The sequence below is a fragment of the Cinclus cinclus genome, chromosome 6 (assembly GCF_963662255.1).
Source record: "Cinclus cinclus chromosome 6, bCinCin1.1, whole genome shotgun sequence".
NCBI lineage: Eukaryota > Metazoa > Chordata > Aves > Passeriformes > Cinclidae > Cinclus > Cinclus cinclus.
The window spans coordinates 18,155,545-18,295,762 of record NC_085051.1 but is presented as its reverse complement, the minus strand read 5'-3'; the positions used below and the strand labels follow the sequence as shown (position 1 = coordinate 18,295,762).

Sequence of the window (140,218 nt, the reverse complement as noted above, 5' to 3'; positions counted from 1 at the left end):
TGGAGAAGAGACACCAGAGCCAGAATCTTGGTTATGCTTCTGCAATGTAAGAAAATCCAAGGGTGGCTGAGTCAGGCTGTGAGCAACATGCCTGGCATCTCCCAGGAGATCAGCTGCAGAGTCAGGAGCTGAAGCCTTCTTTTCTGCACACAGCTCAGGTGCCTGCAGACACTTCCAGGTACATAGGAGTGAGCTCGTCCTGGGAAAGGGAGACCAGTGGACTTCAGATGGGAGAAGAGCCACGGCTTGCCATTGATTCCCAAGTCCTGACACTCATGGAAAAGCAGCATTCAATCTGGCTTTCAAACCCAGGGCAGTTTCCTTTCCAGAAAGGGAAAGAGACAGGGAAGAAAGGAGAACTGCCTTTTTTAAAATGTTTGCTTTAGGTAACACTCCCACCTCGGGGTCTCAGGACTGAAAGGCAGGAAAAAAGGGCTCGTTGACCTGATGTTAACCTTCAGCTGTCAGCCATTCAGCTCCATGATCCTCACATGCCGATGCTTAATCCAGGAGGAAAAAACACACAAAGCCTGCCCAGAGCCTGTGCCATCTCATTAACATTTGGCTTAGGAAAGATTTCTATCCTGCACAGGGAGTGCAACAGCTCCAGTTCAAACAGCTCTCCTCTGCTGTGTCCAGGGACAGAGGTTTGACACAGCTTCTTCAGTGCTTTGCTTGGTGTTTGCATCCTTGAGCTGGCAAAATATAATTCAGGCTGAGACACTGGCATTTTTTGTCTTATTGAGAGCTTGTAAAGACCTCTCTCTCTTTGTGAGGTCCTTCTCTGCTCCAGAACGAGGTGACTCCCAACAGGCACGAGACACAGACCCAGCATGGGTTTGGCTTCTGCCTGGCCCTTCTTATTGGTGTTGGGGATCCCATAAGGCCATAAAAGCCTGCCTGCAGCTTCTGGTTTGACATCACATCCCACATCCACATCATGTGTACTGAGAGGAAGGTTATAGGGATAGTTGAGGAAGAAAGAATATGGGAGGGACAAGGAGCACATAGACATCTTGTCCTAGAGTCAGACATCTACTGCCTCCAGGCCCTTACAGCTTTCACTTGATTAAACATGAAAGCTCTGTGGTGCCTGAGTTGGCAAATATGGTTCAGCATACCTGAAGCTGGCAGGGAGACCTGCTGCCCTGGGGTTGGCATGGAGCTGGCAAAGGTTTCCTCTTCTCATCTGGGAGCTGACAAGAGTGTGTTTCCATCTGACAAGTGGGTGGGAGGAGGAGGGTGGGTGGCTTTATGCTGACAGATGTGAGCAGTGTGCTTTTGGTGGTGGAAGAACATGGCCATGGTCTGAGTGGGATCACATGAGTTTGGAGATGGAGTTTTAACCGTGTAAGAGATAGATGATTCTTTGAAGGCATGGTGGGATTCTCCAGTGGGAGGACCTCTGTTCTAAGCATATATAACAAATCACACTTTAGAAATAAGTTGTTTGAGGCTGTGGCTGAATTTCTTTGATGTAGGCTGAGGGCTCACACCACAGAGTAAAATCACTCAGTGTTCTGTTTTCCTGTTGATAAACTGTAGGACAGCTCTGATCCTGGGACAAAGCTGCAATCTGTGGGGCTGTTTAGAAATGAGGAAGTAGCAACTCCTGCACTAAGCCAGATCAAGGGTCTGAATTGCTGAGCATCCTGAAGCTTCAGGGAGAAGTAGGTGCTCCCAAGGGCATGTTTATTAGCACTCCCTCAATTCTCACTCCTTGTCACTGCCTCCAGGAGTGAGGTCTACGTGGGCAGAGTGTGGCCCATATGGTCCCACGCCTCTAATACAGGTCAAGAGCACAGTTCCACAGGCTTTGTAAACAGCATTTGTCTGCATTTATTAATCCAGATTATGTTTTCTCCATCTACTGGTCTAATCTTCTCTTGAACTCTTGCAAATACTCACAGCTTACAGCATCCTTGGACAAAGAGCTCCCCAGGTCTGACCCCCACTACACACCACATACATGCTCTGAATTAACCCAAGTTTTTGCATTGGGAAGAGACAGCAGTGCCAATCCCTGTCAGCCTTCTTTGGGCCATGCCTGACTTTGTAGCCCTCTGCCATAACCTCTCCAGCCATGTCTTTTGCAGACTGAGAAGTCCTGGTGTGAACAAGTCCTTGCTTGCAGGAAGGCTCCTCCAGACCTTTGATCCTCTTTCATCCCTTTCTCTGTGTTGCCCTATTACAGTTTGGATTCAAGGCTTCAAAGAAGTGCCTTTTGGGGCACAGGTCAGCACAGTGGCTTGGCAGGCATGCCTGCCCCACAGCCCTTGCTCTCTCCAGATGCTGCTGTTTCTTGGCCACAGGCTGTGCCAGCTCCTGTGATCTGTTTGCTTAAGTAATTTGCAGTGCATACCATGCATAACCAGCTCTGAGTTTGTGTTGGAGTTCTTTTGATCAAGGGCTCTTTCTCCTCTGGAAGGGTAGAGGTGTTGTCTGGGTGTTTTTATGGGTGTTGTGTCTCTCTCCTGACTGCAAATCCATCCTCCCAGCATGAAATCTACTTTGTTTTCCTGCAGAGATCCATGGTGTGTAAAGGACTGTAGGTGAGAGCTGGATGTTGTCTGAGACCTGAAGGGAACAGTTTTGGAGCTGTTCCAGCTCCTTTCCTTTGCTTTTATCCCAGGTAACATGATAACATAGAAAAGCAAAATAAGCAACTAAACCTCATTGTGGTCAACTGACTCCCAGTCTATTTCATGCCAGTAAGACTGTGGTGGACTCAAATTGTAACTTCAAACTTCTTTGAAGGCATTCAGCCAATTGCAAAGGTGAGAACCAACTGCACAGTTTGTGTCCTGAGATGAACTTTGCTGTAGGCGAGGCTATAACATGAATTTGTCATGTGAATCTGTCTTGAGGAATAATAACTCTTTGTACTTTTTTTTATTGGGGTTTCTTTTGCTACATTTTTCCTTCCCCCTGGTCCCACCACAAATCTGCTCTCACTCTAATCTTTTCTTTGGCAGCTAGAGCTATTATCTTTATTGTTTCAGGGCTTGGCTTCTTCCTGTTAGATCTCTTAATTGGATTTTTACTCTCCGATCCATTTAGTCTCTCCTGAGCTTTCACTAAAACTCATTAACCCTTTGGCACCATCTTTGCTAACCAGTTACCCTGAAAAGTGCTCCTCTCCCTGATTTGCATGGGGACAGCTTTCCTAAGCCATGGGTGTCACCTCCAGTGTCACTGTGTGTATACTGTTTTGTCATCATCATCTCCTTCACTCTGCAAACTGCAAAGGCTTGTTGGATTTTAACCAAGAATAACCAAAACAACCCACATCACCCTTTTAAAGCAGGTCTGAAGTCACCATAGAGCCAAAATCATCCAGAAATTATGACATTTCTCCTATGGCTGGAAAAAGTCTGCTGCTTAGTCCAGATTCACCTCCCACCCAGACCAGGTGCCAGTCCTGTGTTTCTGGCTGTGTCTTAAACTGTATTAGCAGCTACAAGAGAGGTGAAAAAGCAGTGGGGCTGTGACCACTTCTGGTACTGGGATCACTTAACCCTTCCACTGTTGTTCATCCTCTTTGGAAAATGCTGTTCACAAAACATGCTTTCTTCCACCTCCCATCAATTTTGTTCCTTTGGCCTGCAAGCTCTGCTGGAGAGGGTCTTGCCCATGCAGAGCCTCTTGTAACAGTGCCAGAGTCTTCACTGGAGGCTTTGAGTATGCCAGGAGTGACCTGATTGTATTGCAGGGGTTTTCTGTACAGATGAAAGGACCTCTGGACTCCATACTAGCAATGATCTCGGTCCTCTCCATGAGTAAATCAGTGGTTTGGTTTCTCCAGCTAGCAGGTATGATCCAAGCTGTCCTATAAGCACAGAAAGATGTTGATGAAATCTGGCATGGAGAGGGCTTGGGTACCCTGCATCCCAAGAAGGGGCTGCTGGTTTAATGGCTTGAGCCATGCAGCTTCTCTTACAGGAGGAGGGTGGAGCTGAGACAATGGCATCTCACCAAGGGTCTGGTTTTCCCATCAGATCATGCAGTAATGCAGCACTGTGATTTTTCAGGGAGCCAAGATCTTCACTTGAAACATTTCTTTATAACAACTCGGGGCACAAGGAAGGAAGCCCCCCTCCAGGTCAGTCAAGCCCAGTCTGGGCAGAGGTGATGGAATAAGACCTCCACATAGCAAGATGTTAAGTACAAAAGGAGATGTAAAAACAAAAGGATGAAAAATGGGGAGAAGAGATACCAGCTGGCCACTCAACCCAGATCCAGCTGCCTGGCCCTTAGCAGACCTCAATGGACCCAGTCCCTCTCCTTTCTTTCTTTTTTCCATCCTTTTTACAACCTCAGTGCCTTTGTGTTTATGTTGCTGGAGTGCGTTGCCATGGTTAAAGCTGTTATTCTTGGCAGGGTTTGCATCTTACCTGTGAGACAGATAGATATGGAGACATGCATGAATATGTGTGTTGGCCTTCATTTCAGCTCCCACTGGCCATGTGGAAAAACAAATCTGATGGGAAAGGAGAGCCCTTCAGGGGGAATGGGGAGAGGGGGAATACCACCTCGGAGGAGTTTCTCCAAGGAATACATAGGCTAAGCCAAAAGTATGGGATAGAAGAGATGATCACCTGAGAGCAGGGGAGGGCAGAGATGGCCACAGATTTGTTGGAGGTGTTATTGGACTGAGAAAACACACAGCTTCAAGTCAAGTCTGTTGTAAGGGTACAAGTGGAAAGGTGGGGAATCACAGTTCCCTCCCTGCACACTGTTCCCACACTGGCAGTGCCCACACAAAATTCCTCCTTAGCCCTGTCATTTTCCTTGGCTCTGGTTGCTCCAAGTGCTAAAAGGGATTTGCAAGTGTTATTTTTTAGTTATTATTATTTTTAAATGTGCTTCTCAGATACATATTTTCTAAATTTTACTTTATTCTTATTCTTCTTTCATATTATTTATTCGAGGTACAGGGAAGGTGGGGAGCTGATTCTTTGGCACATTCCCATAGGTATTCTTGTCCAGAGGAAAGCGATAACAAAACCTTTGGCTTTTAGACTTTTAGGATTTTTGGCTTTGGTGTATCAGACCACGATAATTTTGTTGTTGTTCCTCAGGGAATGATTCAGAATAATATATCTGCTAGGAAAGATGGACCAAGTTCCTGCATTTTTTGGCTAATGTTATTATGCAAGTCTGAATTGATGGAACAGTTCTGAATTGCTTCACTCAAACGTGCATTGAATGAAGAATTGAATCAATAGTTGCTGGGCCCTCTTCCAGCCCCTCCAACTCACACAATCCTCCAGTGCTGTCCGTGCCTGGACAAAATGTGTGGGGCTGGTCAGGGGTGGCTCCTAGCCAAGAAGTGGGACCCAGGCCCTCAAGTATTTTGGTATCTCCCATCCTTTGATTCTGTCTGGAGGCAGGATTCCTCTCCCATTTAACATGAGGCACTTGAGTATGCCTGGCTATACCTGGCTCCTGCCTAAGTGGAGGAGGGAGATGGCACCTCCAGGGGTTGAGTCAGTTGCCTGAGAGAGAAATCACACTCAAGTGGGATTTTTCCATTGACTGAAAGTCTCCCCAGGTTACTGAGGCCCAAGACTAGCTCCCTGCATTAAAGCCTGAGATAAGAGATGGTGAACTGGAGGGCTGGAAGTTCACTCCTGTCTCAGGTGAAGACCAAATGGGTTGGGGATAGAGGGGAACCCTTCAAAATCATGTGCAAGAAGTGCAGAAATGTCTTTTTCTCCATGGGAGGAATGCTCGTAACAGCCCCAGCTCAGTATTTCTGACAGCCTTATCCCCAAGCCCCACTGCTGGCCAGGTCTGCTATTTGCCTTTCTCATGGGTATTGCTACACCATGGCAGTGCCCAGACAGCCAGGTCTCACTGCCTTGTTCCTGCCGTTAAAAGCACTGACAGCACTGGTTGGGATGTCCTTTCATACCCACCTGGCTCCACATTGACACACACCTGATCTCCTGCCACTTTGTCTATTCCCTTTGGGAAGGCTGCCAAAAATGTCAGTGTTTTCACCCTTCTGCTCTGTATGGCAGCAGAGCTGCAGCACTGCATGACAGCTGACACCCTCCCCAAGCTTTGTAATTGGGGTGATGGAGCTAATGAGGGGGTGAAATCCATCCCATCACTTTCTGTGATAGGCATTTGCCTTCTCCTCCTGCATCGAGTCAATGGAGAAATCCAGTATCTGAGCCAAACAAGGGACATCTGTAACTGTGGCCTAACCAGCACTGCTTCAGGCTTGGTCCTAAGGATGAGCAGAGCAACCTCAGAGCACATGGACGCCTCTCAGTGTGCTTGTCTGCTCTATAAAGTCACCACAAATTAACTGCAGGTATGTCTGAAAATTAATGAGCTCAAGACCTTTACAGCCTCACATGGGCCATCTTCTGCAGAAATAGTGTCCTTAATTTAATCATACCTTTTTCACAAGGAGCTGTATTGAACCCAAAGGCAAGGAAGGCAATCAGGCTGCCTGGTGCTGTACTGGCAAGATGTGGGTTCACTGGGAAAAGACTGCTACAGTTTACCCACATCCACCTGCAGGGAAGAGTGGGGTGAGGAGCCAGCCTGGATTCATTAATTGCTGGCATGGGGAGGCAAGGAAGCCAGCCCAAGTGTTGGCCACAGGAGTGGATAAGTACCTCAGCAGCATAGCTAATTAATGGAATGAAATGGGTGTTTGGGATGTGGTATAATGGAGAAGTGAGTCAGGCACAGCACCACATGTAGCTGATCCTATGGTCCCACTCGCCAGCATGCTCAGACCCCTCTTCAGGTCATCTTCTCTTGTGAGCTGGCAAAACCTCAGTGGTTTTCTGGGGAGAATAAATGACAGTGATCAGGGTTAGCAGAAGCCAGGTACACTTTTCCCAGTCTAGGTGTGGAGGATGTTGTCCTACAAGTATTTCCCGAGCAGGAAGGAGATCCACATAGGTGCCTGGGCTGAGGGGTCTAGGGATCTTGAGGGGAGAAGCTGTGCCAGAATCCCTGGGTTTCTGTTATCTATTCCTCTACCACCACCACCACCACCATGGTACAGGCATCTGTACCTACCTCACCTTGGGAAGGAGCCTGGTGGGTTGGGAAGAACCCTCTCTGGCTGTGGGGAGTCAAGATGCATGAGTTCCCACCTCCAGCAGCGCAGGAAACAAGGTGATGGCTGCATCTTTCACTCAGGTGTGCTCCTTGGCAGCAGCTGCACGTGTTTGAGCAGAGAAGCCAACACCGAGGCATTAAGGAAACTTTCCTGTGGGACCATTTGGGAGTGTGATGGCCAGAGTGCTTCCTGAATGGTCCCACAGGAAAGTTTCCCTAACAAAGGATGGACTGTTTGCATTGTGAACCTGAGTCCCCTGGACTCACGAGGGGCTTAAGGCTCCAGTTCTGGGCTCTGTAAAAAACATCTTGCAGGGGCTGGCTGGGAGAAAATAATGCCCCTGCGACTGCAGCCAAGCCAGAAAGCATCCCTGGAGCTGAGTCTGCGGGCCCGCTCCCACGCTGCACCGTCTGGGGCAGAGCCAGGCAGGTGGAAGCGGCCGCGCTGGGGCACAAGGAGCGCACTGCCGGCGCTGTGGAAGCTCCATCTCTCGCTCCCGGACAGAGGTGACCTGGGCGCAGGCTCTCCCTGGTAAGGTGACCACCGGGATATGGGCTGGACCCGGGAGGGGGAGAAAGAGGACATGCAGAAGAGCCCAGGCTTATTGCTGAGTTCTGGCAGTTGGGGAGAAGTGCTCTTTTCCGTTCCCTTCCCCACGTCTCTTTTGTTTTCCGCAGCCCTACGAAGAGGCTTCCAGTAAGCGGCAGGGGTGGGGGCAGAGCCCACCCGCACAAAGGCAGCTCCCCACGGGCTCTGTGACCGCTGTCACGCTTTTTCGCTCAGATCAACGCCAGCAGGGGATGACGTGGGGCTGGTGCTCCCCAGCCCTGGGGCTGATTGGTCCCAGCCCAGGTTTGAACGCCAAGGTGTCCTGGCAACGAGAAGCAGAGGAGCCAGACTTTGCCGTCCCCACTCGGCTCCGGGAGCACGGCGGGCGCTGGGAAGCGACAGGCACCGCGGGCGAGGAGCAGCGCGCAGGGCCGCTGGCCCTCCTCAGGTACCCTGTGCGCCGTCCGGGCCAGCTCCAGCCCCAGCCCGGGGCACCGCGATGAGTTTCACCCGCTGTGGGTGTCAGCTGCCCGCCGGCAGGGACTCCGCACGGCGGCTCCGGCGGCACCTGTGCTCCCGCACGGACACGGCGGCGCGGCTGGCTGCTGCTGGGAGTAGGGATAGGGAAATCACTGGCGTTTTGAGGGTCTTGAAAGTGACCCTTCAGTGGGTTTGGGGGAAGGATACCTGGGGAGAAGCTGTGCACGGAGGGGAGAGTCAAGGGGCCTTCCAACAGTTGTATGGTCAGCTCTCTTGCCCCAAGAGGACGAAGCAAGTGGTTTTGGCTAGTTTTGGGTTCGCCCGATCACTCAAACTCACAAAAGCCCTGCACGGCGCCGGGGGCTCTGAGACGTGTTAGAAGAAGATGGCTTTACATTGAAATGAAAGAGTTTTTCCTGATGACAGACTGCTGCTCTGCGTTTGCCTCAGCGCAGCCCACCTACATGTCCATCCCTTTGGAGCTTAGGGGGTGAGGAGGGAAGAGCGCCTCAGGGCTCAGCTGTGTGCCGGAAAGCAAAGGGCTTTGCAGGGGCGAGCTATAAGGAAAAGGCTTTTTCCTCCACCTGGAAGATGCGAGCAGAGATGCGAGGAGCTGGCTGGGGGGAGATGTTTGCCGGCACGGGGAGGCAGCACTCAGCGCAGTCCATTTTGCACCTGTCCAAACTAGCAGAGACATACCTGTGAAAAGATGTGCCAGCCATTAAGGACAGGCACGTCCAAGCTGTCCAAGTGAAGAAGCCACCTCCACAGGGTAGCAGCCATCCCGGAGGAGCTGCCTGGCTCAGTGGCTGGTGGTGAGCTTGTGGAAGGGCTGCTGTCCTGCATGGATTCAGTGGCACACGTTGAAAAGCAGAATGACTCAGGTCTTGCCGCTGCAAGTGGGGAATGAAGAAGGATAACAACACCAAGACCTTTTAGATCACAGCTTGTGTTATTTATTAGAGTGCAGGGATGAGACCTGCCTGAACAATTCTTTTTCATAAACCCAAAGGCATGATGAGATTTGGAGATCCCTCCTAGTATCATACTCATAGTAGAAGAGCAGTTCCTCAGCATCCCAGTGGCAGGGAAAGGCAGAGGGACATCACAAAACGAGCAGGGAGTATTTTGCTGTCAGCGTGTTATTGCTGACCTGGATTTGCACTGATGACCTGGAGGGGTAAGATTAGCACAGTCAGCTTGTCCCAGGGCTGTGGGGGGTTAGAGAGAGGGAAAGGTTCATGACTGTTACATATATCATTTTTATCTGTTTAAATGGGAATATGTGGCACAAGTTGTCAGTTTAAAAAAAATATATCCTGCATACTGAGATGTTGCCAAAGTTTACAGTCTTGGAGTGGTGGGCTTACTGCAGTAGAGGCTCTGCCTAGAAAACCCAATTACTAGATCTGTGAGAATCAGTGATGCTTTTTTTTATCTCAATAAAAGTTAAGAAAAAACATGTCTCATGTTTTAAGAGGAGCTTTGACCTAGATGAACCTGAAAACAAATAGAAATGAAAATTCACTAAAGATGAATTAAACAAACTGGGTATTTATATTATTTTTTTTTTCAACTGTCATGTTTTAAAATTGAGCAGCTTGGGACTGGATGAAATTCCCACTTAAACCAGCAGCTCTCCCTGCTCCAGTTAGTTCAAATAAGACTTGTTTCTCTGAAGGGTTAAGGCCAGTGCATTCTTCAGGCTTTATTAAACCCATGAACAGTAATGTCAGTCTGGAACCCAAGAGAGGGGAAAACATACCCACACCTTGCAGGCCATAAACAGGAACAAATTCAGCTCACTCTGTATCTCCCCAGCAATTCAGCCGAGGCAATTTATGAACTGGGAACATTAGCTTCAGTGAGGCAAGACTCTCCCAGATTAAATAACATGTCAGTCATTAAATAACTCATCTTTCCTGGTATTTTATGGAATAAACAGTGCCTGTTGCTTGCTAATAGCATCTGCTTTTATTTGAGTGGGATTGTATTTTATAGCAATCCTTCTGTTCAGTTTGCATATTTGCAGTGACCCCAGCAAGAAATCACTCCACTGCTGATAGTAAATTCACTCACAGAGGTTTAATGATGGTATTTACTGTAGGAACTACCAGTTTTAGGGCTGTAGTGATTAGGGTGGGTTGATGGGATACAGGGCAGTTGGGTAATTGCTAGTGATGAGCCAGTGAACTCCCAGGTAATTGCACCTTACCTGGAGAAGTGTGCTGGCATGAGCGGTGTTTTAAAGACAAAGCTGTGAGGAGGATAAAGGACAGTCATTGTCTCCACATGACAGCTCTGAATCATGAACAGGAAATTATCCCTTCTCCTCACTAAGGAAAATAATGCTTGGTCTGTTTTCTTTCCTGTTGCTTTCTTAGAAAATACAGTCATGGTAGGGACTCGTGTGCCTGTCAAGTCTGTGCCCCTTCCTCCTTCTCTTCATACCATTTAAGCACTGTTGAGAATAGAGATGGTCTGCTTGAGGAGACCTACAAGTGTTGTGAAAATGGGTTTTGAGGGAAGGAAAGACAGACATACTCGCTGACTGACCCTAGGAAGGCCTGGCACAGACCAAACCTCAGTTAGACATCAGAAAGACCTGGTAACAGAGGGATCCTGGCAAAGCTCACGCTCCAGAAGGCTTCAGCTTAAGCTCAGATTTCCTCCATAGGTGTGTAGTCCAAGGAATCCTGGTTCCTAGGACAGCAGACATCATTAATAATGTTATTAAAGGGAGACAGTAATTTTACTTTTAATGAATGTGGGATCTACACAAGTTGGTGTGGTCACTCACTAGAGCCCGGTTGGCCCTTGGGCAAGATTTCTCAAGTCCCAGCCATTTCCATGTGTGTTTGGGCTCCTCAGGACATTACTCAGCCTGCATGTATGTGGATTTAGTAGTCCTCAGCTGGCCCCAGAGTTTGAGGCTGTCTCCAGTGCTGCTCCAGGCTCCCCAATGCCCGCAGTCTCCAGCCTTGGCACTTCGTGTTTGTTTGCCCTGCATACCCAGCAGTGGAGAAGCCAAAATTGTTTTGCCCTCCCTCCTCATGAAGCAAAGGACTGGAGACTTGATCCCTGTAATTGCAGCCTCTCCTGCCCCTGAAAGGAGCAATCCCCAAAGAAATGGTGACACTAGAGTCCTCTAATGCTTCCTGAGTCTCCATCAGTAGGTCCTGGAGGGCTTTGGGAAAGATGCTATGACTCACATATATTTTAGGTCTGGGAGGGTTGAAGCAAAGCAAGGGGCAGAGCCTTGACACACAGGAGTAGAGCAAATGGCAGGTTAAGGTTGGGGCAAAGGGACTGACAGTGGTGCTCTCACCTCACCCCAGGGAGGTACTCCTTGGTAGGTGTGGGACCAAGAAAGCTCTGGTTAGGTGGCTCTTTATCTGCTAGAACCTTTTCATTTTGCCTCGTGATTAAAACACAAAGATGGAGAGTGTTTCTCCTCTCTGTGTAAATCAGTTTTCCTCTCCCTCTGTAGCAAGAGAGAAAGATTGCAGTAAAACAAACTCCAGTACAAGATTGTTCCACTGATGGGGAGAAAATAAGTAGTTTGTGGATCCAGAACCTCTCAGGAGAGGGGCTGCTCTTGGTCCAGCAATGATTTAAGGGGCTTAGCAAGTCAGAAGTGCTGAAAATAAAGCTGAGGCAGGGCTATCAATATATTAAGAATTTTTGGCAATTGGGCCGGGTATTTCCAGGTACAGGCTGATAGAAATGATAGTGCTGGCCCAGACGGCTGAAGCTCCATTGACATGCCTGGAGCTACTCCACTGATACGGCTAGCGATGGGCAAAGGAGTTTAAACTGTTCTCATTCCACAGCCTGATCCAAGCACTCGCTGCTCCACCTTCTTTGTTGGCATGCACATTTCTCCAACTTTCTCCTCTGCTTGATGCAGAGCCATTGGTCTGTCAGGAAAAAAAAAATCAAACACTTTCTCCCCTGGGGATTTTCTTGAGCTGGACAGTCCTTGATACAGCCCTACTCCCTGTATCAAGAGTAGTGCAGGCACAATGAGGAGGGGAGTGCAGGCTGTCAGTCCACCACTGCCTGCTTTAACCAGTCCAAAATACAGCTTGTATAAATGGAGGAATCCTTTCCCTTCTCTTACCTGTGGTGCCCTTAAGGGAAATGCGCTGATCATGGGTTTACAAAGCACTGCCAGATGTTTGAAATTATGTAGTTTAATTGTTGGTACAGGACCACTCAGTCCAGTGGGTGTGACCTAGAGGAAATCCCTTGAAACCTGCTCTCTGGTACCAAGATGAGCACCAGGCTTCACAATACCAGTTTTGAACCTGAAGGTAGTGAGCAAAGATCAGAGCATGAGATTCAGAGGCAGGAACTGCTGAGTGTTGATCCTGGATCTACTGCCAGCTCTTTTTGCTCTCCGGCAAATTATTTAGCTTTCCTTTTCCCTGATCCCCTTCCAAACCCTGTCCAAATCCTTTGTCACATGAGAGTTGGGAGAAGCTTGCAAAACACCTGCTGAAGTGCTTTGAAGACAGGAAGCAGAATGCACGGTAAGTTGTATGGGCAATATAAACAAAGCCAGCTATATGTTTCCCAGGCTAAATGAGGGAGGAGGAGGGGTTAACTGGCGGGTGGCACCCATGTCCTAATTACAAGGCTTGTCTCTGGATCCCTTGTGTGAAGCATCCTCTTGGCTGAAAAAACAGCTGATATAGTCACACCTGAGCAGAGGTAGGGGAAGAAAAACTTGTCACACGAGTGAACCAGGGTGGGTGGAAATTTCCTTTGGGAGGAAGGGGTAAGTGGTGGTACCAGCAGTGGGTTGGAGATGGCCTTCTGGACCACCTCCAGACCTGCTGTACTTCCTCTTTCTTGTCTGGTGCATTTTTCCAGGTGGTTGCTATATGATCTGGAGGATCCTGTGAGATCTAGAAGGTCTTTCCTGTAGCTGCCATTAGACCCTGTTTATCCTCTCTGACACCTGATTTTAGAGGTCCTTTTGTCCCATACCAGTTTGCCAACTCAAAAAGCAGCACAGCCCCATGGTTTAAGATTGGATAAGTAAATTGTGAGTGTGCTTTGCTTTTTGAACCTTTCCATCATTTCAGGGTCACATCTCTAACATGTGTTTGCAACAGTGGGGTTTCAAACCTGATGGTGCATGCGTATGTGCTAAGAGAAGTGAGCTGTCCACACAAACAGGTACTGTTGAGGGGACAAGAAACATGGCAGATGCCGTGAAGGCTGATAGACCTTCCAAGCTTAGCCCCAGACAGGTGTCTTGGACCTCTTCCACAGCACCTGTGGTTCCCTCCTTACTGCTGCTTTTTGCATTTCACTTGTGCTTATGACCTTGCCCGAAATCTAGGTTATTCCTGTAGGTGTAGCACACTCTGAAGAGCATCTGAAATACATTTGCAGGTCTGGCCCCTTGTTTTAGCCAAGTGATTTCTTCACAATCAGGGAAGTGCAGGTTTAGCAGCCTGGGACCAGGGAAAGCAATTGCAATTCATGCCTCTGCCTTCAATGCTTTTGTAGCTTGGGCAAAAATCAGTCCAGTGAGGATCAGTTGCATGAGGACATGTAAGTGCCTGAAGATGCAGATTGATATCTGTTTATCATGCTGTTAATTTTGCATTTGAGCTGCATCTGGGAGTTTTGTTGCATGTTTGGGAAATAGGAAGAAGTGGTTTTTGTCTCTCTTTTTATAACTGTTCTCCAGCCTGAAAGCTGCTGGGTTAGGAGATGGCCTCATATTGCGCGAGTGTATGCTGCAGCCCTGATCTCAGCTGGAGACGTGTTGAACCACACTAAGCCAGCCCAGCAGCTGAGTGGCCAAGATGCTCTTTAAGCCCTGCAGAGCTCCATGTAGTGGAGGGTATTATTTTTTCCACAAAATATGGGAAAAGGGACATATCTGCACCACCTGAGTGTTCCTCCATGGCTTGCTGGGGCCGAGCAGCACCTGCTTACAACCAGTGCTTTACCTTGGAAGCCCCTGAGGGCTGCTGAATGTGTCTGCTGCCTGGCTTCTCCCTCAGTCTGCATGTGACAGCCTGGGAGATTATTGCCCCCACCCATACAGTTTGCCAGACAGATGTTAGAGATGGTGATGGCTATATCTGCTCTCAGATTAAAAAACAGTTTAAGACGCATCCCCTGCCAGCTGTGTCCCCCTGCTCTGTTAGCTTTCAAGTGCTCTGTGGGAGAAATCTTTTTTTATTTTTTTTTAAACTCAGCCCTACCCTTTCCTGCAGTTTTCTTGTGCTGTTCTCTCCCTGGCAAAGCCCCAGCAGCAGCCCCCGGGCTATGTGGCACGTGTAGTGGAAACGACTTTGGCTGACTGGGATGGTTTTGCGGGAGTCCAGGTGCTGTACACAGTACATTAGGGAGGAGTAGACGCCTCCAGATGGAAGTTACAGATCTCTTCCTCCTCCCTCTTTTCTCCTGAACCCAGCAATTCAGTGGTTGTGTCAGCATAACTCGATAGCATGGGGATAGAGAAAAGCTGGAGCCTCCACAGTACAAAGCAAAAGCCTTGATTTGCTCTCAGGAGCAGGAAACTGTCTCCTGGTGATAAAAGGAGAAAAGGAGCTGCATAGGGAGGACACCACAGGACAACTCCTTCAGGGGGAGAGTGGATGCTTTCTTCTCTGCCCTGGACATTTGTATACCAACTTTTCCTGCCCTGATGTCTCTGCATGGGCAATCTTGCCCTTAGCTTGGGTTTTCCTGGCTTTTCCCAGGGACCTTGAGAGCTAGTCATCCCCATGCTGCCTTTCCAGGGCTTCTCATCCTGCCAGAGCCTGTAACAGCATGGGCTGTGGTGCAGGTCTCATTCCTTTCCTCAGTTTGCTCTGCAACAGTGGCAGGATGTGCTGGTTGCTGCAGTCAGATTAAAGGCTGGTAAACTGCCCTTTTGCCGAGGTAGATTTAAAGGTCTAAGGGCAGCAATGCTCAAAAAAACCCCAAAAATAACAACCTCCTCTCTTGGTAGGAGGCATGGGTGAAAAATTCTGTCTTGGTGCTGATGCTGTTGGGACGGGGATGCTGGGATGGCAGCTTTAGTGGGAAATGGCTGTGCCTGCATTAGTCATGGTGGTGGAAGGGAAACCCGTAACATAAAAATATAAATTATATATGTCCAATAGATAGATAAGTGTTCCTTCTACCAGCACTGTAAATCAGGCTTCTCTCCCCACCTCTGCCCAGATTCTACCAGCCTAATCCAGAACTTTCTCTGCAATATTTTTTTCCCATTACTAAGTCTTGAAGGAATTGCATTTTCAGGCAGCCAGTGACTTCTTTTTTCTAAAAAACTTTGTTTTCCCCTGAAGTCAGCTCAGAGCACCTGTCTCTTGGAAAACCAGGCCCCTTTAAGATGTCTCAGGCTGCTTTGAATCCCTAATTGCTTCTGAATAGGCAGGCCAAATGTTTTATCACTTCAAACTCCCATAGCAATGCAAATCTATACAGCTGAGAAGCCTCTTTCCATGCATGGGGGTGATGGGTAAAGATAAGGATTAAAAATAGAAACAAATTCAGCCCGGGGGTCCTCTTTGTTCCTCCCTGCCCTTGGTGGGGTTGCCAGGGCTACATTTGTTCCCCTGCATCGTTTTTGGATGGGATCCAGTGCCCCTTGAATGCGAAGTTGAGAGGTACAGCGGCGGGGAGAGGGCTGGATGAGGTCCTAGGTACATACATATTTCATTGCCCATGCCAGCCTCTGTATTGTTTTCTCTCTCTGGTTTCACAAAGGTGGTGTTTTCTAAAACTCCCACTTGTTGAGAGCGACACAGTTCAGCCTTCATCCCATCTAAAGTTTCTGGCTTTTCAGTTGTTTCCCACTCTGAATGCAGCCAGGCATCTTTCCCATGCCTGGGGGGAAAAGGGGGATGCTCGGTAGGAAAACAGGACTGGGCAGAGTGCTGTTTGGAGGGGACTGCATGTGCTGTGACATGTCCCCCTCGGGGTTGCTGTGTGTGTTTTGGGCTGTGCTGGCTCACACACGCTGCAGGAGATGAGCAGCACTTTGCAAAGCCTCACTGGTACAGGGCTGGCCTGACTTCTTTAAGTAACCCACAGCCCGAAGGCAAATATTGACTATTAAGATGTGGAAAATCTCGGTGAGCAAGGGCAGTCTAAATCCTCCTTTTTGCTTAGGTTGCCTGTTATTAGAGCTGCCTGCTGTGTGCTGAGTACGGCTGTGCTCAGAAATTGCCAAGAGCTCAGCATTATGGAAGCAAAAGCCAATTTACTGACTTTCCAATAGAAAGGAAGATACATGCTGAATGTGCATCTGTTGGATGATATTTCTGTTTCAGGCATGCCACTAACATACAAATGGAAAAGCGACTTTGCATGATTTATATAGTTACTAGGAAAACCTGGGTTAAGTGATTCTTTGCAGAGTATTGAGCACTATTTATTCTTAGCAGAGTAGGTTATAAAATCCATTTTCTATTTATCTCCCCAGATGAATTCCAGTTGACATCACCTATCCTGGACATGGAGAGCAGATAAATATCCTGAAAAATAACAACTTCATGTAAAATCCATAGCTAATAAGAAATCAGTCCCTTGAAGATTATATCTATTTATCTTTAAACTTAAAATAAAGACTGCAAAATTTTATCAAAGAGGAAAACAAACAAACAAACAAAAAAATCTCTGTTCTTCTTTGTTTAGGTATTATCTGTATGTTTCAGGTGCATATAGGACCCAGTTAGGACTCCATCAACTAAAGATAACTATTGTTATCTTCATTGTACTTTTAAAAAAGACAGCTGCTTTCCCACCAGACTGGGATTTCCAGGGAGGTACAGAGCAACTGGAATGATTTTAGGCCTTCAGTCCTGTTCTCCAAAGACCTTTGACTCAACAGGACTGAAACTCAGGCTTAAATCCAGCAGAGGTTTAATTCTTCAGTGTTGGGTTCCAGCCCAGGGGTAATTATCTTACTAAACTAGGTTCTTCATACATAACCCTGGTCTTCCTAGCAGGGACTTTAAAAAAAAAAAAAAAAAAAAAAAGAAAGGTTTTTGAGTATTAAAAGGACAATTAGAACCTAGAAAACTTGCTTGTTCTTTACAAGCTTATGTGTAGAGGTGGCCTTGGATGTCCAAGTCAGTACCAAAGCAATCCAGGCTTGGGACTCTCCTTATTTCTTCCCAAGATCCCCACTTGGGTACCAGCAAGGCACAGAGCTGGTGCAAGACTCTGCTCTGCTCTGACACCTGGCTCCAGCAGAGCAAGGTGTGGGAGAGAACCTCCAGTGCTGGTGGTGTGAGAGGATCACGAGGCTGCAGATGTGGGGCTGGCTGTGTAATGGGGGGAATTCGGAGAGCACAACCTGGCAGGTGGCTTCTGTGGCATGGTGTTGGAAAAGCAATTAGGGGCCAATAGGAATGGCACAGGTAGAAAGCAGGAAAAGGTGTCTTAAAGGGTGGAAGCTGTGCCAGGCTCAGGTGCCCTCCCAGCTCGAAACTAGGAGACCAGGCAGGGAAGGAGGGGGAATAGTTGGAGCAAGAACCAGAAAAACCTGCTCGCACCAGCCTGAGATTCACTTTACTCACACTGCTTTAAAACAGGTCAGGTTTACTTTGGTTTCCAGGCAAAGATGGCCAAACTGCCTAAGGACTGTTTCCAGCTCAGAGCAGTCCCGAGCTCCCGTGTGCCTGCTCACTGTGTCACTGCCCCTGTGCCCTCCTACCCACCACCAGTGCAAGGCCTTTCCTGGGATTTAAGCCTTTCTAAACAAAGGCTGGGCTACAGGCATGCACAAGGATGTGTTTCCCAGCTCACCTGAGGGGTGGTAACCATGAGTGGTGGGGTCACATCTAGACACTCTCACATTCTGACCTTCCACAAGCTTTGGAGCTCATGCAGCAAGTTTGCTGCTTGAAGCTGGGTGGGGGATTGTGTCTGGGATGCTCCCCATTGCAATGGAAGAGTGGTCTGCCTCCCCCAGATGCTATCGGAGGTGAGAAGCTCATGGCAGTGGTGCGAGCTGTCCTGCTGCAGGTCTCATCCACAAGCACCAGGGTCAGCCTCACATGATTTATCAGGTAATTATAGTCTATTTCAACTGGGTGTGAGTAGCAAAGATGAAACCACATTTTTGTTGGGAAGAAGGAGGGGAAAAGGAGCTAACAGAGTTAGAAATCAGATTGTCAGAGGCTAATGGCTGTGTCTGCTTATTAGGCAGCAGTAACAGTAATTTACCTTTGAATCACAATAATTCATCATAATGCTTCCCACCTACCTCATGAACCCTTGCTGCTTATCTCACCCCTCTTGTTCAGGGATCTGAAAGCATTTCATAAACATTAATTAATTATTCCTCCACACCCCTGGAAACAAAGTAAACATTATCCCAATTTTGCAGCTCAAGAAGCTCAGCTCACCTAAAGAGATAATAACTGAGCAGAGGAGCCCAGAGAGCAGGCCCCTATCCCAGCTTTGACCAGAACTACCTTTCTGCAGAGTGTTCTGCAACATGGGCACTGGGACCATGATCCATGGCAGTTCAGTCCTTTATCCGTGCACCTTCCTGTGCTTGCCACCATTTTCAGATGGAAGGAGAGGTGTAAAAAAGGTGTTTCTCCTGCCTTGGAGATGTCTCACACTCATCACCTTCAAGCCTCCACCACAAGGAACAGGCACCTGCCAGTGTGTGAAGCACCTGCCATTATTCACAGTAGGACTCTCCCTTTTTTTTAATGACTGCGTTAATGACCCTAATCTGTCGGTGTGAATGTGGTTAATCCCACAGCTCTAGGGACAAGTAGTTCAGAGTTTCCCCTCCTGCCTTCTCTCATCTCACTTTGCATCCTAACCTAATGCTTCAGCACTGAGATGAGCTGGTGAGACCTGTGGTAAAGCAGAAGGCACTGCCCCTCTCCTGGCTTGAAAATCGGGCTGCTGTGAGTAAATATCCAAGACACAACAGTTACAAGTCAGCCCATCTCTCTCCAGTGCCCCAGCTAAGGGATGTGACATGTGAGCAACATCCTGAAACAAGATGTTTGACGTTAAATCTGTGCTCAAGTGCCTTGATGGATCTCAGCCCTTGAGGAAGAGGGAGCCTGTCACCTTGGATGTCGTGACAAAGGTGTAAATTAGGGGGTGGACTTCCCCTGCAAATAATGAGTCTTGGCAGTGGAGGGAAGGATGAGACACCAAAGGTCCATGCCAGGCCAGCCTTTTGGAAGGGGAATTTTTTTCTTCCCCTGAAACCAGCAGTTGACTTTTGGAAGCCAGTGGGTCCCAGCATCAGAGCAGGAGGAGGGTCATGGTTCATAGACAAGTCATGGTGGATTAAATGTGAATGAATCTGCAGTGTGATGGACAAATGGGATCAGTGCCGGGAACCCCAGCTCCTGGTGGGGGATGGATTAGTAATGGGTACTGGTGTATTTGCACGCAGGGAGGGAGTGAATGGCAAGGCAGGGAGATTTTCAGCGTTGCCCTGCCTGTAGCATTGAACGAAAGAGACATCTCCAGGCTCAAAGAAGAGAGGTCAAGCCTAGATAAACACCAGCTTGGTCCCCCATCAGAGAATCATTGAGGCATGAAGAAAAACTTTAACAGCTGCAATGCTGCTTTTGAACCTGCTAGTAAAAGGGAGGGTCAGGAGGTCAAAACTTTCAATGCCTCTGGGAAGAAGAGGACTTTTCCCCACATGCCTTTGAAAAACCGAACTAAATTAGCATGACCACACTGCTAAATGCTTGGGAAACCTGAACGGCTTGGGTCACAGGCTACCCGAGCAGCAGAATGGCAAAGAGCTGTTGCATTCCCATACTCAACAGCCATAATTAATGAGGCTATTTCCTAGGTGAAAAGCAGATCTTCTGCCCAGCACCTGGACGGGAAACAAAACATTGTGGGATGTGTCCCAGGCCTCTTTTCTTCTCCTGATACTGTTGCTTTTTCCCCTTTCTGTTTCTCCCATCCATTTTCTCTCTCTCACTTCCATCCACCACCGTTTCAGCTGTTCTTTCCTCCCCTGCTCCCAGTGCCACACAGCTCAACTTGCTGTTTGAAGTGGGGAATGGCAATGAAGTTGTAATGATCCAGCCCTGCTCTCCGCTGGAGTTGCTGAATGGGAATGCAGGAGCTCCAACCTAACTCGATCACATTTTTCCTAGTTTTATCACAAAAGGGATATGTAATAGGCCCTCCTCCTCATTTTGAGTTATTCATTTCCACTTTGAAGGTAGGTTTTTCTTGTTTGGATCTTTTGCAAGAGCCATTCTAGCAAAGACCCGGCAATGCAGATTTCTGGAGGAAGTAGAGACCTAGAATGTTTGGCTCTGACTCACTTGTACTGTGAGTGTGCTGGGCACCGTTCCCATGAGACCCTTTGCAGGTCTCCCTTCACAGCTCCCACCACCAGAGTGTGGAACGCAGAGAGGCACGTGCAGACCTTGTGGTGGCTGTCAGTGCTTTTGGGATAGGGCTGTGTGCCTACACAGGGCAATCCAAAGACATCAGACCAGGGTAGCCAATGATTCAGACTGCAATCCTGCAGGCTGCTGGTGAGCATTCCCGTTCCTTGCAGCCACAGGAGACAAATGCCCAGCAACTTTTCCAGGCTTGCTGCAGAAGCGGAATGAATACTCCCTTGAATAAAGCAGGAGGACAGGAAATACATCACATTTCAGAGGCCAGGCGGCCTGCCCTTGAAGGAGAATAACTCATCTCCCCACCAGATCAAGGTCTCTCCTTGGTCTCAGGCAAGCCTGAGCCCCAGCAGGGCTGTAGGTGGAAATGAGGGGGTACAGTCAGTCAGTACCCTGGCAGTCAGCTGCAGGGCTCTGCAGTGCCAAGCCCCAATTTGGCTTTCCTGTGATGCTGCAGGATCTTTTCTTTCTCATATCTCTTGTTGTCCTAGAAACAGGGGAAAAATTCTTCCAGAAAAGCCCTTTTGTTACATTTGAGGCAGCATCTTCTGTCTCTCACCAAAATGCTATGTGGTCATAAAATAAAACCCTTGCCAAAAAATATATATGATGAGTTAAAATCTTACATAGAAACCTTGAAAAACTGAATACCCTCCAACCTTCTAAAAGTACTGAAAGGGTCAATGGGCACTTTGTAACACTGCTGCAAATGTGTGTTGGGCAACAGAAGGCAGTACTCTTGTGTATGTATATGTATATATCTATATATGTGTGTGTGTGTGTTTATATATATATTTATAGATGTAATTATATGTATTATTTATATATTGGAGAGAGAGAGAGAGGTCCTCACTTCTAGCTTTGGATTACAGCTTTTGAGGTAGAGGGTGTCTGCTGGAAGAGAAAGTCAACATGCCATATGGTACTGGCCACTTTCCTCTCCTGGTGCCAGGGATTTCCTGGAAATGTTGGCCTTTTGGGAGCAATTGTCTTTATTTGAGAAGGAAGCTTATCTTCTGGGGAAAACGTGCCCTCCTCTGTGCTCAGCCAGGCAAGGGATGCACTGGGTAATTTCCCCGAGGCACTTGAAATGTTGTAGATGTGTCAGGAAAGAATAGTGACTGATAAATTTCCTGTGGCTTGCAGGGTCTGGAGGCACATTCCCGTGTCCTCAAGGAGTCCATGGCAAGGGGAGAAGGAGAGGAAAGCAAGCAGGAAGGTTTGACAGCCATGATGCTGCCCACATCCAGCTTCTGTGGGGAGCAGGAGATGTGAGGCACCTCTGAAAATTTAGTTTCCCACTCTTTCCTTTTAGAAATGGGCCTGAAAAAGAAATTTTCCTCTGCTTTTCCCTCCCAACCACAGCTCAGGGGGTATTGGGTTTGTGCCAAAAGGCAAACCAAACAGCTCTGCAGATTCTGGTGCCTCAAATACCCATTTTCCCCTCATGTCCCACACTGACCATGACCATAGCATGGACTAACATTGCTGGGCTTAGATGGGTCCCAGGGAAGATGTGCTCTGCTAAGAGAGGCTATAGCTGGTGACCTGCTGCTCACCCACAGTACTTTTGTACTCAGGAGGGGGTTTTCTGCAAATGTATTCTGTATCTTAAAAAGCCTCAGAACCAGGACACTTCTTGTTGTGCTCCTGAGCACAAGCAGCAAGACAGCATCATCTTCTTTGGGGAAACTCAGATAGGATTAGTATCTCATCTGCTGCTGGAGAGACCAAAAGACCTGCTTGGTTATGATTCAGCTGCTCAGGGTGCTGAGACAGCATTGCTCTCCTCCCTAAAGCAGCCTGGCTACTCAGTGTACAATGAGGACATGGCTTTTCAAAACTCCAAGATACACCTGTAGAAAAGCCAGCAAGGAACCAGTGCGCACAAACCTAGAAATCAGCTCAGTCACTGTTCCTGGTCAGTCCCTGAATATGGTCTCAACATCACAGGAGCTTTAAGAATAAATCTGAAGGTGGGCTGAAACAGAGCTGTAGCTGGAGAAGATGGTCCATTGAGCCAGTCTGGAAAAGCTTACCAGTGTGAAACTATATGTTGGACATTTTTATCCATCTTAGTTAACAGAAGGTGTGGAGAACTCTTCACAGGGTAAGGAATCAAGGAATCACACAGATGCATGAGTCAGAGTTAGTGTATTTATTTTTCACAGTAATAATTTTAAAAGTGAAAAGAGATTTCCAATCTTTTTACAAACTGCTAAAGGTAGAAAGATTTAAAACTCAAAATCTTTTTCTTAGAAGAAAGGCAACCATCCTTGCTGGTAGGAAATGAGCTTCTCTGCTCAGCTTGTGTCTAATTGGGATCTTAGAAGAGTATCCAACCTATTAAATAAGATATGTATCTCCTGAGAACAGTCTTTGTTGTTTTCTTTTATAGATCTTTGTTCCTCCTGTACAGTAAGGTCCCCAGGGCATGGCCTATGTTACAGAGTGCCAGATGTACTATCTGATTTTAGGAGATCGTAATTATGAGAAATATGTCAGAACAACAGAAAACTTCATTTAAAAACCCAATTAAAGCTGCTGAGTGACAGCTATGGACCTGTGTGTTGCATCACCTCCTAATCCCAGCAGCTTCCATGTAGAGAAGGGAGTAGTTAATGATATCATAAACCTTAGATAAGGATCTCATAAGACCCTCATGAGATGGGTTTTCTTTCCAACCAGAAATTAAAATTAGCACACATTTTGTGGTGGAGCAGCAAACCCGAGGTCTGTTTTGGAGCAGTCACCTTGGGATCCAGGGTCTGATGGGTGGGTTATCCTTTCTTGTGAGTACTAGTACATTTCACAAGAAATTCTGGATAGAGAAATAAAAAGGTAACTGTGCGTCTGGCACTGGAGTTGTGCCAGCACAGGCCTTGCTGGAGCACCTTCACCAGCAGAGATCTCAAGGATGGGATGCTGATGCCATCACAGCCATCCCCATTGCTTGGAGGGCCATGAAGGAAGGACATTGGCATGCAGGGTGGGGGGAGCTTTCAGGTGAGTTTTTTGAGAGTTAGGATGGGAAAAGCTGACAGAGGGAGGACGTAAGAAGTTTCCAAAGCCTCCAGCATGGCAGCAGACACCTGCTTCTCTCAAAACCGGCTGAACCTGTCTCCCTGCCGTCATCTCTCTGTGGTTTTAGGGCGTTCTAAGCCCCCAGCCGGCTGAAGGGCACAAGGCTCGAGGGCTGCACCCTCCTCATGCACCAGGCCAAGCTCTTCCTCTCTGAAAAGGGATTGTCTTCTCTGTTCTACCCAGGGACCTGCTGTCGGACAGGCTGAGAACTTCCAGGCAGAAATGAGCCACCCATATGGTCCCCCACAGAGCCAGGAGTCAGGGATAGGGGAAGTACAGGGTGGTTTTGCTTGGTTTGTTTTTAGGAAAGGAGTTTTTAAGTTTTCTTTTAAAAAACATGATAATGTTTTCAGATTTTTTTTTTAAAGAGAAGTTAATAGCCATTTTAAATAAAAGGTGAATTCAATACTTTTAAGAAGGCTTTTTGAAAGGTTTTTTCCTTACTGGAGAGTTTAAGACTTTAGAAGGGAAAGGTAGAATTTATGAGTTCTTAAAAAAACAACCAAACAGGAGAATTTAAGACTTTATTTTAAAAGGAGAATTTTAATTTATTACTTTTTTAGAGGTTTTATGACTTTTTTTAAAAGCGAAGAATTTAAGGTCGTTGGGGGAAGGTTTTAAAAGAAGAATTTAAGACTTTTAAGATTTCTTTTTTTTTCAAGGAGAATTTCAGACTTTTTTTTTTTTTAACAGCCGAGGTGATGCGGGGGAGTTTGGTGTGTGGGGCGGGGCTCACCTGGCGGGGGCGGCGCTCACCTGGCGGGGCGGGGCTGAGGGCGGTGCGGATCCGCGCTGCGGAGCGCAGGGGAGCGGAGCGGCCGCCGCCGCCCACCAGAGGAACCGGAGCTGGAGCCGGAGCTGCGCTGCCGGGGCCGGGCCGCTGGCAGGTGAGTGAACACGGGAGCGGCGGGGCCGGACCGGACCGGGTCGGGCCGGGCCTCCCGGGCAGCGGCTGCCGCTGCTTTGCAGCACCGGGCGCGGCCCTGCCCTGCCGCAGCCGGGCCGGTACCGCCGGGAGCGGCCCCGAGCAGGGGGGCTGCGGCCAGGGTGTCCGCGGAGAGAGCCATCCCCGGGGCAGCCGGCGCCTCGCCCGCCGGGCAGGGCCCACCGGGGCGAGGGACAGCCCCACGGGGCTGCAAAGTGGGGCAGGGGCGGCGAGCAGCTGGCTTGGGGCAGGGCGCCGCAGTAACCCAGGATCCCGCGGGGAGAGCCCGGGCTGGGGTGACTGGGAGCGGCTCTAGGCACCGGTGAGAGCCCGAGCTCCGGTGCCACCTGCCCGGTGCCTCCCCCGTCGTGTCGCGGTCGGTGCAGCGGTGGGTGGCTTTGCCTCCCGCCTGCCCGAGGCAGTCCGAGAAGCTCCGGCCGCCAGCACGGTGCACCCCGGCCCCGCTGGCAGGAGCAGCACCGCGGCCCCACCGGAGCTGGAAACGCTGTCCAGAGCCCCCGGCGGAGGAGCCGAGCCGGTGTGGGGGTCTCGGCTGCCCGTGCCAGGAGCCTCCTCCTCTCGCATCCGTGCGGCAAAACCGCCCGTCCTCTCTCCCTTCAGAGACGTCTCCGTCTCCCCGAGGAGAGGGGTTAAATTCCTCGATAAGAGCCAGGCTCCAGCCGCATACTTGTGATACCTTCCGTGAACTCTGCCGGTAGGTTGGCAGGTTGTTTCGTAACTCCACTTGTGGCCTGCTGCGGGGAGGAGCGGCGAGGGGGACGGGACACCCAACTCCTCTCCTGCTTTTTTTTCCCCTGTCCTGCAACAGCGCTTTGTAATTGCAGGTTAAAAGCCCAAACGTGGGTTCTAGGGTACAGAAGAAAGCGTCGCAGCCGTGCACCTCGGACTCCGAGTGGCTGCCTCAGGCACAGCCCGCGGCACTCCCTTTGGGATGGCAGATTTTAGGAGAAATTAGGTGGAAATGGGTGAGAAATGGTCGAAAGAGGCGAGACGGGGGCTTTGGCTGCTGCTCGCCGTGAGCCGGGGCCAGCTGCCCGGGATGCCGGTGCTAGCGGCGCGCCGGGACTTGCCAGGCAGGCAGCGGGCCCCGGGAGCGTGTGGGAGCACGAATGCCAGAGCTCCGCTGTCAAACGGCGGGGCCCTGGCGCCTGCCGGAATGGGGCAGCGGTGCTGCACACACACACACACACACACAAACACCTGTCAGCTCACCTCGAGGGGCAGCTCTGTGGGGAGCTGCACTCCTCATGAGGCAGGAATTGCAGCTCTTCTTATGGAGAAGAGAGCGAACCGTGAGCACATGCTGTATCTGCAGTGGGTAGGAGTGGGAAGCGTTTTCCGAACGCTGCTTGTTTTCCTTATCAGGCAGTGCTGGTGGTGTCTTCTCAGAAAGGGGCTGTGGGGAAGGGGGGGATGTTCTTACCTTCTGTTGGTGCTGTTGGAATGCCAGGAATCCTCCCACATCCCAGTTATCTGCTAAGGGGGGAGCCTGAGCACACTGCCTGGACTCCCTCTCAGCATATCTCTGCTGGCTTCTCCATGCCCTCTTGAAATAAATGGCGTGGAAATCCAGAAGCTGCCACAAGTGCACGCATTTTCCTGAAGCCTTTCTTCCACTATGTCGTACGAAGTTGTGAGGCCAGGGAGAGCTGTTTGCGGCACCTGTGGATGCCCAGCACTCACAGCATTGAGCACAAGGGTTCCCAGGATCCTGCACTATTTCCTAGCAAGGGCATGCCAGCTGCTCTAAAATACAAAACAAATTCTTTGCAAATGAGTGTGAGAGGGACGTGGAAATCAGTTTTACCCAGGTCTTAAAGAGGCAGACCTGAGCAATAATCTGCCAATAAACGTGTGTTGTCCACCTCCATAGTGGAGATGTGTCCTGTGGTTGCCTTCACTGCTGCCAGGTGTTGCGGGGAAATACTGCTTGAGTGCATCTGCATGGTCCACACTGGTTCATCCCTTCCATGTTTTTCAGCATCTCTCTGTCCTGTCTTGTTCCTGTTATCTTCTGTAGGAAAAACCTCCAATGGTGGCTCAGAATTGACCTACACCCATGTCCTGTTGTTTCTCCATGTGCTGGGGAGTGAATGCTTTGGGACCAATTCCAGACAAAGAGTTAATCCTTCCTGGCTAGGAGGCAGTGATGTGTGTGCCAAGGCTTCAGAGCAGAGTATTTTCTGGAGTCATGTGAGGTTGGGTGCTGTGATAAGCTAGGGAGAAATCCAGGTGCTGTTTGACAATGGGTTGCTCTGTGCCCAAGTTTAAATAAAGGCGTGAGGGACACTTTAAGTGTCAGCTTTGTGTGTATGCATTGTTTTCAAGGGCATCTTTTTAAAGGATGTTCTTCCATCTGTCCCAACTTGTCTATGCCCTTGTAAACCTGTGTATACAAATTAAAGCTTAAGCGTGGCTCCACTGAAGGTTTTTAACAGAATCCTATTGTTGTGAAAGATTGCTAATATTTATATGTCCTTCCATTTTTCAGATGCCAAGTTCAGGAGCTCCTAAAAGCAGCTGATTATCTTGCTTTTTGTGGGCTGGAGTCAGCACTTTTTTGAGGGTTGGGGTGCTTCCAGGTGCCCCAGGCTAGTCATCTAGAGTAACTTGTTGCTTTAAAAAGAAAGAAAAAAAAAGGGGGGGGAGGGGGGACATGGGGGGAAATAACCTGAAACCAAACCTTACATAACATTTCTTAACCAAACACATAGGTGGAAACTTCAGGAAAATTGAGCCAAGAAGGCTTTTGCTGCTGCTACTTCCTAGTGTTGCTACAGCTCACAGAACCTGCTGGAGCTCTTAATCTCTGAAACCAAGTGCTCAACCCTTCCTGTGTCCCCTCAGGTGCCTCCTGCATGACAGTGGAATGTCACAGTGCCCTCAACAGCCTTCTGGGGTCCAGAGCCTCCCATGGATGCCCTCCATGGTGTTAGATCCATTGTGCTCCTGAGCACAGCAGGGGCTGCCTAGGACAGGAGACACCTAGAGCATCCTGCAGGAGAGTTGCTGTGTTGACAGAGAAGCCTAGTGAGTGGCAGCCTCCCCTTTGCTCCCTGTTATTCCTGCCAGCCCAGGTAAACTGTTGGCACCTAGATGGTGTTGTGAAGCTGTCTGACAGGGAGAGTGCTTTAGGGCTCTTGCTGGTTTAATAATTCTTGCTGTGAACATTGCTTTCCCCAGGAAATGTGAGTGCGCAGCAGGGATCTGGTCTCTGCCTCTGAATGCTTGCCTGAGGCAGCTGGTGGTGTGCAGCAGGTTGGATAAACAACATAGGCGTCTCTGGATAAGAATAAAGATGGGTTATGTTGGTTTTTTTGGAGGCTTTGTGGTTGCTGTTTTCACTTGCCAATTTTTATTTTCTTTTCCAAGTTCTGGCAATGTTTGGAGGAGTCAGCACTCCTTTCTGCTGAAAGCCAAACATGCTTGCAGTGGGAATGCTGGGTGGACCTCTTTGCATGTTGCTATCAGTGCTGCTGGTTCCTGCAACACAGACACGGCCTCTTCTCTGAGGAACAGCTTAATCAGAAAGCAGCTCGTGGTCTCCCTGGGCTCTTGGCCAGTATGCCCAGGTCTTTGCTTGATGGTTTGTGCATGTAACAAGTGTTTCCCAGGCTTGCTCTGAGGTCATCTTTCCTTCCTCTTCTCCCTGCCCTGATTCCTCTGGGATGGGACTTCCTCAGGGCAGCTTATCAAGTCTTTGGGGTACCATCCCAAAGGAGTAGCTCAGCAAGGCTTTCCCAAGACTAACCTCGCCTGGCCACAAGGTTGTACCACATCATACATGATCCAAGGTACTCCCACTTGTCCACCATCAGTGGGGGAAAAAAGCTGTGTCTGCATAGGTGTTAGTGCATAAAGGATTCCTGTAGTTGCTTGAATGTTTCTGTTGGCTTTCTAAAATACCTTTTCTATTGCACTCTCTAGTCTTTGAAAAATCTTCCCAACTCAGCATCATATGTTGGAAAAGGACATTTGCTCTCCCAGTGTGGAAGAGAAGCATCATTGGGACCCAGGAGTGGAGGTGCTAGAAACATGGCTTTGAATCTTTGAGATGCTGTATGCGGAGGACTAGCTGTCCCTCAAAACTCCTTCTCAAGTGTTTTTTGGAGTACCCTAATACAGTTTGAGGATTTCCTAGGCTGAGACTTTGGATTTGGTCTTGTCCTCTTTGAATTAATTTGGCTTTTTTTTTTTTTAATGACCTGCTGGGAGTACAAAGAGTTGGGCTAGGAATTTCAAATGTAGGTATTTCCCCAAGGTGACCCCATGTGCACATTAGCTGCATGAGGATTAAGCACCTAAATGATCCAGAAGAAACAATGTATTTTTGAGTCTCCCACTCTATGCAGGCAGGAGTGCTGGCCCAGTCCCCAGCACAGGTTCCTATTCCATTTTGGTCTTTCAGGTATCATTAAGTGCTGGACCTATATATGGAGCAGGAGATGGAGCCCTTGCTGGCATTAAAAAGCCTTCAGCCAAAAGTCCACCAAGGCAGTTTGGGACATCGGAGTTGGTCATGCAGCCATCATTTCCATTACTTGTAGGACTGTGATTTGTAGCCCTGGATGGACATCCCAGATGCACTTGCCTCTCCAGAGATATGCCGTGATTTTACTGCTTTGAAGAGCTTATTGTCTCTGGGTGAGTTCAGGCAGTGATTGATACCACCTCTACCTACTTACTCATGTGCCAGGTAGTGTGAAAGCAGAGACTTCTAAAATACCCAAGGGTCTTATCAAAAGTTTCAGCCAGGATTCGTTCTGAGTCTCTTGTTTATTTGTCTTTGTGTCTGAGCATGTGAGAAAAAGGAGCCTGTTCAGCACACTGCAAAGGGTCATTCAAATCCTTTTTAATCCTGAAAAGTTATAAATAAATATCCATGGCAGCATGCACCTGCATGTTCATCTGTGCATCCTCTCCTCTGAACACTCAGCAGTATGTCCTTGACAGGTAGCTACTTTCTGAAGAGGAGTAGGAAACTGCAAGTTATTCTGGAAATGAAGAATAAAATCTGGAAGGTTTATCCCTGGTTGTGCATTTGCTAATTTGTTAATTACTTTCTCCTGTAAGAGAATTGGAATGGAAAGAGGATTGATGATGTCTGACACCAGCACTTTTAAAGGAGACTAGAAGGCAGGTTGAAGAGACAACACTTGGTGATTTTAATGTCCCTAGTCCTACTTGTGGGACAGCTGCAGAGCTTGAAGTTTCCCATAATCCTATGGGGATGAAAGTCTTGATTAGTTTGACAGGAGACAGGGAGAGTGTGTGTCTCCACTTGCATTATGGGTTGCCAAGACTCATCTCATCCTCTGGGCTGGATTGGGTGGGCATCTAATGGAAACTGCACTTTGAGGGTCCTTTTTTTGGGTCTTCTGGAGGCATTGGGAGAGAGACCTCACTGGCTGGGTTTTCCCTGTTTTGGTCTTGCCCTTGAAGGTGGGGGGGAATGGAAGTTCTCTTCTTTGGCTGGGGAGGAGTATTTCCAAGGCTTGAGCAGGCTCTTGCCTCTCAAGATTCATCCTGTGTTCTGTGTAGTGAGAAATACAGACTGTGTTCTGACTTGGGGAATGGATGGTGTGTAATAACAGGGGAATGTTCACAAATTGCATCATGCTTTCACTGATGACTGGACTGCTGTGGAAGATGAACACAGCAGGGGTTCTGGACCTGCTGGCATGTGAGTGCCATGGTTGTATTTGTGTGGATGTTTTGGGAAATACCCCTCAGAACTTGTCTTTTAGGAGCTGGATTGTGAGTCATCCCCTAAAGATGATGAACCTGATTTACATCAGCCTAGGGCCCCAAGATACCTAGACGCAGTCTTGCCCCTGTACTAGGGACAAAGCTAGGTCCATCCTGGGGATGGCATCAGCATGCATTCAATTGCACAAGAAAAAAAGATCATGGCAGTGCAAAGGCCTTTCCTCTTTCCCCTCTAATCTACACACTCTTGCTAGTTTTGCTTCTCCCCCTTGGGAAGAATCTACAGATTTACTTCCAGCTGCTTTCATGAAGTCACTCTTCAAATGTGGGACTGGGGGGTGATGGTAATGGTTACAGGAATAGCAGGTGCTGCTAATGGTTCCCTTGCAAACCTTCGTGTTTAGGGCAGGCTTTCCTAGCCAGCTCTGCCAGCTCTCCCCCCATAGACAGTAGTCATTATTGCTGCAAGGGAGAAACATGATGCATGGAGGTGTGAAAGATGATCCTTCCGCTTCCAGGCTGAAACGCTGTAATGTGAGTGTGTGCATTAGGTGGAGGGGTGCTTTTGCTGCTTTTAATTTATAATAAGCTTTTGGTTGGTGGCTCATCTGTGGGGTGGACTGACTAGTAATCATCCCAAAAATGTCACTAGCTGTGATTCTTGATGTTTTCATATGACTCTCAATGCTGACCTGCCATGGCCACAAATCTTAATCTTGTCTAATAGGGAGAAAAGGCTTCCCAGCTTCTTCATGGTGCTGTTTCTGTTTCTTTTGTTTCCGTGTGGGTCTGATGCTGTAGCAGACCCAAAAGCTTGGGTTAAAAACCAGAAATCCTGGCAGGTGGGGCTGGCATGGAGTGAGTGAGTGTCTTTGACACCAGTCATGATGTGAGCCTCCCTCCCCTAAGTCCCTGCCAAAAGCCATCACCTTGAGGACCATCCCCATTCTATATCACAGCCCTGGGCAGGATTTGTCCCTGACTCTTCCTGCCCTGCTCAACATTGGCCAGCCTCTCCAGGCATGTTAGCATGGGTCTGTAATGTTTGGGAGGAAGTGGAGCAGAAAATCTCAAAGCCTCTGTTTTTCTCTTAAGGGGAGTTGCTGGTGTGGTGCTTATGGCTCTCCAGAAATCTGTTTCTTTGGGCAGTTCCTGCAGGATTGCAAGGTCCTTGTGTGGGACGTGTTCCCCCTTGGATTGCCAGAGGGTTTTGGTAGTGGTCTGTGATTTCTGGCGCAAGTCATGCTTTAGCTCTCAGGTATGCAAATGCCACAAGACATAGTTTTCCTTTGATCTCCTTTAGTGAAAAAAGCCCTTGAAACATGGATGTAATTTTTGCTGATGCCAAGTGTGCATTATGCACTGCAGGATGCCCTCAGAAGAAACTGCTTGCTGTTGAAAGGCAGCAGGTCCTTGGGGGATGTGTGAGATCCACACATCTCTGGTAAAAGTGCACCTGCAGGTTAAATTACTAATTTTGGTAATTTGCCAATTTTTAGGGCTTTCTGTCAGGCATCACATGTCCCAGTAGGGAGCTGGATGGGGGATGATGGGTGAACTGAGGATATGGTGCTATTATGACCACCCCTAACTAAGCTGCTTGGGTGTGAATTAGAGCCCCATGCCTGCTGCTTCCTTGCTCCTGGGTACTTGTGGCTGCCTTGTGTAAGAGCTGGTGGCTTCCTTAGGCCTGGGGGGTGAGAAGCACTTGCACACCCTCCCTGTGACAGTGGAAGGATGGAGGGCTGCCTCTCTGGGCTGTGACCGTTCTAGTAGGACTTGTTTATCACCTCTTGAGCTGGTTTAACCGCTGTCAACTCTTTGTGCTGGGATGAAGTAACCCATTTGCTGCTCCAGTTTGGAGCTCTGTACTAGCATCCCACCCTGGTGGCCCCTGCAGTGAAGGACAGGACACTGCTGTCTTTGGTAAGTGACCCTCTTGCCTGCCTTGCACCAGGCCAGGTGATGTATTCCTTTAGGATCCTCAGGACAAGCTGGAATGGTGGAAAGGTCACGCACCAAGTGGCTGGGACACTGCCTGGTGCTCACAGCTGTGGTGGCAGTGACCATGGGTTGTTGCCAGACTCTGCTGCACAGACAGCTTGTTCAGAGATGTGTATGGTCATCTCTGCCCAGCAAGGGAACTGCCAGCCTGGGATGTGCCATGGCATCATGCCATGCCTTGCCATAGCTGATCTGTGCTCAGCGTTGGACCGGCCAGCAGTCAGCCCTGACCAGGGAACTGTTCAGTCCCCGAACAGCTCAGCCAAGGGTAGTTGATGTCACTCCAAAAGAGGGCCCCAGGAAGGAGGATACAGTTCATGGTCTGGAGGGAAACCTGGACTATGACACCTCTTCTCCAACTTGCTGCAGGTATTGTCAGAAGGCCTCAGTTGTTTATGGATCTTCTCTGTGTTGGTTCACCAGAGTAACAGGGAGGCTTCTGCCCCACCACATGTGGGCAAGTACCATCTCTCCCCTTTGGTGCAGGAGCTGGGCCTGGTGCTTAGAGCAGGGAGAGACTTGAGGAAGTATTAAATAGCTGCTGGATGTGTCATGGCAGCAGTTGATCCAGGGCAGTGAGTCACAGCCAGCCTGTCAGCGTCCCAGCATGGACGATGGCAGCACAGGGCCACCCCTACCCACCTGCTGCTTACTCATGTATTAGGTTGGGGTTTTTTATTGGTGTGTCTGGCTGGGATGAGCATCCCCCTGGCACTGGGTGGGAGAGGAGCCAAAGGGTCAGGTTCAAAGTAGAAATAAAACAGCTGAGAGTACCCCAGCATTTTCCTGGGCTGCATCCAAAGGGATGCAAAGCTGCTGGTCCCTATGGACACCTTGGTGCTTCATGGATGGCAGGCTCATCACAGCCTGCTCTCAAGTATTAATGCAGTTTAACAATTATGAGTCTTTATGATCCTACCCTCAGCCCAAATCCTGACACGAAAGGTTGATCTTCTGGATTCCTTTCACTTTTAATTAGGCTTTCTTGGAGGCCTCCCCTGTGGCACTGTTCTCCTGCCACCTGGCCCTGTACCCAGCTCCCTACCAGGGAGTGGACATGGGGAGGGAGGTGAGTGAACCTGCAAAAATGGGTGAAACCTTTATGCTGGCAGGTTGCCCATCTCCAAACTTTTATGCTGGCCCCAGATGGTCCTTTTTAGGACCTGTGGTGCTGTTTGTGGTGCTTTGGTATTTGAGTTGCACCCTGCTGTTGGGTGCAAAATGGGTGTTTTTTTTCTGAAACAGATTTTGATTTTTTTAATTATTATTCTTGTGTGTAGCAAAATATAGTAGAAAGACTCTTTCGAAGTGCTTGGAGTCCTTGGTTGGAACATACTGCCTCAGCTTCTGAGAGACTCCATAGGAGACATGGCAGGTGGCCCTACAGATCAGGAGTGGTTCTCACTTCTGTGAGGAGGGTGACTGGCCAATTTTCTATTATTTCAGGTCCAGGGGAGATCACCAAACCCTTGTGAGTCCCAGCAGCCATCAGGATGGCAGTTTGCAGGAGCAAGATGTGCATCTTCCTGCATGTGCAGAAGTACTCCTTGATCTCCACTTCCTTTAGCCTGACAGTTTCAGGGAGGCTGGGAGACAGTAGCACCAGGAATCAAAATAAAACTGCAAGATCTGAGATTTTTAATTTTTAAAAAATATTTTTTTAGTGTTAGCATTTGAAATTCTGACTTTCAGTTAGGAAATCTGTTGAAGTAATGGTATGAATCATCCCTACCCTCAATTTTAGGACCCATCAAATGGGGAAAGGGAACAGAAAATTAGTCATTTTGTTAATCTGCTTCCAATAAAAGTTATTTAGAAGTCCATAGTGGAAAGGGGTAAGAATAAAATGAGCGGCCTTTGGGAGCTGCCTTTGGGAGCAGCCATCATGTGTCCTGGCACCCACAGCCACCTGCTGGCTTCCCTGGTGCTGTTTTGGGGCAGGGGCCTGGCAGCTGCCTGCACTTCTGGTTCATGATCAAAGCAACTTTCTGGGGAAAATACAAATAGAGGCAGCTGGAAACCTGCCTTCTGCTGAGAAGCTGTTCTTCCCCAAGAGAAGTAATTCTTGCAAAAAAAAAAAAAAAAATCCTCATTATTTCTCCTGTCTGGTGGTGTAACAAAGGCACCCACCATTAATGCAGGGGGTCAGCAGAGAAACTCATTAGCAGGGAGTCTAATTGCAAGTGGAGCAATGAGACTGCTGTGGTTTTGAGTGATGGTAAAGAACTGAGTGGGTTACAGGAAAGGTGATGCTTGGGGCAAGGTGAATGTTTTTTAGGTTTATTGCCTAATGGGGTTTTATGGTGGTGGTTTTTTTTAACTAGGCAGATGCTCTCAAGGTGGAGTATTGGAGATGAGATGCTGAGTGCAGCCTGTGTTGTCTCTCCCAAGCAGGAACTGAGGGATTTGGAGAGCATTTGCTGGTCCCCTCAGATAAGGATGAGCCTTCATACTGTCAGCTCCCTTGTGAGGCCAGGGATCTGGGGGAAGAGGGGCAGCCAGGCTGGTTTTGAGTGGAAGCTGATCCTCTCCAGAAGGCATGGGGGAGGGCAGGCAGAGAATGGAGCAGACCCCAGCTCTCTCCAAGGGGACAGATAACATTCTGTATCTGACAGCAAGCTGGAGACAACTCCCAAAACCCCCAGAGGTTACAGCAAGGACCCCCTGTGCTTGCAAGGATCTAAGGAAGCAAAAAAATCCTTTGGATTTTTGGATGCTGGAGAATGTGTTGGGGATTATGCCCTGGCTGCTTTTTGGGGGGTTTCTCTTACACAAGGAGCAAAGCTGGCTGCCTCTCTCCCAGCTTTTTGGCAGTGTGCTGGGCTGCTGGTAAATGATTGTCTGGAAGGCCGGCCAAGGCGGGGCCGGAGGTTGGTGCCTGGTTTGAACCCGGACAGGTGCCTGGGACCCGTGTGCCAGCAGCCATCCCTCTCCCACAGCCCACGGCACTCAGCAGCCACTGGATTTTGCCAGCAAGGTGAGACTTTGGTGTGACAAGCTGAGTTATTTTTCTTGTTTATTCTTAAGCTCCTGGCCCCCTTACTGGCTTGTGGCACAAGAAGCCGGATTTGAGACTAGCTTGATCCCTGGCCAGGGAAGAGGATGGGGGGACAGGGAGTGTTCTGTGGGATGTGTTGCACTCCAGTTTTGGTGTTAGGGTGCTGCTGAGGGAGTGGTTTGGGGGTGGTGAACAACAATGGTTTCAGGATGATTTGGGTGGTGCTGCAGTGGCACTTGGACTTTGCCCCATGCCTGGGGACAGTGGCAGCCTTGAATACACAGGACTGGGGAGTGGTTCCAAAATGCGGCTTTCAATTTATATCTTGCAAATTTTAGTGGTTTGGGACTTTACAGGGAGGTGGGCTGAACCCGAGGTGTCCTTCAGCCCCACAGTTTTCCCCGGTCACTCAGCCAAGGCAAACATGAGCTCAGCGCTGAGGTATTTGTGACGGCTGCTCTGTGCCCATGTTTTGGAGGTGGGCAGGGAGGTGGCACCAACAGAACCCAGCACCTGCGCAGAATGTCCTCACCAAGTGTGTCTTCCCTGGTTTCTCCTTGCCTTTCTCATACCATGATTAAAATTCCTTATCACTGGAGGCAGGACCATTCAAGCCCTCCCTTTGATTACTCAAGTAGACAACAAAAACTAATGAAGAAGTGAAGTGTAACCTAAGGTCAGTCTTTCTCACAACCTGGCTGCTAACTTGGGATAGCTAGAGCAGAGGGAGGGCTGGGAAAGAAGTTTGTGACGCCCTGGATGGAGCTCTGAAAATTCTGTGCATGTTACTCCATCCAGGGTTTTCAGACAAGACTGACACTGTTGAAGGCAGTGTTATAGCAAGGAAAATAGATACGTCTTTGCATGGTGTTTGAAAACACTGCAAGATCAAATACTTGAGCTCTTTACAATTTGTGCTTAATTTTTGAAATTTATGAAGGTTGCAGTTGTTGAGCTGCTGGAAGAGACAGGAGTTGGGTGTGCCCAGGCTAACAGGTGTTGTTTTAGGGTAGTAGTACCCACTGGATGGCTGTTGAGCTGGGCCCCAGTGTTGATCAGAGCCTGGGCTTTGTCATGGGTGTTTATGCCTGGATACCCCTCTCAAACCCTACCTTTGGTCATGCTTTTGTTCAGAAAGAGGCTTTATTTTAATTTCTTAATCCCTCTTTGATAAATTGAGATAGATGTAAATATGAAAAGATTAAAATGTGCATAATCTGCACCTTCCCTCTACATCGTTGCAAAATCAGGCAGCCAGCAGTTCATCTGCCTTTTCCAACATTGTTTAGAAAATCCCTCAGTGCCGTTCTGTCAAATTTTCAGAGAAATTGCAGTGAAAGTCCAGTGAACCCATTAAAAGTCTGTGCTTGCAGCAGAAATAACCTGGGCATCTTTTGGGCACCACACAGGCACACAAACTCCATAATTTCCCACCACGGGAAGATTTAGACCTACTGTCCAGACATGAGGAAAAAACCCCTTTCTTTGCAGATGAATGTCAGTGTTTAAAAACATCAGCAAAAATGCAATCTGTGCACAGGGTGGCAGTGAATCATTTCTTGGTCTAGGATTCACCCCATGGGATGATGATTTAATGACACTGCTTTTAAAGCCTCTTGTATTCCTTGTTAGTGGCTTGGGATGGAAACCTGGTTTCTTTTCTCCCCACAGGCAGCCTGTCCTGCAATGACCCAGAGCACCTGAGCCCTGACAGCCGTGGGGATGGAGCTGAAGGTCTGGGTGGATGGGATCCAGAGGGTCGTGTGTGGAGTCTCGGAGCAAACCACCTGCCAAGAAGTGGTCATCGCCCTAGCGCGGGCCATTGGTGAGCCATCTCCATCTGCTAGGGGATGCCCCATCTGCAGGTTCTTCCTGGGAAGAGGAGTCTTTGGGTGGGTGGAGGTGGGGATGCCATCATCACTGCCTGTGGGACAGCAGCCTCAGCACACCCCTGCTGGCCTCTGCTTTCCCAGTCTGATGCTCTCGCCTCCTCCTGGCAGGTCAGACGGGCCGCTATGTGCTGGTGCAGAAGCTGCGGGAGAAGGAGCATCAGCTGCTGCCTCTGGAGTGTCCCTTGGAGTCGCTGGCCAAGTGTGGGCAGTATGCCAACGATGTGCAGTTCATCCTGCGGCGCACAGGCCCCAGCATGGCCGAGCGACCCTCCTCAGAGGGCGCTCCCCAAGCTCCCGAGAGGACGTTCATCCGGGCCAGCTTGCCCATCAAGCCCAGGCTCACTGGCATAGATGGACCCCGTTCCAGGGAGCCAAAAAAATCCATGACCTTCAACCTGGGTCCTACAGGCTCCAGTGACCTGTTCACCGTGGGCCGATGGAGGCACCAAACTCGGGATGGGCTAGACTTGGAGAGTGGTGGTGTTGTCCAGCCCTCCAAGGAGGAGCTTTTTAGGAGAGTGCTGCAGCAGCAGGAGCAGCTGTATTCCTTGGAGGCCCACGGGGACACCCTAGAAATGGACCTACGGCTCTGGGAGCGCAGCCGGTTTGCTGGCCAGGAGAATGAGATCCTCTACCTGGAGCAACTGGTGCGGAGGAATGAGACAGAGCTGGGTGAGGAGGAGTTTTGGCAGAGTGAGCTCCGGCTGGAAAAGGAGTGCGAGCGGGAGAGGCAGGAGCGGGTTAGGAGTCTTCGGGCCAGCCTGGAGGAGTACACCCAGAGGATCTATGAGCTGAGTGTCCGGACTGAAGCCCTGCAGGAGGAGATCCAATGGGAGATGGCTGAGAGGGCCAAGAGGGGGAAGGAGATCTCTATGCCCAGCCCCATAGAGCTGGAGGACATGGCCACCAAAATGAAAAGGGACCTGGAGGCCAAGGTCAAGCAAGGCACCCAACTGGAGAGCAACCTGGCCAGTGTGGAGAAGGCCCTGGAAGAAGCTGAAAAGAACCTGCAGGTAGATAGGACTGGGTTAAGCCACCCCATGCGTAAGAAACACTTTCAGGAGGGGGTGAGACCAGCTTTCCAGACACATTAGACCATTGTTTTGAGTGGCATTGGTTACTCCACCTGCCTGTTGAACTTGGGGCTGGGTGCACAGCTCTCAGCAGCAGTGATCATTGACAGAGGGACACCACCACTCTTGCCCCACTGGCGCTGGGTCCCACACCCATTGCTCTCTGTACAAGCTGCATCTGGGTTAATGCTTCTCCTGACTGGTGCACTGAGAGCACAGCATCACCCTGCTCCACCACAGACAATGGTGCTGGAGCAAGTGGTCCATGTGTGGGGTTGGTGGCATTGGCACAAGGGTCGATGTTGTCTTGGATGAAGGCGTCACAAAGGGGATAGCACAGGTCCCCATGGTGCCTGTGCATGAAGTCTTCTGACTGTGCAGGGCTTGGGCTTATGGTGGTGGGCTGCACAGCGTAGAGATGGCACCTCTGGGGACAAGCTGTGATGTCCCCTCAGCTCATGGTGGGGGGCTGCACAGTGTGGAGATGGAAGCTCTGGGGATGAGCTGTGATGCCTCCCCCCCACCTTTTGCAGCCTCCCAGCATCAGGGGTCAAGGGTCTGCGTGACTCCCGCCTTCCACCCACCGTGCCCCCTTTGGTGGAGCAAAACGAGGAAGCTTTTATCCAGCCAAGCCTTCCCCAGGCTGTCCATGCTTTCAGCGTATTTCCTTGAGTATCGCGTTTGCCTTTGGCATCTCCCGGCACGGCTTGGCCGCCGTTTGATGGCTGCTCGCACCCTCTTGTGGAGATGCAGCAAAGTAGGGCTGTTCCAAGCTAACGCCTTCCTCGTCCCGGTTGCCTGGGCACCTCCCTTCCTGCAGGCCCTCAGAGAGGGGCAGCTGAGCCACAGTACCCCTGAGGTCCCCTCTGCTGGCCCTGGCAGGGTGAGCTGCCGGGAGCTGCCCCAGGGGATGATTGCCAGCTGGCTTGGGGCACAGGGGGGGGGAACATGTGGCTCACCCTGTCCCCCCCTCGGTGTGTGTTTTGCAGGCTCAGACCCAAGAGCTGGAGGAGTTAAATAAGGAGCTGAGGCAGTGTAATTTGCAGCAGTTTATTCAGCAGACAGGGGCCACGGTGACCGTCCTGCAGGCCAGGTCCGAGGAGGACGCCCAGCCGGAGCCGAGCCCGTGCGAGCTGCCAGCCTACCGGAGAAACGGAGGTCAGCACGCTGCCGCTGGCTCGGCCAGGGGGCTGCTCCGCGGGACCCCTGCCTGCTCCCTGCCTCCTTCTCCCAGGGGTCAGCCCCAAAGCCGACCGGTTCTCCCCTGGGCACTGAGCTTAGGCAGGTGGGGGTTTGTGTGCTGACATGGCAGTCGCTCACCACTCCAGGGGGTTTCAGAGATTTGTCACCTCTGGGGCTCCTTCCTCCTCCCCTTTGAAGCCTGGGGGCTGCTTGTAGACATGCACAGGAGCTGGATTCTGCATTGCTGCTTTTGGGGCTGAGGTAGCTGCAGGGAGGTTTCATTTGCAGCCTTGCTCATGTCACCACAGCGGATGCAGCAAAGGGCAGGTGGATGAAGGCCAGCGTCAGTCCCTGGGGGCTGTGGGCTGGTGGGGACATGCTCTGGCCCCAAATGACCTTTCTGTGTTTGGTGAGGGAAGGGTGGTGCCCAGGGCCTTGTCTGCATCCTCATAGTCATGAAAGAAGGTGGCGGGGGGTTCTCATGGAAAGGGACCTGGTCATTTCTCCTCCAGAGCACCAAGAGTGGGTGACATGACTGCCCTGCGACACTGCAGTGGCTGTGCCCAGCGAGCATGGGAGGCTCCAGCCCTGCCTCAGCCAGATGTTTTTCCCCGTCCTGTAGGTTTTTCTCCCACCGCTGGTACCGACTTGCCTCCTCAGGTCAGCAGCAAGCAGCTCCTCAGCCATCCCAGAACCCTGCCGGAGCCCCTGGTGTCCAGCCTGAACCCCGAGGGTGCGTATGTCCCAGTGGGGCCCTGGGAGCATGAGCCAGTCTGCAGAGGATGGGTGGAAAGAGGGGAGAGGCTTTTGCTGCCCAAAATGGGCTGCAGAGAGCAAGCGTGTGCTGGTGGTGGGAGGCCAGAGCTATTTATAGATGCCATTAGGAAGCGCAAAGCTCACACTCCAGCAGTCTCTGCTCTGCTGCCAGGGGCTCACACATTCTCTGCCCTGCCAGGAGCTGTGGAGGATGGTTCTCATCCCTTCTCCTGCCACTCTGTATTCCCCAGGGTTAAGACCTTGCTCAGTTAGGACAGGGAGAACTTGTCTCCTGTCTTTTACAGGAGCTAGTTTTGCTCCATCTTAGTGACCAGTTCATCCCCAAACCCTTTTCCTATTACTATTTTGTCACATTGTGTCTGTTTCTGGGTGCAGCAAAAGAGAGCTGTGGTAGGGACGCCTACCTGCTCTCTGGTGATGCTGCCTCCATCCTGGCATCCTACTCCCACCCATGTCACCTTTGCCTCAGTAAAACCCTACTGCCATCCTCCTCACAGCCTGATACACCCACCCACATCCTTCAGGACACTGTGTCAACCACGTTCCCATCTCCCAGTCCAGGCTTTGTGCTCACACACATCCTGTTTTCTGTTCCCCTTTTTGCAAGTGCTCACCTGCCATGGTGGGATTGCTCAAGTGATTTTTTTTTTCCTCTTGTCTTGCAGTTGTATCAACCAGGCAGAGCATCTGGAGGTAGAAGGGCCCAGGCAGTGGAGGATCAATTGCCTTCAAAGTGTAATTGTACAAAAAAACCCATATTATATATATATATATATATCTACATATATATATATATTTTATATTTTTTTTACTGCTTTATATTGTGAATGGATGTGTATGGCCAGACAGAATATTTTTACAGACTGTAAAGTAAAACTAGAGACTGACAACACAAAGCAACCTTTGTCCCCTGAGGATGAAAGAGATTCCCTTCTAATTTTTTTTAAGCAGTTTCTATATTGAACAGAAAACAGCGGTGCACTCATTCTGCATAGCCTCCTCAAAAGACCCATCGTGCATTTGAAAAAGTCTTTGTTCCTTTGACTAGGAGAGCAAAGCTGCAGTGGAGACCTGCATGGAGGCTCACCTGGATGGAGCAAGTTAACAGATTTTACACCAACTCATCACAGCAAATGGGGCCATAACAAACAGCCTCTTCACTGGTGGCAGGGGAGGCCCAAAAGCAGCTTTAAGACAAAGTTCTGGCTCCTCTTTTTTTATGTATATTATAAGAAATCTGTAGGAGAAACTCACTTTCAATGGTGCCACAGACCATGCTTCAAGGAAGCACACAGTGGAAGGTTGTTTTTCTTAAATTCATTTAATCTTTCAACTTCTTTCTAAAGTAAAAAATTGCAGAATGAGCCCTTCCCCGGTGGTGGTGGTGGTGTGAGTGGGGAACAGGACAAAAATACTCTTGGTGACATTTCCCTGATTTTTTTTTTTTTTTTTTAACTTGATGGCCAGTAGTTACCATTTTGTCCATCTGTCCTGGTGGGTCACCTTGTGTTTTAATTGCAAAACCAAAGTGTTTGGGGGGGGGGGGGGAGGGAAATGAGTTTGTCTGGGAGATCCCTGAGCCTGTTTTCAACATGTTGTATGTGAAAAATGTGACTTGGGCACAGCATTACCGTAAAACTCTGCTTCCCCCGTGTGAATGTAAATCCCGTGCGCCGCAGATCCCATTTTCAATAAATCTTTGGGAAAGGATTTGAGCAAAGTGAGTTGTGAGTGTGGTGTTGTGGCTGGGGTGAGCCATCCCTGCCAGCACCTGCTTCAGTGCTAAAAGGACGCATCCGAGCGGTTTGCGTACCCCACAGCTGCCTCTTCCATTTCCAAGCCATCTCTTTCTATTTGTTGAATTAAGGCTGTGAGTATTTTATTACCAACTGAATCTTATGCACACAGTGCTCTTTTCTGCCCGTTTTTTTTTTTTTTTTTTTTTTTGGTTAATCATGAAGCACTTAACAGCCAGCGGATGCAGCTTGTCTCCGGTGAGTTGCGGCCATCTCTGGGATGAAACATGGCAACATTTTAATAATGCACAGCAGCAGCTCAGAGCATTTTAGGACAGGAGGCAAAGGGGGTGGCGTTCACCTGCAGACAGGAGCAGATAAGGGGAAATTTCCCATTTGCCTCCAAGCCCCTTTGTCTGCACCTGGATAACAGCAGCCAGGAATGACAGCTCTTGCTGTCCATCACCGTCTCCCCTGAGCTTCTACTGGGCTCCGGTCCCCGGGGACATCTTCCCCTCTCAAAGCTGATTTTCAAGGTGCCACCACAGCCCAGCAGGCTGATCAAGTAATATTAAAGGATTCAAGTTTGCTTTGTTGGGAGATCCACTGGTACTGCTGTGTCTTAGGTTATGACTGGAGAGCTGCCACAGTGGGGAGATGCAGTTTCAAAGTTGCCTTTTTTGAATTGGGGCTTTTGGGGTATTTTGGGTGGGTTGTTTTTCAGGCTCCTCCTCACCCTCCTCCTTATATCATGTGTCTCAAGGAAAATTAGTTAAAAACATGTTTGTTCCATGCAGCTGCATTTAGTTTCTCCCCTGCTTGTTTGCTTTGTGGGCTTTGTGTGCTTTTTTGGGGTTTTTTATTCTTGCTTTTAAAGATTCTGCCTTGCTAAGAAGTAGGTGATGGACATTGTAAAGAGTATTTCAGTGCTGCCTGGGGGAGGGAAAGCAGGTTTAGAAAACCCACTTGCCTTGGACATGGCTGGGTTTCAGTATATTATGGGATATCCTCTGCATATCCCAAAAAAATTACTTCTGCAAGTTTAAAACTGGTTATTTCATTTTGGGGGCTACATTTGTAGCCTTGCCTTCTGCAAAATAAACAGGAATAAAAAGCAAAGGGTCTTCACTTGTATTACTTCCAAATGGAGGCAGAAAATTAATTTGAATGTCTGCGGGGGATTTCACCACCACCCCCCCCCCCCCCCCCCCCCCCCCCCGTTACGATTATATATTATTTATTGGTTTTGCAGGCTCAGTCATAGTTGCACAGGCCAAAACAGCACCAGCCTTTCCTGGAGGCAGGTGTGGGAGGGTGTGGAAAATAAGGATTTAAAATATATCACAGCAGATTTGGCCCTTCAGCTGGTGCCCCTTGGCTGGTATGCGGGATTTGGAACTGTTGCATGGATGGGAGACAGAGTGCCTCGACTGTGTCCTCCACTGAGGTCTGATAACCAGCCTTGGGGTTAGCGAGAGTGCCGCGACCACGGGCTGTTTTCAGCTCAAGACTGCGGCTTTTCACATATTTTCTTCATTTTGTGTCTTGCAAGCCATCACCCAGCCGCTGCCTAGGCCAGCAGCGTTTCGCGAGGTAATAAATTACTTTGATTATAACACCTCTGTCCCTGCTGTGGTGCAGGGCTGGTAATCAAACTCGTGTGTTACCTCTGGAGCTCCCCAGCCCAGGGTGACCTATATTCCTGCGGGCTCGGGGGGCCCACGCTGGCCGGGCGAGCGCGCAGGTCCCCGCCTGTTATTTAACACAGCAAGGCTCAATACCCGCTCCCCCGCCTCCCTGCTTTTATCTGCTCTGAAGTCTGTGTCAATAATACATTTCTGCCATTGAATATTTTATTGATGGTTTGACTTTTTTTGCTGCTCACAATTCCCATTTCAAGGCTGCGTGATTGTTCCTAATTAAAATTTTATGCCCTGGGACAAGCCTTCTTGCTACAGTGGAGATGATGCTGTCCTTTTCTAGGCCACTACAGAGTGGTAGGAAGAAATTAGCATTACCCATTGTTATAAGATTAAAACAAAGCAAATAAATTGTTTTCTCCCTTAAAAACAAACCAAAAGCCCTGTGTACGGCGCGTTCTGGAGAGGGAACAACTGGCTCGCGGGCAAGGCAGGGATCCAAGCGTGCAGGGTGGCTCGAGGATGCTGTGCCTGGCTGCGCAGGGACCTGTGTCCCCATGTCCCTCGAACGCTGTGGGAAGCTTCTTCCTTCCCTAGAGTGGGCGGGAACGGACTTCAGAGCTTCTCTCTTCACGTGCTTCTCCTGGCTAGCTCCAGTGCCACCCAAAAATCACAAAGCGAAGGATGTACCTGTTAAGCAGTACCTGTACCTGGTAAGCAGCCCTGCTTTTTTGTTGGTTTGTTAGTTTGTTTTTTAATAATTCTGCGGGTTCTGTCAGCACAAGGCACCATTCAGAAAAGTATTTCAGGCACCTCCAGCCTCCCTGGCACCCTTTTCCTGGCTGTACTACCTGATTTTATTTTAGTTTGGTTTTGTTTGTTTGTTTTTAATATTGTGTAAGAAAAATGGCCCCCACCTCCTCACCCCTCTATCTTGGACTGTCAGCTCCTCACCATCCTCATCAGATGGTGGTCTGGGTGCCAGTACTGCCCCAGCCCAGTGCAGTTTCTTCAGGGCAACACTGCTGCAGATACTTGAACCATCCCCAAGTTGCAGTTATGTATTTGTACAAGTTCCTGGGTGTCTGAGTTTGGATTCCTTCCCCCCCCCCCCCCCCCCCAATTTCATCTAGAGTGCTAGAAGCATTTGTGCTGCCTCCCAGCCACTGGATTTGGCAAGCAGCTTTTAAAGCACACACTTCAGCACCAGTTACATAAGGAAAGGTGTGAACGTCTGGAGGAGAAAATGCCTGTTAGTTTTGATCCCCAAGTGGTGTACAGATGCTCTGCTGCTTGCTCTTGGCTGCACAGCTTCTACCAGCATAGTTCATTGTAGATGAAGATCTGTTTGAACTGGCGTGTATGTCCATGCAGAGATCATTGTCCATGCAGAAATGATTTTTCTTTCTCAATCTCAGAGTGCAGACTGACTGCGTTCTACCTTGCCCTGAAAAAAAAAAAAAAGTCATAAAGCACTAGGGGAGGCTGGGAAATTTTCTTGTTTATGGATGAGCAAGTTTCTCTCCCAATGGAACCTCCTGCCAGCAGAATTTTTTTTAGGATGTATTATATAAGTCCCTGCTTGCATTTAACTAACTGACTTCCTCTTAAACAATTCATGTGCTCCTTCTATTCCTCATAGGGCAGCTTGCTCCTTCAGTGAGGCTCACCTGACACTGGGATGTGTTATGGACAGAACATAACAGGCGCTTCTTAGCATGGTGCTTGAAGGGTAAGGCCTGTTCTGTTCCCTTCCTTCCATGAAGAGCTAAAACAAGAACAAAATCTTTGAGGAGCACAGAGAGTCCCTTCAGCTCAACAGGCCTGAAATTCAGCATCCTCCCCTCCTGTAAGGCATTCCCCTGCCTCTCACCAATATTCTCACAGTTCTGAGCGAAAGCACATGGCTACTCTTCTAACCAAGCTAAGTACCATCTTACAAATCTGTTCATTAGCTACTGAAAATCAAGGGGCATCACAGCCCTGGTGTATTTTCTCATTGCTCAGGAGCACCCTGCAGCTAGGCCAGGACAGAAGGGCCCATGTTGGGTTTTCTGCTTGAAGGACAATCATGTCGCACCCTTCTGCTCTCCTTTTCAAGCCACCTTCACTGGCCACAGAGGCAAAATAAGAGATGAGAAGAACCAGACATGCAGTGCAATCAGACACATCACTGAGAAGGCACAGCTTTCCTCTTCACCTGGTCTGATGCCCTGGATTACAGTAAGCAGCACTCAAACACTGGTTTTGCACATTTATTGAAGATTTGAGGTGACAGCACAGCAGGTTAGTTTTGAATCATGCCAGAAGAATGTTAAAAACAAGAATTGAGCTGGATGCTCCCCCCACTTACTGGAGACACACACAAAAAGGGCTAAACCAAACTTTACTTCAACCCCTTCCTTATGCATACTGGAGCTGAACAGGATGGTTCCATTAGTAGCAGTAAGTTGGAAGCATTCATACCGTAGCGCTGCTCATGGGAAATGGGACAGGTCTTGCCAGGCGACCTGCAGAGCTGCTTCTGCCAGCGGCATCTCCCAAGGGTAAGTCATCAGCCAGCACAGTCCCAAATGCAGGGCTGTTTATTCAAAGAGAAACAAAGCACCTTCATTTTCAGGTACAGGTTTGTTACATGCACGGTCACTATAAAATGGGGTGGCAGGGGACTGTGGCCTTCAGTTTCAGCTCTCAGACACACTCATCCACGGATGGATTCTGCACCAGGTTTCCCTCCCTCCCTCTCTCCGCATGGTTACACTGTGCTCCTGCCTGCTAGGGATCAGCAGTGGGAAGATGCTGTAGGTGCAGCTAGGGAAGAAAAAAGCAATCTGGGGCTGAGACAGCTAAGAATTTGTCTACTCCCCAACCCTGCCCCCCCCCCCCCTAAAAAAAAAGGCCCACTCACTTCTGAACAAACATGAAAGCATCTTGGGTAAATTCAGTTGGTTTTCCCATCCTCACAGGTTGTTTTAGTACTACGGAAACACAGAGCACAGAGGGAGCTGAGTTTTCTTGAGAAGAGTAGATGTTCCTCTGGGACCCAGAGGCAGAAATGACAAGAGCATCAAGGCAAGATAGGGACAGGCAAAATTTCTCAGAGAGACACCTTACCAACAAAGGACCTTGCTCTGCCTTTCGTGCAATTAACTACTTATTGACCAGAGCACTGGCAATTATTTGAGATCAACCCTTTACAAGAGCCCAGGACTACATGACAGCAGCCCCAGGAGTGGTGGGAATACCTGAGCCCTTTCAGGGAACTTCAGCAGCTGCAGTGAATCCTAGCTGGTTATTAGGAGCTTCAGCTGACAATGAAGCTGTGCTGCTTTTCAGAAAATACATTTTTCAACTACCCAGCTTCTTCACCAGCCGAAAAATCACAAGAGATAAGTTTGTAGGAGACGCCATCTGCTTTGTCACTTCCTCTGTTTTTAGTGACAGCCACCCTAGGTGGCTGGAAAAGTCCCTGCCTGGCTTGCCTTCCTGTTCCTCAGGGCCATGAAGTCAGAGTCCCCTGCGTGCCATCACAACACATCGGGCAAGGCAGCTCTGCAAATGCCCAGCCAGGGCCGGGGGGTCATTAGAGCCCTGCCACAAGATGAAAACAGTGAGCAAAGGTGAGGGGTGGCATGGAAAAAAAAAATTTAGCAACAAAAAAGGAAAGTGAGGCTCGTTTCTGCTTTTCCTTTAACAGACTAGAGAGTCTCTCCTTAAATGTGACTCATCCAGGGCAATACTAGGCAGAGTTTCTTCTATTAACACACCCTTGGCAATAGCAGTCCAGTTAGTCACTGACCGGGTCTCAAGACGTCACCGGCTGGGATGATGCGTCTCTAACTTGGTACGGAGTCCGCTAGCACTTATTTACTTTGGAGAAGAGCAAGAGAACAGAGATGGGGACGCGCCATCCCTCCTGAACAACTTCACTGCCAACTATTCGCGCCCCCGTGCCGACAAGGCCCGTTCCCTCCATCTGCGCTGCCGCCGGACACACCGAGCCCCGCTGCAGGAATCTGTCCGCGCTCCCCGGTGCAAGTGCGGCCGATCCTGGAGCACTCTCTGCAGCGCATGGGGGTCCGCAGAGCCGAGGATGGAGAAGTGCGGGAGGCAGGACAGTGGTGAAGGATGGGAGAGCCGACTCCTTGGCACGCCAGAGCCCCTCACCTGGCTGGCCGAGAGGGCAGGAGGGCGTCGAGGCTTCGAGGCGCGGGTCCGAGGAGGCGAGGCGGCCGCACAGTGATGTCCGAGGAGCAGGTTAGCCGCTGTCACACGCACAGTGGAGTCGCCGAGAGCACAATGTGCGTTAGTCAGTGGCTCACCTGCTCCTGGAGGGTGACGGGGGGCGGCGGGGCCCGCCTGCAGCACAGGAGACACCGGGCAGAGCGAAGGATGGGGTGCGGGAGGTGGGAGCCGCGCCGTGCCCGTGCTCCGCGGCGCGTGGGGCTGCAGCTCCGCGCTCCCACCCCCGGGAGCGGCTGGCCCGTGCGGCCCCGTGGCCGGCGGCGCCCCGCAGCTCCGGAACTGGGGGATCCCTTCCCCGGCGCGGCCGCCGCTCACCTGTGCTCCCGCCGCCGCCGCCGCCGCCAACTTCTCGCTCTGCCCGGCCCGGCCCACGCCGCGCGCCGTGGCCCCTCGCCCCGCCCCCCGCGCCGCTCCAGCCAATGGAGACGCCGCGCGCCCGCCCGCCAGCCCCGCCCCCGCGCCGCTCCAGCCAACGGCGGGCCCGCCACCGCCCACTGACGGCCGCGGCTGGGCGGGGCCGGGCGGGCGGACGCCCCCCCGCCCCCCCGGCGGTGACAGCGGCGGGCGCGGCGCGTTCGCTTCTGCACGTCGCTGCTGCTGCGGGGAGGAACCATTTGTACCTGTTGAGCCGCCGCCCGCCTCCCGCTCACTCCGCCCCGCCGACCCCCGCCTTCCCCTCTCTCGCCGCCCCCCTAGGGCCGGCGGCCGTCGGCGGCGCCCCCGTGCCCTGCCGCCCGCGAGAAGACCCTTCCCCACTGGACCCCCAATGGCCCCGCCACTCGTCTCCCTCTTTCCCCTCCGTCCCCTTTCCGCCCCCGCCTGAGCCCGGCCCATGGTACGGCCCGCCGGGGCCGTGCCATCAGGGCAGTGTCGGGGCGCACGTAGGCGGTGCGGGAGGGACGGGGCGAGGGGGCGGGGGAAGAGTCGGGGTGTCCCCGGCCGCCCCCGCCACTGCCCCCTCTCCCTTCTCTACATCAAATGTCACGGTGTCACATCAATTTTTTGTATGATTTCTCCTTCCGTTGTTCTCCGCTGGGTTGGGCGCGTGTCGAACCCGAGTGCCCCTCGCAGTGCCAGGGGGTGCAGGTGGTCCCTCGGCCCCAGACGAGTCCTGCAAGTCGCAGCTTCCAGCAACTTCCCCCCCAAAAAGGGACGTGCATTTGGAGGTTTTCTGTGCCTCCTCAGTAAAACTGCGCTCACCTTCTCATGGGACAAGCTCGCCCACCGCCCATCACCCTACCAGCCGCAGCCAAGCAAACTGCTGGAATGCTGAAAATTTGAGTGCACCTCAAGGAGGATTTGCCAAACCCCTGAAACAGAGCTTTATGGATGGGCGCAGCGCTGTCCCGTGGTGGGAAAAGCCTTGTTCGGAGACTCAGGGAGCCAGGCGTCGAGTCTGCAGCTGGCTCCCGTCTGCCCCAAGTCACACGCACGCCCTCCTCGGACAGATCGGAAACCAAGAGCGCGTCCGGGGAAGCGGGCACGTTTGTTGTGACCCCCCGGTTCATTCATACAGGTGTTGAGCAAGGAAAAACACTTCGGGTGAGGATGTGGCCACTGACCAAACAGCAGCCACACGCCTCATCCCTGGCAAACTGATAATGCATGCTATCCGGCAAAAGGCACGAGTTCTGCATCCCTTCTGAAAACTTCCTCGGCATCAGCTGTCCCGGCTCCGACGGCTGTTTTGCAGCCTGGAGCAAGATTTGGAAGCAAAACCCAGCGCGGCCTCCCTGGTAGCTGGTGGCAATTCCCCATCGAAAGGATTTCCTTACGTGTTTTGCAGGAAGGCTTTAATAGTCATCCGTGGATCTGCTCTCCCATTGCCGGTGTGGAGGGGGGATGGGGGAACAGCCCCTCTTCTGCGTGACAGCCCGCACAATGACAGGCTGTCTCTGTTGTCATTTTGTGTGCATGCTGTGTGGGGGGTTTTTGTTTTCACCCAGCAGCCGTAGGGGAAAAGTCACGTATTTTACATCTTCCCCAGCACAGGGCTGGTGCCTGGATTCTATTGGAATCGTCCGTGGAGCACATCGACCCCTCCACCCTCCGGGCGTGAGTCAACACAAAAAAAGGCACAGCCATGGAAAACACTCTTAAAAAAAAAATAGGTATTTTTGTGGGGAGTAACTGCCCTGACACCTCCCTGCCAGCACTAGTGCTTCTGCCAGCTACTCTACAGGGTACAAGACACACGTGCTGTTGGTTCCTGTGCTCCACCAAGTCCCTCTTCTTCCAGGCAATACTATACATTCCAGGTTTTAAAGACATCCTTCACTCCTTCTCCTGACTGTGAGCGCACAAGGAAGGAGTGTGTTCTGAAGTGGTGCTTGCACAGCTGGCTGACGGCACAGCCAAGCTCTGGGTATTGCTGGGACCTCCCTGACCGCTGTGTTAAGCCATCCAGCATGGAGCAGGGCCGGCGCGGAGCCAGCTGAGCGCACGGCGAGCACAGGATGCGCTGCTGCGGCGGGCGAAGCGCTCGCCTGCAGTCCGAGCGAGGGGCGCACCGGGCTCCGGAGGTGCCATCGTCCTAGTGCGTAAAGGAACGGCGAGACCGCCCGGCTCCCAGAATGGAGAGTTACTATTGCCCTGGCAAGCCCCTGGGCCCAGGGGCTTCGCTATAGCGCTGGTGGGTTTGCCTTCAGCCCCCTCTCCCCTCCAGCTCCAAACGAGTTCGTGGCTCAGCTCCTAATCTCTGGGATGAAATGTCCTGCTGACACGGCCGGTGCTGTCCCGGGGAAAGCTCCCGCTTATCCCAGTCCTGTAGCTCTTCCCTTTGTTCCCAGCTGGCTTTCAGTCCCCGCGGCGGTGCCAGAGCCACGATGTGTGCAGTGACAGGGAAGTGCATTCGCGGATAGCAGGAGAGCGTCACGGGATGCCCTCCGTGCCCACCTCGGTGCCGTGCTAGTGCCGCTGCGCTGCGCCCATGGACTCGAGGAGGGATCCAAACGGGGGAACGTGCCCCCAGTCTTACCCTGGAGGCTGGCAAACCCCGCCTGAACTAACGAGCAAGTAAGAAGTCGCCTCCCTGCACGCAGATCTTGCCTTTTCCAACACGAGACAGTGTGTGCACACAGGCTGGGGGATCACCAGGGCTTTCGCCCTATTCCCTCCCGCTTTGTCCCTCTTTCAGGCCTCGAGCGGGCAAGGCTGCAGCACGGCTGGCGCAGGTTTCGCTCTGTCTATGTTCTCTGGAAAAGGACCTTGTTTTCTCCCCGGCCTCCGTCTGATTCCTGACAATACCCCGAGTGTCTGCGAGGACACGCACGTTAGCTCTGGGTCACGTCCGCCTGCAAGCAGAGCCTGGGCTGCGCCCCCTTGCCGAGGACAGCCCGGGCAGAGCCCCACGGCTGATGGAACAGCGCGAAACCAGCTCTTCCTCCTCTACGTGCGTGCGCTCACCCAGCGCCACGGGAACATTTGGGTCGGGCCCAGCCGCGAGTAGTTAGAGGGGGAAAATACCACGGCGGTCTGCGAGAGGTATTTAGCACTGATCCGTGTCCTCGCGGACCGCACGGGGCGGACCGGACTGCGCCAGGATGCTCCCGGCCCCGAGAGACAGCGCCAGAGGGAGCGGAGCATCCCGCGAGCGCAGCCCCGCGCCGGCCTCGCAGCACGGCGGCCTTGGCGTCCCGCTTTCCTCCCACAAAGCTCGGACACACCGGCGGAGGGATGTCGGCCACCCCTGCCAACCCTGTTTCCACGGAGCAACCGGGAGGGGCCGGAGCGGGAGCGGCGCTGCCCACGGGTACCGAGCGCTGCGGCCCCGTCCTCCCGCGGCCCCGCAGTGGTACAGCCCTCGCGGCCCCTCCGCAATGGTTCATCTCCGCGGCCGCTTTCCCCCCCGTCACCGAATGGTTCGCTCCACCCCCCCGCCACACGCGCGGTGGTTCGGCCCGCTGCCGCCCCGTGACCCGCCAGTGTTTCCACAGCGCTTCCGGGGCAGCGGCGGCCGCGGGTCCTGGATGTGAGGAGCGCCGGGCTGCTCCCGACCGGGATGTGAGCGCCGCGGCTGCTCCTCGGTGAGTGCCCGTCGCGGCCGGGGGGCGACCGGGGCCGGCGCGGCCGGGGGCCGGGCTGTGGGAGTAGGCGGAGCGGCCGCACCCCCGCCCCGCCGGGGAACTGCCCCGGTCGCTTGTTTAGTTTCGTTCCTATAAACATTGGCGACGACAGCATGTTTGTGGGGTTGTTTTCCGACGGCAGGCGCCTCCGCGGGAGGACAGCCCCGGGTCGGGGTTCCCGGTGCTCCCGGGATTCCTGTGGGAGCGTCCCGCGGGATGCAAAAGGGCTGAGAGGGCTCGGTTTGGGAACCCTCCAGCTGCCTTTGCTGCGGCAAAGACCGAAATAAATGTACTAAGTAGGTGTGTAAATATAGTAAGGGTACTAAACAAAACCCAAATGTTTGCGGCGTGTTGTGTCCGTGCCTCTCCCCTTTCCACCTCCCTTTTCCCACCCATTCCCGCTGTTTGCGATGTACCCACGGGTGTGTTGGAGAAGTTAGCAGCTATTTCAGCCAGCTCGGCTGACAAATTCAAATGAGGGGCAGCGAGCAGCGTGCAAGCCTTTTTTTTTTTTTTTTTCGTGTATTAGCTTATCACAAGGTCACGTTTGGCCTTAAAAACTTTGCCTTGAGAGACCTGTGCTTAAGCGAGGTTCTAAGCTGTGTCACTGGTGCCTACCCTTGGCCACCCCACTTGGTGACAGTGGGGTGGGTGGGGTTTTTGTAGTTTCATTTACTGCTTTTCCTGCGGGTTGTTAACATGTAGTATGTTGCTGGTCTGTTTCAGGGATGTCTGTTGTGTTGTTTCCTTTCATGTAGGTCGGTGGGTCTTCCTCTGCAGGGCTGTGCACAAAATATAAAAGTGTATGAGCTTTTCATTTGGGTTTTCTTGTTTATCTGCGTTTGTTGGTTTTTGTTGTGGTTTTTTCTTTTCCTACAGTCATGCCCATGAACAGCAGGGGAAGCTGTAGCTAAAAATGGGACTGGTGTGAAAGATTGATGCTGAAAGGGAACTCGCCAGTAAGGGTGACTCTTCCTAAGAAAAGGAGCTGGTTGAGAAAGGAGGATGTGCAGAGTTGGGGAGTAGTTAATTCACAGCTGGAAGCAGAGTCAGTGGCTGCAAGGAATAGGAGGCTGGGAATTCCATTGAGCTTGGCTGCTGCTTTGAATACCGAGGTACAAAATGTTTAGCTGCTCCTCGGGATAAGATGCTCTGTGTTCAAAGTGCTTTTGCAAAGCCAGTGTGTTGCTTTGTTTGCATTACAAACTCCCCAAAGAGTGCAGTGTCAGCTCCTGGGGAAGCTTTGGTGGACAGTTTTCATTCTGGAATTCAGGGTGGCTAAATTTAGGGCAGGGCTAGGATGGGTGGCAAATAAGCACTTCCTTACCTACCCCAGGATTAATTTTCTGTGGCTTATCTATTAGGTTCTTAGGTGCTTCTACTTAAATTATTGCATAGGCAGTTCTCATAGTGGTATTTAAGAGTTAAATATTTTTTTTGGTAATTTAAACAGGGATCTAAATTTAGATCCAGGAGAGTTTTTCAAAGCTCCCTTTGAATGCTGTATTGGTAGTGCAGGACTCTGGGCTGTAGGAGTATCTTGTTAATCTGAATTATTTCCCTGCCAAGTTGTCCTAATTTACCTTTGGAATGTTGTGGTGGCAGATAGTAGTCACACCATAGCCAGATTTTTTCCAGCTGGGTACCACAATGATTTTGACAACTCTTATTTTATTTTCGTCAAACGTAACATATGAAATTGGAAACAAATGATTTCTGATATGTGACATTGCTTTTCCGGAGAGAACTGAATTATTTAGTTGATTGGCAAAGGAAAAAACAAAACCCAAAAATACCCACAGCCCAACCCCCTCCCCCCAGTGAAGCAGATGTGCCAATGAGAACTGAAAGCCCATATGTTTGAAAATTTAGTAGGCTTAAATCTGTTTATAAGTGGTCTTTAGAACATGATGGCTTGGTAGCCGCCCATGAAATTAGATCAGCATTCAAAGCCACCCTGTGAGAAAATTCTGTGAGAAACTTTTCTTTGCCTGTGAATCATCCTGAGTGCTACCCAAGAAGATGAAAGTAAATGCCTTCTGTAGTAGCTCTTCTGTTTCTAAAAAATGTAGACACTACATAAGAAGTTAGTGGAGGAGGAGATGGGCTGATGCTAGGAGGGAAAGTGCCCGTGGCTGGGAGAGGGGCTCGCTGGTGTAGCAGCTCTGTGTGCTTTGTGTCAGGTGAGATGGAGCTCCTGCATCCTTTGCAGACTGTGCCTCTTCTTGACGGCTGGGAACCTGTGCTTGCCTTGTTGCTGGAGCATACTCTTAAGTACATTAAAATACTGGTTTGTGGTAACGCATAAGGATTTCAGTTCAAAAAGCTAAATGTTTGCTGAAGTGCTTGTTTGATAAACACTTGTTCTGGAGGAAGCTCTTAATCCTCTCTATTGTTGAAGCCAGCAGAAAGCCCTGTTGCTATTACAGCTTGAAGAAAGTATTTGTAATTGCTCTTTGATTGTACTGTTGAAATTACTTAAGGCATCTCTGTGAAAATGTAATCTGTCTTAATAGTAAAGCCTGAGCTTACAGCTTGTTGTGCAGCAGAGGCTGTGCTGCTGTAGGGACACAGCACTGCCAGCAAACCCGGTTTGGCTTTACTGAGCTTGTGTCTTGGGGAAGGAAACCTAAGGCAGCAGAAAGTGCTGGTGCGAGTAAAGTGGTCAAACACCTGCCATACAGTCATTGCTTCTGTGGTTTAATGTTTGTTTCGGGTATTCTGAATGAGCTTTTGAAAACAGGGATGTTAAGGAGGAGGATGGTGCCTGTTTTCAGCCAGCCTTGTGTGCAAGCTATAATCCAGACGCTGTGTAGATACGCTGTGCGGGTGGATGAGGCACCTGTCCGAGGAACTGAAGCGGGGTTTGCTATAAACATCAGTGGTACTGAGTACCAGACAAGGGATCTCTGGCCGTATGAACCTGCATCTGTATTCCATCCTAAATTCCTCTGAATGGAGGAAATTATAAAGTGGGATGCAGAAGGGAGGATTGGTGCCTGTGAGAGCTGCTTGCAGCTGAAGGGATGTATGGAGAGTACTGCACACCATGGGATTTTCCAAGTGACCAGGCAGTGAGAGGTTGAGGACGGGCAGGAGGGCACGTCCTTCACACCCCCAAAACTAAGAGCAGCTGTAGCTGCCTGAGTCAAATGGCCTTCAGGCATAACTGGTTGCTTTTTAGCAGTCTGGCCTTTTGTGTTACAGAAGTGCAGAGTTAAGGTTTGCCTTGGAGGAAGGACTGCCATTCCTTCCTTAACCAAACTTCTTGGTTAACATGATCATAAAAATGCTTTCCATCTATTTTGTATTTGCTAGTTTTGGCTCAGGGGGTTTGAAAAATTCTGATGTGGTAAGTGCTGGAGAAGATGGGGCTTTTGTACAGGTAAGTGGACTCTCTGAAGCGTATCATGAATGTGTTTGTGTTTCACAGTGGCAATTTGTTTGAAAGGTCTCCCGTAAAAAAAACCCAACAACTTAGAAATGCTGCTTATTGCTCTTTAAAAATAGAAGACTCTCATATTAGGTGTATAGTCAACCATAGTTTCCCTCTTTATTTCTTAAGAGCAGCTGCCTGTTTTGGAAAAGGTTGTTTGCAAAGTAATATTTGTGATGTGCTAAGAAACCTCAAATTCACTTGATCTCCTCATTGCTTGGTTTCTCCTTGTCAGTTTCCAGCTATCCACAAAACAGACATTTTTTACTGATGGGATTTGAAGACTTGATTGTTTGCTGCAATACCAGATTTTCTTTAACTCAGAGTTTTGCCTCTGAGCAAAGTACAAGCTTGCATTTGCAGCATAAATATGTCAGTTTAGATTGTCAAGTCACAAGTGCTGATTTGTTCACCTCTGTGCCTAAAGGATAGCTTTCCATGGGACAGCAAGGCAAAAATAACACAGGTAGTGGTTTTATTCCACTACAGTGAAGAAATGCATGCTGTTTGGAAATGTAGCTAAGTGTGTGCGGCTCAGAACCCTGGCTTGTGGGAATCACTTTTTGAAACAATTTTCTTTTCCACCCTGTACTTATTGCTTTGCTTTAAGGAAGACTGGAGAGCAGGGAAACAAAGGCAATGGCCACAGTGAAATGGAGGCTTATCCGTGGTTTTTACCTGCCGTGGCTTTGGTTGGCCTTCATCATCCTCAGTGGCTCAGGGGTGCCGTGGCTGGCTGGGTGTGGCAGTGACAGGTCAGCAGGAACCCGCTCTGCTCCCACAAGGTGCCCATGGAGAAGTAGCCCAGGTTCTGCACAGCATCCAAATACACGGGTGGAACACGTGCCTGCTGCTGCCAGACCTTTCCTTTGTGTGTCCTGCTTGTCACGTCACCACAAATTTTGCATTGCTGTAGCTAACTGAGCTTTTGGGAGGATATTATGTAATGGAGTTTTGGTTTGAATAATTCATACCTACACACTGCTGAAACTTGAAAATTCAGGGTGTTTCTTCGTATTTTTTCTATTACATCATGGAGTGACTGGCTTTTGATGAGTCTGTGTATTTTCAGCCAACATACATGGTTTTTAAACAGTTTTTTAAACACTTCTGTTAACAACCACAAATTTAGCTAAAAATGTAAACCTCTCTTCAGGAAAGATCCTTACTGAAGTTAGGAGAAATCTTTCCAAGACCTTAGTTGTGTTGAAGCTCAGTCTTCCTTCTGTTTATTTTATTTTTTTTTTCATTGTGCACTGAAGACTCCATTTGTAGTTTGGGCTAGTTTGGTAGAACCTACGTTTTTAAGGCTCTCTGGTGCAGAACTGTGCTATGTGGCTTAAAGAACAAGTGTGCAAGCAAAGGTACAGATCAAGAGCACTTGAATAAAACATAGTGTTTTGTTCAAAATATCTCTTAATATGCAAGATATGTAATGGGGAGCAGAGAGAGTGGGAGAAGAGCCCCCATTTAAACTTCTCTACCACACTTATAAAAGAATCCTTTTTTTCATATTGAGATATGACACCTAGCTTTAAATGTCTGTTAATTATATATTTTCATGGCTTGCTTATAGAAGCTTGCCAGGGGTATGTCTGCCTTAATGATTTGTAGCATTATGTGTTAAAAGCTCTGATTTAATTGTCATTATGAATTTGGATCATGCAACACTTCCCAGTATCTGTCAGCTTTACTGCCAGTCTGTGCTGATGCACAGCAATTAATGTGATTGCATTAATATGCATTAAATCAGGTCTTATCTTTGCCATGGAATAATGGTTGTGGGGTCTCCAACTTTTCTATTTTATGACAGAGCTGTGCAAAGGCCTTTTTTTCTTCACAGCAGGGCTTTGAAACCTTACGGAGCAATAGCTGCTTACCTGCAGCCACCTCTGAATAGAGACTGGGAAAACTGCTCAGTGGTGTAGGAGAGCAACGTCCCCTGTCCCGCTCAGGTCTCCGCAGATGTGTGGGATGCTCTGTGCCAGTCTGGTGCCTGCCCTGCTGCTGTAGGTGCTGCGCTGCCTCCCTGCCTCTGCCGCCCTGCAGGGATTCCCATGTCCCACCATGGATGATGACAGCCAGGATGAGCTGATCAACAGGAACGCTACTCTGGGAAAGGGCAAAAGGCAGTGTCTCACGCTCCTCAGCGAAACAGGTGAGTGCTGCCTCTCTGCCTGTGCACCTTTCTGCTTTGAGGTTGCAAAACCTATTGATTTGCCCTCAGAAGGCTGGTAAAGATGTATTTGTGACCGTTTGTCACCTTCTTTCTGTCAGTTTTTTTGTTTTGCTTCGCTTCATAGCTTGTGTGTATCAGACTGCTGGCTGGCATGTTTCCCTGGAGTTTCTCCAGATGGGCAGCTTTGATACCACTGCGGAAATCCGGGAGTTCACTTCGTCCATAATTGCCTGATCAGGGGCTCTGGCACCTGTTCTGCCTGTCTGTCTGCATCAAATAGGTATTTCCTCTACTATTCTCTTTTTAAGAAAGCAATGGTGGAAATAGCTGGGATTCAGAAGATGATACTGACAGTGAAGAGGAAGATAATGACACTGAGGAAGAGGGAGGTGAGGAGGACAAGGAACAAAGTGAAGATGAGGAATTAGAAGGTAAGGTCTGTTCGTGTGCCTTAACAGGCATTTTTTAATAACTGAGGAAGAGCGAGATGAAAGTTGTTATTCCAGAAGCTAACAATGAAATGCAAATCCACAGATACTGCTGTGTCAGGCCAATGCCAAAATTCTACAGTAATAAGCAAACAAGTAATAGTCCCCAATTTCTAAGCCTTTAAAACATTTGCATGTTTGAAGACTATCTGCTAACCAAAGCAGGAGTGAACTCTGCCCCAGCATGAGGAGGAAAAAAAGTCAAAATTGCAGCAATAGCTCATGCTGTTTTTTTACTTGTGAAAAGCATGTTTGTTAGTTTGCTTTGGCATGAGGCTCTAAAATGAATGTTGTCATGGGAAATTGTGGAAATAAATTATTATTGCTGTAATACCTAGGATGGATGGAAGAGCACTTGGGTAGTTTTTCTTTGAAAAAGGAGCGTGGATGTTGTTTGAATTTGTCAATTTTACTAAAAACATTCTCTGGAGATACATGTACTTGTGAAACTGCTGCACTCAAATTAATATTTGGATGGACAAAAATAGATTTTATCAGATCCTAAAACTTCTTGTGAAGGCAAGAGCACAATTTTTCAAGTTACTAGTTACTGATTTGAACACAGCCTAAAAAATTGATGCCAAGTGCCAAAAAGCTTTATTAATCCATCATTCAGAGTATTCTCTGTTATGTCCAAACAGGAGAATTCAGTAGAAAAGATTAGGGCCTCATTCTCTTTAAAAAAACAAAAAATTCAGCCTAACAACAGCTACCACAGGGCCCCCTCAAAGTGAGTGGGGTTTTAGGTATGTTTTGTTGTTGCTTCTTGAAAATACCAGCTTAATTCACAGGTTTTAGGGAAAGACTAACATGTCTTTGTATTTTGTACTAAAAATAAAAATACCTTTCAACAATGTGTGCCAAGTGTTTAATTTTACTCAAAACCAGGCTTCTTTAAGTGGTTTCTAAGGCACTTATATCCCTTGGCTCACAAAATCATATTTTGCTGGTGGATTCTTCCATTTGCTATTCTGCAGTAGAGTGTGTTGCTGCTGCTTTTCCTCTGGAATATCTCTTAGAAAAACAAAAGTTGGGTACATGGTAACTTTATTATAACTTTATTTTTAACTTCATTATTTAGTGGTGGCCTGACATATCTTAACTGTCTTGTCTAGATATCTTTTGCTTTTCTGGTGTCTGTGCTTTTGATCTCTTGCAAGACTACTCACATTATCAGGCTTTGTTTTTCACCAGAGTAATCCATTGCTTTTTAGTGAAGGGATTAGGAAGCAAGAAAACAGCAAAAATTACTGCCTTAAACTGTGGAGGCTGTGCTTGACCCTTGCAGCCTCATAAAATAAGCTTACTTGGAATTTTCTGTGAACTGGAACCCTGTCCTGCCCACCCCCTCTGCCCTCATTGCTGAATCCCTGTAGCACACACAAACTATTTTCTATCTCTTGCTTCTTAAGATTGCGAAGATGATGATGAAGAGGAAGAAGAGGAGGAGGAAAGTGAGGCCACCATGGAAGGAGTGACTGATTCTATGAAATCAGAGCCACACTTGAACGGACTGAGCATCTCCTCTGATGAGGATGGTGAGAACTGCCCCATTTGCCTCAACACATTTAGGGATCAGGCTGTTGGGACTCCTGAGAACTGTTCCCATTACTTCTGCTTGGACTGCATCGTGGAGTGGTCTAAGGTGAGCTGTTTTGTCTGTGGTGTCCTGTGGCTTTCTTGTGTGCTCTGCTCTATTTCCTGTGATCATGCTGTTGGGCTGTAATGAGAACAAAACACTGTAATATTGATATTTGTTTGGGTTACTGCTGTGTTTGTCAGGATTCATGATTGTAGTTTGGATCTCTTTTTCTTGTACCCATCCTGATTTGTTCTGTTCTCTGCAAGCTCTAAGATCTTGTACAAGCGTGTTTCTAGGCATCTACAATTCATTGCTTGGATATATACATATTTCTCTGTATATCTGTCTTTATCTTTTCTTGAACTCTGTATTGTGACTATTGGATTGGAATCTGTTGCAACCCTGAACATCTAAGCATAGAAAAGATGTAAAAGAATACTGACAATCAGCAGGTTGCTCTGAACTCAGTTTTCAGTCAGAGTTCTTGCTACCAGTGTAGCTCCCAATAGTCATAATCCAGGGTAAGAATTACAACAAAACTTATGGTGCATGGTGCAGTAGCAGTGGTGATTAAACTTTTTGAAAAGCAGTAAATCACTCTTATTGAATATATTTGTAAGCCATTTCTAGTGGCTCATTCCTCCAAAGGAAAGTAAATGCCTTGAAACATGAGCACTATTTCAAGGCATTGTTTGGAAGAACTTTGATGTTGCTTTGGCAGTTGAATAATAATTGAATTGCTGCAGTAAAATAAATGCTTCTCTAAAAATGCACGTTTTCTCTGATAGAACACGTTGTTTGTAAACCAGATAAGTCAGTTTTAAGTACTTAAAATGTCAAGATCAATAGCTGTTAAAATGGCTACTACATTAATTTAATGCTTATTGCATTAATAATTTAGTTTTGTTTTTTTTAATTGAATAAAGTGATGCACGTATTAACTGTATTGGGATTTTTTTTTTCCTAGAATGCAAACTCCTGTCCAGTGGATCGAATCCTCTTCAATTGCATTAACATTCGGGCACATTTTGGTGGTAAAATCTTAAAAAAGGTGAGCCTTTTACTGTGGCAAACAACCAGGCCATTTGGCACAAAATTGTTATTATTCAAAAGTTTACACTTCTAGGGTGTTCATGTAATACTTGCCACCTGGATTAATGATTTCTTTCTTTCTTTTTTTATTTCTTATTTGTATTTGCTTTTTAAGGAGCTGTGACAATTTTTCTTCCTCTTTAACCTTACTTCCTGCAATATAGTGGCATAATTTGTGGTGGCAGGAAAAGAATGTTTTTTGTGACTGCCTGTTTTGTATAATGGACATTTGACTGAAAACTGTTCTGCATGGTTAAGCCTGTCCACATGTGGAAAGTGCCCTGCATTCTTCATGTGCTGTTATAGGATGAATAGGAATAATCTAGATTATCCATGATCTCTTCCTAGGAATGCTGTATAGCAGTTGGGTTTGTGAGGGAGGAGAGGCACAAGGCAGTAGGAGAGCCCTGAAAGGCACTGGTTGAGTGTGCTGGTAGTGGCTCACAAAGGAACATTGAAGAGTTGTCATTGCTCTTAATTGGTATCTCAGAGATATTGGTTTCCAGGGGACATTTAGGGGTTTGATGCTTTGTTTTCATAAACTGATGGTTTATTATTGTTTGCATTTCAACAGAATTGAGAGTTAACATTGAAGTAATATGGGAGGCAGCAAAGTTTACTCTCTAGTCTCATTTTTGGCATCTTATTGTTTGTTTGACTACTTTTGATCTTATTTATGGATTTTTGTTTTGGCTATTCTTAAAATGCAGTTTTCTACAGTCACTGGTGCTTGACAGTAGACAAGTTGAGTAAATGTTGTCAGGCATTTGATCTTGCCCTGGGTGTGCCAAATGAACTAAGTGAAGTTTCTGGTGTGTAACAGTCATTTTGGCTCCTTCATTTTTAGATTTTGCTGCAGGTGCTACTTGTTAGAGTGACAATAGATTTTAGAAAGTGCCACGTTCTGCATGAACTCTGAATCCCTGTTTTATTTAGATTCCTGTTGAGAACACAAAAACTCAGGGTACTGATGGAGAGGATGATCCAACCTTCTGTGAGGTGTGTGGCAGAAGTGACCGTGAGGATCGCCTGCTGCTCTGTGATGGCTGTGATGCAGGGTAAGAGGCTGCAGTGAATGGAGCACCTGCATGATTGCACATGGCCAGAGTTTGGTCCACAGGCACTGTCTGCTTTGCAGGCTTCCCCTTGCTGCTCTCTTCAGGTTCAGCCATGTATCCATGTGTTACAGTGCAAACATCCATCCCCATGATGCAATGGGTCTTTTTCTGGTCATTTAGCAATGTATGTGTGGAGAGTCGTACTCACATCAAGGCCGCAGGCCACCGAAACAGATGACTGTGCCTTCAAATGATGAAGGTGTTTGTGCTTATCCATGCAACATGTGGGTATCTGCAGGGTAGAACCTTGCATCCTTTATGTCTCCTTAAGGAGGGGATACATGACTTGTCCCAAGTGACTGGGCATTAGTGCTGTGCAGGAGAAATGCTTAAGATTCACAGTTTCGTGAAATGTTGAGGATTTTCTTTACAGCCATAGCTCTTAAATTATTCTCTTACTCTTGCTTACGTCTGTCTCTGCCCCCTCCTTAATTAATAAAATGAATGTTTAAGTAGAGTCATGAATATACTTGAACACAACTTTGGCCCTACAATTTTCTGCTAGAATGTAAAGCCCTTGGGCTGCTTAATCAGTCTTCTAGCGTTGTCAGTTTGAAGATGTCAGAGGTTACCCACTGAACAAAGAGAGACGCCAGCAATGAGTATGTAAAATAACCTTTCAAAAATTACTTCTAGCAAGCTAACTAGACATCTGGCAATGATGTTCTTTGTGTTCTGTGTCCATACACACTGATACCCTGTCCATACACATATGCACTGATTCACATTATGGGAAAAAGACAAAATCAGGAAGATTGTAAAGAATATCATCAGAACACTGAGTGTAAAATATTAGGCCAAAACAGTGTTTCATAGACCTTATCTGAAGCCTTATCTTTAAGTTCTTTCTGATTTTCCATAAGTCTGTCTCAACTCAGGGTATTGCTTCCGATTTTACTTTGTGATCTCCCATTAGTTACTATATAATTTTTAAAACGTGTTCTTATTTCTAGTTTGATACAGTTCATTTGTCTTCTTTTCCTAAAGTAAGTTCTTTATATATGCTTGATTTTTAGAGTTAACACTTCCTTAAAAAAGAACTTGCAGTCTTCACTAGCTCTCCATAACTGAGATTAACTCTAGAAAAATGTAGAATAGCTTGCTTCAAGTGCTCTAAGTAAGAGTACTGTTAATACTGTGTTGGTTCTCAGGAAGCTGATGTTATTTCCTGATTGCCTGTCTCCCCGGCACCTCTGTCCTTCTCTTGCCACCATCAGTTTTGTCTCTGCACATTTCTTGCAGCTCAGGTTCAAGCAAATGATTCACCACACAGTGAGGGAAAAATGCTCAGTTTTTCTGATTTTTTTTTTTTGTTTGTTTTTTGGTTTTTTTTTGAGCCTAAGATGATGAAAATACCGTCTAGAACTGAAGACCATGTATGTAAGTTTCGGGTAGCTTCCACTGTTTCTCTGAATCTTGGCAGCAGATACCTAAACCTCTCTTAATCTGCATTTCAGGCTCAAGAAAATGAGTCTGCCTTATGTAGCATGTAGATAAAGGTAAAATACTGTCTTCCCTTGGTAAGGAGCACATTGTTTTTCTTCTTTTCTCCCCTCAAGGTATCACATGGAATGCCTTAATCCTCCTCTGAGTGAAGTCCCTGTAGATGAATGGTTCTGTCCTGCCTGTGCCCCCATGGGTGCCAGTGGTGCTGCAGGTAAGGGGTTTGTGGTAGCCAGTCAAAGTAAATATTTTTCTCCCAAGTTAGATAATGTGAATCATGTGGTGTTTTGAAGGCATGTTTAATCTCCTGGTTTTATCTGTTTCAAGTAATTGTTTTGATAAGCATTCTCTCTTGAACCTTAAGATTAGACTTGAACTCTTGGCTGATGAGAGGATCTTGTTTATAAAGATTTTCATCTGCAGTTACAACCTGTGTAGCTGCTTCTTGTAAGCGTCCTTTAACCTTTCCAAGGCAATCCCAGCATGGTAGTGTTACATTGGAAAGAATTTATGAGTGTCCTGACCTCAGACTGCCAAGGTAGCAGCAATTTCTGTTACCTAGAAAAGTGTTGCACTGTGTAACAGTCTGAAGCAGTGTCTGTGCTCATTTCCATTCAAGAGGGTAATGGCTGCCTGCAGAGGTGATTGGTTTAAGAAAGGGAATGTTGATTTTTTTTCTTTGTTTGTTTGAAATTCTTTAAATAATTTCACCTGTAGAAAGAGAAGTAAGCACAGCCTGTTGTTGTTCAAGATGCAGATCATGTCAGTGAGGAGGAGGTGGCTGCCCTCATGGCCGATGTTGTCCCCACCACCAGTAGGCTCCGTCCTCACGTCCGGACCCGAGCCATCGCCAGGACTCGGCAGAGCGAGCGCGTCCGGGCCACCGTGAACAGGAACCGCATAACAACAGCACAGCAAATTCGGGTACCCACGGGATTGCTGAGGGAGCCTCTGCAGCACCCTGGGGAAGAGTTACTGAAATGAGGCCCCGTTTCAGTAGCTCAGCTGTGTTGACTGTCTGTAGCACAGTGGTTAGTGGTTGTGGACTTCTTTTAATCTGGGACGTACAGCATGTGCAAATTGGAGCACATGACCAAGATGCTCTGTTCTGAAATGCTGCAGCAAGTTCCTCTCTTAACCTGCATTTTTGTCACCCCTGGTGTGAGCAGAATTGTATTTTTGTTCCTGGTGGCTATTAATACAAAGTTTGTGCACCACTTCTGGATTTTTTAGCATGCTTATTTGGCAATTGTTTATTTTCCTTTCTCCTCCTACCTCCTTGCCCATAGAAGTAGAACATATTGACTGCCTTCAACCCAATTGAAAAGAAAATATTTGTATTTTTAAGGTTTCTGTGTTTGTGAAAATCAGTCTCTTGTTGGAAGAGGAAAAAAGCAGATGTGTCCTCAAAAATATGGCCAAATGAGTTCAAGCACATTAACAGTACTAGAGAATCTATGCAGGAGATTATCCCAAATACACAGGTCCCTTTCTTACTGTATGAAATATAGTTTGATAAAGCAGTCATAAACAAAGATCCAGCTCACCTTAAGTTTTTATCACATTTTCCTTGATTTAAGGGCTTCCCAGAATGCTTTAGCAGTTGTTAAATTCATTGTCCTCCATCATGGAGATGATATTATTTGACTGCCAAACCCTACTGTCTCCAAACCCAGATGTTTCAATTTAAACTTTAGAAGAATTAATAAAATAGAAAAAGTTGATTAATTATTCAATTCATTGTTGTTAAGCAATTACAACTGAGTAGTCAGGGCTAAATGTTGAAAAAAAAAATAGAGGAAAGTGCTGTTTGAAGTGAAAGACTCTGCAAGGTAACTGTTGTTATTTTTCCTTCTTTCCCTACTTGTTGTTTTAGAAATAGAGTGGAGTCATCTCCTGTGGGTTAGAGGAGTGGTACCTGAGGGCTTTACTATTCCATGGGAGTGTAATCCTGGGAACCCAGCACTTCCCATTCAAGAAGCTTTTCCTAGCTCCACTTCTCAATGTGCAGGGATGATTACAAACTGCACATAGAAAGGCACTGTTGTTGGTCTTTGTCTCTGAACAGAAGTGCATCTTATTTTGGCTCATACCTTGAGTTGACTGAAGCATAATTCCACTGGTTGAGGGAGTGTAAGCTGTTGTCCTCCAAGCACAGTGAGAAGCTGGGAGCATGAATGTAGCTCTGAAGGAAGCTGAAGAACAAGGTCCTTAATATGCCAGCCAGTAAATTTAAAAAGTGATGTAATTGCTTAACTGGCAGCTTGGTGATGTGAGGGATTTTCTCATTTGAATCTCAAACCCATTTTTTTAATCAAATGTTTTTATAAGTAAATGTTGCTGAGCTTTAGGTACCTGTATCATGTAACTTCTGATCCTCCCCACAGCATGTGCCAGGGTACCTCATGTCCTCTCTTCTGGATGAAACCATTGAGGCAGTTGTGGCAGGCCTGAACACAGCCATCTACCAGCGTCCTCTGGCACCACGTGCTTCTACCAGGCAGAAGAGGAAAACTGGTAAGGGCATCAGGCACCTTAGGGGAGCCTGAATACTACAAAATACATCAGCTGTGTGCTGCCACACCTGTGCAGCTATGGAGGTATCCCACATGCATTTTTTTCTTTCCCTATGTCACCTCTGCCCAGAAGAGCCATGAAGGTTGTTTTGAAATTACTCCTAATGATGTCACTTTTTCTGCTGTGCTGTTGGTGGCACACTGTATGTCTCTTTAAGCTGCTTTGTGTGTCTGGGGGGGACAAAAAGGAGTACAGTGTAAAATACAGTGCCAGCACTTAGCCAGATCATTGGTTCTTGTCCCATCAGGAAGGCGGAAGAAAGTAGGAGGCAAAAAAAGAACTCAGACAAAATCTGCTGCTGGGAAGAAGAGTTCAGGGGCACAGCTCAAGAGACGCAAGCGTCTGACAAAGAAGAGGAGGGGGAAAAAGACAAGAGTAAGATCACATGTGAGTGATTTCTGCCAGTCAGTGTCTGCCATTTTCAGCCCTCTGTAAAAGCACTATAACATGGGATTCACTTGGAAGAAATGCCACCTTACAGTCATAGCAGGCACCTTTCTTTCTGGTGGGACTCTGTTCAGGATGTGTCCAGTGTACTCCGAAAGGTGCTGTATGTGGAAGTGAATTGCAACTTCCAGACAGGCTTGCTGGCTTAGCTGACAAATCCTGTTACCTGGACTGTAAGGATCAGATGTAAAGCATGTCCTGCAGGCTTTGTGTCCTGCCTTGCCATTCACCTGTAGCGTTTAGTTGATACTGATGCAAGCTCAGTTAAAATTGGCAGCACCTGTTCTTTTTAATAGACTATAGGTATTTGTGGCTGTGTTGTTGCAAACCCAACTTATCAGCTGTAAGAGCTCTAAAAATTCCTTTCAGATGTGGGTAGTGTTCTCTTGTAAATTACTCTGCAGAATACTCTACATCAGCTTGATTCTCTTTGTCAGCTGCTTTAACTAGAGTCTACATCTTAGAGCTAGAACTCCAGCATTTAATAAGGAAACCACAATTTTGAACTGACATTATTAAATTTTTTTAGAAGCTTAATTTATCTGGTCACTTATATCTGATACATGCAGTGTCTGTTTGAAGTGACATATAGGCCATAGTTAAAAGTGTCATAAATGCTTTAAAAAACCCATAGACAATAAATGCACACCACTTGTGCTGCTGATGGTAATAGCCTGATGACTGTACACAGCCCAAGTCAAAAATCTGGGGCTTTAAACACAAATTTACCTGCTCTAACATACAAATAACCCAATCTCTTTGTCTGTGCAGGGGAAAACTGAGGTTACTACTCGCTCCCGTATTGCAAGAACCCTTGGGCTCAGTAAACCTGTGCGTGGGGCTTCACTTCCTTCCATGTACAAACCAACAGAGCCCTCACTTGGGCTGATGAGAGCAGATATTGGTGCGGCTTCACTCTCTGTGTTTGGAGATCCATATGAGTTGGACCCTTATGAAAGGTGAGAGATCTCTGCATTGTGATCAGGGGCCTGGTAACTTAACAGGTGTTGGGTTGTTTGTACATGCAGCTCCACGCAGAGTGTGAATCTCCTATCTGAAGGCAGCTTTGGGTACATAACCCATGTTAGCATGTAATGGCCTGTTCTTTCTTTATTTCTTTATGCACTGAGTTACTAAACTCGTAAGGAATCAGCCTCCTCTCAAGTGTTCTTCTGAAGTAATCAGCCTCATGAAAACTTTCAGTAAGATCTACGGGGCTCTTGGAAGGTTAGAATCTGAAGGAGTCTGGTCCTTTTGCTTTTTATTTATTTAAGTGAAGACAGCTGATGTATTTGGTGTTCAGTAACCACAGAATTAAATGTATGTCTGGAATCTTCTATGTTTCTCCTTTACTTTTCCAGACACTTCAAATTCAGGAGAAATCTCACTATGCCATAGTTTGTGTCACTCATAAACTTAGAATTTTTAGAGAGGGGGCATCTGAAATTATTGTTGGTGAAATTTAGTTTTCCACTGAATACTTCGTTTTGATCCTTTCATAAAAGAAAATTGTCCATTTAACATTTTAGATATGAACATAATGCATTTTGAGTCTCTGCTGTATGAATCAAGCTGTTGTATTTAGGCAGAACAGAAAATCAGTATATTGCACAAATATTTTTTAATATATCATCATAAAACATGAGGTGCTCTCTAACCGTATCTGTCATAGTGATATCATCTCTTTAATGTGAAAAAAATTACAGACAATTTCAGGGTTCATGTGTGTGTGTGTTTTATCACAGTAATGAAGAGGTTCCAGCAAATCCAGATTCACCAGTGAGTGCCAAAAGGAGAGTTCTCTCCCAGTCAGCACTGAGGTCTCACCGTCCTGTAGCTAGACCCGTTTCTGTGGGACTTCCCAGGTAAAAGTCCATTGTTATTTTATTATTCTTAGTTGTCCAATGACCCTGACAAGAGAGTAAACGTGGTAATCATCCTTGTTTAACATTTTTCTTACCCTGTCTTCTAAAAAGTGCATGTGTGTGTGTGTGTGTGTGTGTACATGCATACCTGCACAAGTGTAGATAAATAACCACATCAGTTTGTGCAGTAATTCTTTTTTATGTTGAATACATACACTCTTTCATACTACCTTTAACATTTTCACCCTAATCTGACTCCTCTTACTGTCTGTTTTGTGACTATTTAGTAACCCCATTAGTGTGTTTTAACTCCCAGACTCATTAACCTTTAAAAAAACCACTTGCTTCTTTGAGAGGGCTGTACCCACCTCACTGAATTCTGCTGTGTTTTAGCTCAGAAAATTGAGGAAAAGGTTTTTTGGTCCTGCAGTTTGACAGGTGCTTTGCTGTCTGTGTGTTGCAAGCCTGCCAAGGACAGGGAGCACTGGCTGCCCCACAGTTGGCATCCACAGTGAATTTTCAGGACTGAAAGGTAGGACACAGGGAATCGGCAGCATGATGAGAAGAAAAGGGATGAGGAAAGTCACTGAGGCAGGTAGCAACAGAGCTACAGAAAACTGCAAGTCTGAGAGAGCTGAAAAAAATGAAGGGAGCTCAGCTTAAGTGGTTAAAGATGTGAAAGGTTTACATAGCTGTCCTCTAATGCATCTGACTTATAGAGAAGGTTGGTTTCCCAGGATTAAGGTAGCCTATGATAACTTGGATTCTTTGTCTTTGTCCTGGGCTACACTGAGTTTCTTGGTCTGGCCTTAGCAGCTGATTCCTTTAGTGTTCCCATTTTGTCTCTCTACTGTGTGTTATTACAGGTGTTTTGGTATATGTCATATGAATAAAGTTTGCTTTGTTGTCATACAGAAATGAAATCTAGCTCCCTCAAAGAGCTGGGTCCCTTTGGAAATTTGTTTTTTCAGCAAACTCAGACAAAACAGCCCCCCAGATCCCATCAACACAAAAGCAACGAAAGAAAAACTAAAACACCCAACACCAGAAACACCTTATCAGTCCATATTTCAAGAACTGAGAACTTAAACCATCTTCATAAAATTGAGTAGAGCATAAAGGAGACTGTTTGTGCTGTTCCATGTGTGGGAGCATTGCAGTTGTTTTTCAGTGTAATTTCTCTATGCCATGCTCTTAGCTACCCCTACCAGTGGCACCTTGTGATTAAACACTGGTTTAAGCTGTCATTTTTTTAGACAGAAGTGTAGGCCTGAGGAATACATTTGTGTTTGTGATTTAGTGGGAGCAAGAGAAGCAGCTAGGATAGAAATATCTCTGAAGTGGTAATCAGTGGTTTGTACTCCAAAAATGTATTTTAAGTGCACTGGAAAGTTAATCTTGATATACAGCACAGTGAGCACCAGCATTGGCTAACCAAAAGTCTCAGATATGATTATTTTCTTATCTTGTGTTATTCCTGTGGGAAGTAAAAGCTTCACCTGCTGTTTGTCAGAGAAAGATGGGGACTGAATAAGTCTAGTGAAGCCAAAACTACAAGTGAACTTCCCTGGCTGACCTCTCTTTATGCCCTTGACTTTGGTTTCGTTTTAATGTAATGTGTGTATAGAACAAGTTGCTGTAAGAGTAAAGGAAATGTAACCCCTCTGAAACATGCAGAAGCAGCGTGCCTGCCTTGAGTCCTGATCAAGAAGCAGAAGCTGCTCCTGTGCCTGATCTGTTGGGAAGTATCCTGTCTGGACAGAGCCTTCTCATGATGAGCAGTTCAGATGTGGTCATCAATAGAGATGGTTCACTGACAGCGAAGAAGGAAGGTAAGGACTTGGCACCTCATAGTGCTCCTTGTTTCATCCACATCTGCCCTGATCCTACAGGCTGCACAGCTTTAAGTTTAGGGATACTCTTGAGCATTGGAATATGTAGGATAGATTCAGTAGCTGCCAACAGTAATCTGTATATAAGGTAGATGTTCTGCAACAGTGTTGCTTGTCTGTGTTTAAATGCAGACCTGAGATGTTACTGGAGGATTTTAGTTTTAATAACATAGTTTTCTGCTTTCAAAAGAACTGCACGGTGGTTTTGTGCTTTGCTTTGTTATAAAAAATGTAGGACTGGATAGACCAGAGTTATCTCAGTACCCAGTTTTTCTGGCATGTGTCATGCATTGCTGCCATGCCTGTGATCTGTACTTTAGTTTGGAGAGCAGGGTGAAGGACCTTAGCAAGAAATTTCTTTACAAAAGTAGATCTCTAAATATGTACTATCATCTTCAGCTGTGTCTTCCCTTGGCATGGCATTACTTGAAAAGAATCTGTTCAAATTAAACCTTGGAGCTTTATTCTTAAAATAAGTACCTCTAAATGTCCTCTGTTATAGTAATTTCTGTCAATTGGCAACTACAGGATAATAAGCACTAATCAGGTGACACCTACAGAGCAGAATCATTTATTTCCTAAATGTTAGTGATTGTATCGAAGACATGGTTGTCTGGCACTAAACTGTAAGCATCTGACCAAAAGAACTGTTGGACTTCCTTATTACTGTGTGGTGTGTACAAACCACAGTGGAACGTAAAATAATTAGCTTAGTACTTCTGTTAATATTGGTAGAAAATGTCCAGGACTGTCTTGAAAAGCTGAATTTCTGTTTGTGTGCCATAGCTCCATTTCACAGAAAATCAGCAAGTGACTCAAGAGTGGAGGATGGTTCAGGGCATAACCCCCACCCAAGGACAGCACTCTCAGGGACCACAGCAAGTAGCTCCATGGCCGGACCTTCCATTTCCTCGGGTCTGAGTACTCGCTCCAGACCCTTGTTCTCATCACCTCCACCCTCACTGAACAGGAGCGAGTCTGCAGCAAGCCCTGCACAGACTGCACCAGAAAAGGCAACTGTAAAATCAGAATATTCAATGACACCCAGGTCTGTCCAGACTCAGAATACAGCGACTTTGAGCAGGCATGGATCAAAGTTAGATGAAATACCCAGATTTAATGGCAAATCTAAAAACTTTGTACCCACTGTTTTGTCTTCAAAGCCTCTGAGCTGTAACTTGAGTTCTGGCTCAAAAGCTGTAACTGTGAGGCAGCCAGTAAAACCACCTTCCCAGAGAATTGACATCTTTGAGCTTCCCAGGATACCAAAGATTAAAAAAGAAACCAGCAGCAAGCAGGTGGAGCCGGAACCTGCAGGAAGCCAAAGCTGTAATATCCCCAGCTCCTGTATAACCCAGCTGACTGGCAAAGAGAGCACTAATCAGCCAGGTAAGGGTAACAGGGTGGAGAGTCAGAAGTCCAATTCCAAGGAGCCACAGCAGCAGACACGTCCAAGCAGGGTGTCTTTCTCCACCCATCCTGGCAGCTCTAGCGCTTCTTCACTGCTGGGCGCTTCGAGGGGCAAAGGGTCAGGCTCTTTTGAGAGTTTTAAAATCAATATTCCTGGGAACACAGGACATCCCAGCAGGCTGTCTAACCCTGGATTTTGTAATACTTTCCGCCCTGTGGATGAGGAAGTGCAGCAGAAGGAGAATCCTTCACCTCTTTTCTCAGTAAAGAAAAAGCAAGTCAAAAGTGAAATCTATGACCCCTTTGAGCCAACGGGATCGGACTCGAGTTCAGCAAACAGCAGTCCTGAAAGGCTTGGCTCAGGGATCCCACTAACTAATATCACCAGGACTATTTCCATTGAAAATCCAAAAGTTCAGACATTTCAAACTGTCCGTCGTTTCACCCCTTACAAGGTACAAAATGTATTTGAGTCCGGGACTGACTCTGACGTGCCGTCTAGTAACACAGAGTCTCATGATGACGTGACAGTAGCAAACAGGATTGTAGAACAGATCTCTGATACAGAGGAACGAGACAATGTGGATGAGGAAGATGTCCCAAGCAGTCCTTGCACTTCATCTGCTGTTAAGGAAATTTCTAATACCAAGTGTTTAAAGGAGGAAAGCAGAGAAGGACCTAATGTGTTCTTTAACGCTGAGGAATTGATTAGACCAAGTATTAATGTGAAAATAGAACCAGATAGTCCCTCAAAGAGTGATGGGCAGCAGAAAGTCCAAAAGGTAGAACAAGCAGAGAGGCGATCACGTTCCAGATCCTGTTCAAACTCCAGCTCCCGAAGCAAGAAGAAAATGAAAAGGAAAAAAGCACCTGTTGAAGAGCATAAGAGATCACGTTCAGGGTCAAGAGATAGAGCACACTCAAGGGACCGAAGCTCCAGATCTACCTCTTGGTCAGGTGGAGAAGAGCACAGCAAAATGCACATGTTAAAATCCAAGAGCCGGAGGTCTTCTACTGACCGTTCTAGCAGTCATGAGCGATCTAAAAAAAAGAAAACTAAGGATAAAACCAAGGATAAAAAGGCAAAAACTTCGTGGTCTAGGGACAGAAGGAAATCTAGGTCACGTTCAGGTAGTCCTGGAAGTACTTCTGATGTTTATGAGAATAGGAAAAAGAAACGGCGGTCTCGCTCTAGATCAAGGCGGAGGGACCGCTCCCGGTCAAACAGCACTGAGAGGACTAAAAGGCGGAAGCACAGGAGGGACAAAAGCTATGAGAGGTATGATAAAGAAAGTAGTTTGAAGTCAAGGGACAGAAAGAGATCGAGATCTAGATCTCGAGAGAGGAGAAAGTGGAGGTCTCGGTCTCGGTCTGCGTCTCGATCTTGGGAGCACAAAAGCAGCAAATCAAAGGAAAAAAGACTACGATCCCGATCACGTTCCAAAGAAAGGAAACATAGATCAAAAGAGACCTTGCTTCCTACTGCCCCAGAAAAGGATCAAAAGCCTCCAGCTGAAAATGTGACCAGGTGTTTGGAGCAGCCCCATTCTCTAAAACAAGAGCCAAAAGAGGAGGTAGTACTAGAAGGGCTTTCCATAACCATCCAACCAAATGTCAGACTTGAGGAAATACAGACTGAGACCCCAGTTCAGCTGAGAGAGGTCCAAGAAACTATAAAGGTAGAGCCCATTTGTCAGGAAGTGAGCAGTGAAACTGCATTCCCTGCGCCAGAGATCACAGACATTTGTGTCCCAATTGGTGGTATGGATTCTTCTGCTGAAACAGACCTAATGAATAGTACTGATGCAGCAGTGCTCGGTAGCTGTAGCAATACAAACCTAGAGATTACGGTTAAAATAGAAAATACTGCGTTGTGTCCATCTCTGATGGAACAACCCCCAAAGAAGGAAATTATCATGCACGTTCCAGCTGAGGCTGCACCGATTCAAAGCTCATCCAAAAGCAAAGTCACAGATTGTGTGAGGGAGGTTAAGGAGGAGTGCCTTGTCTCAAATGAAAATACAAGTAATTTCACTAAGCCTGAACTGGGAATGGTACCTCAGGGTCCTGCCTTGAAATCAAAAGCACCAGTGAAAAGAGTTACCTGGAATCTTCAAGAGGAGGAAAGCAGCACGTTGTCTGCTGGAAAAGCTCCAAGTAAGTCTCCTTTGGAAAACAAACAGCAGTTGAAACAGGCTGTATAAGGTTTTGGGTTTTGGTGCCTGGCCAAACCTGGCTGTAGTGTAAGAGCTCTGTCATCTGAGCTGGGATGATGCTGTGGTTTGCAATCCTGAGAGCTGGCATTTTGCACTGGTTGAAATCACGAGGCGAGTTTGTTAATGAATTGGAGAGGACGTGCTGTCAGCACAGCTCAGCCCGCAGCAGCTTGTTTGCTTGTGGAGCGCGTGCAACAACCCCATCACTGAACTGGCAGCCCATGTCCCACCCTTTCTGCGCTTAACTAGAATGGCTGCTTTGCATTCAGAATTTATAAATGTTTCTCAAAACCAAGGAGTGTGACAAATCTCTCACAAGCTCGCTCCTTTGAATGCTGCTAACCCGAAGTTGCCAGAAGCAGTTTGGCTTGGAAACCTGTGCTATTTGTGTTGACAGAGTTGCCTGTGTTGTTCTTGTTGGTTACTCTCACCAGATAAACCTGGTAGAAAGCAATTGCTCAAGGGAATGAGAAGCTCTCTATTATCAGAAACTTTAAAATACAAATGACTGTTAAAAAAATTCCTTTTATAGCTAGCTTTGTTGTTAGTTTTTTGTTTATTTTAATTTTAAAAATCAAATTGGGTTGGAATCTTTGATAGATTATTTTGTTCTTAAGATGTTTTCTTTTCCTTCTCTTGGGGATACCTAGGGATGCCATTTTACAAACTTCAGCGAGCAAAAGAAGGGACCTGGAAAGCAGAGGATTTGAACCAAACATTAAATCAGGTGCAGTTAAATGAGCCTCCTCCAACCAATTATATGATTCCTGAGCCTATGTTTCCTGATCTAGATTCCTCTCAGGTTGGTTCCTATTCCAGCACCCAAGTGTCATGGAAGGCATCCCATCTCATCTGTGCCCTCGTTGTGCAACACCCTCCTCTCATGGCAGTTTGCCTTCTTCTGCCTGTGGTACATTTCATGTAGCCCATACACTTCAGCAATCCTTCAATCATTTAATCTCCCAGGTGCTCCTTACAATTGAAGAAATGTATTATCTTTCAGTTATGCTCTGTACATGCACCTTCTGCTTTCAGCAGTAGCTTGCAGAAAGATGGTGCTGCCTGAGAAGTTGTGAGCTTCTTACTGACTGTGATCAGGCTGTAAATGCTGGCTTGGTAGCCAACAGTCTGAGCCATCAGTCTGTGCTGTCCACCAAGTGAAAGGGCACTGGGGCTGGTGATAGCTCCTGGTGGATAAAAGGTGCTCTGAAAATACTGCTCTGATGTTGTGTCTTGTCAGCACAAGTGTTTACAAAGTGGTGTCTGTTTCTCAGGTGTACTGTCAGAACATCCCTCTGGCGCCAGCTCTGCCCTCCAGCCTGCCCCCGTATGCCCCGGTGAGCCAGCCCACGGTCCAGTTCATCATGCAGGGAAGTCTTCCAGCTCTTGGCTGCGTGGCAGGACAGAGCCTCACCCCAGAGCCAGGCAGCCTGGCTACGGCATCTGAGCCAGGAATCCAAGCTGCTTCTGTTGGAAGTGCGGAGGAGAAGATCAAAACACCCAAACCATCAGTGGATAAAACAAAAAACGAGGAAGTGAGTGAATGCATAAAATTAATAAATTTAATGAGCTGTTTGTTTGAACTTTTTCATTTGGGGGATTTTTAAACTTTTTGTACTGTATTTTCCCAGCCCTGCTGGCTTTGGTGACTGACTATGCTAACCCAGGAGCAGCAGGCAGTCCTCTCTTTGAATTCATTTGGGATTTATTCTATTTCAGGGATCTGCTTTCTATTGGTTCATCACAAGAAGACAGATTAAAACATCTGAAATATATTCTTAAATTTCTGAAACTTTCTTGCATGAATATTTGGAAGGGACTTTCCAGAAACTACAGTGTCCAAGTTTCTCTAAACACCTGGTTTTCTCGTTTCCCCTCCAGTTTTGAAATTAATGTCAATTCTCAGCCCTATAGAGACGTAGGATTTTATCTTGTTGCTTATCAGCACTGAAAATGCGGATACTAATGGTGATCTTTCAGTGCAGGTCCCTTGCTGCTAAGTTTTGGGTTTGCTGCACAGACCATCTGCTCTAGGCACAGTGGATGCTAACACAAGAATGAAAACAACTTAGCCCGTTATTTTGCTTCATACCATAGAACCAAACAGTAAGATGCATTTCCTACCAAGCCTCCATTTATGAGCAACAGATTTTATGAACTTGTTTTGGTGGCACCTGTAATCATTACTTCACAGGCAACTCTGCAATTTTCAGATTGTCTTGAGAGCTGTCTGGAGCTTTATATTCACAGTTGTGGTTTGCTGCTTTTACAATCTGATGCCTTTTGTGGGATGTGTGTTTACTTCAGAGCTGTTGGAAGGGAAGGAGGATACCAAAATCAGGAATTCCACGTTGTAGTCATTTGCTTAAAACACATTCTTTAAGATACAGAATAAATGTTAAATAAAGCAATGGCTCCTTATAGGGCAAACTAGTATTTGTTTCAAGACAGTAATTGACAGTAAAGGAAATCACTTCGAGGTGATTACTTGGGTTGTTGAAATTGTGAAATGAGAATTTTCGTTGTTTGAGCGTTTCCAAGAAAACAGGTTCAGAAACCGTTCCCAAGACAGCACAAAGTAATGCAGTTCTCTTTCCTGTGCAGTACATGAAGAAGCTTCACATGCAGGAAAGGGCTGTGGAAGAAGTGAAACTTGCCATCAAACCTTTTTACCAGAAGAGGGAGATTACAAAGGAGGAGTACAAGAGCATACTTCGGAAAGCAGTGCAAAAGGTGAGGGCCCAGTGAAAGGAGGTGGAGAGGAGGAGCTGGGCAGGTCATTACATTAATGACAGCACTTGAGATTGCACTTACCATTTCATGTGTAGCAATTACATGCCGTAACTGGGCTAGCAGATCTTTGGACCCTGACTCATACTCTGCAGTTCTGTGGTGAAGCAATAGTTGCTTTAAGCAAGACTGATTAGTGCCATTGATGAGAGCTGTCCTTTAATAAGGTGATGTTTTCAGTGGACAAGAGCATTGCTAAGCTTCAGTTGTCTGAGCTGAAATGTTACCAAATCTCCCTCACTAGGACCTTCAGCCAGAATTCTAGCTGATAAAGTGAGAAAATACTTTGTGCATTAGGTCTTTGAGCATCTGTGGGGTCCCTGAACCTTGGAAGAGAGTGTTGCAATTTTGCTGATACTGAATTTTGTCTCAAATCTTAGCGCTGAGTAGTTCATGGCTGCGAACGATGCAGTCAGCAAGTAAATGTTGTCTAGTGAGGGGAAGTAATGCTCCCGTGGTCAAGGCAGTTAATTGATACCTCAGAGAGCAGTGTTTTCTCCCTTCTCTGCATTCTTGCTATCACTGAGAAATTCTATCATAAATAAAAATTCCCAAGGTGATGGCTGCAATGTCACAATTTCTGTGTGACCCATATGAACTGTAAGAGTTGTTTGCAGGAGAGCAGAATAGTGACCTTTGCTACTGAAGTCACTGTGAACTTCTCTCTGAAGAGAGATTAAAGTAACTTGTGTAGGGTCTTTTCTTTCTCCCCATCTCAAAATGAGTTCTCGAAATTGCCAAATTATTTTAAAATGAGCATTGCTTCCTCAAAAACAACCCAAAAATGGGATATCAACACTTCCTTGGTTACCACATGTTACGTAAAATTGGATGGATGGGTGGAAAAACCTGCAGTAAAAAGGAGTAATTTTGCTTTGAGATGCCTCTACGTTCAGTTGGTGCTCTGTAGATAAGCTCTGGGCCATTCCTGGAATGCTTGAAGAAAAATACTACTCTTGTATTTGTTTTCTGAGTTATGTACCCTGCTATGACCCTTGGGGTCTGTGCAGGAATTGGCTCCCTTGCACAGCTTGGGGCTTCTCTGCCACTTGCCTGAGCTGCTGTCATTGACCAAGTGCCCTTTCTGATCCCCTGCAGATTTGCCACAGCAAAAGTGGAGAGATCAACCCTATGAAGGTGGCTAACCTGGTGAAGGCATATGTGGAAAAATACAAACACATGAGGAAACATAAGAAAACTGATGGTGAAGACACACATGAAGTGGAAAACTGAGAGCAAGCCACAGCCAGCATGACTTGGACTGGACTTGTCCTGGCTGTGGACACCATGGGAATAACAGACCTGCAGTTGCATCTTACTGTAAGCAGAGTGCAGAGAAACAAGATGATAATAGACTTTATCTGTGGAACCTTTTCTTGAATTTTTCCATATGGGAATGAATTTAGGATTTTTTTGGATTACCTACAACTGTAGAACTACATAACAATCAAATGCCTCAGACCAGCAGAGTAATTCAAGGGAAAACACAGTAGAGATTAATGTTTGGAACTCTGGGATTGCTACAGTTTTCAGCATTACTTTGATCACATTTTTGGGCTGTGCACTTGTCTTGCTAAAGTTTGAAACTGGAAACCACTTTTCATACAGTATATTGAGAGCTGTATACTGTTTCCCATGTGTTTATTCATCAAAATATGGATTGTCTTTAGAAATTTCTGATTTAATACTTGAAATGTTGTATTTTTAGCCCATTAGATGGTGAGCGAAGCTTTACTCGCTCTGGCATTTGGGGATTGCAGAAATGAGCTGACCTTTATAAACTGACTTCAGAAACACTGCTCAAGCTGTGGTGTTTATTTACATTCTGTTGGAAGTACCTTGTTAGTGAAAAAAATTAATTTTGGGGTGGGAGATTGTGTTGCACTTGTGTAAATAATGCACTGATGGCTGGTTTTGTGTCTGCCTTTCAGGAAAAAGCGAAACAAAATGCAAACATCAATTTTCTGTAACAAGCTCAAAGGATAAGGTTGAACTGATGTACAAAGCAGAAATGTGACAGAGTTTATAAAATTATTTTGAAAGGTTTTTGTCCTATAACAGGTGTCATTTGTTTGTCTTGCATCTGCTTCTTGGCCTGGCTGTTCCATGTAAACCTGCATGCTTGTCTCTTGCATAAGGAACATTGTGTTTGTGGAAGAGGATTGGAGTTGGATTAGTAATTGTCCCTCCTCCTCTGCAGGAGAACTGGTCTTCCTAGCCAGAATCAAAGGAGGCCAGCACACATTCTGACTTCATCTCGATTGCCTTAGCAAAACTCCTTGCCTGCAGGTACTGCAGAGCAACAGGTCTTTTAAGTGACCGCCTGAAAACCCTTAAGTGATATTCAGCACCCTTGAACCTGACTTCAGTCATTCCCCATCAAATCCTGCTAGGGAGGAGACGTTTTACCGAGAATTTGAAGAAAAAAATTGTAAGTTACAAACCCAAACTGGCTTTCCCTTCACAGGAACTGATTTGGAGAGTTTATTTTTTTTACTATTCAAACAAAACAAGCCTGTACACCACTAGTGTATGGACTGGCACAATGATTCATTCCTATCACTCACTGTGCTAGAGGAGTGTTTATGGATGAATCCTGAGCATTTTGGAGTTCATCTTCCTTGGTTCTGTGTGCTTCCTCTGGAAGTGCAGCCTGGATGGACAAGAAGGGAGTGGTAACTTTGGAGTTGCTTTGAAGATTCTTGGAACAGACACAGTACTGACTGCAGAAGAACACCTGGCAGAGAAGGTATGGTTTCAAGCTAAACTTGTAGCTGGAATATATAGCTGTAACATGGGTGTGGGAGTTATGTAAATACAAATACTGCTGATAGATTTCTTGACAAAATAAAAATTCAGAAACTTTAAGGCACTGTTGACACCAGAATGAGAGAATGTGATCTAGTTGTGCATATGCTTAGGCTGGAAATTGAACTCCTCTGAGTATCTCAGGGGAGCAGTTCTGCCATAACCTGTCTGTATGAGTGAAAAAGAGTGGTGTGAAAAACAAGGCTTGACCAAATAAAAGAAGCAAATACACTCTTTACCAGGAGGAGATGGCGTCAGTCTGTTTCATTCCCCAGTCTGTTTCAGTACTTTAAATTCTTGTTTAATGCTACCCTTCAACTGGCAGTAAAGACACCAGCCTGTTGCAGGGTGTATTAGGAGTGCCTGTACTCTAAGGCCTGTTCAATTTGCTACCTCTGCACCTGCTATTGCCTGGGGAGTGCTGAGACTGAAAACTACAGCTTCTGCATCTGCTTTCTGCTGAAGTTACATGAAAAAGCATACTGCTTCTTTCATTCTGTCTGCCATTAAAATTAAATTACCAAATTGTAAGGTGCCTCCTGGGAAAGGCAATGAGAAACATACCTAAAAATGCCTTTTCTGGCATGTTCCAGGAAACAGTTTTTCTAATATACTCTGTATACTATTTGCCTTTTTTTCCCCCCTTTCTGTTCGACCCTCTTGGATCAGATGCTGCCACCTGTTTAAGGGAAGAAATCTTACTTGATATATGCAGGTTTGGTAACAGTATAACCTCTTTTTAGTGTCCTTTCATTCCTGTGCAAGAGTGGTGATGCCAAAAGTTTGTTGGGAGGGATATGCTGCACCAGGAATTTGACTCAGGACCTACTCTGTCACCGTGTTTGTCTCAGAGGTGACTTCCAGTACTGCTTTTGGGACATAACCCTAGCCCTGCCATCTGGCCAGAGGCGCTCGGGTTCTTGAGAGCTGCTCTGAGGTTGGATGGAGAAAGAGAGGGTGGGGTTCCCTGGTAGAGGTCGGGAGGCGGGAGTGACATGAGAGGAGGAAATGAGAGGGGGAGGCGGGTGCTGGAGGATCCAGCTGGTGCCACGCTGCGGGGTCATGGCCCAGCCCAGAGCCTGTGAGTAGCTGCCCTGGCTCTTCACTGCTCTGGCACAGTGATGGTGGCAATTCTTTGGCTTGTCGCTGAGGGAGAGACTGGGTGCTTGGGGAGGGTGAAGGCTTGCTTTCCTGCTGGGCTTGGAGCATGTCCTACTTTTCAGTGGTGATGCTGAGAAACGATGATGAGTCAGTCCTGAGCAGGGTGCCTTGCATAAGGGGATGCTGTGCTTGGCGTCATGGGAGGAAGTGAAACAAGGGAGAGGAAAGCAAATCTAACCATGTTTTGTTCTGGTATCGTGTGATTCCCATCCTGCTGGCGCTCTCCTCACCTGCAAATCTCTGTTCCCTAAACACCCTCTGTTTGGGGATGTTCTCAGCCCTCACTGAGTCCCTGCCTGTGTATCCTGTCCTTTGGGGAACCCTACCATCTCTGTGTTATTTCCCCAGTCTTCCAGGGCTGGGAGGATCCCTGCAGGCAATCACAGCAGCATCTGGAGGGGGGGAGAGGATGCGAAAAAGGAAGTGTCTGAACTCACTGGCCCTGGCCTCAGTGCATCCCCATAGCTGTAGTCAAAAGCTGCAAGTGGGCTTGGGTGAGTTATTTGGGGAGCAGCTGTCCTGACATTGGCTCTGCCCTCACAGCCCACTGCTGGGATTGGAAGACTCTCAGTTTTGGAGTAGGTACATCTGTGGTTGAAGCTCTTGCAGGGCTCAAAGCATGAGCACAAAGCTGGTAATGTGACACTTGGGCTGCAGGTCAACATCTGGTGGGAACTGTTCCTGCATCTTCAGTCCCAGCCAAGATCCTCAGCTTCAGTTCCTCTCTTGAAAAGACACAGGATCTGTTCAAGCAGTGATTGTGGTGGCACTGTTCAACCAGCTTCTCTGCTTTTCCTTGCTGGCCAAAATTACCCAAAGTCATAAAAAATTACCCAAAGGTAAAACAAAAAGAAAAAATAGTCTGCAATTCTGCGGAGTCATAGTCTCTTTTAACCACCTTCCCTGTCCCATGTGTCCAGGTCAGCAGCAGGAGAACAGACTGCATGAAGTGAACCTCTCTGCCCAGAGGCTGCGTGTGCTCCCTCCCGCAGTCCTGAGCAATTCCATGCTGGAGAGCCTTGACCTTGACAGGAACAAGCTCCGGACCATCACCGGCATTTCTAAGCTTTGCAACCTCAAGAAGCTGATACTGTCCAAGAATGAGTTTGTGGACTTTCCCAATGAAATCCAGAGCCTGGTCTGTCTGGAGAGGCTTGAGCTGAATCAGAACCAAATCCGGACCATCCCGGAGGGAGTTTTCTCCCATCTCCCCAGGCTTAAACACCTGCGGCTGAACAACAACCGTCTCTGTGCCCTCCCCAGGGACCTGGCAGCTTGTCAAGGCAGCCTCCAGTATCTCAACATTTCCAACAACCTGTTCCGGACCTTCCCGCAGCCAGTCCTGCAGCTGGCACACTTGCAGGAGTTCCATGTGCAGAACAATGCCCTTCGCCAGCTCCCCAAGGAGCTCTTCCAGGGACAATTCCTCAAAATGTTTAAGGCCAGTGGGAACCCCCTCCGGGAGCCACCCAGTGAAGTGTGTGCTGGTGGCATTCAGCAGATCCGGAATTACTTCAACCAACTTCAGCATGGTTTGGGGCAGGAGGACAAGAGGGTCAAGACCATGTTCCTGGGGGCCTCACTGGCAGGGAAGTCCACCATCTGTAGAAGCCTGAAGCAAGGACAATCCAAACTGGTGCCCAAGGAAGAGCGAACCGTTGGGATAGAGATCAGTGAGTTCCAGATCGAGGACTTCACGTTTCTCTTCTGGGACTTTGCTGGCCAGCTGGAATACTACATGACTCACCATGTGTTCATCACCCCACAGGCGCTCGTCATCCTCGTCATCAATCTTCACATGTAAGTGCTGAGCTGGTTTGGGTTCCAGGTAGAGTGGGGAAACTAAAAAGGAGCTGGGGAAACTTTGCACTGCACAAATTCACATCATTTTTATTGGACCTCGAGGCCTGGTCTCCTCACTATTGGCACAGCTGGCTCTCCCTCTCCCTCTTTTTGCAGATCAACTTTTTAATCCACCAGCTCTGTGATTACGTTGCCCAAGATCTCTGTTTGAAGGGGTTGAATAAGCATCAACTCCTTATGTGACAACTGAACCCCATCAAAATGGACTTGCTTTCTGCAAGAAGCAAATCCCTATAATCCCTACTGTATTCTGTGGTCCCTGAACATGGAGGGTGCATCAGGCTTGGGTTTGGTGCTACAGCAGGATGCTCTCATCCACAGCTACACCCCATAGCTTAAGGATGGGGAACTGAAGGATGAGCTTGGATACAGCCCACATCAGCTTCTGACATTTGAGCTCTTGGCCAGTGAGGTCCTGGGATGCAGGCCTGTACTGGTGGTAGTTAGCTGGAAATGCAGAGGGTGAGATGTGAATTTGGGATTTTCTTTTTCTCCCTCCCCAGGTACCAAACTAACGACAAAACATTCAAAGAGCTCGTTGGTTTCTGGGTCAACAACCTGTCCATGAGAGTCCCAAACTCGGTGGTGCTTCCTGTGGGAACACATGTGGACTGCTGCCAGGAGCAGGAGGTAGCAGAGAAGACACATGACATCACGGCCAGAATAACAGCCATGCTGGCGGAGAGAAAAAGTAACCTCGCTCACTTCATCAACAACCTGGAGAGCAGTGAGGAGCCCAAGTTTTACGTGGACCAGTGGGAGAAGCTGAAAGAGATGGAGAGCTGCACATTAACCGTAAGGCTGAGTTTATCCTGGGTTCTGGCTGGCTGAGGTCACCTGCTGTCTCTGGCAGCCCAGTGTGCTACTGGCTAAGGTGACCTAGTACACGTGCATCAGGCCATTACTGCAGCCTATCCCCAGGCTGGAGTGGATGTGGTAACCCCTGACTGTGACCTGCAGGGTCCTTGTCCCTCGTAGGTCATGAGCATCTCCTCCTGTGGCTTGTAGCAAGTGCCTGAGGAGGAGTGTGAGGGGTCATTTACCATCACGAGGTGATGTTCAGGAACTGCCACAGAACAGAGGTGTGAAGGAGGTGCCCCCTGAAGCTGAGCCAGTGATGTGTCTCACCCTGGGTGACCTCATGGGCATCAGATCCTTCCTTTACCTCACAAGCTAAAAAACTCTGGATGTGCTTTTTTAAGGTATATGCTTCCTCTTTTCCAGATCCTAAACTTAGTTACTGTCAACTGCACGGATCACTGTGACATCAAAAAGCTCGAGGCCACTATTTTGAAGCATGTAAAGAATGAGGAGCTCTTCCCTGAGGTAGTCCGGGTGCTGCCGCCTGTCTACAGGCAGGTGGAAGCTGCCATTGTGGATATAGCACAGAGCGAGGAGATTGCGAACCACGGTGAGTGCTCTGTCACCCCTGCCATGCCTCTCTGAGAGGAGCTTCTGTCCCGTGCCTAGGACAGGCTCTCTCCAGTGCTTTCCTGAGTTGGGGATGGGCTCTCCAGTGCTTGCTGCATCTTCTGGCCCTGTTTGTGGGGCGGTGGGGTCACTGCTGAAGACCTTGCAGTGCTAATGCTCAGCACACCTGAACAGGCCACATTGTCTGGTTTCTTGCTTTCCAGTGATGTTTTTCTTTCTCCCCTTTTCCCTGTATAAGAAATTAAAAGCATCTTGCAGGAAGGAGCTCCACAGCTTTAATGCAACTATGTGGTTTTCAAATCTGCATCCTGCTAACTTCATTTAATGGCCCCTACCCTTCCCTAGATCCATTTTCCATGTGTCCTGTGACTGAGCAGGACTAGCAGGCAGCTCCAGCCCCTTGCCTATATACCTAAAGCAGGAATGAACATCACCAATTCCCAGTGACATCTCTGGACACTGTAGGATTAGAGAATGAGGAGCAAGTGCTTTTCTTTTGTGGAGGTCTAAGCCAGATTTTGTTGCCTGTCTCTCTGCATTGCTGAGTGACAGTCTGAGGTATAACTGACAATCTGAACCCTAATTCTTGCTGGAAACAAACCTGCTTCCTCAAACAATAATAAAGAAATCCCAGTATTAGCCTTTTTTTTCAGAAAGTCCTGGCAGAGGCTCTTAGCCCTGCTGAGGCAAGGCAAGGCTGTGGGAGCTTCAGGGTGGCAGTTGGACAGCTGAAGAGAGGCAGAACATTTTTGGTCACAATCACTGAGCATGACTCTGATCCCAGCTACTTCCCAGGGATGGCATAGGTGACATGGGATGCTGCTGGTGGTTTTTGTCTCTCTGAAGCATCTGCCTTGGAATGCTGTGTCTGATAGATGCATGCTGAGCTCCTGCATCTCCCTCTAGGCATGATGGACCTCCAGTACTTAGTCAGCAAACTCTGCCAGTGCAAGCACCTGGCTGGCCTGGGCAGAGAGCTCCTCCAGGACATCTTGCGGTACCTCCACCGCATCGGGCTCGTCGTGTGGTATGAGGAAATCAAGCACTTGGAGAGCACCGTCTTTCTCCAGCCTACATTCTTAATAACGATGTTCAAGGTGAGTGCCGGGGTCAGAACCATCTCTGTAGAGCCCAAGTTCTGCAGCTTTGCTGGGCTCCTTGCACTGCCAACTCATGTCTCCTTGTCTCCCCATGCAGCTCCTGGTGCGGCACCACCTTGTCCAGCAGCTGGAGACCATCTCTGTGGAGACGCTGATCGGGGAGCATGCCACCATCAGAGACAGGGCCAACTGGGTGTGGACCTTCAAGTCAAAGGCAATGCTGTGCCACCAGGCTGTGCGCGCCTTAGTGAAGCACCAGCTCTGTTTGGAAGGGATGTGGGATGTCTTTGAGGAAATCATGGGACACAGGCCTTACAAAGGGAGAGGGAAGCTCTTCAGCCTCCTGGAGCACTTTGAGCTCTGCCTGGAGGTGAAGCACACTGGTGAAGCACTCAACCCACAGGCCAGGGAGTTTGTGCCTGGGAAGCCATGGGAGACAACACGGAGCCAAGGCGAGTCCTGGTACTTGTTCCCAACCTATCTGAACCAGACAGAGGAAGTGTCTGAGGTGTGGGGAGGAGATCACCCTGAGGACCTCCACATCCGTGCCTACTTCTCACCCGAAATACCTGAGGGCTTCTTCCAGAGGTAAGCACTGGTTTCAGGCCATCAGTGAGGTTGTGGGAGTGAGTTTGCTGGGTGCAGTGCCAGGATGACTCTCATCAAGCCCCTGGCTGATGAACCTGTACCAAGTCAGGCTGAGGCTGGGAGTCAGGATACCAGGGTGGCTTCTCAGCTGTACCACGTGTGGGGCCCTGGCGATGTTCACTGCCTGGATGTGAGCAGAGGCCATGCTCCTTCTGGTTCACCTTTCATTTGGGGGGCTGTTTGGTTCATCTGTGCCCATCCAGGCAGGCAGAGGTCTCACAGTCTCACCCAAGAATGTTCTCATTTCTATGGGTGTTGGAACTGTATCAGGTTTTTGGAACTTCTCATGGTTTTCTGGGCTTGTGTCTAGAGTTATATCTGATGGTGTTGTGGTTAAACCCCAACCAGCAACCAAACACCACAGAGCCACTTGCTCACTCTCCCCAGCCAGATTGAGGAGAGAATCAGAAAAGTGAGAAAACTCATGAGTTGAGATAAAGACAGTTTAATAGTTGAAATAAATTAGAATTATTACAGTAATAGCAATAATAATATTGTAATGAAAAGGAAATCAGCAAAGAGAGAAATGAAACCCAAGAAGAACAAGTGATGCAAATAAAAACCAATTGCTCAGTGCTAACCAACTCATGCCCAGCCTGTTCCCAAGCAATGGTTCCCCCAGCCAGCTCTCCCCCAGGTTTATATGCCGAGTGTGATGTCAGTGGGTATGGGATAACCCTTTGTCCTGGCTGTCCCCTCCCAGCTTCTTGTGCACTCCCAGCTCCGTCACTGGCAGGACAGCCTGAGAAGCTGAGAAATCCTTGACTTGATGTAAGCCCTGCTCAGCAGCAACTAGAACATCAGTGTGTTATCCACATCATTCTCATCCTAAATCCAAAGCAGAGCACTGTACCAGCAGCTAGGAAGAAAATTAACTCCATCCAAGACAAAACCAAGACAAGATGGCCAACTCAGGAAGGATCTCTTGGTTTAAGGGGCTGCTCCTGCTGCTTGAGCTTTCAAGTAGGGGAAGGTCTTCATTTGGTGTCTGTTCTTACTGAAACTCGGTTCATATTTTCAAGTCCATCTGGTGCCAGCTTTCTCCCAGCATTAGGGAGAAAAGTGGTGAAAGCTCCAGGCAATCTTATTGCAGGTTCCTGGTGAAAGCTTGTTCCTTCTATTCCACGCACTGGGTGGCCAAGGTAACCTGCCTGCTTGTATGCAATGGCAAACCTGTGCTGATCAAAGAGAATAACCAGAGAGCCTACAGCTACTTGGAGCTCCGCTGCAGAAAGCCATCAGAAAGGACAGGTAAGATCCCTGATTCATATTTCATGTCTCTCCTTAGCTCTGCCTCTGCCACCTCCAGCCCTATGGGAAGTGTCCCAAGAAGCCTCTGCCACATGTCCTAGTCTGGCCTGGGTCCACCAGCAGTCCACTTAAAGGTTTCCCCTTTCTCCATGCAATTCTGTTCAGGACTCCTCTAGAGGTATCACATGAAAGTAGAAAGTCAAGTTTTCATTCTTGTCATGAAGCAAATGGATCATCCTTCCGCAGAAGGCCCCAGCAGAGTACAGTCTGAGTCCTCTAGTGATAAGCAAAAGGGCCACCCAAGTTGGGGAGCTCTTCCAACATATTCTTAAATTTCTTATGGAGGTTTGGTTAACTGGAGAAATGGAGCTGGTCTAACAGTTGAGGCTGTGGGCTGGAAATGTTGTGGATCACAACCGAATCTCCTGGGCTGCTGTGGTTGGGGGCTGTAAGAAAGTGAGACATTCTCCTTTTGTTTGGAAGGGTTCCAGTTTGCCTGGGACTTCCTGGTGGCAGTCGTGCTCATCATCCAGAAGCTCGCTGAGGAGTGGCCAGGGCTGCACGTCTGCGTGAAGACTCCCTGCCGAACGTCTGGCTGTCCTGCAGAGCTCCTCTGGCCAGACATGGATGGCACAGGTGCCACGTATGTACACGGTGTGCCCCCCAAGCAAGGGAGGGACCTGGGTGGTCCTGCAGTGCTGGTGCAGCTGGCCAGCTTCTAAAAGCCATGTGAAAGTAGTTATGGAACTCACCAGGCACTACAGCGCCCTTCTCCTGACCATAGCAGCTCGTGTCCATGTGGTGTTAGCACTTACTGGCATGGGAAATTGGAGCACAAAGGGAAAGGTGAGGAAGCTGAGACTCTGGGGCTCAGGCACATAATATTCACACTGGACATTGCCCACATGTCCCTGTTTCATGAAGAGCTGAAGCTGCTCAGGCACCTGGGAGGGCAGCAGCTGTCCCACCAACAGCTGCACCCCAGGTCAGCGTGGGAAGAGCAAGCCTCTTCCATTGCCTTGGCATCATATTCCATGGGAAGTGCTGAGGGCAGCTCCTGCTCCTTCTTTCCTGGGCTTTTTCCTCCACAGGACAAAGGAAGACATTAAAACCTGTGGGACATGTGGGCACCGTTTCGGTGCAGAGCTGCTCCTGCCCAAAGGTGAGCCCAGTGTCCCGAGTTCATGCCACAACTGTGCTCAGGGGAAAGAGGGCTGAGGGTTTCATGGAGCTGAAGTGCTAAGGGTGTCCCTTTCCCACAGTACCGAAGCCACTGGAGAAGCCCCCAGCACAGTCCTCTGCTTGCTATTACGTGACAAGCTATGGGACCACCACCTTTGGCCCCAGCAGCATCCAGGTCACTAGGCAGGTAAGGACACTACTACCTCCCCTTGCCCAGGCACCAACAGTGATGGTCAGGGTCCTGAAACGAGGGGGTGCAGTTATTTTCAGCCTGGGGAGGGCACACCCCATCTTCAGGCACCCCTCTGGTTTCCACACTCCTCCCTGAGATACCACCCCCTCTGTGCCTCTGAGCTGGTGGTCTGGGTGTCTGGTGTTGTAGTTATTGCCTTCTTTTTCCAGAACATCTCCAGTGAGTAACCCTGGGCCAGTGCTCAATGAAGAATTACTTTTGTTTAGTCCAAGCCAAGCTGTCCTCAGCACAATCTGATTGCAAGTCATGTTTGCAGCCGTAATGCATGGAAATAAATGCATTGATAAATGCATCCCTTCACACTGGGAAGTGACCTCACCAACTCAAATTTAAGGGGAAGAAGGTGCTGATAAAGCTCTCTGATACCAGCCTGCTCCTGCCAGCTGGGCACAAGGCTAGGCACAGACTCCAGTGATTTTGGGGGTAGAAAGGGGTGGTGAAGATTTCAGACTGATAGCAGAGGCAGCTATCCAAGCAACAGCAGCAAGAGAGAACTACATTTCTATACATATATATTTTAACTTGGAAAAATTAAGAAATCAGTAAATTACCACACTCCACAAAAACACACACTAGAAGCTGACTGAGGGGAAAAGCAGTGTGTGAGCTCCAGAACTGGTCCTTGGGTGAAGCTGTCCTTGGATTGGGGGGGTGCTGTTTTGTAGAGCCTGGGATGCCCAGTGGTCCTGCTGCCTGTGCCAGGGCCAGGGGGAGGAGGGCAGGTGGGGTCAGCCCAGCTGCATGTTGTACTGCTCAATGAGCTCCATGAGGTCAAAGGAGTCAGAGAGCTGCAGGCTGATGGTGTGACTGTCAAGGGAGGAGGCTCCTGCCTGCAGCACTTGCTCATAGTAGAACTCACAGATCTTGGGCACCAGCTGCAGTGGCAAAACATCAGGGTTAGGGGCAGGTTAGGGGCAGCTGCCTGAAATGGCTGCAACAACCTGCATGGCCCTGTCCTCTGGAGTGCAGGGAGGAGATGTCTGGGGCATCCTTTGTCTCCCCCAACCCCTGAGGGTCCCTGTCCTGAAGCAGCTGCTTTCCATACCACCATCCCGCCCAGACCCCAAGCATCCTCCAGCCCACCCTTGCCCCATGTTTTCCCTGGTCCCCAAGGGTTCCCTCCCTGGTCATGCAGCCCCCATGCCTCCAAGCGTCCCCCTCCCCTGTCACTCAATTCCCCCACCTCTTTTAGCCCCCAAGGTACACCCTTCTTGGGTATCCAGATGTCCATCTGCCCCACATCCTGAGGGCTCCCAAATCCCCATCTCCACTGCACACTGAGGGTCTCCCTCCTTGTACACCCAAGCACTCACCTCCCCTGACCCCTGAGGCTCCCCCTGCCCAGTCCCTAAGGAAACTCCATCCCTGGGCACCCAGAATCCCACTAGCCTCAGTCCCCAAGGGTCCCTCTTCAGGCACCCAGAGCCTCCATCTCCCACCCACCTTAACCTCAAGGGTTTCCCTCCTCAAACACCCAACATCCCAGCTTCCTTGGTCTCCATGAGTCTCTCCCCTTCCCTGGGCAGCCGTGGGCTAGTGGTGAGTTTTGGCTACTGCACCTTGACCAGGATGAGCTTGGACTCCTTAGGCTTGGCCTTGGAGAAGGCCTGCCCAAAGCAGAGGTAGATGGTGAAATCAGGGGATCGTCGCCTTTGGCCGTTGTGGAAGTCCCTCAGCTCTGTGAGGCAAAGGAGGGCTCAGTTTTGGGGTGAGCCTGGGGGATCAGAGGGTCTGGGAGGGTTTGGATGGTTGTAGCATCCTGGGGCTAGCTCCCATGCGCCCCAAACCAGGCTGGGCAGGAAACAACATGTGGGAAACTACGCGACACCCCTACCCACCCGTGCAAAACTGATTGAAGTCAAAGATGGGTGTTTCCTGGTCCCGGCAGAGCAGGTTGGGTGGGGGCTCCTCGACCCCCTCGAGCTGCTGGGACAAGGCCCAGAACACTTTGCACTTCTCCCGGCGGGTGGCAAAGACCTTGGAGGCGCGAATCTCCAGCTGCAGCCCCGCGACGCCCAGCAGATCCTCGGTGATGCGCCGCTGCTTGCTGTCAGCCATGCTGGCGGGGCTGGGGAAGTGCACCACGTGCCAGGGGCACGGGGCCTCCACCAGGCTGGGGAGCTGGTACGTCAGCAGGAAGTGGCTGCCTCCAACCACCTCCCGATGGAACTCCTTCCCCCGGTAGTAGATGGTGACATCCAGGATGCCATCTGCGCAAGGAAGTGATCAGCAGCCACATCCTCCAAAATGAAATGTTGCCCCTCCCCAGCGCACCTCCCCCAAGCACGTTTACTGTTAACAATTGTAATAATAGTTAATAGCTATTAGTAATTAATAACCCTCACCTCTGTCAGCCCACAGCAGCCGTGGCTGTGGCACAGGGCTGGCAGCGGACACAAACAGCGTCGCCTCCGCCGCGTACCGCACGGGGACCATGCCCTCCGTCTGGGGGCACGGCGGTGGCACGGCCCCTGCAGCGGGAGATGGGCAGCATCAGCATCACCGTCCCAGATGCAGCGGGTCGGGGGCTGCTTTGGCATGGGGTGCTCGTGGCACCACCCTGACTTCTTCCCACCCCATTATGGCATTGCCACAGCCAGGGCCAGATCTTGTCCTAAGGCACACACCTGTCTCCTCTGCTGGCACGAGGCCCACTGGTTGGTAGGTGTCCAAGGCGGGCTGCTCCACTGTGGACACCCATTGTGGAAACGTTGTGGGGGGGAGGCAGCTGTTTTGGCTGGTGTCTGCATAAGGCTGGAGCAAGGTGTCCTGGCAGGGTGTGTCCCCTGCAGGGAAACCACCTGTGGGAAAGTGCTGGGGTCACTCACCCAGGCAGTCACCAACACATCACCCCACAAACAGAACTGTGCTCACCTGCGGGCACCCAGGATGTGGCCAGTGAGTCAAAGTTGTGGGGAGAGATGTCACACTGCTGCAACAGCTCCTCCAGAAGCGAGAGCTGTGTGGGGTCCCTGCTCTCTAAGGGGGAGCACAGTGGGTAGGATGTCTCACAGCCACAATATCAGCCCCAGCTGAGCCTAGGGTGTCCTCCCCCCAAAAAAGATTGTGGGACTAGCTCTTACCTGGAACAGTGATTGCTGAGGCCATGTCTTGGGGGTGGAGCTCCAGCTAGAGAGGGAAAGAGAATGGGATCTTACTGCTGTGGTTCCCAGGGCACACAGCCTCCCCCAGCCCACATTTTGGCCAGGTGCAGGGCTGCAGCTTGGGAGCAATGCTTGTGGAGTGTCAGCAGGGAAACTTCCTGGTCTGCTGTGCCCACCCAGCTACCTGCAGCTGCTCTTGTGCCACCTGCTGGGCCACCACAGGGTTTGGGATGCTGGAATCTCCCTCCTGCTGGCCCACCACAGGGTTCAGGATGCTGGAATCTCCCTCCTTGCTGTCCTGAAGGGTGGCTGAAAGGAGAGCACCTGGAATGGGAGGTCCTGAGATTGCCCACCCCACCCAACACAGCCCTTCCATGGGGCAAGGCTCACCTGAGACAATGGAGAAGACCTTATGGGGATCATCACCACACTTGGAATGGTCATGTTCCAGCCTGAACATGTGGGTGCTGCTCAGGGCACAACGGAAGTTGGTCTTCCACTTAGCCGGGTCCTCGGAGCCTTCCTCATACCGTCCACTGACCTTTGCCCAGGCCTGGGGGTGCAGGCAGGTGAGCATGGGGTCCCTGGCTCCACGAGCATGGAGGTCTCCAGGGATGACTGGTCTTCCCCCTCCTTCCCAGCTCCCACATCCCACCCACCTTGAAGACCCCGAGGCTGCTGCTGGCGACCCCCACCCCACCCACTCCGAGGATCTCCACGTTGCTGCTGCTGACTCTCGTCCCACCCACCTTGAAGACCTCCAGGTCACTGCTGGTGATGTCCTTCCTGGCGTTGTGCTTCCAGGGGACGCGGAACATGGTGTGGGCAGAGTCGATCCAGCGCAGCCCCCGGTAGCTCCCGCTGTTGATGGCGTTGAGCAGCCACGGTCCGAACCGCAGCTTCTGGGCTTCCCTGCGGGCGCGGGACCGTCACCGCGGGGACCGGGGCCGCCCGAAAACGGCGACCTGGGGCGGGCCGGGGGTGCTGGGCTCCGCTTACCCCTCCTTCTCCGGCGCTGCCATGGTGCCCGGTCCGTGCCGTGCCGGTCGGGGCCGGTGACCTCGGAGCGAGGGGCGGCCGCCCCGCAGGAGCCCGATTCTTTATCCGCCCCTCCCGTTTTCCTGGAAATCACGTGTCCCTTCCGAAAGTGAAACTGCCCCGCTCCCGGCGGGGCGGTGCCGCCGCTCCCGGAGTGCCCGCGGGATGCTCCGGCCCCGGGGACGCCGCTGCGCAGCCCCGCAAAAAGCCCTCCCCACACTATCGACAATGAAAATAAATAAACCGGACCTAAAGCTGAGCGTGGGACTCCCAGAGCGCAGGGGGTCGGCCGCACCCGCTCCAGCCGGGACTTCCCAGGGCTGGAAACACCCGGGCCAGATATTTGTTTTAATCCTTCTTCTCATGGCTGCCTTGGCTTGCGCGCTAAGGCTGTGCTGCCAATAATGACAAACCAGTAAAGGCTGAAGTGCGGCGGGCAGCGCTCGGCACCGGGGCAGAGGCGAACCGGCGCCCGCCGCCGACAGGAGGCGGGTCAAGGGCAGCAGCGACCGTCCGGCTCTTCTCGGAGCCCTTTGAGCTCTGCGGGGAGCAGTGAAACCAGCCCAAATTCCCTGGGAGGCATCTCGAGTTCCTTACCCAAGGACCAGGAAAGGATGGAGGGGTCAGTGGGGCTGAAGCACAGGACTGCAGCCTTTTCCTGTGCTGCTTGTTTTGGAGGAATTTTCCTCTTTCCAGGAACTCGCCTTCTGCCTTCTAAGCACTCTACGTGTTTTTTCAGAACACTGCCTTTTGTTTCCCAGGAAATTTCCCACTTCCTCCCTAAAAAATCCCCCGTTGCTCTCCAGGAAATTCCTCAGTCACTTTGCCGGCTATTTCCTCGTTGTTTCCTGGTAAATGTCTTTGTTGCTTTCTAGAGTCCTCCATTCCCCTCTGCTTAGAGGATCTCCACTGCTTTCCTGGAAAATTTCACCATGACTGTTACTCTCTGGTGAGAGGAAAGCTGATGCCTTTACAAATGATTTGCTGGGTGAAGGTGTGGGTGTTGATGTGTTTGAAAGGGGTCCCAGTGTCTCTACTGGCTTTGGATGGAGCCCAGAGCTCAGCTCCTGACACAGACAAGGGAATGCACAGCCTGAGTTTCTGCACTTTGGGGTAACACAGCAGGTTCAAGGGGGGAAGATGTGCTGGGTGGTTCAGGAAGGCTGTGCCTTCCTGGTGCCTCAGCAATGGGCAAAGGAAGAGGGCAGCAGGTGCCTGGAGTTTTGGATAAAAGGAGGCTGCCCCCCCCCCCCCCCCCCCCCCCCCCGAAACACTCCACAGGTGTGTGTCCTGGTGGATTCTCTCCATTTCAATAATGTTGGAGGACTCCTGTGCCTCCTTTTTGGGCATAAACTTCTGGCATTTGTGCAATTTTCCTGACAATTGGTGACTCATCCAGGATCCTTCCACCGTCTGGGTCCTGCAGGAGCAGCCGGAGGTGCCTCACCCGGTTTTGGTGACAGCTCCCTTCAGTGCTGGCCAGCACCAGCAGATTGATGGGGTACCCGAGATCGTCCAGGAGACAGGAGAGGCAGACCAGGGGCATCCGTGAAGAGTCCATAGGGAACAAGCACTGGACATGGGTGCCCAGAAGGGGCAGTAAGGGAAAGTTGAGGAGGGTCTCGGCAAATCTCACCGGTGAGTGCAACTTCGGGGGGTAAAACATGGCAGGATGCTCAGGGTGGGCAACAAAGGAAAGTCAAAAAAGGGTCTTGACTATAGGGATGATGATCCCAAACTACCTCCCGATGGTCCTTTGGGAGAATGTTGAGAGGGTTTGCACATTCTCCCAGAGGCAGTTAAGGATATGGACGCCCAGAGGGGGCAAGAAGAGGTGCTGAGAAAGGGTCTCCAGAGCAAGCAGTATGGTGTTGGTTTGGGAAAGGTGGAATGGGAGTGTGGAGAAATATGGTTAAGGCAAATAGCAGCAGGAGGCTGTGTGATAAGGAAAGAACACAGGACTGGGAAGTTCTCTGCCCGATCTTCAAAATCTGCAGTCTAATACAGGGCCAGCTGCAAGTCGTTTGTATTCCCGGCTTGCAGGCGAGGGAAAACAGGGAGGTACAGGACCGGCAGCACGGGCTGGGACCTGCGGGGAGGTGCGGGGCCGAGGCGAGGCTGTGACAGCCGGGCGGGCAGGGGCGGCAGCGGCCCCGGCCCCTGGGGCTGCGGGATGCTCCGTCCTGCCCTTCCCGTCCCTGGGGAGCACCGCCCGTCCCTGGGGAGCACCGCGCATCCCTGGAGCACTGCCGGCTGTGCCTGCGCCTGCTGCTTTACACAGCTGGAGCTGCTGGGAGAGTGGCCCGGGGGCCTGGATGGGTGTGCTGGGGGTGTCTGGACACTGCGGCTGGATGGGGAGCAGCTTTGCTGTGCACCGTAAGGTACAGCGATCTGCTTTGGTATATGGTGTAAGAGACAATGTGTCAGCAAAGCCTGGCCTGGCCTGATACAAGAAGGGATTTTGTTTGAGTCACTGGGAGGAGAGTGATTTTGCAAATAATTTGGCAGCTGTTGGGAGGGTAAGAGCTCACAGGCAGCAGAAGCAGGAGCTGGAGAGGAAGCTGAGTGGGCCCGTCCAGGAATTGTTTGGAAAGGCATCTCAGATATATAAAAGATATGAAAGAAGGGATGAAGAAAAGGTAAAGGTACTGGCAATGATAATGGCAGTTTTTACAACCCCCAATGCGAAAAAGTGCAGGGAGGCCCAGGACCAAAGGGAAGGGGGTGGCCACCAGGACAGCAATTGGGAAGGAATCGATGTGCCATTTGTAAAAAAGAACATTAGAAATGGATCGTTAAGGGTGTCAGGATCTGCTGTTGTACCAGGGGCTCACCACACCAGAGCCCTTGCTGAACTGAGAAGTGTTTCCTAGTGGACACAGGAACTTCTCTGTCAGATTTGAATTTTATGGCAAAGAGGGAACAATAGGTCAAATCTTCTTTTGATAGGTAGAAAAGATGAGCAGGTGCATTTTATTCAACCATTATTGGTGAATCTGGGTGCACTTGAATTACCACTGTGTAAGATCTTCACTGCTGCCTTTGCCCATTCCCTTCAAACACAGTGTTCAGGGTTGGGAGAGGCCAGGAAGAACGAGACATGAACAGTAAGTTGGCTTGTGTCCACTGAGCTGTTTTATACTTTTTCTCTGTGTAACAATATTCATCACTTTTGGGGTTTTTTAAACCCAGTTTAAGGCTCTACTGACTGTATGCAGCACAAGTGAAGGGTTACCATGAGCCAGGTGAGTTCTCTGGCTTGCTCAGATCCTGCTGCTGAGGAGCCAGCTCCTTGAGGAGAAAATGAATGGAGGGAGGGACCAGGGAAGGAAGGAAGCTGGGGGAGAGTCTGCTTCACATCCCTGCCCCTGTCAGCCTGGTTACGATGTGCTGCTGTGGGGTGCTGCAGGCTGCTCCCCCTGAGAGCTCAGGGTGCAGAACCTCATGGGTTCTTGAGGTCCCAGGGGTTACATAAAGTCATTTGGGGTTACCTGAGGTCATGGAGTCCCTGAGAGGGGTGATTTGAAGTAATTTGGGGATACTTGAAGGGGTTACCTGAGGTCATTTGGAATTACTTGTATTTTGGGGAACCCAAGTCATGGTATTCCATCCCTCCAGAGCACAGGAAGCAGCTGGAGAGACCTGCCAAAGGTGTGAGGCATTTCTGTCACAAGATGACTCTCATCTCTCCATGAGTTCTGAAGAAATATGGAATTCCTTTTGATAAGGTGACACAGGAGGCTGGGGAGTTCATGATAACCTTTCCTTATAGCTGTCATGCTGGCTTTAACCATGGCTTTAACTGTGCTGGATCCACCAACTTTGCTCCTCTTTGGTGGATTGAGTGCGGGAAGCAGTCGGTGCTGTGCTCATGTTGGAAGGACAGGGTGAGGATCTCCATGGGTGTGTTGGAGAGGAAGCACCAGCCAGATTGTCACAACCTTTGGAAAGCTGGGAAGGATGTGACTGTCACTGACCATGCTCTTCCAACCCCAGAGGCAGCAGAGTTCCTTAAAGGGGATCTCATGCCAAAAGTCAAGAATGGGAAACAGCGTGCTGAGGGAGATGGAAACAAAAGTGTGAAGAGGAGGTGGATGGGGATGGGACAAAAAGCATCCCCGAGCACTGCATAGGAGCCAAGAGGCACAGGATCTGCCTGGAAATGCCTCAGGAGGTGATGAGAGCGAGGCCTTCCCTAAGGAGGAGCTGAGCTCCACACAGCATGGAGCAGACATGGCAGAGCCTCGTGAGACACCTTCCAGTGAATCTGTGCAGCAAGGTGAACAAAGGCTCAAACTCCCACATCCTGTGGACTCAGCACAATCTGAAGAATTGAAAATGGTGAAGCCTGAGGAGGAAGAAGCTCCAGACTTATGTCCAGACCTACAGGACTGGACACACCTGCACATCCCTTCCAGCCTGGAGACTGGGTCTATGTTAAATGGTGGGACAGTGATCCTCTACAAGCCAAGGGCAAAGGACCATCCCAGGTTCTGCTGACCACCCTCACCACACTCCAAGTTGCTGGCAAAGGACCCTGGATTCACTACTCCAGAGTTAAGAGAGATTCTGCTCCTGAAACAACTGTAAAAACAGAGACTGATACAGATGAAAACATGCTTTAAATTACTCCTCTTCTGTGCCTAAAGAACTGTTCAGGATAATCATTATTTTTCTTGGATACTACCTGACTGTACAGGACACTACTACTGTTAGACATTTATTACTGTTCATGTTTGCTAATTGTTGTTATTGTTAATTAATTCCTGTTAGGTATTTATCTATTATTATTTACTGTGAGATATGTACTGTTATTAGATCCTTATCCATTGTTAGATATTTATCTGTTGTTAGTTACTTACTATTGTTAGATATTTCTGTGTTATTAAATACTTAGTAGTAGTAGATATTTAGAATAGAGACTTGACAAGGTAAAGGCCTTGTCAAGCCTCAAAAGGGGAGAAATGATGCCTTGGGTTTTAGGTTTGTATCTTTCAGATTCTCTGCTGCTTACTGTGTAACTCTGAAACTTTGTGTTAGGTAAGTTCTCTTCACAGGGTTGGACAAAACAATCCCATCCCAGCAGAGAATCAAGGACACCATTACCCAAAAAGCACAAACAATGGCAGGGGGCTGGGATTGGATGATTGACCCCAATATGTACAAGAACCAAAACTTATAAAAGTGTAAAACTCGTGACTGGGATCCATCTTGGATTTGATTGGGGTGTAGCCTTGGCTGGGCTTTCAATAAATACCTGTTTTATTCCTTTTGTTTTGTCTGGTCTCTGTTCCATGTCAGCCTTTCCAGGAATCAATCCCTGTTTGGGGCTACTTGAGGTAATTTGGGGTTACTTGAGGTCATTGAATCCCTCTTGGGGGTAACTTGAGGTCATTGAGACCCTTTTTGGGGTTACTTGGGGTCATTGAGACACTGTTTGGGGTTACTTGGGGTCATTGAGACACTGTTTGGGGTTACTTGAGGTGATTGAGGCCCTTTTTGGGGTTACTTGAGGTCATTGAGACCTTGTTTGGGGTTACTTGAGGCCATTGAGACCCTGTTAGGGGGTACTTGAGGTTATTGAGATACTGTTTGGGGTTACTTGAGGTCATTTGGGGTTACTTGAGGTCATTGAATCCCTCTTGGGGGTAACTTGAGGTCATTGAGACCCTTTTTGGGGTTACTTGAGGTTATTTGGGGTTACTTGAGGTCATTGAGATCCTGTTTGGGGTTACTTGGGGTCATTGAGACACTGTTTGGGGTTACTTGAGGTGATTGAGGCCCTTTTTGGGGTTACTTGAGGTCATTGAGACCTTGTTTGGGGTTACTTGAGGCCATTGAGACCCTGTTAGGGGGTACTTGAGGTTATTGAGATACTGTTTGGGGTTACTTGAGGTCATTTGGGGTTACTTGAGGTCATTGAGAGCCTGTTTGGGGTTACTTGAGGTCATTGAGACCCTGTTAGGGGTTACTTGAGGTTATTGAGATCCTGTTTGGGGTTACTTGAGGTTATTGAGATCCTGTTTGGGGTTACTTGAGGTTATTGAGACCTTGTTTGGGGTTACTTGAGGCCATTGAGACCCTGTTAGGGGGTACTTGAGGTTATTGAGATACTGTTTGGGGTTACTTGAGGTCATTGAGACCCTGTTAGGGGTTACTTGAGGTTATTGAGATCCTGTTTGGGGTTACTTGAGGTTATTGAGATCCTGTTTGGGGTTACTTGAGGTCATTGAGACCTTGTTTGGGGTTACTTGAGGCCATTGAGACCCTGTTAGGGGGTACTTGAGGTTATTGAGATACTGTTTGGGGTTACTTGAGGTCATTTGGGGTTACTTGAGGTCATTGAGAGCCTGTTTGGGGTTACTTGAGGTCATTGAGACCCTGTTAGGGGTTACTTGAGGTTATTGAGATCCTGTTTGGGGTTACTTGAGGTTATTGAGATCCTGTTTGGGGTTACTTGAGGTTATTGAGATCCTGTTTGGGGTTACTTGAGGTCATTGAGAGCCTGTTTGGGGTTACTTGAGGTCATTGAGATCCTGTTTGGGGTTACTTGAGGTGATTGAGACTCTGTTTGGGGTTACTTGAGGTGATTGAGACTCTGTTTGGGGTTACTTGAGGTGATTGAGACTCTGTTTGGGGTTACTTGAGGACACTGAGTCCCCTATAGGCGTTGTTTGAGGTCACCCGGGTTGAACAGGAAGCCCAGCTAACACAGAGACGCTGCCTTTGGGGTTTGCTGTCCATAGCATCCAGCCAGGCCTGCAGGGACAGCAGCCAGGACACCTGGACACGGGTGCACCCATCTCACCTGGGTCATGGTCTCTGAAGCCCCAGAGATTTGGACTTCTCAGCTGGAAGGAAAGGATGGGAGACCTGGGCTGTCAGCAGCCACATCCACGGACCTGTGCTGATGAATGGACTCATGTGAACTGTCCTTGCCTCCTTTATTCCAACATTTCCTTGCCACACCTGGTACAGGGATCCCCGTGGAAAAGTGGGGAGGGGGAGTTTCAAATGCTCCAGGTTGTTAAAAGGGGTTGAGTTAATAAGAACTAGGGTTTGTGAAGACAAACTGAGAAATAAGCAGAGGGGGCTTGAGAGGAAAGCTGATGCCTTTACAAATGATTTGCTGGGTGAAGGTGTGGGTGTTGATGTGTTTGAAAGGGGTCCCAGTGTCTCTACTGGCTTTGGATGGAGCCCAGAGCTCAGCTCCTGACACAGACAAGGGAATGCACAGCCTGAGTTTCTGCACTTTGGGGTAACACAGCAGGTTCAAGGGGGGAAGATGTGCTGGGTGGTTCAGGAAGGCTGTGCCTTCCTGGTGCCTCAGCAATGGGCAAAGGAAGAGGGCAGCAGGTGGCCAGGAGTTAGGATAAAACTGCCTCATTTTTGGACATAAATCTCTGGTGTTTTGGAATTTCCTGACACTGGGAAGCAAGAAATTATTTCCCAAGAAATACCATTCATCCTCTCCAGGTAATTTCCTCTTTGTATTCTGAGAAATTTCCCCTCTCAGAAATAGTTTCACTGTTACTTTCTTAAACAATGTCTCTTCTGCTTTTCAGGAATTTTCCAGGTATTTTTGGCAATTTCCTCCTCGCTGTAATGGAATTTCCTTCCTTTTATTTCCAGGCTCTTCCCCCCCCCCACCTCCCCCACCCATAGCCTTGTAGGAAATTCCCCCATTGCCTTCTAGAAATTCCCTTTTTAGAAATTTCCTCCTTTGTTTTCAAGGACTTGTCCCTAGTTCTCACATGGAAATTCTTACATTGTCTTACAGAAAATTTCCCCTTGTTATCCAGGATATTTAGCTTTCTAGGATGGTCTCCTCTAATGTTGCAGGAATTCCCCTCTTGGTTGCCAGGATTTTTCCTTTTGTTTTGCTGGAATTTCCCCCCAGGGTTTTAGGACATTTCATCCTTCTGTTCCAGGAAATTCCACAAGCCAAACCTGACTCAAGCACCTGAACCCAAGACAGGGGTATTCAGCAGATCCAGAAAAATGTATTTAAGGGCAGCAAACACCATGAAACCCAAAGAGGAGCCAGAAGAGCCAGGTCAGGGTGGGAGTGAGGGGCAAGGTTAACATGGACAAGGTAAGACTGGAAGGGCTGGGGGGGTTGGAGGACCCTCTACCAGAGGAACAGGTGGGAAGAACAAGGAGTGGTGCTGGCTGCTGGCTCCTGCCCCAGGCACAAGCAGCACCTGCAGGGAGGGGAGCAGAGGTGTGTTTATTTACTTTCATTCCTCAGTGCTTCTATCAATACAGAGTAGTTTCAGTTAATAGGTGATTAATTAAATTGCTGGGAATTCCCCTATTTTAAACTGGGTTTTGGGTTGCTTTTTCTTTTTCTTTTTGCAAGCAGGACTCTGCCTGCCTGAAGAAGGGCGTTACCTGTCCTGCAGACCCACAGCTGTTATCCTATGCCATCTCCCCAGGTCCTGCTGGCTCAGGGACATGTCCAGGAAGCTACAAATCAGCCTAATTTAGGTCACTAGCTCCTGCACAGTGCAAGAAAAGCTGGAGATTTCAGGAGGAAGACTCAATTTTGCAAAGAGGTTTTTAAAAGCATCCCAAAGGACAAGGAGAGCTTTCACTGAACCTCAGCCCTTCACAGCACCAAATTTTCCTTCCAACTTAACCCAGCCATACAAACCTGCATCCCATGCAGCCCTGCAGCCACAAGTCACCCAGTTTCAGGGGACAATCCTTGCAGAAAGAAGGGCAAGATGAAACCCCGTAAGTTTTATCAGTAAGGTCTCTTTTGGGGACCCTCCCTGTAAATCAAAAAGCAGCAAGGAATGGGGCACCTTAAAGAAAAAAAATAAAATAAAACTTTCTCTTTTAATCCACCCAAGGGAAATCCAAGAGCAAGAGCAGCATCACAGCACTACACACAGCACAAACATCTATCATTGCCTTTGCACAAATTCATTCCCAGATACACGGAGAAATTATTAAGAAAAAAAAAAGAAAATTATTCACATATGCAAAGTAACAAGTAACAAATCAGCCACAAAACAACTTTTTCGAAGAGAAAAAGGGTGCATCAAGGAAGAGGGCCCTCAACATACAGGTTTCACAAAAACCTAACCCAAGAGTGGTGAAACAGAGGTGGTTTTCTTTTAAACATTAAAAACAATTATATTTTAAAAATTAATTTAAATAGACATTCAAAACACAAACACCAAGCAGGCACCTGGATAATAAAGCAAAAAGAAGGAATGAAAAGTGAATTCAACCAGTTTAATTTCAACACCAGAACTGGGTGGGTTGCACCTAATGGAATAAATAACGGAGAAGATCACACTGGGTTGATAGATCTCACACTTAAGATCATTTAAACTAGAATTAATTACACAGCCCAAGAGAGTACTGAATGAGGAACTCCTCTGACAAGTGACATTAGCTGGGGCAGTGTCCCTTTGACAGAGCAGGTTGCAGGTGTGGATTTGCCCCCTCCCACCCACCACCGATCCCCACCCCAGGAGCAAACAGGACATTCTTGTGATGCACAGGACTCACCCCCTCAAGTGATGGACTCACAAACAGCTCCTTGCTCAGAGAATGTGACCCTCTGCCTCTTCCACACCTGCTGGCTCCAGTCACACCCAAGGCAAACATCAGAACACAACAGGACCTTGCGCTCTCACCTGGCAGGGTGACCCCACAGGTGCAGCATTTCTGCTGCAGCTCCACGAGGTTGGGGACTGCCAGAACTGGAGCCAGTGCCTCCTTCCTCACACCTGGGATCAGGCTGGGGAAAAATCAGATCAGCTGATCTACACCTGCAGTCACAGCTTTATCACTCTAGCGGTGGGCTGTCTGAAGGAATGTAAGTGGCTTCTTGTTGTTTGGTTTTCCCTCCCCACAACCCTGAAAAAAACCAAAAAACAAAACCCAAAACCCAAACAAAAAAAAAGAACCAAAACAGAATTAAAGAAAACACCCACAAAACAAAGCAACAAAATGAAAAACAAAAAGCAAAACAAAACAAAAAAAAAGCCCAAAAAACCAAATAAAACAACAAGGAAAAACCCCACAAAAACCACCCCACACGAAAAACAACTTGATCCCAAGTTCCTCTCACTTCCATGGCTGTAGCGAAGCAGGGAAGCACCTTTGGACATTCATGTGATCCCACAGACATGTTCCCTACAGAGCAGACACCTTATTTCTGCACCTCACCCGATGTGCCTGTGACACCTAGTTAGGAGGGATATCCCTTTGCTTTAAAACAAAAATAATTACAAAATCAATAGGAACAATCACAATTAACTTAAGTCCAGCTAGTTTTTAAAAAGGGAGGACTGAAGGTTTCCAGGCCAAGGAACTTGCCAGATCCAGCATCCTACCCCTGCCTCCAGCAGCAAGAAAAGCCCCCTTTGTGCAGCATTGACTCTTGACCCGAGGTCAGCAGAGCCAAGGAGGTGCTGAGGGGACACAGCTGCCCCTCCAGGTCCTCCTCAGATGGCTGGCAGCTCCAGGTAGAAAGGGAAACTGAGGTGGACGGGGGTTGAAGTTATTTCTTTCCCATCTCTCCTCCTCCCCAAGACTGAGAGGAGACTTCTGCGTCTGCAAGCCCAGTCTGTGCTTACCAGTGTCCTTAAGAATAACAATTTAAAACCAAAAAACCATGAAATTAAAAAGAGACAGAGAGTGAGAGAGAGGAATAATTAAGTATTGTCCGTGGAAGGAGCGTGAGGGGGCAGGTTCCAGACGGCAGCATAGAAGGGACTCTCTCCCTCCCCGCATTCGCCTGTCTGGGCACCAGGTCCCGTCGCGTCCCTGCGCGAACCCTTTGTGCTGTTGCTCTGACATCTATCGACATGGATGGCGAACACAGGGACGAATCCAGCACTGCAGAGGGCGGGAGGGCACACGCAGCCAGCCCAGGGCTAGGCCCGGTGCTTGGGGAGCATGTCCAGCAGGAATTCCGCGATGCCGACGAAGTAGACAACTTGTGCAATGCCGAAGAGAGGAGCGATGACCAGGGCTCGGCAGTAGGCCCCTTTGAAGAAGGCCGTGGGCCCTTCCCTCTGCCAGATCTTCCTGGGGAGAAATGGCACAGACAGCTAAGTGTCCATCCCAGCCCTCCAGGAGAGCCCCTGGCCATGCCCTGCCTTTCTGCCTCCCTCCAGTGACTAAACCCAGGCAACATCTGTTGCCTGGCACAGCCTCCAGCAAATCACCCATCACTGCCCAAGTGCTCTGCAAGTGGCCATGCAGAAATTTGCCCCATCCCTACATCTGTCTAGAAGCAGAAGTGTCTGCCTGTGTCTGCAAGTACAGCTAAGACAACCCCATGTTTGCAACAAGAGGTCCCCCTGCTCAAAAGCTCCACCCGCAGCATGGGACAGAGCCAGACGGCAACAGATTCTGGCTACCACAGAAATACAAAAGCAGAAGAAGTCCCTTTGTGTTTTGAAGCAGCCAGACCATAGTTTAGCAGAGAACTGGAGGATAAGGCAGCTGGGGACAGCTTACTCTGCCAGTGCTCCTGCAGACATTGTGCAGAACAGTCCCAGGAGGGATCTCAGACTCAATACTGTAGGATTTTCCAACAGCGGGGCCTTGGGAGAGACTACCACAGCATTGCCTCCCTTTGCAGAAATAAAATCTCAGTGTTATGACTACTGGGATTTGGACAGAAATATTTAAATATAAATGCCGTGTTTTTCTTGCTCAATATGGGAAGAAGTTCTCTTTTATAAAACTATATATATACCTCTGCTCATATGTCTATATATACATCCCCAGCTAGACAGATTCATTGATAAAAGCACAGGGACAGAGGGAACATGAATCACAGCTGCTGGTTGGGTCTAGAAGCTGCACTGCCTGCCTGGCAGCAGACAGCAGCAGTTGCCAAACACCTGATGTGGTGCCTCTGTCACAAGGATTCTTACTTGGTGCAGTCCAGGATCCCCGAGTAGGTGTCCTCATTCACTCCCCTCTGCAAGGACTGCAGCCGCGTTTTGATCACTGGGGAGGGAAAGAGAGGGGAGACACTGGTGAGCACTGAGGGCATAGCAGGCAAGAGCCACCCTGAGTAATGCCTTTGAAATGGTCAAACCAAAATTAGTAAGAATACAATTTTCATACACTTATCAGGGCAAACAAACCCATTCCTTTACAAATAGATAAAAGAAACACAAAGCCACCCAAAACCTAACCCCTCCCTCCCTCACTGTCATCAAGGTTCCAAAAGCTGACTTAAGCTTCACTCTCTGCAAAGTGGGAACTTATTTTCAAATGCTCATCTCCTTCTGGAAGAGGTACCTAAAATACACAATTCTGCTCCTACATTTCTTCACACCTTGGACGATGCACGGTGCTGGGGAGAGAGCAGTCACTTTCTGGTGTTTTTCACAGGAGAGAAACCAACATGGTATTTATGGCAGATACTATGGAGCAGGAGAAAAGGCCACAGATCTGAGGCTCCCCCTATTTGTCCCAGACCATATAGTTGTAAGTGGTCTGCATATTATCACTCCACATGGAAATGTGTCCTTTCTGCCAAGAATAACTGAAATACATGACACCCTCTTCCTGATATACCTAATAAGTACTGCAAACCTCTGTGCAAGCTGTAGCCAAAGCTGTAGCTCAGCTGAACTCACACCATCAGAGCTGGAGACAGCAGAACTGTCCCTTTCTGTGTGCTGATGCTGCAAAAGGGCTGGCACAGTCACCCTCCTCCTCACCTGGCTCAGCCTGGGCCCCTGACTCTAGTCACTTGGCACCGGCCACCACCACAGGCTACTCAGGACTCACCATCACAAGGATTGACAGCCACTGCAGCCGTACTGCCGGCCACACATCCGGAGAGGAAGGACACGTAGAACGGAGCCTTGACATTGGGGTCTTTCTGGCCCAGCTTGTTCAGGTTTGCAAACAGTGGGAAGTAAACAATGGAGAATGGGACATCCCTGCATTGGGGAAGCAAAAAAGGGAAGAAAGAGCAAAGATGAGCCAAGTCAGCATGGGACTCCAACAAACTGAGCAAAGGAAGGCATCACACACTGGCAGCACAGCCATGAGTGCAATGCAGATATCCTGGCTCTGTGATTCTAATGCAGACAGGACCTGAAAGTCAGTGGGGCAAAAGTGACTGCACACAGGACAACAGGCCCACAGGAGGCATGCAGCCCTGAAGGATCAATGGGCTCCCCCTTTTTTTCAACACTCAAACCAAAGACACCAGCACATTCAGAGGTCAACTGCTGTGATCACTTTTGTCACTTATGAGAGGTTCCATCCTGCCCTCCATCCCCCCAGGTGCTGCTTTAGCTCTACCTTTGCTAAAGCTAGAGGAGACTCATGCTGTGAAAGCCCAGGCAAAGTGTCAGAGCAGGCACCGGCCCTTGCATCCAACATGCTCCATGGGGCAGCTCCCACTGCACACTCTGGGGTCTCAGGGTGAAAGTTTTACTTTGCCAGCTCACAAGGACTTCTGTACAGTGTGAAAATACAGACCATGAGGCAGACAAAAACCTTCCACAGAAAGCAGAAGAATGAAGTCTTCCAGGAACAAAAAGATACCCTCCCTCACTTCTCTGACCTTCCCTTCTTGGGCGTACAAAACCCGTGCACGGAAACCAAACTAAGCCAAGCTGAAGCCAACGCCTCCTTTGCAGGCTCATCCCTGGGGTGGGTGGTGCTTTAGCTCCAAGACTGGGAAGCAGTGCCCTGTGCTGAAGCCCGTGCCATCCTACCTTAGCAGCGTGGCTCCCAGGCCCTTGTAGAGTCCGGCGATGCCTTTGCTCCTCAGCAGCTCCCTGGTTATCTGGGTGGCCGTGGGGCGCGTTTCCACGGCCGGCTCGGCTGCCGCCGCGGGGGAGGAGGAGAGCTGGGCCTGCGCCGCCATGAGCTTCTTCTGTGCCGCTGTGGAGAGAGCGCCAGCCGGTCTGAAGGGACCCACGGCAGCCTCCTGCTGCCCGTGCCACGGCACGGGCAGAGACAGCCGCATCTCCAGGGCAGCACAGCACACACACATGCCAGGCAGGTGCCCTGCAAGCTTTTCCTGCGCTCTGCCCATGTCCCTCACTGTCCCGTCTCGGACAGTGCTGCCACACCACCACGCTGGCGGCTGTGCTGTCCCACCAGCTGGTTTGCCCAGGCAGGAGCATCCTGTCACGCACCGTCTCTGCAGTGCTGGAACGGGAGCTGCTGTGAGCAGGCAGGGGACAGTCCCTGCTTCCAGGTGTGTCCCTGAACTGCCAGTATCACAAACAAGATGTCCATAAATGAGACGGCTTCCCAGGTTCTGTTCTTTGCCTCCCTCCCTGAAAGCAATCATTAACCTGGGGAGTTTCTCAGTCATGTTTATAAACACATCCCGGTTTCCCCACTTTTCAAACTGATGCACTTCAGCCCTTTGGCCAGAAGATGGAGAGCACTTCAATCTGTAAGTAATTCCTGGCACACCACAGAGAACAGGCTGTTCACAGCATTGAAAACCTCTCCTGAACCCTCAAACCATGGCTTAAATCCTTCGAACATTTTAAAATAATACGCACAAAGAGGATAAGGTCTGCAGCAAAACCAGTGAAGAGAGAAAAGAAAAAGTAAATCCGTGATTATTCAGGAATGCCACATCAAATGAGAGATTAAAGGACAAATTGGCTGATTTTCCAGGAAGGGCCATAAACATGGTATCTAACAGTGTCATGCAGGGCTCCTGGGAAGTTACACCATAGCCCAGACTGACCTCTGGAAGAGACTAAGGAAAGAGCAAGCAGCTCTTTCCCCCAGAGTCTCCATGCCAGACTCTCTGGTCTTCATTCTCACCAGAAACACTCACAGTGTTTCAGCCAAAAGGCTCAAACTCCCTCCTGCCTCTGCCTGCCAGCTCACGCCCACAGTCCCAAGAGCCTGATCCCAAACCTTGTTCAAATCCAGTGCACTGGGAGAATTTTATTTACTGCTTCAACCAAGACAACTGCTGCTTTTGTCAGGAGGGAAAAAGAGTACAAGGGGAGACAAGTCATTTGGAAATAACACATCCCCTTGGGAAGCTGTTAGGGAGGTGCTACAGGAGAGTAGAAGGGAATAAAAACAGAAATCAGAAAACATGGAGATGGAGCAAGCAGCACAGGAAATGCACTGGAGGATGTTAATCCCTTCTTGGGTGCACAGGATCTACCAAGTTTGAATCACTCACAAGCTGACCACCCAGTCATTTCTCCTGTCTCTCCATCCACCAACAGCATTTGCTGTTTTGCTTGCCAAGCCTATTGCTTTGAGCAAAAATCCCACCACCTTTGTAACTGCAAGGGCCTCTGCAAAGCCAGCTGAGCAAAGTGTGGGGGGAAGTAAGCTGGGAAGAGGAGGAGAAACTTCTGCTACATCTGCAGTATCTCTGACATAGGAGAGCAAGAGGAAGGAAAAGGGTTTTCTCCACTCATCCTCTCAGCTCTGCCTTCGAAGTCCAATTCCAGCTCTTTCCCCTCTCCCTGCTCAGGGCACAGGGAAGAAAAGTCCACGTACCAATGCGTCCTGCATCCTGCAGCTGGATTTTGAGCATCTCCATGGGAGTGGTGACAATCACCTGGCAGGTACCCGCACCACAGCCTGCCAGCATCTCCCTCAGAAGTGTCAGCTTTTTCCTGCTCAAAGAAAAGGGAGAAAGAATCCATCAGAGGGGGTGGCCTGGAATAACACTTGGGCAGCTGGGTACAAGGTTCGGGGCACATCTCTGACCCTGGGGGTTACAGGAAAGGCAGCCAAGGGGGCAGCAGAACCTGCTAGGCCTGACAGTTCAGCATAGCCCAGGCTTGGCATCTCTGCCAGCACCACCCGACCTGCAGAATAGACTCATTTTGTCCCCAGAAACAGAACATTCAGAAAAGCCACAAGCCCCACCAGAACAGCCCCAGGCAGGAGCGCACAGCCCCCTTCACCCACAGCCAGAGCACTGCAGCTCTCTTCCAGCCTGATGGTGCCCCTGGTCAGGGCACAGCTTTCAGAAAGGGTATCACTTCAGAGGGCATCAGAGGACCTGAGCATTAAGAGGGATAAGCAGCTTTCTTCCTGCCAGTCTAGTCCCTTAAAAATTGTCAACAAACACAGACCACAGGACAAGGAGCAAGGAGGGAAAATATTCCACTTGCTGCTTTGGAATTCTCTGTGAAAAGCAAAGTATAAACAAAAAAAGCAAAAAGCAAAGAATAAACAGCAAATATGAATCAGGAAGGTAGCTTCTCTGTGATTAGGAGCTGCTTCATCTTACCAGGTCTTCCAAACCTGAACAAACAGCCTTTGCACTAAACTGGTCCTCCCTGAGAGACAAGGGATGGAGTGGACCTTCAGCAATGAAGATTTATGCATTCTCTGCACTACAGAGCAGGGACTATCAACAACATATTCTCACCCAGCAAAATGCAGCATTTCATTGACCCCTCCATTCCAAAGCTATGAAAAAGCCCAGCTAAGACTAAAAAGAGGAACTCAAGATGCAAAATGCCATTAAGTTTCGGTTTTCAGAAAGTGATGTGTTTTTTGCCCTGTAAAAAAATCTCACACCTTGGTATCAGAAAACACTGACTTGATTAAAAAGTACGTCTGACCTGCTCTTTTCTAAAAGGGTTTAAAAAAAGAAGTGTGTATAAATCATACAGCCCGAGAGAAACAGCCTCCTCTTTTTCCCGTTTTAAATGCAAGTACTGTTTTTACCTCCCCCAGCCCTGCTCTGCAGCAACACCTCATCTTAACCTGCTCACAGCACATCCCCACACTGGAGCATAAGCAGTCCCACAGTGATATTCCCCATTCCCTTGCACAGCCCAGGCACACTCCCCTGCCAGGGGTTTCACAAGCACACACACAGCACAGCTGTGGGGCAGTGGGCCAGCAAAGCAGTTTCCTACAGGAAAGGGAGGGCAGATGCACTGTAATCCTCCTGGCCCACCACGTAAGCTGGGCTGATTTCTCCACCTCTCATCTTCTCCAGGGAGGATGTGAGAGCAGGGGATTAGAGGCACAGAGCCACAACAGAGATTACCAGTGACTAAATATAGAGTTCTCCTATAAGGCTGAAAAAAGGAAAATTTCAGTCTCCTCTTTCCAAATTTCCCCACAGATGAGGAGCTGCAAAGAACAATGCCTTCCACAGAGTGCTGAAGTGTGCACAGCAAGCTTTCCTGGAGGTATAGAGGAACTAGGGTGTGCAAATCCAGAGGTTGCCACTGCCACTTGGAGGTGGCCAACTTGTGCCTTTTGTGAGGCCCTGAAGCACAGCACCAGTCTCTGAGTGGCTCGATACAGTCAGCAGCAAGACTGCACAATCCCCAGCCTGGCTGTGGGAGGAAGCAAACCACCCAAAGGAGCTGGCTGCCAGAATCTCTCTTTGGCACAGCAGAGCACCTTCCCACTTTAGCAAGAGCCCTGGAGCATCCCTGGAGTACATATCTTCTGGCTTTCATCCAGGGTGACTGCTTTGATAACCAGTTCAAAAGATCAGGAAGATTTGGCCTACATACTCATCTTGGACCATTATCCCAGCCAACTAAATTCAGCCTTGACTTGACTGAACTCCATGGAGCTATGCCAGTATGACCCAAGGAAGGATTTACGTATGTGGGTGTATTTTAGAGATGTCAAACAGGTACATCAAAAGCATCTAGAACATGGGCTTTCAGCTTTTGGTTTGCACATCCTGGGAACTGGGGAGAGTTCAAGAAAAAAAAATAGCTTAAGATAAGAAAAGCTTTTGACAGGAGGTTTAAAAGCTGCCATACAGGGGTGAAACTGCCTTTGCAAAACCTTACCAGTCTGCACATAAAAAGAAAGTTTGAAAACTGCTCATCTCCAGACAACAAAGGGGTTTAAATATTTAAGGCAACACCCACCTTGTCCTCAGTGGTTTAAAAACTGGCATATCTCAACTAACTTCAAAAGTTGCAACACCAGCAAAGATCTGGTTCTACAAATGCAGAAACCATCTTTTATCACAGCAAGACAGTATTAAATATAACACATACCAAATAGCCTCAAATTCTGCACTGGCAGCAGTCAATTGTTCCACATTTTTTACTGACCTATTAATTTGTCACAAACCAAAAATGTCAAATAGGAAGGGGAGGAGATTCATGCTTGATTTAAACTAGAGTTTCAAACTAGAGCTGAGAAATTAAGTAAAAAAGCAGGAACTAGAGGTTTATGGAAGGCTTTTTGGGAGCAATCTGTTCAAAATTAGGATCTCTGACAGCATTGGTATATCGACGTCACATGGGAGCAGTGTAGTTTCAGAAAAATCTTGGCCATGTGGGAATTTACTATGTTTGGGCAGGGACCAGAACCAGACATTCTGGAATCAGGATGGCAACATTTCCAGAGAGGAAATCTCTGAGCTAAAGAAACATCCATACAGAGCAATCAATTTCTATTTCCTACCCAAGTACCTAGCTTGGACATCACCTTCCTCACACAAAATAACCTCTCCCTCTGTCTGTCAGCTCAAGAGGTTGTAGAAAGCTCCCCAGGAGTTTCAAAGCAGCCAGAGCTAGTTCCTTTCAAACAATTTAAATAGGGGGTCTTTGATATGGATTAGAAGACCAGCAAACAGGAACTGTCCTTCAAAGAAGAGCACCTTCCCTGCCACAGTCACATGGGGGGGATGTGAACACAAATTGCCAGTCAGTCCCTTTAATCCAACCCCTGATTTTCCAAGGGAGAACAACAAGCTACTGCAACTTCAGAAAAGCTGGAGCTATCATGCTGGAAATGTAAAAGCAATACAGTTCTCACTACAGGTTCCCTCTCACTTCTAGTGTGCCAGTTCAAAAATGCCTCAGACAAGCCAAATAAAGTACTGATGTGGAACAGATTAAATGTTGATCTAGAAATCATTATTCCAGATACGTGCAGGAGCTCTGTGTTGCATGTTTGGACTAAATCAAGAGGAGGCTGACTCTGTACCTGCATCAGGTTTGCCCTGGTAGGAAATCCCAAGTGTTTTGTTCCAATGTGAACATTTGTGGAAGCGAACAATGGACAGGGTAACACAACAGAGCATGTTGAACACAGACATAACTCACATTTCATCCCAAGACATGTGCCTGGAATGATGACAAGGACAATGTTCCTCCCATGGGTGCATTCTGTGATTAAACAGCACATCTCTATCTCCCTCCAGACTAACAGTTGAAAGTGCATTTACTTTTTGGCTAACCTTAGATGTCAACAGCTTCAATCCATTGCAACTGCCTGAACTCTGTGTGCTAAATAAAAGAGCACTCCCCAAGCTGTTTGTGAATTGACACAGTGACATTATCAGCTCCTGTCTCCTTCTCAAGGGGAAGGGAGAGATTTCCCCACTTTCAAGTCTCAGTGAGTTGGAGGAGTTCTACCTACATTAAAGAAGTGTCTGAGTATCCAGTGGATAATTGCAGGAGAGGCTGTCTGGAAACACAAGTGCCAAAGAAAGACCAAGCACAGTGTATGCAGGGTGATACAGCAGCTCAGCACCAGGATTAGCAGCAGCACTCCTTCTCCCTAAATTGAAAGCCTCACTTTACAGCCCAAGAGTGTTCTGCAGCTCAATGATCAACCAGGCCATGCAATTGATCCTTCAACTCATGCCACAGAAGAGATGGTCCAAGTATTTTAGGAGAGCCTGAAAGAAGAGCAGATGAAGGAAAGACCCCTGGGGAGATGTATCAGCTGGAAAAGCAATGGACAAAAGTTCCAGTCTCAACATCTGCATAAGACTGAAGGAAAAGTACCTTCCTTGTCCCAGGATTACCAGTTGGCTATTTCTTTTTCCTGTGCAAAGATACAAAACAGGAGGAGGAAGAATAGAAGAAAACTTGCTAGCATCAGCAAAAGCAATATTAAGTCAGTCATGCTGGTCTTCGTAGGAATCCGAGCTGCTAAGACAGCAGATTGCCAGCCTCTGCTTCAAAAACAACAAACAAAATAAAGGTCAAGATTAAACAGGACAGGATAAGTAAGGGAGTAACACCTTGGAGAAGAGCAGCAGGAAATTCATCCAGGGACACTGAAAGTTTCTATGAGCAACAAATTGCTTATGTAAGAAGGCATAAGACACTCTTCACTGCAGCCAAGGCAGAATATTTAACCAAGAACCTGAAAAATGAAGAAAAACTGGCAAACACATGCCCAACAAAACAGCTATTTGGGACTCCACACTTTGGAGATAAACATGAAACCTTGTAGGACACTTTAAAGGAAGTGATTTTATTAAGTGTTTAACATCCAGATTAAAAAAGGATATAAAAAGTAGGCAATACTTAAATCAATCAAAGAGGCCTCACACACTGAGCACCCAATAATCAATTACTTACTTTAAATACTGGTGTACTATCAATCTAAATTGCCTTCTCAGCTTCACACCCAAGTGCTTCACCTAGCCCTGGTAACTTCTCACACCCTCTCTTCTGGACAATGAAGCCACTCTTATTTTAACAGCAGCCATGAGACTGAGTCTCTTAACACATGCAGCTTCAAAAAGCCAGAGTTAAAAAAACCCCATCTGTTTCCAGCAGCCTGAAGACTGAAAGCTTTCCCTCTCTCCACCTTCTGCCTTCCCTAGCCTAGTGAAAACTCTTCTGCACAGAATGACACAGAAACAAAGATCTGCCTGGAGATTCTTCTGTAGGTCACCTTCTTCTCCTGGGAACTGCTAAGGCTCTCAGGTCAAAATCATCACAGGAAATCACTTGACCCTCATCTCCTTTTTTAGTCATGGTCATGGGGTGCCCTTCAGGCTTTTCACTATCTTGGTCTCCTTCCTCTCCTCCATGGCAGAGCAAGCATGTTTTCAGCACTCACACAACTCATTCAGGCCTCCCTCATTCCTACATGACCAAGACAGCCTGGGACAGCTCAGTTTTGTTTCTTTGAGAACACAAAAAGCTGTAGCTGTGGGCTGTCATAATGGCCTTGACATCAAAATTGAAATTGGCAAAGAAATACAAACTGGCAAAGAAGCAGAAATTACATCCCCCAGCCTGTAAGCACACATGCTCCCTGCACCAAAAGGAGGGAAAAAGCATGGTACAAGCAGGAATTAGTCTCAGGGTGGAGAGACCTGTAGGAATACACACCCGCACACCTGCACACTTAGGGAGAGAGCTGCACCATTAAGGGCATGAGATCCCTTGGGAGGACCTGCTGCTCCAATATTCTACCTCCAGTGTTCAAGAGCAGAGTCAGGGAAAAGGCAGTCTAGCACAAACCTGTAGTGATAACAACCCTAAAATATTCCTCCAGCAATTTGTAGTCAGGAGCTTCCTACACCACAGGTGCTGTTTGCAGTCTGGCCTTTCAAAAATAGGCTTTATGCCACTTTTTCATCCTAGTTTAAAAGCAATTTTGACACTAAGCTTTGCAAAGAATAAAAATAAATACATTAATGTACACGGAAAGCTGTTGTTTAACTGGAATTTACTTTGAGTCATGCTGGATTTGCCACACTCTCTGGTCCACATGCTTCCTCCTCTTGCACACAGACGTCTATTTTAATACCACATATTTTAACCAGCAAATACTGGTAGGACATGCACATTTTATCAGAAAAGGATCGCCAACTCGTGCAACATATTTCAAGCAAGGGACGTGCTAGAAGCTTAGCACAAAGGCATTCAATGTAAGCAGGTCTAGCAGCCTTCTGCAGCTTTGAGTCAAAACATCCTTTGGAATATTGACCTAAGGGCACAGCATCTATGAATATACATAGCAGACAGACTGGCTTGTGCAAAAAGGACTCTGGTGGAGCTGAACCAAGGTCTTGCTGATCCAGCCTTACACTGATCCTAAACCCCCTTACTGTGCTTTGCCCAGTGTAACACCTTGACTGATGCAACTATTTCTTGATAGAAGAAATAAAACCACATTCATGTGCCAGGCAGCTCCAGGCTTCACCTTTCTAACCCCATGCTATTTTGTTGTTCATACTGGGTTTTGGCTAGAATTGTGAAATAGGTGGCCCAGCCTTGTGATGTGCTAGCAGGTATGCATCTTATTGGGTCCCGGGTAGGAGAGGCATTTGAATTCGAGCACTGCTAATCCTGCCCCGTCTTAGTAAGGAAACTAGGGAGGAGAGGACAGAAGTATCCCAAGGGAGAAAATTGCTAGATCCCACATTCATAGCCTATACCAGCCACAGCAAACCTGCAAGGTATTTTTCTTCCCATCTTATTTTGGGGTGACATTTCTAGGTAGAAACACCTTAAATCATCTACCATAGTAATATCAAGGCTCTGCCTCCCTGTCCAGTCCACACTGGCTACCCTCAAGAGCACAGCTGACCAGATTTCACTCATCCAAGCCCCCCCGTGGTGATTGAATTAGATGAGTGACTTTTGACTCCACATAGCTCTTGTCACCTAACTGTGGCCCAACCTCTCTTTACTCTAGAAGAACTAAAAATGCTCTGTGTTGAGACAAAAAGACCTCCCACTACCTGGGTGGTATCATGCTCCTGCTCTAGGTCACTATAATGCCAGACCCATCAGTATGTGAGATTTAGGAGAACAGGGTATCTTGCTCTTGGTGAAATTCTCTAGCTCCTTTATTCTGAATTAAATGCAGCACATCATCTATGTCATGTGTGCACCATCCAGTGAAGAGGTCCCAGTGAAGACCTCAGCTGCCCTTGGAAACAGCTGAAACCCACTTACCCAAAGACCTGTTCAAAGCTGGACTCAGCACTGAGGCAGACACACACACTTGTCCTCTGAGGAACCCTTTATCTCTCATGGTGCAGGACACTGACTGACAGGCATGTCCCCCTTTTAATGGCTGAAATATCACAGCAGCGACTGCTATCCCAGAATGCCAAATATGTTGCAAAATGCTAGTCTGATTTTTTCCACTGAACCATTCTGTAGTGGCAGTACAAGGTGTGGCAGGTTGGCACCCTGCTGCGCCTGTACAAGCTACCAAGCCCCCACTTTGTAGGTCGTGGCAAAGAGCTGTGCTGCTGTTTACTGCAGTACACCAAGGCATGCGGTCCTGTCTGCTGCAGGGATGAGACACACTGCTTGGTGGAGGACATCATTACCTCCCACTGTCTGAGCAGAGCACAGAATACAGGCTATTCAAAGACTTGAGTCAGAAAATCATGAAGAGCTGTGAGCCGATGAGTCACGCAGATGTATGTTAGCTGCTACTTTAGAGGACTCCAGAACAAAAGTAAAAAAAGAAGAAAAGGTACAGGAAAAAAATGCATTCTCAAGCTGTGTCAGTCCACAATCCCAACTGAAGTTGATGAGACAGTGATCAGCAGCCAGGACTGACGTGATATGTTTCGGGAAGTTGTTAAGCCCAGTAGTTGTGCTGGAGCTTTGTATTTTCACTGAGGCCCCACCCCGTTGGGATGATGATGGTAATTGTTGGGATCATATCCCAAGCTGTCATTCTATGTACTGTCACTGAGGACTGGAGACAATGCCCTTGTCTGCCTCTGGGAAAAGGCCTCTCTCTGATGGGAGACAACTATTTCCCATGCAATATGGAAAACATCTTGGTGAAAGTGGCATTAAATATTCAGGATCCATCTCCTCTCAACTGCTCCAGCTTATGCCTTTTACTTACATTTAACTGACATGAACCAAACTCCACTTGCAAGCTGAACAGGTAATTTTATTCCTTCAGCATTTATTTGAAGGTCAGCTGCTCCACGTGTCCGTAGTCAATTCAGATTTACCACCTCTCTAAAACTATTTTCAGGGTACAAAAGGAGAAGGGGGTTTTGGGGTCTACAGAACTTGACTTGATACCTTTCTGAGCCAGAAAGAGCATAAGAGGATCCAATGGGGTGCTGAGGACAGGAGTCCTCCCAGCAGCTGTTTGAGCAACAATCAATGACATTGGGTTCCTCTCGAATACTTAAGACTACACGTTCTGGATCTGCTAACCTTGGCTTAAGTCTGGGACTATTTTTAGAGCCTTGAATAAAGAGCAGTCATCCAGTGGAGCGCTTCACATTTCCCATTTTAGATATTGCATCCTTAGCCTGAACGTAATCACCAGCTGAGCTGTTCAAGGTCAACTCATATTTCAGTCATTGCACTCTCCCATTCCACCTTTTTCTGATGTCTCACTAGAAGTGTTCCAGGCGCCGGTGTCTTTTAAGTTGATTGCAAAAGGTCAATTCCCTACTCACCCGTCTTTGGAGAGGTGATGCCGGAAGAAGTCATTGGCTGCCAGTTTGATAGCCTTTTCTGGTGTCACTAGAGTCAGGTTCACCGCAGCCCCTGGGCAAGGAAAAGAGGAAAAGGCCATTGGATAACAAGAATAAAGGAATTGTTAACTGGATCTTTCAGGAATGTGTTGTAACTTCTGCACAAGACCAAGGACAGATGAAGGAGAGCTCACAGTGCACCAAAGTAATTTAGAAATACAAAACACCACTGAAAATTAACAGAGTTTCTGCCTCCCAACGCCTTGGGTTTGTGAAAACATCCCCAGATGTGTTTCTACTCCATTTGCCATATGTATTTTGTAATTTCTTCAGCTTCAGCTACTACCTCCCACCATGTATACATGCATCCTTGTCTCTCATCCAAGGATTCATTCCTATGAATTCAGAAGGATGCAGATCAAACTTTCAGAAAAGGAATACAAGATGGTTTAACAACCAGTCTCAACTCCTTTGCAAATATTTTGTGGTACTGAGATATCCATGCCCTGCCTTCTCATTGGCATCCCTTCTCTGCTTCCTCCTCAAGTAACACCAGAGCAGCTTGATTACCAAGAAGCTCAGAAAAGGCAGAGCCACTGAAAGACCTGGAGGCTGGCTGAAGTCACCTGGCTCATCTGCACAGAATCAGCTCTAGACAGTCCTTAGAGCAAAGTGGCTTCCCCTATGTATCACCACTGGGTGTCACCCCCAGAACAGCCACCACTGAAGTGGCTTTTTGCCCACCACAATCTGCAGCACACAGAAATTCCCCTCTCAGCTCCATGGCAAGGCTTGCTGGGGGACCTGGGGTGTAAACAAGCTTTGGCTCCCTGCATCCCCCACCCACTGGAGTGACCTTTTGTGAGGAGCAAACAGCAAATCCCTGTATTGTGCCTGTCACAATGAAAGGCCTGCATGGCCTGCCTGGCTGCTGTGGGTCGTGAACATTGGTATTAGTGCAACATTAGTGCAGCACAGTGGCTGCAAACAGCTTTTGAGCTGCCCTGGGGAAAATGGGGTGAGGGAAGGGCCAGTCCCTTCCCAGCAGAGTGGGGTTTGCACCATTAGATTAACACTCCAGAACATTCTCCTCCATTTAAATCCTACACTCAAAAAGTCCTCCAGTGGATAGTCTCGAGCTCTCCCTACCTGCACTGAAATGCATTGAGCTCCAAGCCCTCCAAAGGAACTACACTTGAGACTTGTTAATGGCCTAGAACACCTTTGTAAGAACAAACACAAATACAGGCATTTATGCTTGTCTTTGAGATTTAAACAATTTATCCCAAAGATTCACATTCCAGAGAGAACCAGACAGAGAAGCCTGTACCCCTACTAGACTCCAAAGACCTGGTGGGGTACTTTTTCAGGACCTTTGAACCCAAGTTAACAGGAGTTATAAGGGCTAAACACACCTAGGGAAATTCAGCTCAATCCTTTATTCCTTGGGATGGACTCTCCACCCTTCAAAATTTGAAAGACATGGGTTTAGGGGGACTTTACTCAGATCAGGAAGCAACGTCACAGTGAGAATTCTGGGACCACTACAACAGGGAGTGGGACACAGGAATCCTTGGCCTTACATCCTCTGCTCAGAAGACACACCTCCACCATTCAGAAAACTGCAGCAAGAAAAGACAGCATTTGCTGCACAGGGCTGGGCAGCCCAACACATCTTCCCCCCTTTCAACTCCCATGTTCAGATTTTGTAGAAAATACAGAGTAACACTACCTCATAGCAAGCCAAAGCAATGCATTCATTCCACACTGGCCATGATATCCAACAAATTCCATCATCTTTTACAGTAGACAAATCAACTAGCAGGGAGCAGGGCAGGCCTCTCACACTTCTGGTTCTTTGCAAACTTTTAAGGGCACCAATGACTGTGCTGCTTCAGCTTGATATTCTTCCTACACATCATGCCACATCCTCTGCCATGGCTCTTGCACACAAAGAGAGAAATTACCTTCATGCTCCACATCCACCTTCTAATGCCATTCATATCAGGATCTACAAGGCAAATCCACACAGCCTAATATTAAGTGGAAGTGGCTACCCATAAAGTGTTTCCTCAAATGCCAAGTTGAAGACAACTTCAATGACACTCCCAATGGCTATGAAGTATAACACCTGTACACTGACACACAGCATGAATAACCCTTTCCTTGGAAAAACAAGAAGAGAAAGAAGAAAACATGAACTCTTAAAACCAGTGAAATGGGTTCACTGAAAGAAAGCAAACAAACTCCAAACTATCAAGCAAGAAAGGTACACAAGAAGTACACTTGCACATGCTGACCTTTGGGAACCAAGAGACTTTCCTGGAAGTTTCTCTTCAATTACAAATAAAGCAGAGGGTAAAACCATGCAATATGCAGGGAAAAAAAAGTTAATGAACCTGGGTTTTCTCCTACATCTTTGATATTTTAAGTAAAGCTGCTTAGCAGAGAATGGATAATCCCTGTCCTGAATAATCCATAACAGCTTCAATTTACTGGAGGAAGAGAAATTAGATACTCCAGCTGCTGGCTGTATGCTTTCCACAGCATCTTCTTCTTTTTGTGAAGTCTCTTCAATTCTGCTCACACCAATGAGTACTTCCCTAACTAAAGCCAACCTTGGCCTACAGGCAATGCTACATACACCACAAGCAAAGACAGACAAACAGAATGGAAAAATAAAAAGCAATCATTAAAAAACAAAGCATTTTGAGAAGAAGCAAGCACTAAAAAGAAAAAAATCAACCAGGGGCAAAACCAATTGTTTGCCAACTTTTGGACCCTCTTCTCACCAAGCCTTGTTTTTTTTATTAAAACACATTTCTCACGGAAGCCCTTTTGCATCACCAGCAACCTATATAACAGGGGGATTGAGTCATCCCCAGCATGCCACTGGGAGACATTATTAGCAGAGACCAGTGAGGGCTGCTACACTACTGCAGCTGAAGTGCAGCTACCCTCCAAATGTCACCAATAGCAAAGGGCACTTCCTCAGCCTGATCTGGGCCTTTGGCTCCTGCCACCTTGGCTAAACACTTGGTTTGCAAATAGCACTGGGATTGCTCAGAACATGTGCTGGGATCTTTAGGTGGCTTCTGGCTGGACTGCAGTAGGAAGCTGAGAGATCATCTCTCCAAGGTCCCCTATTATTGATGCCCATAGGGACCACAGGCACTATGGATTCATTCACTTGGCATTATATTTTAAGGCTGCACACTATCAATTCCATGAGCACAAACAGGGCTAGACAGCACCATCCAGCTTCGAGGCACTGCTGCTACACAGATGTTATGGGAAAAAACACGAGGGAACTCCTCCTCTTCCTGCCCCAAACAAATCCAAAAATCCCTGTAACTTATGGGGAAAAACTTGAGAGAAATGTTGGGATTGTCTTATATATCACACAGTTTGCTATAGGCTACTCATACAAAGCAAAGACTGTTTGCCCACACAAACACCTTAAAAGCATCCTACAAGCACAAGCCACTCTCCTGTCTGCACCGAGGAGATGTGATTCACATACAAAAGAGCCCTGAAGACACACAGCAGGAACGGGTGTGCCCAAACAGACCCTTTCTGTCCTCTGACAGAGGCCAAAGGATCTGCAGGGACAACCTACGTACTTGTGACTTCGCCATGAGGAGCAGCAGCTGTTACTTTAGCACATTAACATATAATCTTCCCAATTTCATCTTAAAGCCTGCAAATAAGATCTTGTGAGTCATTCAGCAAATTCTTCTGGGGAACTAGGACAGCTGGAAGGAGCAGGAACCAATCTCACCACCTGATTTCCATCATTCTGTCTGCAAGGCTCAGACATCTCTTTACCTTCTTTCCAGAAAAGTACTCACACAATCTTCATGGACCTTGGATGTATTTTACCCACCAACCCTCTCCCTAAGAGGGATGGAAGGGCTACTCACAGAACTGAGGCACTGAGACCAGGATTGCTGCTCTTGGGACACATTTGCACCTTGGCCATGCTGACATATCTACAGTTTTCTGGAAGGAGCTATTCAAAAAAGGCCTCTCCAACCCAGCTCCCTATTGAATAGTCAGAAGTAATTTCAAGCAACTATCAGCACCCTGAACAAATTTAGGGACATGAACCAGGCTGACCAGACTTTGGAAAAGTTGGGAAAAGAAAGAGGTATGCAAAACCCTCTGCACCCTTCTGCTTGGGGATGACAAGTGGCCTGAAGATCCACATCCTCTCTACCACTCTATGCCTTAAAGGACTAAGCTGTTGATTCCAAAAGTCCTGATTCTGACAAAAACTCTTGGTCCTACAGTCTCCCCTGTAAGTTTCCCTGAACAGCTCTTTCCTCCTGCCTCCCACCAAGCAACCTGCCATTGCACATTTACAACCAGTTAACACAAGCCCGAATTCCTGGCTAGGAACACAGAAGCAGCCAGCTTCTGGAAAAAGTCAAAGGGGAACACATCACTGCTAGCATTGAAGACGAAGCTTGCCAGGGTGCCTCGAGGTTATTTGTCTTGTTGCCTGCTCCCAGGAAAGCTGATGCAAAGCAGCCAATCCATCCCCGCCATCCACCACACTCCCCTGAAACACCCACCAGGGAGTTGGGCAAGAGACACTGCTTGAACAGCCAGTGCTGCTCCCAGGCTGGCCAGCCTCAATGCCCGTGTTTCCTTAGTAGGGAACAAGCAGCAAGAGACACTGCACATGCCAAGAGCAAGGCACCAGCATCTCTGGACTTGTGCTTGAACAGACAAAGAGCAAGGACTCAGTCATAATAGTATAACTTTAATCAGGTTTTATCAGTGACTGAGTGCCACCAAGAATGCCATCTTCTGAGCACCCCAGATAAAAACTGCATATGCAAGCAAGTGACTAACAGGACACAAAATGAGCCAGAACTCAGTGTCAATGAAGCCAGTTGGACTGTGCTGCAAGCCAAGGAGGTATTCCACATTTTCTTCTGCTTCAAGTAAAGTCAGGATTTGGCCTGCTGGTCTCCTCTCCTCAAAATCTTTAAAAACTTACATGGATTTTTGGTTTAAACTAAAAAAGGTATAACGTCAGCTGAGGAACTCACTGCTGTAACAGACAGCCTGAGCCAAGGAGCCAAGGGATTTCTAGCAGGTCAGCATACAACAACCAAACAACTGAAGCTCCACCCTGACCCAACCTCAGATGTTTTTACTATCCCAAGGGAGTTTTTTTGGAGAGCAGATTATTTTAATTTGTTTTTTTAATTGCAGCTTGTCTTAATGCTTGAACAAGGCACTTGGGCATGCTTGAGATAGCAGGCCTGACTATGCTGGTGGAGGCCTTTGACATAAATTCAACCATTAACCACAGAACTTTAAGAGTTGGTTTGCTACTGCCCCATCTGCCCATGCCCAAGGTGAGAAACCTAACATACAGTCCTGAAACAAAGCCCAGCAGCTTCACTTAAAATGCTAGTAAAGATGAACTTCACTAAGTGGTAAGGTTTAACACCAAAACAGTCATGAGGAAGACTCAAGTCCTCAGTGGTAGGTATCTGAATAGACACCTGCATGGAGGAGTTTATTTTTAGAAACAGCTGCACTGTTCAACTTCCTAGGATATTGCCAGGTTACTGCTTTATATGCCAGAGAACAGAGCTTTTCCTCCTACTTATGCACCAGTGCTTCCAACGCAAAAGCTGTGCTGTGCCTGAGTCAGCTGTACTTACCTCTGTACATGCCAAAGTAGCCTTCCGACCGAATCGTTTTAATGAGGCAGTCAGACCTGCAAACAGAACAGAGGGAGATGAACCACAGGACCTCAAAGGTGGGTGAGTGAAGAGAAAAACAAAGCAAATTTAATGGAGTGGTTTCCATTTACGTTCTGTCAGCAAAACCCTCAGCTGAGATGGAAACTGCATCAGCCACTGAATGTGCCATTGTTGAGGTCTGAGTCCAATTTCAGCCCCTAATTCACAGGGACTTTGAAACCCCCCCGCTCACCCTGCACATGCTGTATGCTTTCTAGAAACACAAAAGGGAAAAGTGTCACAGCAAGGGCTGTTTATGCAGGGTCCCCTATGGCAAGAGCACATGAGATGCCCTAACAAGCAGATCCCCGTGCATGCATTTTTAAATCCAACTCTGGAAGGGAAATAAGTGGGGCCAAAACTCCCCTATGCCGACTTGTTTGACTTAGTCTGAAATTTGACACAAAGTAAACGAACACCAGATGACCTGTACACTCAGTCATCTGTGGCCTCCCACACAGATTAAAATGCACGCACTTCTAACACATCAAGTCCCACAGTAGGCAGCAAGCGCTCAGGCTCTTGCCCTGAGGAGAGCATGGCAGGGTACCATGCTCCAAGGGGAAAACTGTCACCTTCCTCATTGCTAACACATTTACTACAAATGGGAAAACCCTGCAGAGCACTGGAATGGCTCAAAGGCTTTTGAAGGCACAGACACACACACCTAATTCCAAAGTCATGGTTCATGAAGGCTGCACAGATTCCCTGGCAGAGTTTCCCCCTCTGGACCACAGCTTCATGAAGCTGGGATGCTGCCTTTAGGGTCTTTGGGAAGAGACAGGTACTTGCTGTAGCCACAGAGGAAGGGAGAGGTGCACGTGCACGTATATGCACATAATTTAAGGAACAAAAGGCTCTTTTAAGCAGTAATAAGAGAAGTGTGGCTGATGAAAACACAAATATATTTTTAAGAGATTTGGCAACACAAGGAGTAAACTTCTTCCCAACTCCACAGTAGTGCTGAGGTAGAGGAGAAGGAAATACAGAGCTTCCTTGAGGGCTTTATGGCCCTGCCTGGGTCAAGGCTGTTTTAAAGTTATTTGTGAAGAGCCCATCCTGCATTGCTGCCAGTCATGGCAATGAGTTTCCCCCTCTGCTGGGACTCACTGAATCCTTTGGCAACTCATCTTTCACACATTCCTCCCCAGTCCCTGCAACCTGCACATACTCGTCTCCTCCTTCTGACCAGCCCCTCTAACACATCTGCTAAGCCCCAGAAATCTTGGTGCACCTTTCTCCTGTCCCTCCCATCAAGTTCTCACAATGTAGTGCTAGAGGGAACACATTTTCCCTGAGACGGTGATTCTGCTATGAACAAGCCACAGCAGGGAGAGGGGTGAGAAGAGCTGCTCCCACCATATTCACACAGCCCTGCTACATCAGGATAGAGCTTGCATGTCACTTAAAGCCCCTCAAGCTGCAGCAAAACAAGATGCAGCCAAGGCCACGTCCAGCTTTCTCCTCTCCTTGGAAAAAGGGAGCCGACAGCCAATTAAAATGATACATAATATACCTGGGGCTGCACAGCCCAAAAGCCAAGCTCTCTCCATCCCTCAGAAGTCCTCCAGTGTCTTTTTCAAGTGAAAAGTTCCCCTGATACCAAAGATCTCTTGAGCCAAGCAGAATTAAGGCATCTTACCTTAAAGTAAGAGAGCCGACATTTTAAAGGAACTTGCTGCCTTCCTGGGTGCTCAGCAGACACCAGGTAATTGATGTAATGAGGAAATCCAGTATTGATGGGCACACAGAATTTTCAGAAAAATAAGCCCCTGTAGCAGGGGAAACTTTCTTAGGAAAGCTCAGCCCTTCCCATTCTTAGAAAAAGCCAGTTCAACTATACAGGGTAAATCTTATGTATTCCTTAACAGCTCCTCATCTCACAGCAATTCCTGGCTATGCAGCTGACTTACACTTGACTGCAGGAGTTTAAAAGCCTCTCTCCTACCGAGCTCCCTTCCAGGCATGAGACATCCTGGCAGGCAGCCTCAAGGGGTGCCTACAACTTCTTCAACCTGCCCAAACCCTTGCTGCTGTCACATGTCAGGTCAGGAGGATAAGTGATCCTCAGGGAGGTGAAACAATCTACAGCAGGAGCAGGACACAACAAAAGAAGATGCAAAGCAAGACGGGTGGTCACAGGCCACATCCTGCCAACGAGCCAGGGCACACTGACAGTGCAGGGAGCAAAGAGTACAAGAACTGTCAAGGGAAGCTCCACAACCTACAGCCTAAGCTCACGTCATCAGCTAGAGCAAGAAGCCACAGAGACTAAAGCCATCAGCACTGAGAGCATTTCCATCCTATTCCCCCTCTGCCTCAAATTCTCCTTCTCAGGTAAAAGGAAAAGATGGTGTGGAGGAGCAGGGATCAGGCTACACTAGCTCTAAACAAAGTGGTAGGAGGATGGGACATACCTCATCAATCCCAGTCCCTCTTCCTCTCAATATCACCAATTCTTTTAGAAAACTAAGGCCTGCCTCTGGTTCCCAGGATAAAGCATCTTGTGCTGAGAGTGGTACACATTCCCACAGCAGATATGCAGCTCTAAGCACTCAACACAAACTCCAAGTGAATTCAGTGGGCTGGATACACTCATGCCTTCTTTTCCTACAGGTGCAGTACCTGGGGTATTTTGGACACAGGACGGCCGGTCTAACTATAGCATGTGTCAGCCTGTGATCCTTTAAAAGGTCCACATGCAATGATCTGGACTGGGAATGAGCAACTGCTCCCTCTTTTTAAAACTGACACAGCAAAGGAAGGATCTCCAATATCAAAGCAATGGAAACGGAACAGAGGCAGAAATTCCCTCAGGCACCTGACTAGCTCAGCAGACCCCTTGTGTTTGGGATCAGCTGATCGGGATTCCTTGTGTTTTGGTTCTGAGCCCAGGCAGTAGTGAACAGGCTGCTCCCAAGCAAGGGATGCAAACAGATGTGCCCTCTGCAGAGGACTCCTCTGCTCAGCTCAGCAGCCTTAAGAGCTGTTCTGTTTGCTTTAGCTGCTCTAGCACAGCTTGGCTCCAGACTGTCCCCTGGCTTTCCTGAGATCAGCCCAGTTCCTGAGGGCAGCCCAGTTCCTAGAGATGCTGAGCTCACCTGAAAGAAGTAACAAAGTGGAAGGACTCCCAGTGGAAAGCCCTGAGGGATGGTGCCCGTGTGGGCAGTACTCACAGGCTGCTGTACATCCGTTGACCATTCTGCTGGTTCTGCAGGCGAGTTTTTGCCAGGTCAATGGGAAATACGCAGGTGACCCCGATCAGCCCAGCTATCCCTCCATTGATCAGCTTGGCAGGTAAACTGTAAAGGGATGAGACAGAGAGAAACAGATGTCTTAGCACTGGATAATACCAGGGAAGGGAAAGAGGAGAGAGCTGAGCTCTTTTGCATGACTAGAGTTAATGCATCACTGTGAGATAAGGCTGCCCCCCCAGCACAAAGGACGCTCTTTCACAAAGCAAAGCTTGGTTCCTGCTGTGTATATGAGGAGGCAGAGAAAGCAGCAATACCATCAGGACAAACCACTGATGAGTGGAGTGGAGTCAAACACCTAACCCACACATAACTAGGAGCAGGAAAAAAATCCTGTTGCCCAGGACCCAAGGATTTCTGTTGTCCTTAGAGGAGAAAAGACTGAGTGCTGGACCATCTACCACATGGACAGCCTTCAGTTAGAGCCCAGTGGCATCTGAGCCAGCAGGTTTACTGACAAACGCTTTCCTGCACCACAACTGGACCCGCAGCTAATGAGAGGTTCATGACACATCAGCTGCCACCATCAGCACCCAGCTGGCAGCCATGGAGCAGATGGCCACAGCCATGGGAAACTGCTTCCAGACCCACAGCCCAGGGCCAGGGGAATACACACAAAGCAGCAGCCTGGCAAAACCACCAGGCTGGCAGCCCACACAGCCGCAGATGTGGAGATGTGAGCTCATACCTCTGGGGGAAATCAAAACCTGGCTCTCTGCACGTGCTTCCAAAGCATGGGGCTTTTTCCACTCCTCTTGGTGTTCCCACAGAGAATTCTTGCAAGTGGCACTGAGTGAAAGCCACATCAGCTAAACATGGGTTCCCAGCAAATTCAATTAAGAAACACGTCCTGCACTTACATGCTCAATAAACCACTGCACACAGAGACAAAGAAGGCCTGTTTGAGTCAGCTCCCTCCAGTAGAGCATAGGATATGGCTCCCTGAACTCAGGATGTGTCAGATATTACACTGGTGGCTGACAGCAGTCCTAGACTGCAGCTGGGTGAGCGTGCAAGGCCTACCATCCCACCAGGGGAATTGGCACACTGCCTTCCGTGATGGTGACTTGCTGCTCTGGATGGGGAACAGACTACATTACCCTCTGGAAACAGCAATGCCGAGGCTGGCTGAGGCATGGTGGGGTGAAGTCCTGCAAACATCATTCCCCCCAACAGCACTTTAGAGCACTCTGCATCAAGAGGCAAATGCAGAGAGGATCAATAAGCAGCCATGCTTGAGGGAAAGGCAGGATATGGAGACTCCAGGTTTCAACTTAAAGGGTCCCTGAGGGAAGCAGACAAAGGAGGGATGGAAAAAATACAAAGACTTTGTCCACAAGCGCCAAGCATAGTCTTGACACATCAGGACTGACATACTGACACACCTCAACACCTCTGATGCCCTGCACTCAAAGCTCCTTCCTCCTCAACACCTGCCAATACAACACACACACAGCCCCCAGGGCTGGCTGGAGGAAGAGGTGCCAAGGACAGGCAGACAGATCTGAGCTCAGCCTACTGCTCCAAACTCGACAGTGCTCACTGAGATTAAGTCAGCACAGTACTACCAGAAGGCAGGCCCAAATCAGTGTACAAGCTCAGTGCAGAGCCAGGCTTTTAGATCCCACCAACTCCAGACTGTTTCCTCAGGGATCTTTGTGCCACAGTCTAAGAATGGAATAGATTTGCCTGCAAATTTCTACACTCAACTTGTTCTCAGGACATGGGAAAATTTCAAACAGTAAGCTTCACTTCATTGTGCTCTCCTTATTTAACCCACAGTCACACTGAAGGAGGAGGTTAGAGACCAGATAAAAGTGTGCCAATATGGAGACACCATAGAGAAGGAAGGTGTTTGAAGACAGGATCAACTCAGCCTCCCAAAATTCAGCTCTGAAGTCACTGTTGGCAGGTCACAGACTATGAGGCACAACCAGTGCATCCTTCCAGCCTCAGCACTGTCATCACTTCTCTAAGTGTCCCTGAAACACCTGGGACAGGCAAACACTTGCCCTTCTCAACCTGTTTCAACAGGGACATCATCACAGGGTTTATATTAGGTGGGACTGAGAGACAGACACAAAAGTCCTGCCTGCTGCTACTGCAAGTGCAAGAGATTCCCCAATTTCAGCCCAAACCCCAGGAATAAGAGGAATGGTCTGACATGCCTGGGCAAGCCAAATATTTGTGGCTGCAGACAGCCTCTCCCTCTGCCTGTGGGGGAGAAACCCTTGCTCAATATTCCCATCACATCTGAATCTAACCATCCAGATTTCCCCATGAACACTGTAAGGAGAAACTAGTATGGACGGGCTACTGGGCAGTATCCAGCAAGACACTGAGATTAATTAAGTTCCACATGCACTGCTGCAGAAATGCAGTGCCTTTGATCTCACCTTACAGCAAACCACTGCTGTTGATCTTAGTCACTTGCTACCAATCTTGTTCTACTAAGGGGTAAGAGAAACAATCTCCTTGGCTTGACTGCCTGTGACCACTGCAGACATGTGGTCCCATCAACTGGAGAGATGAACAGAGCAGGAGAGGTGAGAGATTTGAGGCAGAGAGAGGAACAAAGACCATTGCACCTGAACCAAAAGCTTTTTCCCCTGTGACTGAGTCATCCCACTTCACATGTCAGTGCTTTCTGCTCTCTCAAGGGATAAGAATCCACTGTGCCTGGTCTCTCTGTCCTATTTAGCTTCTGCACAGCTATTGCCTCTCACTACCTACGTGTGCAGGGCTTAGTGAAATGGGAACAATGCAGGCTAGCATGCAAATGAAGCCATTTGCTCAGTTTAATACAAGAAGGAACACAAATACATCCCAGTTCTCCTCTTCTAGTGCTCTTCCTCAGCCCTTTTAACTAGTCCCAGTTGCCAGCAAGTTCCTGCTCACACTGCCAAGAGCACACTGGAAGAGCCAGGGCATTATCTTGTAGGATATGTCCCCTCTTTCTTTAAAATACCAAGCTTCAAACAGTCACAGACGTCTGATCATTTTGCTTTGCTGAGGTTATCAGGAACATAGACCTGCCAGGCTCCGTGGAGGTGAATCTCAGCATGCCCTTCATGGGTATGTTGGAAGAGTTCCAAGTGCTTTCCAAATTGGGTGGCGGATGATGGCCAAATCTAGGCACACAAACACTCCACAATGCTGTATTTTTTATCAGCACAGCTCAGGACTGTTTACATATCCAGAAGACAGGCGTACAGGAAGACATCCTAATCATGGCAAATGCTAAGAAGGGGCAGCTCTCTTGCCTGCAGCATTCAGGCACTGCCATGTCCTTCCCTCTGTCACCATGTTTCCTTCACCCACTCACCCCACCTGTCCTGAGCTGGTAACCTGGAAAAGTAGATGTTAGAAAAGAAACATGAAAAACTCCACAGGAATCCTACAGCATGCAGGAGTCACTTAGCTGTGGCAACTTCAAAAGCAGCAAAATATTAAACCCACATGGAGGACTGTGCAGGTCCACCTGACATAGCTCTTAGGAAGCAAGAGGTAGAACTGTGTCCCTCCAGGAAATGAATCCCACTTCATTTCCAGAGAAGACTCAAATCCAGCCTTTACCAGAATCAATACTCTTAAGTTTTCACTGTGCACACTGAGTGTCATTAATCATTATTGGTACGTCATGCTCCTGCTATCACTCAAGCCTTGACTGTCTGTAGAGTAAGGGCACAAGGCTGCGTGGACTTTGTCATTACAAGTACTGCATCCTGGGCAAGGACCTGGCTTTGCTCCCTTGATGCCAGCAGCTGAAGTCAGCAGGTCAGAATGACCTTTGAAAGAAGAAACAAAAAGGAATGGAATCGTGCAGGGTTGAAAGCAGAGGGTAGGAAGAAAAAGGCAATGAGAAAAAACTGAAGAAAGAAGAGATGTGACAACATGGCAGAGACAGAAAGTAACAAGGTTCAAAAAAAGCAGGAAAGAAAGGAGAAGAGAAAGAATCAAAACTGTCTACAGTTGGAAGAGACAATCAGGTGATTTCCTGCAATCTCCTGGATACAAAACAAAAGTAAGTTTGAAAGATTTTAAAAGAAAAACCTAAAGCACAATTTGAAAAAAAATTAAAAGTTACCTGATCTGTTTATCAGCCATTTAATTCAAAATTGATCTTGTTAAGAAATGAATCTGTTCCTTCAAATCGTTCTTTTCCAGTCACGTCCTTCTCACTTCAGTTTCTTCCTGGGAAAGGACAGAAAGACACCAAGAACACAAAGTTGAGACACTTACACTCTTCTTAAAGCTCAGGGGCTACTTGGCAAGCAGGCTGTAGGGTTAGGACAGCTGAGGGACAAGTGACTTAAAGGAGCACCTGATCTCGTCAAAGAGGAGACTGAGCTCCAGAGAGAGCCTTATAGATGTATGTGTGTAAATATAAATATACAAGGACATACGGAGGCAAGAGTTGCCAGCATGAAAGGAAGGGCAGCAGCCAGGCAGGGCACAAGCTCTGTCCAGCACCCAGAACAGCCGTGTCTGTCACTTCTCTCAAACGTCAGAGGGCATTTCACACTATACCATATGCATCCCCAACCTGCTGCATGTCCACCCAGCCAGCTCAAGATAGTCAAGTGTCATCACAAGACTCTTTCAGCACTTCCCTTCAACACATACATGCTGTGTCCAAAAGACAGCCTTCAAAACACTGCTCTTCCAGAGGTTACTATCCTTCCCCTATTTCCAAGCTTAAACACACAGTCCATGTTCAGTCTTGTGCCAACACTGTCTTTCAAGCAATGCCTCTCCCTCCCCAAGTTACTGATGCCACTTTGCCCTTTGGACCGCTCCTTTCAGCTCAGTGCTAGACAGCAGAAACCAGCTCTCTCTAAGACTCTTCATTGTTACTGTTTAATGAGAGCTGTTAGAAATCACCACACAAACAAATTTGGACACCAGAGAAAATTTTGGAAGTGGCCAGAACTTTCAGCTTTCTGGAGATGTCTTCACCTCCTCACCTCCAGCCTGGGAATCAGATTCCCTATGCTTTCTGCAGGTGTCTCAGCAGGATTCAGCCAACTTCGTTTTCCCTTTCACCTGCTGGATGAAACCTGGATGCTGAGCCAGAGCAAAGGAGGTACCTTTGCCCTTAGCCTCTGCAATGAAATTTGTGCCTTTACTGCAGATTTCCTAAGCCACACAGAATCTCACATCCAAAAGAGTGGCTTACAGGCCAACATTTCTGCTCTGGAGATACCTCTGGTTCCCAGTGCATTCCTGAGAATAAAAGGTCCCTGAAAGTATGAAGAGCTAGTGATGGTGAAAACAGGTACAGGAAGGGGTTTGGGTCTCCCTCCCATTATATCAAGAGTCAAGGATAGGACAGCATGAAACCATTTGTACAGTCCCACTCCTGGACAACATGAGATTGAAACTGCCTTTTCTGCAGCCCCACATTCAACTAGAGCTGTGAGAGACCAGCACACATAGCTCCCTAAGGAAAGGCACTCCAACCTCACCCACTGCACCATGCTGTTATACCTTCTGTGAGCCCTCTTCAGACAGCTTACCTGATCTCAACTGATCTCTGGCTGCACACCTTAAAAAGCTCCTGATCATCTAAGTCTACACTTTCCAAGTGAAAATCACATCTTCATTACATGTGCTTTCATATGCATGTCCACAAGAGCAGCTTGGCTTAGGTTAATATAATTTTCTATCAAATTCACCGGAATAAGACAAAAAGCCTGTAACCCTGTCATAAACAAGATGTGAATCATGAAAACTGACTTGATAATCTCTACACCCTCAATAAACTTGTGTTTATTGAGACAGGCCTGACAAAATACATGCACCAAGTGGTCCTGATAGCCTGCTCCAAGCTCTAGCAAAATGCCTCCCTTGTTGCCTCTGCTGCACCCTTTCATGCAGAGGGGCATTCAGGAGGACAGACATCCACCACAAAGGGCAACAGCAAGAAAAGGCAGCAAGACTGCCAATATTCACCACAGCCAGGTAGCCAAAAGAGTGAGAGACCAAGATGGACACACAAATACATCACAGAGCTGTTTCTTACCTGCTGACAGAAGTAGGGCAATAGAGTCTCTCTGTACCAAGAGGGACCTGGGACAGCTGAGCTTAGTTCTCTATGGCCTTTTTTTCTTTTGACTTTTGGATTCAGCTCCCCACCTGCCCAGTAACTACAGAGTCCTCTGAAGCTGTCCGATCCAGCTGGAAAACTGCTGCTGCTTTCCACCAGGGAACAGATGCTCCTGCTGCAGCTACACAGCAAGACAGGGGAAAAAAAACAACCTTCCTGGGTTTAAAACTGGGCAAAGGTACAGGTTTCCTTGGTGCTGGCTGTACCAGCAAATACCAGGACTAGTATCATCACCCCTAACAAAAGCCACTCAACTCGCGGACCAGCGACGGGAAGCAAACAATGTGATCATTTTACAGCAGACACCAGCACTTGATAACTGTTTAAACAGCACCTGGCACAGCAGAGGCCTAAATGTCTGTGGCCAGAGGATTTTAATGAATTAAGGGATTTTAATGCAATGAAGTGGAAAGCTTATTTGAGCTCTGTTTGTTTAAACAGAGCTCCAACCAATGATCATTTGCAAAACAAACCCTAAGTCACCCCAAGCTCTATCTGACCACTTTGCTGTAATCTACAGAACTCCCTGAGTCCCTTAAAAGAGGGTGAATGATGAAGCCTCCAATGGCCCGGTCAGGGAGTTTCTGAGCTGAGCCAGGCCTCAGTTGCTTCCAGAGTAGGAAAACAGCTGCTACCATTCTGCAGTCTAAGAGAAGGAAAAACAGGCTGGGAAGAAAATGCCAGGGATTTCATAGGACATTCAAAAAACAAATCCAGAACAACATTATACATTTCACCTCGAAAGGAAAGAAATTAAATAAAGACCTAAGTACATCTTCCCAGGAACACAATGCTTTCAGGAGCCAAAATCTCCACATAAAAGCAGGCAAGCATCTGCAGCCAGGCTCCAAGGCTTCCTGTGGGAGAAGTGTCAGGGAGGAGGGTTTGCATCTTCCTAGGAAATCTGCCATCGCAACCTGCACTGGGGCAGAAGACAAACCAGCACTGAAAAGGTGATGATGCCTCAGAAAGTCTTTGTATGGTTAAACCTCAGGACAATTGCACTGGTGGAACTGGGAACCTGCATGGTAAAAGCAGCTGAGGGACTGGGAGGAAACTGGTAGTAGGTGGAAACAAGTCATCAGAGAACCACCTGAAAGCCAAAGAGGCTGAGCAGCCTTCATGGAAGGGGATCCGAAATGGAACATCTCATAATTAAGAGCGTGAGAACAGCACGCACGTATTTCCTTCCTAGAGTGCTGTTAACACAGCTAGGCATGGATTAATGCCCCATTACTTGCACACCAGGACATCCCTTTTACATTTATTAAAATGATCAGGCAAATTAGTTTCAGAGCCACACGCACACCGAAGCAGTGCGAATGTCCCAAAGCTCATGCAGACACATAAACGGCCCAGGAGTCTCCTCATTACTGCCTTTCCCTTTTCTCAGCTCCCAAAGGTCAGCTCCAGACAGTGACAGAACAGCCACACTAGAAGTACCAAAATGCAATCCTGGACAACACTGGATGCATCTGGTCCTCACAGCCTAAGCTGCCAGAGAAGTGGTGCTATTTTTCTCCCCTGCCTTGCCACATATCTCCCACACAAATCAGACAATGAGGCTTTCTCCAAGAAGGCCAACCTTTGTACCTGCTCTCCTCATCCTATGGAACATGGGGCTGAACTTTCAACCTTCAGTTTTTGCCTTATCACCTGAAGGAAAAGTGCTTACTAGAGAATCACAGTCCAGCGTGAGGCATGAAGAGGAGCACAGAGACCTCACCATGTCTCATTAATGCATCACACCAGAAAGCTTGGATTGGAGAAACAGGCACCAAACATCTCCACAAGCAAGGACATCACACAAGAAGAAACAGGTTGAACTTACCCACACCTCTCTGACCTTGCTCACTGCATTTAGTGCCACCACACTGTCCTGTAGATGAGGTGCCACCTCTACCCCCAGATGCCACTGCTCTACCCCCACCAGCCTGAGCCGAGTATAGCACCCTCCTTGTCCCACTCTTCCCCTGCCAGGCTGCCAGAGCCACAGCTGGCATTCTCCAAACCAACTGTGGGCTCCCAGTCCACCAGCTCCCCCAGTCCTGCCAGCAGCACCCCCACTCCTCCCAGGGGCCAGCTCCTCACTTCTGCCCTCTGCCAGCACTCCCATTTCCAGATCGCCTCCCCAGCAGCCCCAGTGCAGCTGAGCACATCCTCTCAGGCTCAGACTGCTGCACATGCTGATTTATCTGAGCACACTGGTCGCTGGTTTGACAGAAAACCTTTAGCAAATGTCAGCTGGTGCTGTGGCAGAAGAAAGCAAATCTGTCTTTTCCCTACACCCAAAAGTGTTCCCATCCCTGATTTCATGCCAGCACAAGTATTTGTGCTGGGCAGTCAGACAGGAATGAGATAGACCTGGTGGCCAGCACATGCTGGAGCTATCACTGAAAGCCAACTTCCAAACTCAACCTTGACTTTAGAACAAACAGCAGGAGGGGAAGTCAGGACTCCCCTCCACATTTCTATTTGTCTTGAGAGCAGACAAACTCAAAGCCCCAGTGAGAGAAGCTGGGCTCAGAAAGTGAGCAGAAGAAGCAAAGCTGTGCCAGCATCCACTGTGTCAAGGGACACAGCCACACAACCATTCACAGTCAGGGATGGCAGGGGGAAGCAATCAGCAACGAGTACCTGCTGGAATAGGAGAAACCCGCTGGGATCAGCACACTTTCCTTCACAGCACAAATGCATCTGAAGGTGCGGACACTGCCAAATTTTGTTAACAACTGGAGCAAAGCTGCATCACAACAAGGTTTAAGGAGTGCAAAATAAAACTGCAAATATTTCCTGAGAGAAGATGCTTTCTAAATTCATGACAGGCACAAAGTGCACAAGGAAGTTGGTACTAAGTAATGTCACCTGGGGAGAAGCTGTCAACTTGCCTGCTCTTTCCTGCTCAGGACATTTTGGGACAGAGGGGTTGGAGAAAATAGGTAGGTGGCAGTTTAATCTGCTGCTTGCTTGCCTTTAGGACCTTGAGAACAGGGACTGCCATGAGTTTCTTTGCAGGACCTGGAAAGGCATTAGTCCTCAAGGAACAAAACAGCTCTCAAACATGCTGATGAACGCTCCCCACCGTCACAGAGTGTCACCTCTCCAGCTACACAGGGGACAGCATGGCCCCTTCACACCATTCTGCCAGAATGAAGAAGACAGAAGCCCCATGGCTGCACACTCAAACTCACCTGCCTTGTGGTCAGAAGCCAGCTGTACCTGTACCACACTGGGCTGTGAAAGCACCAAGCCAAAGGCAGTCTTCCCCCTTCCTTAAGGAGATAAAAGGCCAAAGTACCAGCGGGGAGGTGCCATGCCAGCTGCTTGTGCCATTGGCCACTCACACCCTCTGGGGACAGGCTCAGTGCCAAAGCACCCACTCAGCTGGCAAGGCACGGGATACAGAGCCTCAGCATGCAGGGTACTCCTCCCTAAGAGCCCCTGCAAGGACACTCAGCTCCAGCAGTCCCTTCCCATCATCCACAACTGACCTCTGTCTCATGCAGCTTCCCTGAGGCTGGTTGGGATGGGTGCCCCCCCTCCAACCCCTCCTGTCATCACGAGAACAGTCAGCCTGGCACCCTTGCAAAACTGCAGGCAAACTTTGCCTCCATATCCAGCTCCACTCTCCCTGCACAATGGGGAGCCTTAACTTCATGCTGAAAGACCTCATTATGAGAGAGTGCCTCGAAACATCTCCCACGTTCCATAAAGGAACAGGTGAGCTCCTTGGCCGAGGCCATGTTGCAGTTTGGCTCTGCAACTGCAGCTGGTGGCAGTATAGATTTACCTGAATGCCCACAGAGAGGAAAAAGAGGAACAAAACTCTCGATTAGTAATGAGGACTCCTGAGTTTGCATTCCAGCTCCATCACTAACTTGCCCTTCACCTACAGAAGGATTTCAAACCACAGCTGGCAGTCTGAGAAACACTCTGTGTCTATGACAACATTCCAGCCTATGAAAAAAACAAGCCTCAAACAAAAACAGTCCAACATCTTAGCAGACATACTTACTCACCACATCCAAACCAGTGCAGTCACCCATAATGTTGCAACAAAAGAGGACTGACAACAGGGAAATGTCACAGGGGACAATCCTGCAAGCCCCTGGGACTACATCAATATTCTGATACTGCACGCACACTGTTGCAACTATCCTGTCCACCAGGATTTACCTGTTACTACAGGAGATTCACACAACAGTAGTCAAGATTTGCTTACTGCCCTCACTCACTAGGGTCACCTTACAAATCAAAGGAGTTACCAAAGACATCAGGCAGTGCCTTGACTTCTCCTGGCAACTGTCCCTCTGTCTGCCTGGTCTCAGCCACACTAGGAAAAGCCAGCATAGCTGCTGACTCCAAAGCAAGGATTAAAGTGAGTGGAGCAGCAGGTATCACTGAAAGCAAGGGGACAAAACAGCAGGGAACCAGGTGGGGAACTTCCTGCCTCCAGGCAGTAAGAGTAGGAGGAACACACCCAGTTTTCCTACTCCCTCCCCTTTGGGCTCTCCATCCTGCTGGAAGCATAGGCGGGCCCCCCACTCCCAGTACAGTATCATGCAACTTTCCCTGCTTTGCTGAGAAATCTTTTGCAGTAAGTAAAGATAAGAAGACAACAAGCACCTGCTGTTACCTCTGTGAGATCTAAGGCTTGGAGCAAGGCCTCCAAAAGGCACTGTGAGCAGCAAGAGAAGTGCCTTCCTGACCTGGAGAGCTTCTCCAGGCCAAGAAAACAGCAATTTACTTATATTAGAGCAGAAGACATTTGCCCTATTGCTTAACAGAAGGAGTCCCATGGAGGCTTCTTCTTGCATCAGCATGACCCCTTAAACATTGAGATGCCAAGCCATCTGCCAAGACAGAAAGACTTGGGGAACAGGCTTGTGCTGGTCTGGAACAAACACCAGCTATACCCTTCAACTTTGCATGTATTGGGTAAGTGCCCTGGATCAAGAGACAGAAAGCCAATGCTCACCTTGAAGCTGGGCATGGGTATCAGTACTGCAGCACACCAAAAGGCCCCAATGCCCACCTGGGATCTGGCATTTTAGGGGCTGCTCTGACCTTCAGTCAAGGAAAGTCCCTGTCCTGGAGATTTTGCAACTGAGCTGCAAGATGGGATGAGTAAGGACAGCCCTTAGGAGAAGTGACTCACCCAGGGCTCACGTGGGCAGTCTTGATATCAGACACTGGAGATGTTGGCTGAAAGAACCGGAGGGAAGGTTTCAGCAGGACAAATGAGCTTTCAGTCATCTTATTGAGAACACATAGAGTCCTGCTCCACTGAAGGAATACACATTGGAAAGCTCTTAAGGCAGTATCTTCCCTTACAGGAGAGACACAACAGGTCTAGAAGTGCTCACAGCACCTCTGGGAAGACTGAAGGGGAAAAAGGAAACCCATGGGAGCTGCTGGCGCTCTTCCCACCTCAACTTGCCTCTTCACAAAATTCTCAAAAAGGCAACTGGGTCAAGTCTCAAAAGACCTGACTCTTCTGCTCTGCACAAATGCCACATCAAGCATGCTGCCCTGCTGCCCTGTCACTCGTCTGAACACTTACAACACAAGTAACAAGCCTCTAAATTTAGGACAACTGCTCATGCTCAAAGCAAACTGTCTTGGAGTAGGTGCCAGAGGGCTGAAAACTCTTTCCATGCATCTCATCATAAAATCTTCAGTGATGCGGTCATACGAGACCAGGGCATAGCCATAGCAAAAACTCAGGCCCAGCACTTGCTTGAAAATAGTGGTGGATTCCAATCTTTGGTCTGTAGAAACCTGCAAGTCCCTCCACCAATTCAAAAGGATCTGTAAGAAGTAGCTAAAGAACAGGTAACCCATATGCAAATACCATGAACTATACACACACATGTATATAAACTTCTACACAGAATGGTTATTTAAATTAAGATTATAATGGGCTAGGTTATTCTGCAGCTGCAGAGCCAGCAGAAGCACGAGCTAACAAAGAGACAGTAAAATGGCATGCACATGATCATGCTGGTGGTACAAGAATTTGCATCTTGGATGTTACTGGACAAACCTAAGTGGGGGCTTATTGCCAATAATGCTCCTTTCCAAGTGCCACCTGAGTAATCATGTAGTCACAAGTTGAACTGATGCAATTCTAAATATTTTTAAATCTACCTTCCTCTTGATCTGTTCTCTGTACCAGGTTTTATGAAACTACAGCTTCAGAGACACGCAGCATCAGCTGGAGAGAGAAGACAACTTTGCTGAGCTTTCGGGAGTCTGGCAGAAGGGAGAGAGAGCAAGGAGAACAATTAAGAACTTACATACAGCACTTCAATAATCTGTGGTGGTCAATAAAAAGGCAGAGCCAGCTGACAGTGACAGACAGACCATGAAATGGTCTGGAAGAACATACCATGGAGAATATAAATGATGCAAATGCTTCTCTTGGGTGTTCTGCTAAAATACTGAGTAGAAAAGACTTTGCCCCTCCCAGTTTAAAATAATCACCATGTACAAAGCAGTATTTATAAACAACCAACCAAGAAGCCCAAGGGGAAGTTAAGGGTTGGATTCTATCTCACTCAGTAGGAATGAGGTAGAGCACTGAGCTGAGGTCCTGGGGCCTGAAAGGGACCATTCATTCCACACCAGCAATGAAACCAGGGCTCTTGGCTCCCAGCTTTCTCCGCTGAAAGAAAGGGGTGCCAGTGACCCTGCTGTGAGGAATAAGCATTTTTTCAGGGCAAATTGCAGGAGTACCTCACCAGAGCAACACTCAACCAACCACAGAGCTGCTCCTGTTGGATGCCTTAAAGTGTGTAGTCCTGGGATGGTGCTGGCTCATTGTTGCCAAACCGGAGGCTGCAGAGGGGAAGGTCACTGACAGCTCAGGTCACTGCTGTGCCCACAGTGGACTCCTGGCAGCCCTACCCTGGGGCTAGCATGGAGAGTAGCTTGGTGAGCTGCTCTGCCAGCTCCATCAGCACCCTTGCCACTGACTACTTCCTCTTGGATTGCTGGGGATCTTTTCTGCTCCCCTGGGTTGCAGAGGATCTTTTCTGCTCTCTCCTACCCCTCTACTAGCTCAGGGGGCTGGCTGCCTTAAGGATATTTAGTTTTACTGGTAAAGACTGAGACAAAGAAGGCATTAAGCACCTCAGTCTTTTCCTCAGCCTTCATTGCTGTTTCTCTCCATCCAAGAAAGGATGAGGATTCTTCCTGGCCTTCTTTTTTGTTGTTATTGTATTTATGAAAATACTTTTTATTACCTTTCACAGGACTGGCCAGATTGAGCTCTAGCTGAGCTTTCGCCTTTCTAGCTTTCTCTCTACATGACCTAACAATGTCCTTTTACTCCTCCTGAGTCACCTGCTCCTTCTTTCAAATGTCACAAATCCTTTTTTATCCCCCTTGGTTCCTACAAAATCTCCCTGTTCTACTAGGCCAGTCTTCTTTCCCACTGGCTCATCTTTTGGCACAAAGGGACATCCTGCATCTTTAAAATTTCCTTCTTAATCAGGTCTGGGGGGCAGCAGCCCTGCCAGGTTCTCTGACCAGCTGTGTCAGAAGTTATCTTCCACACAGCCCAGGAAGCTCCTAGACTGCCTTCTCTCTGCTGTGTCAAGCTTCCAGCAGACATCCAGCAAGTGTCCCACAAGAACAAGGGCTGGTGATCATGAAGCAGTTGCTGATGGACTAATTCATCTGTCTCTTCATCCTGGTTGGGTGGTCTGTAACATACTCCCCCCAGGGTATCTGCCTTGTTAGCCTTCCCCCTGATTCTCACCCACAGGCACTCAACCTTATCATCACAACCCTTGAGCTCTCAGCAGTCAAAACACTCCCTAATAGACAGTCATTGCCTCTCCTTCCAGGACTGTCCCTTCTGAAGAGCATATCTACTGCAGCAATCCAGTCATGGCAGTGATCCCACCATGGTTCCATGATGGTGCCTATGTCATAGCTTTCCTGCTGCCGCGCTCCCTCACAGCTTCTTGTGTACCTCCTCGCTGGCAGAGCATAGGAAACTAGAAAGTCCTTCATTTACACTGAACAGTACTTAGCAGCAACTAAGATATCGATGTCTTATCAACATTGTTCTCATACTAAATTCAAAACACAGCACTGTACCAGCTACTAGGAAGAAGATTAATTCTATCCCAGACAAAGCCACAACACTGGCTAGAAAAGCTGTCCTGGAAAAAGCCTCCTATCTTGGTTCGTACCAAGCATACCACAGCTTTGAGCCAGCATGAGCTAAGCAGTGTCCCTTCCTGCCCCTGAAAAAAAGGAAAAAGGAGGACGGGAGGGAAATCACTATCTCTGGGCAGCATTTGAGGTACCCCAGCAGGTACTGATCTCCCCCCAGACTTTCTTTAGCTTTTTCTCCCCCCTGCAATACACCTGTGAGGAACTGCACATAGGCACCCCTGCAGATCTTCACCCATTGCATCTCCTAACCCCACACACCACTCACAGAGCTTTCATTAAAACACTGAGCTCTCCTGAGAACAGGCTCTAAGGAAATAGAAATTAAATTTATCTGCTTCAATCTGCTACAGCAAGACTTGTGTGCATCCTGGTCACTTCATGGAGATCTCAGACTTGTTTTCCTTCTGTTCTTCCCAGGAGATCCAGGTTCTCAGCAGAGATGCAAGCCAGAAGAGCTCACCATCTCTGCTGGAGCCTGGGGACTTGGTCCCCTGCCAGATGCAGCAAGAGGACA

General features: G+C 48.3%; 5 protein-coding genes across 11 annotated transcripts; 3 read left to right on the top strand and 2 right to left on the bottom strand.

Moving 5' to 3' along the window:
- Nucleotides 1-36,974: 36,974 nt before the first annotated feature.
- LOC134045315 (ras association domain-containing protein 8-like) lies at nt 36,975-42,439 on the top strand. The gene is made up of 5 exons (XM_062495028.1): nt 36,975-37,077; nt 37,253-38,157; nt 39,207-39,375; nt 40,022-40,132; nt 40,842-42,439. Exons 1-5 carry the CDS (start codon nt 36,975-36,977, stop codon nt 40,871-40,873), a joined length of 1,320 nt encoding a protein of 439 aa, XP_062351012.1. The 3' UTR covers nt 40,874-42,439.
- A 14,479-nt stretch (nt 42,440-56,918) lies between these two features.
- On the top strand, nt 56,919-79,426 carry PHRF1 (PHD and ring finger domains 1). 2 transcript variants are annotated; one of them, XM_062495152.1, is made up of 17 exons: nt 56,919-57,455; nt 57,785-57,907; nt 59,377-59,609; nt 60,514-60,597; nt 61,575-61,696; nt 63,316-63,413; nt 63,951-64,123; nt 65,587-65,716; nt 66,024-66,163; nt 66,995-67,182; nt 67,969-68,088; nt 69,766-69,920; nt 70,767-73,547; nt 74,257-74,333; nt 74,881-75,141; nt 76,211-76,339; nt 77,495-79,426. In XM_062495152.1, exons 1-17 carry the CDS (start codon nt 57,365-57,367, stop codon nt 77,627-77,629), a joined length of 5,040 nt encoding a protein of 1,679 aa, XP_062351136.1. In that variant the 5' UTR covers nt 56,919-57,364; the 3' UTR covers nt 77,630-79,426. The 2 variants fall into 2 exon arrangements, with proteins under 2 accessions (XP_062351136.1, XP_062351135.1); XM_062495151.1 differs by having other exon boundaries at nt 74,257-74,408.
- Nucleotides 79,427-80,266: 840 nt separating this feature from the next.
- Nucleotides 80,267-88,487, top strand: LOC134045394 (malignant fibrous histiocytoma-amplified sequence 1 homolog). The gene is made up of 10 exons (XM_062495153.1): nt 80,267-80,285; nt 81,286-82,165; nt 82,732-83,023; nt 83,453-83,639; nt 84,566-84,756; nt 84,857-85,347; nt 86,501-86,658; nt 87,142-87,301; nt 87,750-87,820; nt 87,921-88,487. The coding sequence occupies exons 1-10, from the start codon at nt 80,267-80,269 to the stop codon at nt 88,166-88,168; spliced, it is 2,697 nt and encodes an 898-aa protein (XP_062351137.1). The 3' UTR covers nt 88,169-88,487.
- A 101-nt stretch (nt 88,488-88,588) lies between these two features.
- On the bottom strand, nt 88,589-92,312 carry IRF7 (interferon regulatory factor 7). 4 transcript variants are annotated; one of them, XM_062495155.1, is made up of 11 exons: nt 92,197-92,312; nt 91,947-92,109; nt 91,588-91,750; nt 91,382-91,521; nt 91,177-91,222; nt 90,968-91,072; nt 90,721-90,894; nt 90,439-90,564; nt 89,932-90,303; nt 89,653-89,771; nt 88,589-88,968 (listed from the first exon to the last, which is right to left on the bottom strand). In XM_062495155.1, exons 1-11 carry the CDS (start codon nt 92,217-92,219, stop codon nt 88,822-88,824), a joined length of 1,578 nt encoding a protein of 525 aa, XP_062351139.1. In that variant the 5' UTR covers nt 92,220-92,312; the 3' UTR covers nt 88,589-88,821. The 4 variants fall into 4 exon arrangements, with proteins under 4 accessions (XP_062351139.1, XP_062351141.1, XP_062351138.1 ...); XM_062495157.1 differs by having other exon boundaries at nt 91,382-91,506; XM_062495154.1 differs by having other exon boundaries at nt 91,382-91,750.
- A 10,821-nt stretch (nt 92,313-103,133) lies between these two features.
- On the bottom strand, nt 103,134-129,512 carry SLC25A22 (solute carrier family 25 member 22). Of its 3 annotated transcripts, none has more exons than XM_062494841.1 (9): nt 129,493-129,512; nt 125,328-125,453; nt 122,071-122,126; nt 116,369-116,459; nt 107,724-107,846; nt 105,954-106,145; nt 105,013-105,167; nt 104,145-104,220; nt 103,134-103,287 (listed from the first exon to the last, which is right to left on the bottom strand). In XM_062494841.1, exons 1-9 carry the CDS (start codon nt 129,510-129,512, stop codon nt 103,134-103,136), a joined length of 993 nt encoding a protein of 330 aa, XP_062350825.1. The 3 variants fall into 3 exon arrangements, with proteins under 3 accessions (XP_062350825.1, XP_062350826.1, XP_062350827.1); XM_062494842.1 differs by having other exon boundaries at nt 105,954-106,122; nt 107,728-107,846; XM_062494843.1 differs by having other exon boundaries at nt 105,954-106,122; nt 107,728-107,846; nt 122,083-122,126.
- Nucleotides 129,513-140,218: the final 10,706 nt, after the last annotated feature.

Coding starts and splice junctions, on each gene's coding strand:
- LOC134045315 (XM_062495028.1), top strand. CDS start 36,975: ATGGAGCTGAAGGTCTGGGTGGATGGGATCCAGAGGGTCGTGTGTGGA. Junction 37,078..37,252: donor CGCCCTAGCGCGGGCCATTG/GTGAGCCATCTC, acceptor TCCTCCTGGCAG/GTCAGACGGGCCGCTATGTG. Junction 40,133..40,841: donor GTCCAGCCTGAACCCCGAGG/GTGCGTATGTCC, acceptor CTTGTCTTGCAG/TTGTATCAACCAGGCAGAGC.
- PHRF1 (XM_062495151.1), top strand. CDS start 57,365: ATGGATGATGACAGCCAGGATGAGCTGATCAACAGGAACGCTACTCTG. Junction 60,598..61,574: donor GTGGTAAAATCTTAAAAAAG/GTGAGCCTTTTA, acceptor TGTTTTATTTAG/ATTCCTGTTGAGAACACAAA. Junction 75,142..76,210: donor ATAAAACAAAAAACGAGGAA/GTGAGTGAATGC, acceptor TTTCCTGTGCAG/TACATGAAGAAGCTTCACAT.
- LOC134045394 (XM_062495153.1), top strand. Junction 86,659..87,141: donor AAAGCCATCAGAAAGGACAG/GTAAGATCCCTG, acceptor TTTGTTTGGAAG/GGTTCCAGTTTGCCTGGGAC. Junction 87,821..87,920: donor AGAGCTGCTCCTGCCCAAAG/GTGAGCCCAGTG, acceptor CCTTTCCCACAG/TACCGAAGCCACTGGAGAAG.
- IRF7 (XM_062495154.1), bottom strand. CDS start 92,219: ATGGCAGCGCCGGAGAAGGAGGG. Junction 90,565..90,720: donor CGTGCCAGCAGAGGAGACAG/GTGTGTGCCTTA, acceptor CTCCCGCTGCAG/GGGCCGTGCCACCGCCGTGC. Junction 89,772..89,931: donor CTTCAATCAGTTTTGCACGG/GTGGGTAGGGGT, acceptor TTTGCCTCACAG/AGCTGAGGGACTTCCACAAC.
- SLC25A22 (XM_062494841.1), bottom strand. CDS start 129,512: ATGGCTGATAAACAGATCAG. Junction 116,460..122,070: donor CTACTTTGGCATGTACAGAG/GTAAGTACAGCT, acceptor TTCCTTGCCCAG/GGGCTGCGGTGAACCTGACT. Junction 104,221..105,012: donor GGCTGTCAATCCTTGTGATG/GTGAGTCCTGAG, acceptor TTCCCTCCCCAG/TGATCAAAACGCGGCTGCAG.